Genomic DNA, 126,306 nt, shown 5'->3' with positions numbered 1-126,306 from the left:
GACAATGTCTGCGCTGAAACTGATGATTACTGAAATTAACAGAGGCTGTGCTGGAACTGAAATTTCTGTATTGAAATTATCAACGATTCTGCAATGTTTACAACAAACAAACTATGTTACAGAGAAAATAACCTCATCACTGACCTATTATATCACTAAATGTATAATGGTATATTGACATGTGTTCCTGGTTGAGAGAGGAATTGCAGCTGACACTGAGCTGTTGGTGTCAAACGCTGTCATTGAACCCAGACTCTGACTCTGAGGCTGGTGATTTTCCCCACAACAATTGGCACTGCAAGTAGGGTTCTGATTACTGGTGCCCTGGTCAAAGGCCACGATTGGGGGCCGGCCTAAGAACCAATTTGTACCTGCAAATGGTAAGAGTCAGACCGGGCCTGCGATACAGTTTAAAAGGTATACCAATTGCAATGTCTAATTTGCTACTGTACTGAGTTAAAAACTAATTAAGTGCATGCCTGTGGAGAATAAGTCAAGAGTGTGTGCTGGAAAAGCACAGCAGGTCAGACAGCATCCGAGGAGTAGGAGAATCGACGCTTCAGGCAAAAGCCCTTCATCACAAATGAGGCTGGGAACCTCCAGGGTGGAGAGATAAATGGAATAAGGGTTAACTGGTTGTAAGAACCTGCTGCTTGTGCTGGAACAGCCAAAAGGACAAGGTAGTTCCTGTCTCAAAGATCCTGCCCTAAACCAGTTATTAAGAGGGGTAGGTCCTCCCCAAACCCACGCCAAGGTTGGGATTTGAAGTGGGAATTGAGGCACGAAGGGCACTAGGAGCACAAGTGGCAAAGTCAGGTAACATTGGACTCTGTAGGGGCGAACAACACAGAGTCCAGTTAGAATTTAAATTTAAAGTTGGGTGCTGTTTGTATTTGTAATTTCCAATGTGGTGAGGAAGAGGAGCTGATTACTTTGACCAAGAACCAAACTTCAGTGGGCTGTACGTTACCAACATGGGGAGGGTGGACACTGAGTAACTGTGATACCCTGTCTGACCATTGTATAACGAGAGCTTAAATAGTGGTGGTGGCCGGGAGCGTAAAGAGTCCCACTAGTAAAGGGTACACCAGGCTAGAGGTAGGTTGCTGAGTCGGAAGGTGTTGAGTCAGTAAAAGTGGCCAGGAGGGTAGACGAGTACCGTTAGAGAGCACACTCCATTGAGTCAGTATTTCCAGCTGACCAGTTGCTAATGACTAGTAGTGGTGGCAGGGAGGGTAGACGAGTCCCACCGTAAAGAGCACACCTTGCTAGGAGGTTGCTATGGCCGTACAGATGATGCTGGGACAGCATTATTGGCCGGGGGTAGAGAAATCCCCAGTCATTAGGAACACTTTACTGTTGGTGGTACCTGGGGGTATGCAATCTGCTAGATCAAAGTTTTAAAGAGGATACTGCAGGTTCCCTTATTGAGAAAATACAAGACAGGCGGACAAGGGCTGACAGAGCCAATGAGGAAAAGTGGTTGGGATCCATCCTAGACATTAGCACAACAGAGAGAGAGTCGATAGATAAACAAAAATGAAACTAAAAAGATAGGGGTAATGTTAGTGTGCCAATTAACATGCTTAACTGAACAAGTAGATGTCTCCACTTGCCAGTGGAGACAAGGCTAAGACCGAATTGAGGAGCTGGAGAATAGGATAAAGGAACAAGAAAAGCGATTAGAAAAAGTACAGAAGGAAGGGGAGATTGACTCTCTCCCCTCTTACAAAACTGTCCAGCAGAGACCAACTGCCCCCTCTGTTGGATGAATCATGCAAGAGTATAACTTAGCGCCCATTACCAGAGGAGGAACAGACTCACAGCTCGAAGCAAATTATAAACCCTTCACCTCAGGGGAGAGGCAGCAAATTATGGCCTCCCTGGGCAAATTACAGCCCAGGGGTGCAAACACCAGGTTCTGGGAAGAGCTGGATAGTGTATGGGTAGGGCACCAACTACACCTGAGTGACATACACCACCTGGTCCAAGCAACTTGCCCAGTGGATAAGTGGAGACAGGTAGCTGGCAAACCCGATGCCATAGCAACCCGAGATTGTAGGGGAGGACGGTGGAACATGCCGTTGCCCTCACAGGTGAGGTAGATGCCAGGCAGGCCCCCTTCGCCGATTTTAAAAGAAGAAATCCAGAGAGTGCTAGGAAATGCTTCCGCAAACTGGAGCAAGATCACAACCACTAAGCAACTTAAAGGGGAAGGAGCCAATGAAAATGGGAATGATTATTTAGGGCTATCAGGAATACTCAGGGCAAACAAACCCAGTTCGGGGGGACTGGCCATTCATGCAAACTTTTAGAGATGGGCTCTCTAGCGCCCACCAAGCCATCCTGAAAATGGGAATAATAATGTCCCAGGATTATGATGATCTAGTTGAGTGGGCTAGCAGGGTGCAGGAGGCAGAAGCTCCTGCGACAATGGCAAGACCTGACAAAGCAGCCTACTGGAATGGAGTCAAGAGAGAATAAAACTATCCTGCCACAACTGTGGCCGGCAGGGACACTTTGCCAGAGAATGTAGGGTCTGTTAGGTCGGGACTGCCGACCCCATGCTCGTTTCAGAGGAATGAGACACCAGGCCAGATTCAAAAGGTACAAAGACTTCTTTATTCCGAGAGAGAATCGTACGTGAGCAGTTTCGCTCACCGGAGAAGGCGCGCGTTCTGAATTCCCTCGCGGACCCGACGATATTTTAAACCCCGCTCTTCTGAGTGTCCAGTTCCACCTTCCTCGTCAGGCCTCCTCGTTGGTCCATTCGGTTGTGTGCGAGTGGACCTGGACTCTCATTGGCCGTACTGAGGTGCCTGTCAAAACCCTTACTATGCCTGTCGAACCCCTACTGCGTTTGTACAATGATTCAGCCCTCATGGGTCCGGTAGTTTCCGTCCCAGTAATTAGTAGTCCATTGTTTAGTCAGTTAAGTTCATTACTATGCGTCTCTCTGCCTAGGCGTATTCCCTGACTGAGACAATAGTTCTACAAAGGTTGATCAACAGCCATTATAACTTATCACTGGTTTCAATGGGGATTTACGTCATCGGGGACATCGGCATTCAATTTATCCATAATCTGTTTCGATGGTATAATTTACACCTTTCAACTATTACCGGTTTTCCTTTGTTGGTTTTGAATTCCCAGGTGGATGGTCTGGTTCTGGCTGACCTGATCTAATCATCAGGGAATGTGGTCCCAGACAGACAGTCTTGCAATTGTTAGTTTTCCCTACATGGCTGTGTTTAACCCTTTAGAGACTGAATCTGACAATGTCTGCTGTAGTACTAATAGCACATTGTTTAACCCCAACCTAAGGCACCCCAGTAATGAATTACCCCAACACCCCAACATGTGGCAATACATTCCACAGATTCACCACCTATTGTCCGAAGAAATTCCTCATCTCTGAGATTCCTCTTCATCTCAGTTCTAAGGGATCATCCCATCACTCTAAGGTTCTTGTCTCTCCTACCGGTAGAAACACCTTCTCTATGTCCACTTTATCCAGGCATCTCAGCATTCTCTAAGTTTCAATGAGATTCCTCCTCATCCTTCTTAACTCCATCAAGTACAGACCTAGACTCCTCAACCATTCTTCATATGACAAGCCCTTCACCCCTGGAATCATTCTTGTAAACCTCTGGACTCCTCCCAAGGCCAGGACATACTTTCTTAGATAAGGGCCCAAAACTGTTCACAGTATTCTAAATGTGGCCTGACCAGAATATAACACAGCTTCAGTAGTGAATCCCTATTTTTGCTTTAGTTTATGCCTCACCTGAAAGATAATAGTTCTGACACAAAGTTTGGGAGAAGATTTGTAGCTTGGGTGCTCGTTGTTGTGGTTCTGTTCACCGAGCTGGGAGCTTGTGTTGCAAACGTTTCGTCCCCTGTCTAGGTGACATCCTCAGTGCTTGGGAGCCTCCTGTGGAGCGCTTCTGTGATCTTTCCTCCGGCATTTATAGTGGCTTGTCTCTGCCGCTTCCGGTTGTCAGTTCTTGCTGTCCGCTGCAGTGGCTGGTATATCGGGTCCAGGTCGATGTGTTTGTTGATGGAATCTGTGGATGAGTGCCATGCCTCTAGGAATTCCATGGCTGTTCTCTGTTTGGCTTGTCCTATTTTCACTAAAAATGGATACCCGCGCAATTTCATCAACAGATGCCTAAGGGAAAGACAATGGAATGAGGACATGCCGCAACCCAAAGGACTAGCCACACTACCATACATCAGGAGCATTTCCGAACTGACAGCCAGACTGCTGCGACCACTAGGACTCATAACAGCACACAAACCAACAGCCACTCTCAGACAACAACTCACCAGAACGAAGGACCTGACACCCAGCGTGAGCAAAACCAATGTAGTGTACAAAATCCCATGCAAGGACTGCACAAAACACTACATAGGACAAACAGGAAGACAGCTAACAACCCGCATCCATGAACACCAATTAGCCATGAAATGACACGACCAGTTATCCTTAGTAGCCACACACGCAGATGACAAGCAACATGAATTCGACTGGGATAACACTACTATTATAGGTCAAGCCAAACAGAGAACAGCCATGGAATTCCTAGAGGCATGGCACTCATTCACAGATTCTATCAATAAACACATCGACCTGGACCCAATATACCGGCCACTGCAGCGGACAGCTGGAACTGACAACCGGAAGCGGCAGGTACAAATCACTATAAATGCCGGAGGAAACATCACAGAAGCGCTTCACAAGAGGCTCCCAAGCACTGAGGATATCACCTAGACAGGGGACGAAACGTTTGCAACACAAACTCCCAGCTCGGCGAACACAACCAAAACAGTTCTGACGCTTTTTATGTTAAAATATCTGTGTCCTCTAGTACAGCTGGTTATTATAATAAAACATTTAATTAGAAAAACATATCTGCTTAAAAATTACCATTCTAACTGCACGCTTAACTTTGTGAACCCTGGTCTTCTTTATTGTTCACCCTTGGTTCCTACACTTTTTCCAAACTAATTAAAAGGTGCAATTTGTACCAGCATAGACAATATCAGGTGAATGGGTAAAATCAGAATAGGGATTTAAAAAAATGAAGTTTAAATCAGGATTACTGTAGAGGTATCATGTTGAGGTTGCACAGCACATGGGTGAGGCCTTTTCTGCATTATTGTGTACAGTTCCAGCCACCCTACTACTGGGAGGATACGATTAAACTGGAGAGATTCAGAAAAGATTTACCAGGATGTTGCTGAGAATGTAAGGTTTGTGTGTGGAATGAACTGGCAGAGGAAGTGGTGGATACAGGTACAGTAACAATGTTTGAAAGACATTTGGATAAGTTCATGAATAGGAAGGGTTTGGAGGGATATGGGCCAAATGCAGGCAGGTAGGGTTAGTTTAGTTTGGGAACATGGACTGAAGGATCTGTTTCCATGCTGTATAACTCTAACAAGCCCAGCAATTACAAACTAGTCAGTTTAACTTTGGTGGTGGGGAACATCTGCAGACAGTTATTTTGGGAAATAGTTAGCAATTGCATGGAAAAAGGTGAGTTGATTATGAAGAAGTGTTAGTGTGGATTTCTAAAGGAGAAGTCAACTAAGTAACTCACCGACTAACTGGAATTTTGTGAAAAGGTAACCAGCTTCATGAGGCTAATGCTTTGCTAACCACTCCTGCCACGTTCAACGTTCTATGTACATAAACACCTTAGACCCCTTTGTCACTTTGTACTCTTTATAATGTACCATTAAGGCTATATTTCCTCTCCCAATCCCTTCTGTCAAAATGCCATCTTGTGCTTCTCTGTATTAAATTCCATCTGCTGCTTGTCTGCCCATTATGCAGGCCAATGCCTTGTTACAAACAATTACAAACACAAGAAATAAAAATAGGATTAGACCAAACTTTTCCCTAAAGTTTAATCTGCTATTCAATATGATCATGGTTAATCATCAGCTATTGCAGCCATAACTATATTTGATAATGGAGAATCCATAATCTACTGGAATAAAGCTCCACTGTCCTTTGAGTGAAGAAATTTCCCATCTCAGTCCTAAATGCTTGTTATTCTATCCTAAGACTGTTGCACTTGTGTTCTAGATTTCCTCTGGGACACAAACTCTCAGTGTTTAGGTCTCAGTCCTAATATCAATGTTGGTGGTGCAGGAAGAATTCTAACTAACTAATCAGGGACTGGGTACCAGGATTTAGCAATAGAAACAAGAAATACATTAGCAAAGGATTATTAAAGACAAATAGCAATAGAATAACCAATAATAAAGTAATGCATGATGGAATATATAAGGTCTAAATTAGGTTTACAGCATATACAAATACATATATAATGAGTGGTAAATAAGGTAGTTGAGCTGCAACCATAGAACCATACTGGGCATGATTTGGTAGTGATAATGGAGCTCAAAAAAGGCCACGTCAAAATGCTAAATGTGATCTTCAGGAAAGATAGGAGGTAAGAAAGGAGTAAGAGGAGTAGTATCAGTTAAGGAGAATTTTACAATGCTGGAGAGGGATGATCCAGAATCTACTGTAGTTAAGAAACAATAGAGGTATTATTACTGGGTATATTCTAAAGACCATAAACTAGTAAGAAATGGAAGAACAAATTTGCAAAAAAATTACAGATAAATACATAAAAATAATCATGAGGTTTCTTAATGTTTCTAATATGAACAGGGATTATACAGTCTAACGAGTAGACAGTAAAACCAATAATAAAATCGCCAAAGGCCGCATAAGTGGAGGTACCAGCAGGCTGCTACATTAGCACCATTACATGTTCACATCACAAAAGTGATTACAATGCCTGGGAATATTTTCAGTACATTATCTAGGGTTGCTCATGCTAAATGGCCATTTGGGATAGAGTTGCTTTGGAATCCTTAACTCTGATTCAGAGAAGTCAGGGAGGAGATGGACAGCCACCACAGAGCCAAGACAATCCTCTAATAGGAGGACTAAACCTAGTATTTTACGTAAGGTATGTAATGAAATACTTCCTATTTACTGATGGGCAAGGATTAGGGATACAGATTGAAGGTTTTGGGCAAGGGATTGAGGGCAAATATGAGGGGACAACTTTGTAATGCACTGAGTGAAAATGATTTGGAAGTTGCAGCCAATTGGGTAGATGGAAATAGAAGGGGAAAATTGCATCAGCATTGGAGGAAAATAAGCTTGCAGGGTTCAGGGGAATGGAACTGACTGGATTGCTATACAGAAACTGCCACAGATTCAGTGAATTGAATGGCCGGCTTTTGTGTTGCAATGACATCGTCTCAGCTGTGGTATATAGATTCCACTTCCCCTGAACTGGTCCCAATCTGCCCCAATTCTGGACCACTCTCCTGTACCGTCTCTCATGCCGTACAAATAATCTGAATTATCCTCTTGTTTTATACTTTGTAGTGCATGGCACCAGGAGTTATACAAGGATTAATGCCTTTTAGGTTCTGTTTGTTAGTTTATCTCCTAGTTCTCTCAAATCCTCCTTATCCAACTATGTTGTCGATACCAATTTGAAACACAGCCTCTGGCTAATCGCCTGCCCCCTTTGGAAGACTCTCCATTCACTCTGCAACATCATGACTCTGCCATCAGTGAGGCAACATAATACCTTGGATTCACCTCAGTGTCCACAGAAAAGCCTATTTGATTCTTCCAACTATAGAATTTATGGTCACTTTTGATTTCCCAATCTTCTTTCTCGATGTCTACACAACACATGTGGCACAATGGCTCACTGATTAGTACTACTGTCCCAAAGTGCCAGGACCCAGATTTGATTTCAGCTTAGTGGCTGCGTGGAGTTTGCATGTTCCCCCATGTTCCTCATTACTCCCGTTTCCTACCACAGTCCCAAGATGTGCAGGTTGGGTGGATTGGCCGTATAAAATTGCCCTTTAGTGTCGAGGGATGTGCAGGCTAGGTGGATTAGATGTGGGAAATACAGGATTTCAGGGTCAGGGCAGTGGAGTGGGGATGGGTAGGATGCTCTTCAATGGATTGAATGGCCTCTTTCCACACTGTAGTCATCCTATGACTGAAAGTCATCCATGCAATGGACTTAGCTGTGAATGCATTCCTTAGGGGAGCCATCATCTTGAAAAGCATTCAGAACTGAATGACAGACTGAGATGTACTCAGGGGATTCCTCAGCTTAGCAGTCTGGGACGGGTATTAACTATTATCTCGTTGCCTGCACACCCTGAAGTTCTATTCCTGATGAAGGGCTTTTGCCTGAAATGGCAATTTTCCTGCCCCTCAGATGCTGCCTGAACTGATGTACTTTTCCAGCACCACTCTAATCTAGAATCTGGTTTCCAGTATCTGCAGTCCTTGTTCTTACCTTGAAGATGATCATATCAAGAAATATGCTGTAGTTTCTAAGCCTCATGGATGTCTCACAGTAACACCCAGATGCAGTTCAAGCTCAGAAACCTGGAGCTTGAGCTGCTCCTAACTGCATTAGCTGTTGTCCAGGACATGAGAAGCATCCTGGATGTGCCATATAGAACAGAATGTGTATTACATGAGACTCAAGTTTCTTACCATTCCTCTATTTATTAGATTGACTAAAATAATTAATGAACAGACTTATTATATACATACTTTAAGAAGTATGTGGTATTCACCAATTAGCTCCTTTTCATGTACTGATACATTTTTAATCTCTTTCCTTGATGCCCATGTTCGTTCCGTTCTTCTCCTTTATCACTAGACCAGTTGAACAGCAAGTCATTGTTATCCTGTGGTATCAATCCTTATTATTTTTTATTGATTTGTTCATACAGTTCTCTCTCCACTCTGCTCCTTGTATTCCTGCTGTCTCCACAGGTTTCCCGTTGTTCTTGCAAAGTGCTTTTTCTCGCTCCAATGCCCCAGTATCCCCACTGTGAGTTTAGGTCTCCTGTGTTCTCATAGTGCTCTCGTTCCCTCTGGTTTTATTTTCATTGTGCTTTCAGATTGCCTGATGTTCTCAGTGCTTTCTCTTACTCTCCATGTCACAAGAGAACAGTGCAACACTTATTAAATGAATTAAATTCATTTTGCCACTTTTTTCTTCAAATCACATACTAAAATGTCACTACAGTCTTGGCTCCCAATGTCTGTCCACCATCTACAAAACACAACTTTAAAGTATTCTCCACTTGCATCTCCAACAACAATCAGGACATCCAGGAAAAAAGCAGCCCATTTAATTGGGATCCTATCTACCACCCTCAAAGTCCACTCCCTCCAAAGTTATGCTTAGTAGCAGCAATATTTACTATCTCCAAGAATCACTGTAGTAGCACATCTTAACTCCTTCAACAGCACTTTCCAAACCGACAACTCAACCATCTAGAAGCACGAGGGCAGCAGGTACATGGGAACACCACCAAGTTCCCCTCCAAGCCACACATCATCCTAATTTGGAACCATTTCCTTGTTCTTTCATTGTCAGAATGGAATTCCCTTCCTAACAATACTGTGAATGTCCCTGCACCACAAGGACTGCAGTGAATCAAGAAGGCAGTTTAATACCACCTTCTCCAGGGCATTTAGTGTTGACAATAAATATTTGCCTAGCCAATAATGCCCAATCCCATGAATTACTAAAAGAATTCAGACCATGGATGAAGCTGGAGTAGAATTCTTCATTCTCAAAGGAACTCATTATCTTCAATATTCTAGACTTCCATTCTGATGACTAGGAGGTAGACCAGCTGACTTCAACAACTACCACTGAGATTGTAAAATCCCTGAAAGCATACATCAGCTGTTATGGCAATCCAGATATTGTGACAAATGACAATAGCCCTCAGTTCATGAGTGAAGAATTCAGTCACTTCACAAAGATCGAGGATGTTTAACACCATAGATCACCTCCACATTATTCCCAGTCAAATGGACAGGCTGTGCCAACAGTCTCAAGCCATCAAAGGAATTATTAGGAAATCAAGCAAATCCTGCGAAGATGTATACAAGGTCATCTCTAGTGGAGAAATAAAACACTGAAAGCATGGAAAGTAGTCAAGTAGAAACACCAATGTCACACTGCACCTAAACTACTCCTCCAAAAGTGAACAAAATTATTGAACAAATCATTGCAGAACCGGTCTCATTACAAACCTCCACCAATTTCAAGAAAAGTCAGCCTATGTGGAAACTTGAGATCTGTATAGAGCAATCATCTATGACCATATATGGTGGAAGCTAATGACCAGGCATACTGAGCAAATCACATGTCTATACACACAACTGGCTAAGCTGTTCCTTCACAGTAGGTCAAGAGTGTGTTACTGGAAAAGCGCAGCTGGTCAGGCAGCATCCAAGGAGCAGGAGATTCGACAGTTCATGCATAAGCTCTTCATTAAAAATGAGGCTTGTAAGCCAAGGGGGCTGTGGGCCTATGGCCCACAAGCATCATTCCTGATGTAAAGCTTATGCTCGAAATGTCGATTCTCCTGCTCCTTGGATGCTGCCTGACCAGCTGTGCTTTTTCAGCACCACACTCTCGACATCTCCAGCAGCTGCAGTCCTCACTTTTTCCCCCTTCACAGTAAGTGGCTGATCAGGAAAAGGTTAACTCACCAAATGTTTGGACCACAGATAAACCCCCGTTCCAGGGATCTATAGCAATCCAACAATGGAAATGAAACAACCATATTCCCTTGAGAAAGAATATCATCCAGATGTCACATGATCCTCCAAGCTTTAATTGTATTTAATACAATAGGGTTTTTGCAATAGTCCATAATAGCTGTCATCTTATCCATAAGTAAAAGATTGATGAGGAGACACTTCGCTTGTGAGGTCTCAATATCTAACCAAATTGATTGGGTCTCTTGGGACCCACAATCTGCTACATAAGATAATAAAGAACTCAACTGATACCTTCTAATGTCTGGAAAGTCCAGTCCTCCCCTTGCTTGTGGAAGGTGTAGCTTTTCTAATTTGATAAGGGGCTAGCTATGATTCCAGATAAAGGAACCAAGTCAGCCGTTCCAACGCCAGTCTCCGGAACATCAGAGGGAGCATACTCATAGGATACAGAAGGCGAGGTAGAATATTCATTTTAACTAGGGCTACTCTGCCTAACCAGGATATTGGGAGATCTCCGAGGAGAAAGTGAGGTCTGCAGATGTTGGAGATCAGAGCTGAAAATGTGTTGCTGGAAAAGCGCAGGTCAGGCAGCATCCAAGGAACAGGAAATTCGACGTTTCGGGCATAAGCCCTTCACCAGGAATGGGATGATTCCTGATGAAGGGCTTATGCCCGAAACATCGAATTTCCTGTTCCTTGGATGCTGCCTGACCTGCTGCGCTTTTCCAGCAACACATTTTCAGCTATTGGGAGATCTCCCCAGCATTGAAGGTCCTGCCTTATTTTCTCTAGTAGGTGTACAAATTGGCTTTTTCCAGCTGACCAAATACTGGGGTAATAAAAATACCTCAGTATAGAAAACCTTCCAGTGACCACCGAAAGGGAAAGCAAGATCCGTCTGATAAATTGGATATACTGGCAAGACCACCTAACGGCATGGCCTCCGATTTCATACAATTGATTTTATAGCCAGGGAACATACCAAATAGGTTGACTCCTTGAATTGGGCGTGGCACAGATATCAAAAGATCACCTAAGAAAAGGAGGACATCATTTGCATACAGAGTAATTTTATGTTTACCTGAACCAGCCCTCAGAGTCGCTATGTTAGGGTCAGTTCGTATAGCTTCCGCTAGTGGTTCGATTACTAGCATGAATAATAATAGTGAGAGGACATCCCTGACAACAGTCCCTATCAACACTGAAGCTATCTGAACCCAAATCATTGGTGATCACAGCTGCTTTGGGGTCATTATATAATGCTGAGACCCATTTAGAAAATACCTCTCCAACACCGAACCTTTCCAGTGTATAAAAAAGATATGGCCATTCTGCCCAATCAAATACCTTCTCTGCGTCCAAGGAAACAACTAACCCCGGTATTCTTCCCTATTGATAGGCTTGTATCATGTTTAAGACTCTTCTAATATTATTAGTTGATCTGCGGCCCTTATTAAATCCCGTCTGGTCCTCTTTTATGATATATGGTAAGACCCTCTCCAATCTTATTGCAAACATTTTATAAAGAATTTTCAAATCCACATTTAGCAAGGATATTGGTCTATATGATGAGCAATCTTCTGGGTCTTTCATTTTTAAGAATGAGAGAGATATTTGCTTCTCTCAACGAAGGCAGGAGGCGGCCCTGGCTGTGTGAGTAATTTTACATATTTATGAGTGACCCAGCCAGTTCCCCTATAAATTCTTTATAAAACTCAGCCTGGAATCCATCTGGTCCGGGCGCTTTGCCACTCTGAAGCTGTCTAATTGCGTCGAGTACTTCCTGGATTGTCAGGGGAGCATTCAAGATCAACATCTGCTCTGAGGTCAAGCCTGGAAAGGCCAAGTTTTTAAAGAAGGACTCCATCTTCTCAGTCCTATCCCCACAGTCCTGTGATTTATACAGTTCAAAATAGAACTTTCTATTTTGAAGATTCAAAATTCCATATTCGTCCCCATGTATTAGGGCTTTGGTCAGTATATACCGTCCAGGCTCATCTTTTATCTGGCTTAACATTTGGAAAGGAAGATTCTTCCGAATGAGAATGACTACTCCCCTACTTTTTGAACTGAAAGATTGGAAAAAAGCCTGATTAAACCCACACTGTTGTAGCTTTAAGTGTTCTTTATCAACTAGATGTGTCTCCTGTAAGAGAGCTATGTCAACCCTTTCTTTTTTGAGACTTGATAATATCTTTTTCCTTTTGATTGGTGAATTACTCCCCTTGACATTCCAGGTGCACCACCTAAACGAATGGCTAGCTATGATCGTCCAAGCAGGCCCGACAACCCCCCCAGGAGGAAGAACCCCACCCAAAACACCCTGAGTAAAGACCATGAAAAATTTACATATGCAAAATTTTTTAAAACATTTACACCAACGCAATTAAAAACAATTCCTAAGTAAAAAAAGAACAACACAAAACATACTTGAAAGGAGATTTCCCCACTTGCTGCCAGGGGGCATTACTACTTATCAATAACTGCACCATAACCTCTCCTAACTAGGGCCCTGCCCTCGATCCAGGCATTATAGAACGGAGTAGACAAATTCAAGTTTTTCTTTCAAACCAAAGTTAAAAGTGAGAGTAACTCACCTCCCCCCCCTCCCTCAACCAACACCTTGGTGCATTTAGCATAGTGTCATAGAGATGTACAGCATGGAAACAAACCCTTCGGTCCAACCTGTCCATGCCGACCAGATATTCCAACCTAATCTAGTCCCACCTGCCAACACTCGACCCATATCCCTCCAAACCTTCCTATTCATATACCCATCCAAATGCCTCTTAAATGTTGCAATTGTACCAGCCTCCACCACATCCTCTGGCAGCTCATTCCCTACACGTACCACCCTCTGTATGAAAAAGTTGGCCCTTAGGTCTCTTTTATATCTTTCCCTTCTCTCCCTAAACCTATGCCCTCTAGTTCTGGACTCCCCAACCCCAGGGAAAAGACTTTGTCTATTTCTCCTATCCATGCCCCTCATAATTTTGTAAATCTCTATAAGGTCACCCCTCAGTCTCCAACGCTTGCTTAAAAAAAAGCAAGCTGAATACAAAATATAAATATATAAAACTACAAAGTTACAATCCCAGCAAGTATTAGGTAACTAAGTAAAATGTCAAAAGAAAACCCCGCTCTTAAGAAAGGTAAACCAAAACAAATTCCACCCCCCCCCCCCCCCCACCACACAAATCGAAAAAGCTGCACGACCTGTAAAAAGAAACCAAAGAGAGAGTAAAGAATAAGAGAGTATAGAACTGGGTGGGGGTGCTGGTCCGACCCGGGCCTGCGTACAGCAACCTGGTGGGCCCACTCCACCCACATCTGGCCTGGTCCCGACTCCAACTTTAATATTTGTGAAACCCATCACTCCAGAAAGTCTACAAGCTGGCCTTCCTCTTCCTGTTCGGGAAGGCCCAGCAACCGAATATTTTAATATTACCCTATGACAGATGTTAAGCTAACTGTCATGTAGTTTCCCGCTTTCTGTCTCTGTCCCTTTTTAAATATCGGAGTTACTTTTGTAGTTGATCCTCCTATCCAGATATGTAGGGAACAATGCTCTCAAAATAAATCACACCACTAATTTCTTAAACACCAAGGTCATCAGTAAAACACACATACAGTAGGGTACTGTTTATTACAAAACAGATTGTTAGAAATTGGTACACTTCTCACCCATTTGTTGAAAGTAAAATTGGCTCAATGTGTAAAAATGTATGGGTACATATTCCTGCACTTCATCAATGCCAGCAGCATGACTACTACTATCTTGGTCTTTATTATTATAGCCAGAACTGGCAGCAATTAGCATTGAACCACTTTAACTGCACAAAGAAGGGACACACATCTGTTTCACAATCCTTCTGCAAAATATGTATAATTTCAATGGACCATGTATCGTGAGAGCTTTTCCAAGATTTTCTAGCTCTTCAGTAGCCCTTAAAGTTAGACATCAGTTGATATTATTGTAAAAAAGGAAAGATTAACCCTAGGTTTCACTCATCCCTTTACTGGTTGGTTTGCTTTTGATATCAGTTCCAAACACCATAGGCAGAAATTTCCCCTGCCTGGTGTGGTGTAAGCAATGCCAAGAAATCTGGGAAAACAGAGACTGAAAAGATGAGAATCTTAACTTCGAGAAAACTTCTTACAATTTTCCCCTTAAGCTTTAATTGGTGAGTTTAGAGTCTTGTTATAAGGTCAAATGTTTGCATCTCATGAATCTATCTTAGTTCTGTACGACTTCCAATTCTCCTTTCCTTCCCTGACAAACTAGTCAGTACAAATTTCTCACACACACGTCAGAGTGGGCACCTGATGGCTACAGCTCACTGATTACTTTCTTCTGTTAAAAATTACACAACACCAGGGGTTATAGTCCAACAGGTTTAATTGGAAGCACTAGCTTTTGGAGCGCCGCTCCTTCATCAGGTGACTATAACCTGGTGTTGTGTGATTTTTAACTTCATACATGCCAGTCCAACACTGGCATCTCCAAATCAGACTTTCTTCTGGCTATCAACCAACTACGTCTTCAGTAAAACATGCCTGCATGGTGCAGGACCATTCTCCTTGACCCTTCAAATCATACAAGTCAGCATTAGTACAGTAAAATACAAGACCCACTGCACCATCACGTCTGATCTCAAACCAACTTAAATACCATTTCTGAATTTACCCAAGAGCTTAGGGACAGTGAGGACCTGTATGTTTTTTTGTCAAGTCACTTTGCAAGCAAGTATACATGCATCTGCACAGGGTGCATCTCAGGGCTCTTAGCTTGCTTTCCTAATGTTCACTCACTTTACACGTACATGGAGGTTATCAGGCTCTGGGTGGTGTACATAGCTATTTTAGCACACAGGATTTTCAGTGCTCAGTTACAGACTGCTAGTCTCTGTGACTTGCTTGTTTTTTTTAGTACAAAAGGGAAGGCAGGTGGATGGTGGAGAAAACTGAACAACCAAAAGGGTCAACATGTTGTTGTAAGGCACCACAGTACTTCAGTGTCGACATCATAACACATGACATGTACTGAAAACAGCCATGCGTGAAAGTCAAAGGGGAGAATTCCTTAGTGAGGTGAAGGAGGACTACGGTCAGTCAAGGAGCTCATCTAATTCCATTCTATGTGTTGACCATGTTCAGAAAGGCGTTTGGTTCTGCCAGAGTCCAGGCTCATGACTATGTAGTCCAGGACCTCTGCCATGATCGATCCTGCAGATCAGCTGCAAACTAGTCTGGACATTACAGGTAGTTCAAGCTGTTGTGGGGTCATCATTCCAGGAGACAGGGTGTTCACAATCAGGCTTTCCTGACAAATCACTCTGGGTGATGGGCTATGGTCAGTCCTAGGGGATTGCTCAATAATGATTGAAAGCTTGTCAGGGAAAAATCCATGGAGTTCTAGGGAAAGCAAGCAACTCAAATTTGGGGTTGGTGTTCATCACACTGGGTGACTCAGGAAATGATGAAAAAAGTAGCAGGCAATTCTAGATAGAAGTATGGAACCTCATAGACAATAGGAGGAGACTGCATGTTCCAGAAGGATTGATAAATTCTCATAGCTTAATATCATTCTGGCCTCTACATGGGAAATGTGTGGGCCCATCAACTCCATGTGAATTTCCAAAGTCTTGGACACTTGGGGTAAAATGAGCATATTAATATGAAGGGGCTCAACAGAAACAGAATTTCTGCGAGGGGGGCACTGAAAGGTCATAGGGATCATAGGACAGCAACAGAAAAGTGAACACAAAGGTCCTAATGAGAAGCAGAGCCTGCAACTCATACAAAAACATAAAAGTTGGAACCTTGTCATATCAGATCAAAAGTCACTGCTGACGAGTGCATAAAATGGCTGACACTGCATGCAAAGTGGATGGAGTTTCTGTTTTTCTTTTCAGGGGTGACATAAAACTTGGAATTGGAAACCCTGCTAAGGAAATTGCAATAATCATGCCTTCACTGATTCAGTACTGCCATGTACCTGGCATCAGTTTGCACCTCATCGTCAGGACATTCAAATGGCCGCAAGAAAACATTGTCCATACTAATTCCCTCCCAGCCATGTTTGCAAAGCACCTGTAATCAGCCAAGCACACTTAAAAAAGGAACTTTAAGTTCCCATTTCTAAAACACAGTTGGCACTGGAAGACAATATGTGCAGTTGGTACATTCTCACACTGAAATGAAAGTATGCAAAGACATCATCTATGGTGTGGATCAAGAATTTCTTTGTGGAGGTGGTGATTTTATTGCTTACTGGTTGAATTTTACTCCCAAAGCAGCATTAAAATTTTGGTCGTGCAATCTAAAATTGAAAAATGTCACACATCTCAGAGCACCTTATGGAGGCATGGCATTCACCTCCTTGAGAAGCATCTATGTAATACTTTTTGAGGCTTCATTTGATGGGTGTGAGGGCAGAGGAGTTCCTTTAACAAAATTGTGTTCTCTTTCTGACAGTCCTCAGAGATTACCTGCTTAAGAATCTCACACAAAGATTGTTGTGGCTTGAGTCCTCAACGCCACGATCTAAGGATCCTAGACATCGGAGGCTCTTCAACATTGAGAAGTCAGTGGCTTGTGAAAGATTAGCAATGTTTGGCAATTACAAACTCTTTCATCCTTGGGATATTGGAAGAGGCCGATCATCTATTACATGAGTGTGACTTGATCAGATTTGACAGTGAAAATTACACTATGACAATTTTACCAGTGCAAGTAAACATATCTTTACAAAAGTGAAAGCTTATCTATAATCATATGTCAACAATGTACCATTAGCAAGGTTTTTTTTTCCCTTCTTTGCCTCCATTACATCTACGTATGGTCTCAACTTCCACAGTTGAGGTAAAGGGAGGCTGCTTTTTGGGCCTGGAAGACTTGGGTGTTTGTTCCCAGCTGTCTTTGGGATTGAAGGGTCCTAGCATGCTAAGGGTTTACTGTCCCAAATATAGGCTAATCCTTTTCAACTTTAACATCTACAAGTTGGACTCCTCCAAACTTCAATCCAGTTTATGAGTACCTCTTGCAAACTTGCTGGCTGTTCCTGTGCCCACCTGTGCATTTTGATGAAGTAATTAATGGGGTCATCTTCTGCTTGAGGCTGAGCAGTCATCTGGTCTTCAGCAGTCCTTAGTGGGGTATAGACCATTGAGTTCTCTGATCTGGTGGAGGTGCAGGAAAACACCTTGCTGGCACATCCTTTGAAAGGTGACTAGCTTCTTCCTCAGAGGTAGACATGAGGGCATCTAATGCTGGCCTCTTATCGAGTTTCATTTGTTGCCCCAATGCTGTGTAAAAAGCAATTACTTATTGAAGAAGGATAAAAACTTGCTCAGATTCAGAGTGAGAAAGCACTGGTGTTGATATAAAAGTGGTGCAGCACACCATAATGAAGCTTATTGGGTTAGTTGGCCATTGAATCTTCCTGATCCTCTCTTAGGTAGTCATGCTCTTCTCCAGCTAATTTGACAATTTTCTCTCCATAGGGAGTGAGAAGCTTGATTTCTGCCACCTCACACCTCCATCTGTCTTGGTCCTCTCAGCCTGATTATGCAACAAATGTTAACGCAATGAGACAACATGAAGGATTGAGTGAGATGGAATTGGCTGGAAGAACAGTTAGTGGTGATAAACACGGTGGCACAGTGGTTAGCACTGCTGCCTCACAGCACTAGGGACCCGGGTTCAATTCCCGCCTCAGGCGACTGACTGTGTGGAGTTTGCACGTTCTCCCCGTGTCTGCGTGGGTTTCCTCCGGGTGCTCCGGTTTCCTCCCACAATCCAAAGATGTGCGGGTCAGGTGAATTGGCCATGCTAAATTACCCATAGTGTTAGGTAAGGGGTAAATGTAGGGGTATGGGTAGGTTGCGCTTCGGCAGGTCGGCGTGGACTTGTTGGGCCGAAGGGCCTGTTTCCACACTAAGTAATCTAATCTAAAACGAGGAGTGGTGGTGACATGTCCCCAGTGTACAAATAGGAAGTACAGAGGGCAGGAAGAGTTAGTAGTAAGGTGGGAAGTTGAGGTAGGTGACAACCATACTGGACACAATATTTGGAAAAGTACAAGTTGAAATTCACATGTTTTTGTGAAATTTGTGCTCAGTGGCAGAGTTAGAATGAGTTTTAGCCCAGTGAATGTGAACTTACAGATAGAAGATAGCAGAACATACCCTCGGTGATTACAGATCATTGACCTTCTACCTCTACCATTAAACATCCTGCTATTGAGCCTGGTTGCTACCTGGGTCCAGATTGCCTTGGTTTTGAGGCATGGCAGTCAGCTTGTAAAGTAATTGCACTTCTGGCCATCATCTCATCCACTAAAACCTCCAGATGCCTGTTTGTAAAGCAGAATGCAAGCTTATCTATTTATGCCAGTATGGTTCAGCATCATGCTGTGAGGGGACCATTCCTGACTAAATTAGTGTGCAAATTGACGCCAGTGGCATTAACATCAGATAATCCCAGAAGTAACATATATTTTCAACTCTTGTCAAACTATGGAATGAGAAGAATGCCCGATTGCATAACTAATAAGGTGAGGAACAGAGGATTGTGAGAAAATTTGTTCCAAACTATGGTGGGCCAGATGCCACAATGCTTTTTTGATAAACACTTTAACTTGCAAATGGGGAAATTCCACCCAAAGTTGCTGCTGCTGATCTTGGTTCAGACTTGTTCTCTAACCCTTTCACTTCCTCCAGTCTAAATTCCAATTTCCAATCACCTTTGAGCATCCATCTTTATGTCTTTTCACCCAATTCATAGCCAGTGATCTCCAAACAACTGTCTTTGTCTCATATCCTCTGTCAAGCCTACATTCTCCAACTCCAACCCTCTCTCCTCTAGAGTTCCTCTTTCTTACACACCTTTTTTTCTCCTCTTTCCTTCCACACTCCATGCTCACTCTCTTTTCCTTCCTTCCCTGTTCTCTAAACCCCAGCTCAGTTTCCCAATAGCTCCTTTTCCTGGTTCCCGATCGCATCTCTCCAGTCAACAGCCCTTGCCCAATTATCTTTTTTTTCCATTCACCCTCTTTCCTAAGTCACCCTTTTCCCCCAGCCACACTCTTCTCTATAGTAATCTCCCTTCCCCAGTTACTTCCCCTTGTCTGAGTCACTCCTTCCCTCTAACTTCAATCACCTTTTAACCCGATTTCCAATACATTCCCTCTTTAATTAACCATCTATTTCCTCCTCCTTCTCTCCCCTTACACCCTCTCCTCTATCTCTCCATCCAGCCCCCAGCCTCTCTCCCCATTTCATCTCTCCTCCATTTCCCTCTCCCCTCACTTTCCTACTTTTCTTCCTCCCCATACCTTCTTCCCTCTCCGGTCATTCCTCTCATCCCAAATGCTTCCTGCAATTCCCCTCTCTTCCAGCCCCTCCTTTATTTACTTTCTGACCCTCCCCCCTCCCCTGGCCCTTGCTGTCCCACCCCTCCTCTATCTCTCCTTCTTCTCTTCCTGCCCTGCCTCTTTCCTGTTCGGAGCAGCCTATGCCCCTCATCTCTCTCTCTCCCCCCATCCTCTCCTTCTCCCATCCCCATTTCTGCCCTTCCCTCATCCTTCATCCTTTCAGTCCATCCCTGGTTATCATTTCTCCTCTCCACTGGAGATGTCTGTCCCAGGTCTCATTCCCCTAAATGTCCACACCAGCTCAAATTTCCAAACTTCACACGACCCTCTGCCTTTCTCTCCCATTGAACTGTCCCCGGTTCATGATCAGTCCCTGGCCCTACCCACGTGCCAGGGGCTAACTCTAAACGGTCACTAATGCTGCCAATGAAAAAGACAGACAGACAGTCATGTGGTAGGAAACTTAAAAGTTGAAGATGGCTCCTGATTACTGCTAGAGAAACGTCAGTCTCATTTCCCAAGCTGTAGGACATCTCTGAGTTATACTGACCAAATATATTTAATAAAGGATTCCAACGGCCAGCAAAGAAGAATCAAACCCATGTGCCATAGGTAAATGTGCATATTGCCACCCAGCTTTCCAACCACACAAAAACACAGTGGTCCAAGACCCTAAATTTGGGACAGAAAAACTTCTGTAAAGAGACCTTGTGATCATCAAATATAGAACACTCAGGGTCTTGTTTGCGGTGCAGAAAGTAGCATTGTGAGACCATTGTATGATACTATGGCTTTGAGATCTAGTCTCCTGCTTTGGTTTTCCACTTTACCCAACAAGTAAATTAGCTGTGATTTTCATTCAAAAGCAAAACATTGTGGATAATGGAAATATCAAATAGAAATAGAAAGTGTTAGAAATATTCGGCAAATCTGGCAACACCTGTGGGGAGAGAAAAAGTTTCAGCATTCGAGGCCTATGTATTTCCCCAAAACTTTCCAGCATTTTTGGGTGAAGAGGAAAACCAAAGCCAGGAACCTGAGTTTAGATGAAAGATCACTGACTGAAATATTAGCTCTCTTGGTTGATGCTGTCAAACTAACTAGGTATTTCCAATACTTCCTGTTTTTATTCCTAATTTTCAATCATCATTATTTCAACACCGTGAATCTTTCCGTATATAAAAATATCCAAATAATAAATATTTTCCACTACATCAACTGAACAAACTTAAAATCAGAACAAATTTATTTACATATTAAAAGGATTCATACACAATTTTGTAGACATTCAATACTAACTGTGCAAAACACTTTACAAATATAAAAAGACTTTCTTCTGAACATATTAGTTTGACTTCAATACAAAACTTCTACAATCACAGATGAAAAATACAATACAATTAGTCAAAATAAGCATCCAACTTATATAAGGCCTTTAAAAACTTATGTTCATTAACACTGGTTTTGGTAAAATGCAAAATTGACCTTGTGAATATTAATATGAAACAAGAATGGCTGTGTCTTGATCTCATGAAATATTGTGAAGGTGAAATAATTCCATTTTGGTAAGTTTTTCTTAAAATAAAAAACTTTTTCTAGGTAAATATTCTACATTTGACCCTGTTGCAAACATATTTGCATATTTTGTAACTAGGTTTATAACCAAGTAGTTGACGGTGTACACTTGCTCGCATTTCTTCTCACCATTGCATGACAGACCTATGTATTGACATTGGTGTAAATATTCTCAAATGCGTTCACTTAACCCTCGGAGTTAACTCTATTCTGTACTCTCCATTCTCCGTGTCTCATCAGTGCAAATGATTTGTGCTTAAGTTTGATATGAGTAGTTTTGATTTGTGTTGGTTTAATAAAGTGGTAAACCACTGAAGTCAGATTTCTTATATGGAACTTACTTTTTATATTCCCTGTAATTCCTGGTTTGTTGTAGAAGCCTACTTTCTTTTAAAACTATATCATATTGACAATTGCATTTACAATGTAAGTGACTTCAGACCACCCGGGAATGTGACCGAATCGAAGTACTTCCGGACCTCAAAATTAAACGTACACGGAATTAAACATTAAGATTCCTTCGAGTATCGCGATTAATTCACGACGGAGTCCCAGTGGTTAAAACTAAAGCCTGGCAGGGAAACTACCTCCCACATTTACTACTACGGTTATGTCCACTTGACACAAACTGTGTACTCCAGCCTTGAACGTGAATAACTGAGGCAGGCAATTCACAAAAACCAATCAACTGCAAGCGTAAATAAAGGGAATGGCTCAGCTTGATATAATGCACAGCTGGGCGAAAATGAGAACTGCAGATGCTGGAGATTAGAGTGGTGCTGGAAAAACACAGCAGGTCAGGCAGCATCCGAGGAGCAGGAAAATCAATGTTTCAGGCAGGAGCCCTTCAGCAGGAATCAGGGCTGATTCCTGATGAAGCACAGACCTGCTGTGCTTTTCCAGCACCACTCTAATAATGCACAGCTGGTCCAGAAAAATAGTTTTCTCATACCCAAGTCGTTGTGCAGAAATCGCATACTAGCACCAATACGAATTGATACACAAACACTTAAAAAGCATCCTCAAGTACCGGTACAAAAGAGTTTACAAAGAATAAAATGTCACGATAAATCCCTACAAATTGGATTGAAAGGCCAGCTGCAACTGCTGCTAGGACTGAGCGGTCACTGCCAATGTGTTCACGTAGCCATGTGCACACATCTCATTCTCCGAAATGCAATGTGTAAACTGCACGGGAGGGCTCGAGTACTTACGGACGCGTCTCACGCTGCAACATCTCTCCAGCACCTCGGCACAATCACAACACAACCAAAAGACATTCTTCAAAAGGAACACCGAGACCTGCTGGTCATAAATAAAGACCAGAAAGCACCTGACCACCAAGAGAGGGGCATTGACCGCGGAACTGGACACGAAGCGAAACACCACACACTTGTAGTGCAGCTGCAACGAGTTGAGTTCGTAGAGCCAGAGAACCGGGACGAAAAACGCGACAAAGTAGACGGCGGTGACTGTGTACTTGAGGTAAACGCTGGGAATGTGACCGGCCAGCAGCAGCTCCATGAGAGTGAAGCTGTCCAGGAGGTCCAGGCACGTCCGGCTGTAATAATGCTGCGCCCGGTGGCTGCTGTAGCAGCTCAGCTCCTCGGTCACCGAGTTGATGAGGGTGTACAGCAAGGGCACGGACGACAGGACCACCATCTTAAAGCCGGTGGTGCCCAGAGGAACCTTCAACTCGATCAGGTCGAGGATGGAGGTCTCCAGGATCAGCACGATTTTGGGCGTGCAGGCGATGACATAGATGAGCCAGGCCAGGTAGGAGAAGGCGAACTGGCCGCTGTCGGGGGCCGCTTTGGCGGCGTCTGCTCTCCGCCTGGAGTGCTTGATGAAGAAGATGAGCCAGCCCACCATCACCACCAGGTCGGTGGCTATCCAGGAGCACCAGTACAGGTCGGTGAAAATGATCAGGTAGAAATCCAGGAGACCCCCCTGGCACAGCAGCAGGAGGAGGCAGAGGCCTTTGTAGAAGAGGGTCCTGGTGGTGGAGTGTGGCCCGGGGCTGCTGTTACAATCCGAGCTGTGCTGCAGAAATTCCCCTGAAGTGATGATGAACGCCGGGCGAGGGGCTTTGATGCTGGAAGCGGCGCCGATCTCCCGGCTCAGGCTCGCCGTCGAGGTCTGGGAGTTCCTCCTGAAGGAGCTGTTCCTGATGAACAGAGGATCGCTGTCCCTCGCCCGGGGGTGGCCCTCGCCTCCGCTCGGCGCTGGGGCGGCCGACCGGGAGCTCTCGTTGCCGGGCGCCGCGCTCATTGTCTCCCGTCGAAAGCCTCCCCCGGTCCACGGCGGCTCGGCTCGGCTCGGCGCAGCAGCTCAGGGCTGAGGCGGGCGGATCGCAAGGAAAGGGCTGGATTTTTCCAGGGAAGGGACTGCCCCTGCTTCACCCAGTCAGGGGCAAGGACACAAAGGGAACGGGATTAAGGGGGTGGGGTGGGGGCGAATCGAGCAAACACCCGGAGACCGGTGGAAAGCGGAGTATTTCGGTAATGAGATTATCTCCGAACTCCGGAGGGGGAGTTGTTTCCAGTAACCGTGAGGTTTCTCTGGCCAGTGCACTCTTACTGATCATTTTGATACTTACGCTCCAAGCTCTCCCTAATAATGAGTTGTCGAGGCCGTATTTTAAATTTAAAAACAAGTCTTTGAGAGTACCTGACAAATTCAGTGTTTTAATCCGCATTCCTAATTGCCCCCGAGAAGGTGGAGATGAACCGCCTTTTGGAATCGAGTTGCAGGCAGTTTTACCGATATACCCCACATTGGAATCTGCAACTAATACAAAGAAAAGGTACTTTCGGGAAAACCTCAAATACATTGATATGTTTACCATCGCGTTTATGTTACAATGCTGCTTATTCTTGGGATACCAGTACTGAAAGTGAGTAAAATATGACTATCCTTGATAACCATTGGGCAAGTCACTCTGACCGCTGATGGAGAGTCAGTCACTTGAGCTGAAACGTTAACTCTGCTTTCTCTCCACAGATGCAGCCAAACCTGCTGAGTTTCTCATGCAATTTCTGTTTTTGTTTCAGAAGGCCAGTATCCAGTTTTACTTCGGTTATCTTATCGGGCATTAACTTTTTGCTGTAGTAGTTGCGAAGCTGAGGAATGATGGCAGTTAGCTTGAGAAATAAGCAGTTCAATATCCAGTTCAAAAGACCTTTGGTTTTCAAAGGACATTTGAAAAAGTGTCCTATGAAAGATGCATTCAAAAACCAAAAGAATTGACTGAGGCATAAGATTTGATTTGATTTATTGTCACGTGTACCCAAGTACAGTGAAAAGCTTTGTTTCACTGGTAAAATAATGAGAATAGACATTCTTTTCTGACTGGAAAACATCACACTACGTTCTCCAGGGTCAATCTTGGAACTGCTGTTTATGTTGTGCATAAATGACCTGGGCTATAAAATTCCCTGAAAGGTAATGTACCTGCTGCTGTCTGACCTGCTGTGCTTTTCCAGCACCACGCTTTTTGACTGACTGTAAAATTGCAGCTGATGTAAAACTTTGCAACATATTAAAGGGTGAGCAGGACAATGGATGACCAGTAGAGAACACAAGAGTCGAGAAATTGTTAAGACACATGTCAAATGAAATTTGATTTGCATTAATGTCAACTGATGAACTTGTAAACTAGCAAAGCTGGGTTTGTTTTCCTTGAGAGAGAGAATGTTAAAGGCAAAGTCAATAGATACATTTAAAGTCATGAGTTGTTTTGATTGGCTAAATAAGGATAAACTATTATTTAGTTTATGGTCAGTAATCGGAGAACTCAGAGCTGTTTCACAACAGTGAATAAAATTCTGTGATACAGATTCTTTCTCATTGTTTTCACATGATTTATACTTTATACAAACCAGAAATTGCTGGAGAAACTCAGCAGATCTGGCAGCCTGTGTTCTGATGAATAGTCACCTGACTTAAAACATTTAACTCTGCTTTCTTCCCACAGATGCTGCCAGACATGCTGAGTTTCTCCAGCACGTATTGGTTTTGTTTCTATCGTGAGCATTTGCAGGCATTTATTTTGATTGATATTTTCTATTTCATTTGGTCCAAGATGCTCCATCTAATGCAACATCATGAGGTTTTCCCAAAATTGATAGCTGAAAAGTATTTTCAAAAAGCTTTAAAGACAAGATGGGTGCATCACACATATATATAAAATCTCAATATTTTCAGGACATTCTTTCTTTTTCCCCAGTCCAGTTAATAAACTGTTAATATGCAAGCTACAATCTATACAGAATACAGTAATGTAAATACTGTATTAACGTTTTAAGGAACAAGTGCTTCCTTACAACTTACTAAAAAGTTTTTTTATATTAAGTTGTTCATGGGTATTATCTCGACATAACATTTGAAGAAATGTTAGCAAAGCAAGAGGAACTTGGTATCTAAGCAGTATCTAACTAGTTTTACTTGATAACTAGTACAATATTGGAAAGTAACCATTAAAAAACATTTCTGATCAAATTCCGTTAGAATTTCTAACCTTATAATAGCACAGGGTATAAGGGAAATTGAAGCATTTTAAGTATTGCTGAAAAGAGAAAGATGGAGATGAGAGAATTACAAGAAGCTAAGATTCAAAGGAAACAACAGTTTATACTGGATGAGAAAAGGGTACTGACTGGTTGTGTAAGTAGTTTCTGTTCCCATCCTCACTCCTGCCATACCTTCACAATCCACATGTACCCATGTGCTTGTTTCGTGAACTTTCCACAATGCTAACATTAAAGTAACTGGTCTGTAATTGGTAGCCTGATCCTTTCAACTTTTTTTTTGAACAAGTGTAATGCTTTCAATCTTGTAGTCCTCTGGCACCACCCCTGAATCCAGGGAGCATTTCAAGGTTCTTGTCAGTGTCTCTGCCAGTTCCACTTTTATTTCTTCAATTTTCTTGGATACATTCATCTGGCCTCAATGTTTTGTTAATTTTAAATACTGACAGTTTATCCAATAGCTCCTCTTTATCAATTCTAAAACCTTCTAGTAATTGAGTTTCCTCCTATATCTCCATAGATTGGATAGCACCTGCCTCCAAGTTGGATGCAAAGTATTCACATTTTACATCAGAGTCATGCATCTTTGCCCAAAGTGTGAATCCCCTTTTTGGAACCTAATTTTCCCTACTCCTTCTTTTATCACCTTTTTGCTATTGCTTGCTTATAGAATGTTTTGTGATTTTTCGTTTATGCTAACTACCCTCTCTTTGATTTTCTTATTTGCTTTTTCACCTACCTTCTGAGACTTCTTTTTACCTCTTGGTTCTCATCTCCATCTACAACCTGACACCTTTCTTAAGCACACATTTTCTTTAACTTAATTTTGATTTCCTTTATCATTCAGTGAGTTCTGGATTTGTATTCCAACCTTTTTTTTTTAAAGGGAATATACCTTGACAGATGCGAAATCATGTCCTCTTTAAATGTAACTTAACTTTTAGCTATTTTTTTCCTGCAACCTATGCTTCCAATCTATCTGGCCCAGCTCTGTTCTCCCCTCAGTGAAGTCTTTTTCCTACCAGTTGGTTATCCTTATTGAGGATTGCCTAGTCATTTACTACTATATTTCTAAACCTTATGGTACAATGCCCGCTGTCCCAGTTCATATGTAGGCAATTAAATTCCCACATTATAACTACCCCATGATGTTTATACCTCTAATTTATTGCAATTTTTTTCCTCTATATCCTTTGTTCAAGTTGGAGCAAAGCAATGTAATTGCACCCTCTTATTCCTTAGCTTTAGCCAAATTGATTCAGTTGTTGAACCCCCTGAAAAATACCCTTTTTCCCATACTGCAATGTTCTCCTTAATCAAACTACCCCAAGCCACAATTTATTTTATCCTCTTCTACCTTTTTCTGAATAGTATCTAACCAGGGCTATTTAACACACAGATCCAGTCTTCCTTAAACCAGATCTCTGAAATTGCCACAACAGCTCAATCAGGGTGGCACGGTGGTTAGCACTGCTGCCTCACAGCACCAGGGTCTCGGGTTCGGTTCCAGCCTCGCACGACTGTCTGTGTGGAGTTTTCACACCCTCCCTGTGTCTGTGTGGGTTTCCTCCGGGTGCTCCGGTTTCCTCCCACAGTCCAAGATGTGCAGGTCAGGTGAATTGGCCATGCTAAATTGCCCATAGTGTTAGATGCATTAGTCAGAGGGAAATGGTTCTGGGTGGGTTACTCTTCGGAGGGTCAGTGTGGACTTGTTGGGCCAAAAGACCTGTTTCCACACTGTAGGGAATCTAAATCTAAATCACAAGGCAATCTGTAACTCCCCAATCTTACTAGCTATTCTGTGCATTCACATACATGCAGTATTGCCATGATTTAGACTTAATTACTCCTCTCTTACTCAAACTCCACCTATTAACTTATTGTTCTTTATTTTATAGCTGTCTGCTTCTCCTAACATTCTGTGTACTCTAAAATTACTTTCTAATATTTTATATGGTTCCCACACCCCTATCATATTATTTACACCCTAATAGCATTATCAAATTGGCTTACAAAAAACTTAGTCCCAGCTCTGTTCAGATGCAAATTGTTCAGCTTGTACAGGAGCCACCTCCTCCAGAGTCAGTCCCAGCGTCTCAAGAATTCAAAGCCCCTCTCCCGGCAATATCTTTACAGCTATGCGTTCATTTGTCTTAGCTTCCTATTTCTGTACTCAGTTACATGTGAGTAATTCAGAGATTACTGTTTAAGAGGTCCAGCTTGCTAATTTTCTACCAACTGTCTTAATTCTCAATGCAGGAATCATAAACCTCACTGCTAGCTGTGTCCACTGTGGATTTGGCTTTCACTCCCTGAAGAACGTCCTGCGCAATCCTTGACCCTAGCACAAGGGAGGCAATAAACTATTCTGGAATCGCATTGACTTGATTGCTGAATAATCCCCTTTCACTTCTGCCTTTCCAGTCATCTTTCGCCCTTCCTGTACAGCTGGGCCAACTGTGATACTCATGCAGGAATCCATCTCCCTCACTGATATTCGGAATATAAAACCAGTTAGTGAGTGGAACTCTGGGGATTCCTACGCTATCTGCCTGCTTCTTTTGGATTGCCTGGCAATATCCATTCTTATTTGCCTGTTTGCCCCAATGTACAGTATAATCATCCCTCTGAATGTGCCATCCTCACAGTACTCTAGCTGCTGCTCAAGCTCTGAAACTGGAAGTTAAACTTATACAGCTGGTAACACTTCCTGCACATTGACTTTTCTAGATCTTGAGAATTATCCATGAATTCTCACATGCCACAGATATATCCTACCATATCTGAACTTACATTTTTATATTACTGTACGTTCAACTCCTTTAACTCATTTTAATTTTACTCTTCTACTAATCTCCAGTTTTTAGTTACTAGTACAATAGTACTGAAAATTCTTCAACTTTTATTCACAACTTTCCTTCCCTGTACTCATTCAGAAATTAATGTTTTTCAAAATTACTGGAATTGGAACACAGTCCCTATCAGTAGCTGCACAACATCCATTCAACTCGGACTGTTCTGTAATATTACCTTTAGACTTTTTTTCTCATATCTGCAAACAGCTGAGGACTAGGCCCACAAACCAAGCTGACTGTTCTGACTCTCATTCCTGACTGCAGACCGTAATTATCCTGCTACCCCCACGTGCCTCCTCCCAAACAGACTAAGATCACCACAATGCAGAACATGGTTAGGCCATCCAGTGTTGATTGTAAGCCTGAGTCAGGCTGACCATTCCTGACCCTCCATCCTAACTGAACTAAAGTTCTTCAATTTCATCCCTTTTTACAATGATTCATATCAAATATATCACAAATGCTTATAACTTTCTTGTTGTTCATCCAGTTCAGGAAGTCTGATAACTCATCCTCCTTCATGTATTCCATGCAGAGTCCAGATGAAAATAATCAGTGAAATAATGCAAACGTTTTTCATGAAACAAAACCAGTCCAGGCAACATAAAGAATTCACAATGGTCCTAAGCATCTCTCCTGTTGTTGGAGATGATATGGCAATAACACTTGGATAGACATTGAATTATGAATTTCCCCTCTCACTGGAAACTCATCATAGTAACAATAGTGAGATTCCAGTACTATTTTTATTTGATAATCAATTCCTTTGAATTGTTATGATGCATTGGGATACTGGATCATAATTTGAGCCCAGTTATTCCCAAAGTGTTTGGAGGATCTGGGACCATGCAAGAGTCTAAATTCCAGGTCCAGTCCAGTCTATTCCAGATCCAGAGTCGTGCCATTTTCATTCCCCTCACCTTTGAGTTACCTGGACCCTCCTGCGCCACACAAGCACCTTGCTTCTCCTTCCACCACTTGGCCCAATGCAATTTTACTAACCATTAGTCCCCAAAACCCAAATTATTTCCCAGTCTCTCCCAATCCCAAAATACATCACCCTTCGTGTTCTGTAACTACCACCACCCTTTCATGGAGATTCTTTTCCAGCACTCTATACACACTTGTCTTTCCTGTTTTACCCAGGCTTTGCTGGCTGTGAAATTTACAACTGAGCAGGGAATTGATGGTTCACTGAATTTTTAACTATTGTGATTGGAATACTTGGAATTTGATCTGAACTAACCCAGCCATTTTCTGTCATGGATCTATGTTGCCACCTCATCAGTGCCCTGCATTGTACTCCTCTGTTTCACATTGGGTCTAGTTACTCCCGTAGATTCATAAATAAACAAATCTCATTGTTGCCTCCGTACATTTACCAAACCTCAGCTAGGATTATCACCATGCTCAACCACAGGATACCTCCCATCTTATGACCTTGAATCATCTTGCTTCTTCAGAAAAGAAAAAGAAAATAACACTGCACTCTGAGAGGTCTTCCTCCTGCAGGACAGACTTAGTTATGTACAAATGTATGCTGTAGAGAGGTCTTCATTTTAAATTAAGATAACGCCTTTTTAAAAAATTCAAATAATCCATTTAAAAAAAAGGTGATGATATGTATTTTCCCAAAGTGTTCTGTTTCAACCTTTAAATGCCTTTTGTTAAATTATCCGTTGTTTTCCCACAGGTTGAACTTAAAATAGAGTGCTTTCTCCAGCTCCAACTTCTTTCTCCTGTGTGAATTTATATCCGGAATAAAATTACCACTTATTCAACTAAACAAAGTTCCATTATAATTACAACTTTGATCAGAACTTCCAACTCACGTTTATGATTTCAATCACTGATCCCTTTCAAGATAAATCAGAACTCCCAATGTAAAATTTACTTTCAACCTCCAAAAGTGTTATAAAAAAAATTTCAGGGAAAATTTAAAACATGCACATCCACAAAAATCTTTATCCCATGCACATTCTCATTTTAGAAACTCTCTCCACATTTGTCTAATTTTATCAACTCAAATATTTAATCTGGCACATATTTAAAACAAAGGAACAAAAGAATAGAACTTAAATTCTGAGCTGTTAGAAGTCAGTGGTGAATTTTCACAGTTAACCATGTTAATTGAAGTCAAAATTAACCTAGAACACTTACTTGCAATATCAAACAGTGACTGGTCCATCCAATTTTAATGGCAACTGGCACGTCCTCAGATTTTCTTTGTCTATGTGAGCCTCTAATGCCCGTTATAGCAGTGATTTTTGAAACCAGAAATCATTGTCATGAGTGGTGTGCCTATGCCAATGGCCATGCAAGGAGCCTTGGAGCAGCTGTGTGTGGGGACAGCCATACAGCTTAGAGGGAATGTTGATTTATAAGCCTGAGTCAGGTTGACTGATCCTGACCCCTCTTCTCCCCTCTTCTGACTACAGTAAAGATTCTTCAGTTTCTTCGTGTTTATTTGATTCATATCAAACATATTACAAACACAGCAAACATTTTCTTTTTGTTCTTATGGTTCAAGATGTCTGATAGATAATTCTTCTTAGTATATTCCACACACAGTCCAGATGAGTATGATAGGTGAAACAGTGCAGTTCATTTCTGTGGAAAATTGTGAACTGATCATGTTGTGTATAAGCAACTCGCCTGCTGTTTGAAGGTGACATTGTCGTAGCCTCTGAATTGTCCAAGGTTTGAATTATTCACTAAACTAAAAGCCGAAAATGTTGAAGAACCTCAGCAAGTCTGGCAGTATCTGTGGGGAGACTGACAGAGAGAGAGAGAGAGAGAGAGTGTGTTAGCGTTTTAAAGCCGGTATGAAAATGCACCTCCCACACAGAACCAGATAACAGTTTGAGTGTGGTTTGATGGTTGGAGGTGTGAGAGGGGAGGTGCTTGCGACTCAACTGAGGCAATGCACAAACCATGTATGGAGCAGAGTATTCTCTTGGAGCCAGAAACTGTAGGAATCCTCCCGAATAGCACACACTCAAGCCCCACCACCAAACCCCTCTTCACAAAGTGAAAATAACATCTTGGCTTTTATTTTAAACCAGTCAGTATAGATAGCTATAAGTAGGTGGAGCAACATAGATTGCCAATTTGTACATCAAAATTGTAGTTGCATCTTATTATGCACATCACAAATTTTAAATTCTATATTACAAGTGGCCTCCCCACCTGGAACAGACAGGTCATCCAGACTTTGTTCTTAGTTCTCTACAGTAGATGGAGAGTCAGCAAAAATGAACCGTAAGTGACCTAATATATTTTTCATAGAAACCAGCTTTAAAAACTAGTGATTCAGTGTCATGAATCTTTTGCATTAAAATTACATGGCAAACAATAATGAAATTTAGAAAATATAGTTTACTAACTAATGCTTTAAAAAATTAAATGTTTGCTGAGCTGTTTTTAAAATAAGTCTGCAAAATAAGTTGGACCAAAAGATCTGTTTCCGAGCAGTATAACTCTAAGACTCGCCAACTTATCATTCAGAGACTAGATGTTGTAAAAATCTTGGGATATCAAAAATGTTATCTTGTTCTGCATTGGGATCTGTGATAAGACAAGGTTGTTACTTATGCAAACAAGGTTTATGCTAATCCGGATCTTATTAACACTATCTCTATTACAGTTGTAGTCATAATAAGTCCTTCAAGTACCATACAACTGCAACAAAAAAAAGTCATATTAAATGCTTCTAATCAAGGATCTGTTGTGTAGTACTGAAGGTTATATTGTTTTGGATAAATTAAGGTTTACGGTCAGTCGAGTACAGGATGTTGGCCAATGAGCATGGAAGTACTGAAGGTTAGAAATGACAGACCATTTTGTGTATTCATACTGAACTGCTTAATTGCATTACCCAGGAACACTCAATATCACTGTCATTCCTTGTTTGGCATAATGAGAACCACACGATAAGAAAGGCACTAAATATACATGAGCAAAAGAATCCTGACCAGGATATCTATTAGAGAGCTTTATGCCCTGCAGCCTTGCCCAAAGACCCTCAGATTTGGATTTTTTTCTCTCTGCACTGTTCTGCAATCAGTGTCAACATATTGCTCCCTTTAGCTTTATTTACTTCACCAAGTAATTTACTTCACCAAAGATTTCATTTCACTGGCTGTCAACGTTTGCATCTTGCAGATTTATCTGAATATTTGTTTGTACACATAGGAGACAACTCTACTGGATTTCCAAGTTCTCTGTTCAGTCTACGTTTTAGCACACAATTGTATTCACCAACACAATTACCATTGTGTGCAGCTGGGATTGACTTAAGCAGAATTCTCAACCTTTCTGGCTAGACGGAGATATCTAACTACTAAAGTTCTCCTCACATACATTGTCAGCAAAGTCAAAGTCAAAAGTACCTGTTTGCTAACTTGGAAATTATCATTGCATCCAAAAAATGAGCTCAAATTATCTAACAATAATTTTAACTGAAATGTAGTTCCCAAATAATTTGTAGCCTTAACAGAAAAACATGTATAAGTAAATTAGTAAAATAATACACAAAATTATTTTTACACATCAAAACACATTGTAGTGACTGCTATGTAAACATTTCTGAAACTTAGCTCAAAAAATTTATTCAGTTAAGCTTAAGAACTGAATCAAGAATTTGGTCTGGACAGCAAAACAAGTGGGATCTTCAGGTGAGCATTACAACTTAACTCATTTCAAGGGGGATAGCTGCAAAATAGGAAATTTTAATACTCAGGTATTTCCTAATTGTTTTGGACTTAACTGATTTCTCCAGGAAAAATTGCTCTTACATCTGACCCCAGCCAGGTCTTCTATAAACAGCCCTAATGCTTTCCAAAACTTGGGTTTTTCTAAGCTAAAATCAATCCTTGATTATTCTAAACAAAAAAGGAAACTAGTGTTTTTCAAAGTTTCTTTCTTTCCAATCATAAAGTGCAAACAAATTCAAAACATCACTACAGGAGGACCCCAGTCATCTGTTATCTGACAAATTGTTTAAAACAATGACTGCAGAAAAAGTGATGTTAGTTATTAAATTACTTTACATACCAAGACCAAAATCACATACCACTAGTTCAAAATCCAAACATCAGCAGTTTTGCTAGAATTATCCTAGAATGCAATGAGTTCTGACATATTTTGATGGAACACTGCACTATATTTTGATGGAACACTGCAGCAACTTCCTTTAAACTCTTAGAAGGCCATTAGGTTCCAGTCACCTATCATCCTTTAGTCCCATTTGTTTATCAAATACTTCATCCCTCATGATGGAGACTGTTACTCAAAATTTCCTCCCATTAGCATATTTCTACTCTGAGACCTTTGGAATATTTATAGTATCCTCCACTGTGAAAATCAATGCAAAATATTGTTTTCTCCTTTTTTTTAGTTGTTGATTCCTAAACATATGCCAATCCCCTGGCCGACCATGTTTTTTTGTGGCTTTCTATATCTTGGTTTTGATTGGATACTCCCCTTAACCACCTTTTGTTAACTATGGGTGATTCATTCTTCACATTGAGTCCTTCTTATTGACTAAAATAAGTTTTGATGAGTATCATGAAGTATCTGCTTAAATGTCTGCCACTGCTCACCTACAACCTTCCCTTTCGTCTATTTTCCGTGCTTTTTTTAAGAAAACTCTTTCTTTCTTACCTTTTGCAATTACATTTACTTAAGTTGAGGATATTGGCTTGAGACCTCAGTTGCTTATTAAATTTCTGATTATTCTTACCTCGTTACACTTTATTAAATTTAAAATAGCCTGTTCCCAGGTAGTTTGTGCAACATGCTGCTATAACAGTCCCTGATTCTACAAATTTATCTTGCATGTTTCCCTTGCCCATCAGACTTGTTCAGTCAATATGCAGATAAAAATTACTCATGACAATTGTAATGACTTTTCTTGCATAACTCCATTACTTCATGATTTCTACTTTGCCCTACAATGAGGCCATCCTTTGGTATCCTATAGATTAATCCCATCGGTGTCCTTTTCCCCTGCTACTCCTTATTTCCACTAAACTGATTCTACATTATGATCTACTGATATTATATCACGACTTACCACTGCACTGATAGTCTCCTTTATTAAAATTACTTTACGCTTTTTCTAGTTTGGTGTAATTTATTTTTCATAGGCCGGCAGCAACATCTGGAATCGGACGTCAATGCATCAACATACCAATCAGCATACGTGAAACCTTAGAGGTTACACAGCTTAAAGGGATTGTTGCGTCTTATCCTTTGCTTATTTTAACAAAATGTGGAAAACCCAGCCCTTGTCACCACATCTCTATAATAGTGATCAAGTCACATTCATGTGTTCCAACTCTGCCATCAACTCCTGTATTTAGTTATAACTGTTGCATGCATTCAGATAAAGAGCTTTAAGTTTTGACTTTTTTTACACCAATGGTACTTATTCTGGTTCTAATTTCTACTGCAATCTTCTGTTTATATGTTCTGCCTCTTACTGCCACACTTTGATTTTTGCTCACCTCTTCAAATCCCTGTGTCTTTACACTCTCATTCCTTATTGACCTTTTAAACTTGCCTTGATTTGTACTCTCCTCCCCATTGCTAAATTTAAATCTGTATTTGCAACCCGAATTACATGACTGGCTCTGCTTCTCTCTGTATGCACCCTGGTTTCTTCCAGTCAGCCAATCAACGAATTTATAAGCCCTATACTATGACCTTTTATTTTCTGGAATGACCTTTTTGATATGTTATCTTATCAATTATATTCTGTAAATCCAAGTACAGTACATCAACAGGATCCCCTTAATCAACAGTGTATGTAAATCCTTCAAAGAACTACAACAAATTGGTTAAGTATGATTTCACTTTGAAGAATCATGCTGACTCTTCCCAATTATTTTGGAAATGTTCTGGAGGACTGGAAAAATTATAACATCTTTACTCAAAGGTACAGAAACAACAAAAACAGAGCAAGTAACCATGGGCCAGTTAGCATCTGTTGTTGAAATAAATATTAAAGTATACCATAAAAGTAGTAGAGCATTTAGAAATACAGAATATAATGAAGCAGAGTCAGCATGTCTTCATGAGGAGCAATCATGCCTGGCAAATTTATTCAAATCCCTTAAGGAGGTAACAAGCAGAAGAGAGAAAACAGAAGCAGTAGATGTAATTCTGAAAGATATTTGCTAAGTTACCACACATAAGGCTTCTCAATAGATAAAGCATGGTTTGGAGAGAGAATATTAGCAGAAGAAGAGGATTGGCTAATTAACAGAAGTCAGTGGTGGGACAAGAGAAGGGAGGGAAAATTTTCAAGTTGGCTAACTGTAACTAGTAGAGTGCCACAGGGATCAGTGATGGGGCAACAATTATTTACAATATATATTAATGACTTGGATGAGGGCAGTGAATGTGCTATCACTAGATTTGTGGATGGTACAAAATAAATGGGAAGATATGAGGTGAGTCAAATATAAAGAGTCTACAGATAGCCATAGACAAGTTAGATTCAAGAAAAAAATTGGCAGATGGAATATAATCAGGGAAATGTGATGTTATGCACTTTGACAGGAACAATTAGCTTAATATCATTGCAATATGAAAAGACTGCGGAAAGCTAGAGTGATTTCGCTCTTGTTCACAAATCTCAAAAAAACTAGAATCAACAGGTTGATTCCAGGCATGGAGGGATTTTCTTATGAGGAGACGTTGAGTAGGTTGGAACTGTACTCATTGGTGTTTCGAAGAATGAGAGAGAACTTTATTAAAACATACAAGGTTCTTCGGGATTTGATCGGATTGATATAAAGAAATTGTTCCTTATGGGAGAGTCTAGGACTCGCATAAACCCTGAGTATAGGGTTGTCCATTTAAGAAAGAGATGAGGATGAATTTCTTTTATAGAATCATAGAGATGTACAGCATGGAAACAGATCCTTTGGTTCAACTCATCTATGCTGATCAGATATCCCAACCCAATCTAGTCCCACTTGTCAGCATCTGGCCCATAGCCCTCGAATTCATATATCCATCCAGATGCCTTTTAAATGTTACAATTGTACTAGCCTCTACCTCTTCCTCCGGCAGCTCATTCCATACACTTACCACTCTCTCAGTGGAAAAAGTTGCCCCTTAGGTCTCTTTTATATCTTTCCCCTCTCACCCTAAACCTATGCCCTCTAGTTCTGGACTCCATCACCCCAGAGGAAAGACTTTGTCTATTTATCGTATCCATGCCCCTCATGATTTTGTAAAGCTCTGTAAGGTCACCTCTCAACCTCCGACACTCCAGGGAAAACAGCCCTAGCCCATTCAACCTCTCCCTACAGTTCAAATCCTCCAACCCTGGCAACATCCTTGTAAATCATTTCTGAACCCTTTCAAGTTTCACAACATCTTTCCAATAGGAAGGAGACCAGAATTGCATGCAATATTCCAACAGTGGCTTAACCAATGTCCTGTACTCCATACTCTGATCGATAAAGGAAAGCATACCAAAAGCCACCTTCTCCTTAACTCTATTTGCCAAAGCTATCTCATGTCCCCTTTTTTTGCCTTCCTGATTTCTATCTTCAGTATACTCCTACTGCCTTTATACCTCTTCTAAGGATTCAGTCAATCTATCCTGTCTATACCTGACATACGCTTCCCTCTTTTTCTTAACCAAGCTGTCAATTTTGTTCGTCATCCAGCATTCCCTATACCTACCAGCCTTTCCTTTCACCCTAAGAGGAATGTACTTTCTCTGGATGCTTGTTATCTCATTTCTGAAGGCTTCCCATTTTCCAGCTGTCCTTTTACCTGCAAATGTCTGTGCTCAATCAGCTTTTTGAAAGTTCTTATCTGATGCTGTCAAAATTGGCCTTCCTCCAATTTAGAACGTTTACATCTAGTCTATCCTTTTCCATCAATGGTCGCTGGCCCCAAAGTGTTCCCCCACTGACACCTCAGTCACCTGCCCTACCTTATTTCCCCAAGAGTAGGTCAAGTTTTGCACCCTCTCTAATAGGTACATCCACATACTGAATCAGAAAATTGTCTTGTACACACTTAACAAATTCCTCTCCATCTAAACCTTTAACACTGTGGCAGTCCACCTCTATATTTGGAAAATTAAAATCCCTGACCATAACTACCCTATTATTCTTACGGATAACTGAGATCTCCTTACAAATTTGTTTCTCAATTTTCCTCCGACTATTAGGGGGTCTATAATACAATCCCAAAAAGATGATCATCCCTTTCTTATTTCCAACCAAATAACTTCCCTGGATGTATTTCCAGGAATAACCTCCCTCCGCACAGCTGTAATGCTATCCCTTATCAAAAACACCACTTCCCCCTCCTCCCTTTTCTCCCTTTGTATCCTTCCTGTAGCATTTGTATCCTGGAACGTTAAGCTGCCAGTCCTGCCCATCCCTGAGCCATGTTTCTGTAATTGCTATGATATCCCAGTCCTATATTCCTAACCATGCCCTGAGTTCATCTGCCTTCCCTGTTAGGCCCCTTGCATTGAAATAAATGCAGTTTAATTAATCAGTCCTACCTTGTTCTCTGCTTTGTCCCTGTCTGCCCTGACTGTTTGACTCGTCTTTGTTCTCAACTGTACCAGTCTCAGATTGAAATCTGTACTCTACCTCCCTGGGTCCCATGCAGGCTACACCAGGTAAGGATGGCAGATTTCCTTCCCTAAAAGGACATTAGTGAAGTAAATGGGCATGCCAATTAACTTCAGCGAAATTAGCTTCCATGCTGACATAGTGCCCTTATGAGGTTTAAAATACTAGTCTTAGACCCAGTCTTCTCCCTTTCAAACAAATTCATATTATGTTCGCTACTAGCTAGGGAAGTCTTAACTCTCCATGTCATTAATGTATCCTGACATATGACCTGCATGGATTTTTTAAAATTGGCTAGAGATGGACAAAGACTTAAAATTCTGGTAATTCATCACTATGCTTTATCTATTCTTTCCCTGTTCGTCACCTGTCTTAGCTGACCTGTGCAGATAAGTTCCTGATGAAGGGCTTATGCCCAAAATAATTGATTTTCCTGCTCCTCGGATGCTGCCTGACCAGCTGTGCTTTTCCAGCAGCACTCTAATCTTGACAAAAAACTGAATTGGTCTAGCCAGATAAATACAATGGTGACCAGAACAGGTCAAATGTGAGGAATTCTGCAGTGAATAATTCACCTTCTAACTTCCCAAAACCTGTCCCTCCTTTACAAGACACAAGTCAGGATTTTGTTGGAATACTCACCTTTTTTTTGGATTAGTGCAGTTCTGAAGAAAGTTAACGCCATCAGGTGTCAAGATTAGCACCACATCTGCAAACATACAGTCCCTCTAAGATTTGTAGCTCATGTTGATGTTCTGGATGTAGGCTGCTCACTGAGCTAGAAAGGTCATGTTCAGATGTTTCGTCACCATACTTGGTAACATCTTCAGTGAGCCTCCGGATGAAGCATTGCTGATGATTCCTGCTTTCTATTTATACGTTTGAGTTTCTTTGGGTTGGTGATGTCATTTCCTGTGGTGACTGCCAGACTACTCAGACCCCTTGGCATCATGGTAGCCAAACCCACCAACACATTAAAACAGCAGCTAATGAACTTGAAAGATCTTATACAGACAAGCAAAACTAATGTCATTTACAAAATATCATGCAAGGATTGTAACAAACACTATATTGGATAAACAGGAAGAAAACTAGCCACCAGGATACATGAACATCAACTAGCCACAAAACGACATGACCCTCTTTCACTAATATCCTTAAGTACAGATGAGGAAAGACACCACTTCGACTAGGACAACATATTCCTCCTAGGACAAGCCAACAGAGACGCCCACAAGAATTCCTAGAAGCATAGCATTCCAACTCGAACTCTATCAACAAACACATTGACTTGAACCCGATTTACCACTCCTTGAGAAAAAGAACAGGAAATGACATTACTAACCCAAACATGTGTATACAAAGCAGGAATCATCAACAATGCTTCGTCTGGAGGCTCACAGAAGATGTTACCTAGTATGGTGACAAAACGTCTGAACGTGAACCTTCCAGCTCAGTGAACAAACCTACATCCGGATTCAGTCCCTCCACCACCAATCTTCAGCATCTGCAAAAGAAACACTGCAGAAATTCACCAAGACTCCTCAGAGATCAATTTGCAAAACTATAACCACTTCAATGCAAAAGGACAAGAGCAGCAAATACAAAATACTACTGCTGCAATTTTCCTTTCAAGCCACCCGCCAGCCTGACTTGCAAGTATACTGCTCTTCCTTCAGTATTGCTAAGTTGAAATCCTGGAATTCCCTCTGTAACATCATGGCAGTTGTACATGTATCAAATGAACTGCAGGAGTTCAAGAAAGCAGCTTGCTATTTATTACCTTCTCAAGAACAACTAGGTGGGCAATAAATACTGGCCCAGTCAATGAAGCCCACATCCCATGAATGAATAAAAACAAGTATGCAGTACACCTATATCAACTCAACAAATACATGCCAGCCATTTGCTTAGCGATCTCTCAGGGTAATGTCTTGCCCAATCAGAGTCAACCTGCCTGGTTTAAAACTGACAGATGGTGTCATCATAGCTGGCACAATCTGCATGGTAACTCCTCTACCAATCAGAGTCCATTTGTCAATCAATCAGCATTTCCTTCTCATACATATAGAAGTTAGTTTCCCCTTAAATTAGTCCTCTTCTCAATTGTCTTCATAATTACAAGATGAAAGCCTCAACAAAACATGGCTGTTTACAGCAATACAAAAGCGTTATTACGCGGTGAATAATTTGGATCTGAGATACATTGCCTGAGAGTCTGGTAGAGAAACATTCTGGTGGAGGAAAATTCAATTGAGGAATTGGGATTGAGAGCAAATTGGATAATTATTTGAAAATATTTGCAGGCTTCCAGGGAAATTGCAGGGAATGGAACGAGGAGCATTGCTGTTGCAGAGGGTTGGCATGGATATGATGGAAAGAATGGTCTCTTCTCTGTACTTAATTTATGTTTCAGTATAAATTGGAGCCTCAATGTTTGGGCCACCAAATGTTTTTAATCAGTTGATCAGTTTGCATTTGCACCAAAAATCATTGCATTTCACAGTAATCCATTCTGAATGAAAATATTTAAAAAACTGACAACTACTATTTCCTTCTCTTTTTAATGTGTATACTTTATTTAATACTTTCTCCCCAGTTTGTTACTATATAATAATTCCTTTATCTCTGACAACTAAGCCTAATTTACTTAGTACCCTAATTTACTGTTGTGTAATTCAAGCAATTAGTCACGAAAGAATTGAGCTAGCGAAGTTAACACAGAATTATTTAATGTAACAGAATTAGCAAGAGTGCATTTCTCACATAATGATCATATCCTATCCCTCAGATGGCATGCTTTGTTGAGGGTCTCTTGCAGTGATAAATGTGCAGAAAGAGTTGAGTGCTCTCTGTTACTGATTCTCAGTAAGTCACAATCTCCTGTTGAACCACTTCCATTAAAATCTGCAGTTTGAGAGTGAAAATATCTGAAAAGCAAGCAGATACAGTCTAATATTGAAGACCTAGAACCTGTAAAAGTCAAATAGATTAAAGCATATTGAAAGATAATTTCATCAAATAAACATATCAGGATGTTGAAGTTAATGGTTCGTTCCATTAAGTGGAGTATCAATGAGCCCAATTGCTTCTTTAATTGATAATCCGATAGATTGTGGATGTGTGGTAGTGTAATGATTTGGAGTCATAGAGACGTACAGCACGGAAACAAGCCCTTCGGATCCAAACCGTCCATGACGACTAGATATCCCAACCCAATCTAGACACACCTGCCAGCACCCTCCAAATCCTTCCTAGTCATTTACCCATCCAAAGGCCTCTGAAATGTTGCAATTGTACCAGCCTCCAACAGTTTCTCGGGCAGTTCATTCCATACATGTACCACCCACTGCGTGAAAAAGTTGCCCCTTGGGTCTCTTTTATATCTTTTCCCTCTCACCCTAAACCCATTCACTCTATTTATGGACTCCCCGACCCTAGGGAAAAGACTTTGTCTATTTATCCTATCTATGCCTCTAATAATTTTGTAAATCTCTATAACGTCACCCCTCAGCCTCCGACACTCCAGGGAAAATGGGCCTAGCCCATTCAACCTCCCCCTAGCTCAAATCCTCCAACTCTGGCAACATCCTTGTAAGTCTTTCCGGAACCCTTTCAAGTTTCACAACATCTTTCCGATAGGAAGGAGACCAGAATTGCACACACTATTCCAACAGTGGCCTAACCAATGTCCTGTACAGCCATAACATGACTTCTCAACTCCTGTACTCAATACTCTGACCGATAAAGGAAAGCATACCAAACGCCGCCTTCATTATCCTATCTACCTGCGACTCAACTTTCAAAGAGATATGAACCTGCACTCCGAGGTCTGTTTGTTCAGCAACACTCCCTAGGACCTTCCCATTAAGTGTATAAGTCCTGCTAAGATTTGCTTTCTCAAAATACAGCACCTCACATTTATCTGAATTAAACTCCATCTGCCACTTCACAGCCCAACGGCCCATCTGATCCTGTTGTAATCGGAGGTAACCTTCTTCGCTGTCCACTACACCTCCAATTTTGGTGTCATCTGCAAACTTACTAACTATATCTCTTATACTCACATCCAAATTATTGATATAAATGATGAAAAGTAGTGGACCCAGCACTGATCATTGTGGCACTCCACTGGTCACAGGCCTCTAGTCTGAAAAACAACCCTCCACCACCATCCTCTGTCTTCTACCTTTGAGCCAGTTCTATATCTAAATGGCTAGCTCCCCCTGTATTCCATGAGATCTAACCTTGCTAACCAGTCTCCCATGGGGAACCTTGTCCAATGCCTTACTGAAGCCCATATAGATCACGTCCACCGTTCTGCCCTCAATTCCCTTTGTTACTTCTGCAAATAAAACTCAATCAAATACGTGAGACATGATTTCCCACGCACAAAGCCATGTTGACTATCCCTAATCAGTCCTTGCATTTCCAAATACATGTACATCCTGTCCCTCAGGATTCCCACCACCTGCATCAGGTTCACTGATATATAGTTCCCTGGCTTGTCCATACCACCCTTCTTAAACAGTGGCACCATGTTAGCTAACCTCCAGTCTTCCGGCACCTCACCTGTGACTATCGATGATACAAATATCTCAGCAATCACTTCCCTAGCTTCCCACAGAGTTCTAGGGTACACCTGATCAGGTCCTTGGGGTGGTGGTGGGGGAATTTATCCACCTTTAACTGTTTCAATACATCCAGCACTTCCTCCTCTGTAATATGGACATTTTGCAAGATGTCACCATCTATTTCCCTACATTCGATATCTTCCATGTCCTTTTCCACAGTAAATACTGATGCAAAATACTTGTTTAGTATTTCCCCCATTTTCTGTGGCTCCACACAAAGGCCGCCTTGCTGATCTTTGAGGGGACGTACTCTCTCCCTAGTTACCCTTTTGTCCTTAATGTATTTGTAAATACCCTTTGGATTCTCCTTAATTCTATTTGCCAATGCTATCTCATGTCCCATTTTTGCCCTCCTGATTTCCCTCTTAAGTATACTCCTACTGTCTCTATACTCTTAAGGATTCACTCGATCTATCTTCTTTTTCTTAACCAAACCCCCAATTTCTTTAGTCACCCAGCATACCAATCTTTCCTTTCACCCTAACAGGAATATACTCTCTCTGGATTGTTGTTATCTCATTTCTGAAGGCTTCACATTTTCCAGCTGTCCCTTTACTTGCGAACGTTTACCCCAATCTGCTTTTGAAAGTTCTTGCCTAATACCGTCAAAATTAGCCTTTCTCCAATTTAGAACTTCAACTTTTAGATCCGGTCTATGCTTTTGCATCACTATTTTAAATCTAATAGAATTATGGTCGCTGGCCCCACAGTGCTCCCACCTTAGTCGCTGTCCTGCCTTATTTCCCCAAGTGTAGGCCAAGTTTTGCACCTTCTCTAGTAGGTACATCCACTTACTGAATTAGAACATTTTCTTGTATGCACTTAACAAATTCCTCTCCATCTAAACCCTTAACACTATGGCAGTCCATGTTTGGAAAATTAAAATCCCCTACCATAACCACCCTATTATTCTTACAGATAGACGAGATCTCCTTACAAATTTCCCAATTTCCTTTTGACTATTAGGGGGTCTATAATACAATCCTAATAAGGTGATCATCCCTTTCTTATTTCTCAGTTCCAACCAAATAACTTCCCTGGATGCATTTCCAGGAATATCCCCACTCAGTAAAGCTGTAATGCCATCCCTAATCAAAAAAGCCTCTCGTCTCCCTTTCTATCCTTCTCTAGAATTTGTATCCTGGAACATTAGGCTGCCAGTCCTGTCCATCCTGAGCCATGTTTCTGTAATTGCTATGATCTCCCAGTCCCATGTTCTTAATCATGCCCTGAGTTCATCTGTCTTCCCTGTTAGGCCCCTTGCATTGAAATAAATGCAGTTTAATTTATTAGTGCTTCCTTATCCCTGCCTGCCCTGGCTGTTTGACTTGCTTCTGTTCTCAACTGTACCAGTCTCAGATTGAAATCTTTCTTCACTATCTTCCTGGGTCCTACTCTCCCACCTTACTACTTTAAGTCCTCCTGAGCAGCTCTAGCAAATCTCCCTGCCAGTATATTAGTCCCTTTCCAATTTAGGTGCAATCCGTCTTTCTTGTACAGGTCACTTCTAACCCAAAAGAGATTCCAATGATCCAAAAATGTGAATCTTTCCCCCATACACCAGTTCCTCAGCCATGCATTCATCTGCTCTATCCTGCAATTCCTGCCCTCACTAACTCGTAGCACGGGGAGTAATCCAGATATTGCTACTCTCAAGAACCTTTTAAAATCCCTGCCTAACTCTCTGTAATCTCCCTTCAGAATCTCAATCTTTTCCCTTCCTATGTCGTTGATTCCAATGTGGACAATGACCTCTTGCTGGCCCCTCTCCTCCATGAGAACATTCTGCACCCTCTCTGAGATATCCTTGATCCTGGCACCAGGGAAGCAACACACCATTTTGCTTTTTCGCTGCTGGCCACAGAAACATCTGTCTGTACCTCTGACTACAGAATCCCTGAACACAATTGATCTCTTGGAACCCGATGTATCCCTCATTGTATTAGTTTTAAAGTGAGATTCAGGACAATGACTGATCAAATAACTTGCTCCAGAAATAGTGATCACGAAATAGTGATTATGAAATAGTGATTATGGGACGGCATGGTGGCTCAGTGGTTAGTACCGTTGCCAGGGACCTGGGTTCAGTTCCAGCCTTGGGCGACTGTGGGTGGGAATAGTAGGATAGGGTAGGGGAATGGGTCTAGGTGTTTCAGTGTGGACTTGTTGGGCTGAAGGGTCTGTTTCCACACCGTGGGGATTCTGTGATTAATGTTCAAACTCCCTTTCAGCCTATTTGCACTCATAATACGTCTACTGCAGTCATGTCAGGGAACTGCTATCCTGAAATCTCAAAGATCCATCTTTCAAAGATGTTCCATCATGAATGCTATCTGCTAACTCTGGTGAGACCCTTGAATGCCATGATGTGCTTTGCCTGCTCAATCCAGTCTTCAGTCACTAAATCATCAGTTGTTTTCAATCTTCCCCAAATCTATGCAGCTTCCTATTCATAGGCAAGTAGAATATTCTACTAAGAGTACCACCACTTCCTTCCTCTATAGCAACAAGGGAGGGGGTGCTGCTTCCTTGGGATTAGCCTAAAGTTTCAACTTCCTCCATCGATGCCCCAACCACAAATGAAATCAAACTAGCTTTAACCTCCTTTGCAGACATTACCAATTTCAACTCTCCACCATCTACTCCTTCTCTGCCAGGCACCTTTTAACCTAATCTTTTATGAATTGATGTCTGTGTTGTAAAATCCAGCTAACTATACCACAAATGTCATATGAGATTTGAACACAGGAATAGCCCAAAGCTCGTGAAACAGGGATTCTTTACTCCACTGACATCAGTTCATTCTAAATATGAAGGGAAATGAAGGTTAAATGAGTGTTATATGCAAATAAAGCCATTGTTTACATACAATCTAAGAAATCTTTTAGGTGATTCAATTCCCCTTGCAACTATTCCCTCCAAAAAGATCCTTTTCTCTAGAGGATCAGTTTGACTTCTGTAATTGCCTTGCTGAGAACCTTCCTGCAACATCATAAATATGCTGAAGGTCTAGGCCCACTCTTTGAACTACTCCCCTCACCATTGACTCCTGATGCTGAGAGGCTCCATTACAACTGTTTTGTATTAAATCTAAATAATGAACTTAATGCCAATCTTCGGGATCAGAAAAATCTGTACAAATTCATTCAATGTGCCAAACAGAACCGTTCAGTTCTTTGCCAAGAGATGATGTCAAACATAAAATCTCATGAAGCAGATGACATTCACTTGAATGCTCACAAAACCCTTTGAATTGAATGTTTAATATTTCAACTAGTTAATCATTTGGACAGCAAAAATATAAGCTCGAAATATCTATAAAATAAAGAGATAAGGACAAGGTAAATCCAATTTTCAAAAACATACATCTAGAGTCATTGAGCACAGAAACAGATCCTTCGGTCCAACCAGTCTATGCTGACCATAATCCCAAACTAAAGTGCTCCACCATATGCGTCAAAACATTTCTTATTCATGTATTTATTTAAATGTAATTTAAAACTGCACCCAGATGCTCTGGAAGTTAATTCCACACACAAACCACTGTGTGAGAAAATTACCCCATATATCTTCTTTTAAAATCTTTCTCCTCTCACATTAAATATATGCCTCCTAGTCTTGAAATCTCCTATCTGCCATTCACCTTTCTCTTTCTCGTTATTTTAGAACCCTTGAGAAGGTCGCTTCTCAACCTCCTATGCTTCAGTAAAAAGGCCCAGGCTATCATTACAACTCAAACCCTCCATTCTCTCAACATCCTGGTAAATCTCTTCTGAACCTCTTCAGCTTAATAACTTTTCTTGTTCTATAACTGTCTCTGTTCTACTACACTACCCAAAACCCTATTTTTAGTTGTATAAGTTTTGCCTTTGTTTGTTACCAAAATGCAATATCTTGCATTATCTAAATTAAACTCCATCTGTCACACTTCAGCCCATGGATCTAATCGATCAAGATCTCGTTGTAATCTTAGATAACTTTTTCACTGTCCACTCTACCACCAATCTTAGTGTCATCCGCAAACTTACTAACCATGCTTTCTATATTCTCATCTAAATCATTTATATAAATTTCAGACAAAAGTGGACTCAGTGATCCCATGGAACACTGCTGGTCATAGGCCTCCAGTCCAAAAAAACCAACATCCATCGTCATTCTCTTGTATGCCATGTCCTATGTAATAAATGATAATGATGGCTCACAAACTTTCTAGCTGCCTGTATTTTCTGTGGTCTTGAGGAATCAGCATTCCAGGTTTAAATAGATTGAGAGGTCCATCCCCCTCTTTCATTAGTTGTAGAGCAGGCTTTGTTTGCACTTTAGTCCTCGGTTTCTTATCTTTGGCTAACGTGGTGTGTGATAGGTAGAAACCCCCGAGCCTGGCCTTAACAGGTCCAAGGCAGTGAACAGCTGAGGTGGCTTCTTGGGCCAGCTGTCTACTCTTCTACTAGTATGTTTGCAAGTTTTGAGAAGATTTGTAGCTCAGGATGTAAGTTTGCTCACTAAGCTGCGAGGTCCATTTTCAGACATTTCATTACCATACTAGGTAACATCATTAGTGAGCTTCTGGTAAAGCATTGGTTGTATGGCCTGTTTTTGTTTGTGTGTTTAGGTTTCCTTGGGTTGGTGATGTCATTGACTTGAATCCCTTTGGGGAAAAAGAACAGGCAATGTTTTTTGTTGATAAGAGTTCCAGTTGGACTGCCATGCTTCTAGTAATTCTCACGTGTCTCTGTTTGGCTTGTCCTAGGATAGATGTGTTGTCCCAGTCGAAGAGGTGTACTTCCTCATCTGTATGTAAAGATACTATTGAGAGTGGGTCATGTATTTTTGTGGTTTGTTGATGTACGCATATCCTAGTGGCTAGTTTTCTGCCTGTTTGTCCAATGTAGTGTTTGTTACAATTCTTGCAAGGTATTTTGTAAATGACTTAGTTTTGCTAGTCTTTATAGGGTCTTTCAAGTTCAGTAGCTGCTGTTTTAGTATGTTAGTGGGCTACCCTGATGCCAAGAGATGAGTAGTCTGGTAGTCATTTCAGAGATGTCTTTGATGTAGGGGAGAGTGGCTAGGATTCCTAGATGTCCAGGAAGAGTTTAGTTAATTAATTCATTTGTTTAATTGTTTTACAGAGGATTAATAAGTGTTGGGTTATTGGTTTAGCTAGTAGTTGGGAAGCAGAAATTTGGAATGCTGCAATCTTGAAGAACCTTGGTAGTTCTTAAAGCTTAAACTCAGCTAAAAGATGTGAAGTTGAAGCACCCAGCATCTTGCATTCAGGATTGAAACACAAGCAAACCAACTTTAGAAAAAAACAATTTATACAGCATGAAACGAGCATTCTGATTGAATGCACTATCATTAATATACATATGTGGTATTAACAGTTAACAACCTTAGATAAATGATTAAATGCAAATCAGGCTAGCCACTCTAATTGGTATGCATTGCCATGGTCTCATAACAGGATTGGATGTCTGCATACTTTTCACTGAGGAAAAGAAATGAAATATCTACATATTCCTTTTGCTTGTAAAGAACAATGTGTAATGGTTTAAGATGACAGCCACTCTCTGCACTCCCACGGTAACAAATATACAATCAAGAAATCGATTGTGTCTAGATTTATTCTTCAGCATTTGACTTGGATCCACTTAACATCATCTGCACAGATGGATGGAGGGAAGAAGTGAATAAATAGGAATAAAGGAGAGATCATATCATAGATGCCACAGCAAGACCAATTGACCCAGTGCCTCCCTTACTTTCCCCTAAATATCCCCAGATTTGTTTCCTCTGCAGATAATAAACGAGAGCCATGAATGAATTTGCCTTGACCACACATTCAGGCAGTGCATTCATATCCCAACCACTCTCTGCTTAAAAGTCTTTCCTCATATCACCCCAGCATCTTTGGCCTACCACCTTAAATTGGTGACCTCTGGCTTTCAATTTTTCTACAAAATGAAAGTGGCTCCCTATCTACTTTGTCCATACCCCTTAAATCTTGATAAAGACATTCAAGATTTTAACAGGTTTAAAAATAGAGGAGCAGAAAGAGAGGGAAGGAATGACTAATATGATGGAAGCCAGGATAAATATCAAGAGAAAATGGTATGAGGCAGAGAGTCAATAATGAGACAAGAAACAACATTGCATTTATCAGTGATAATGATGCAAATGGGAAAATGCAGTATGAAGAGCAAAGAAAAAACAACAAATGGTGCAGAGGTAATGATCTGAAATTGCTGAACGCACTGTTGTGTCGGGAACATTGTAATGTGACTAGGCTATACTAAATATTGGTCCTAATGAAAGTAAGAACTCAAGAAGAATGGGATGATTCGAGTCAGAACAGACAAGTATATTTCCTTCCAGGTTGGTCAAATAAACACCAAATTCAATTCATACAATGATGCACTTCTTTTTGATCGGGGGAATAAGAACCCCACTTCATTTTTTTGCAGCGTATTTCTTTGGAAGGAGAACTCAAAAGCAGGGAGAAGTTCTATAAGTTATATAGAATCTTGTTAACACCACAATTGAAATACCGTGCGACAACTACAAAAAGGATATTACAAAGTGCTGAGAAGATCAGAATTGAGTGACGCAGTTATCAGAAAAGACTGTCAACAGCCAAGCACTCTTTTAGCTGGAGAGATTAAAAAAGCCTGACAGATTTTCAAAATTGTGAACGGTGGCTGTGAAGAAATTCTCTGCTCATCAGAACAGTTCTACAGGTTTTCTTTGATTGGGGAGACGGAAAACATAATTGCGTCCCCTCCTTCAATGTAACATATCAAGAAACAGAGTTTCAATCTGGAAACTGCTTGAAGTTTGAATTTGTAGGAGCCCAGAGCTGTTAAATAATTCTTCAGTCTTCTCACTGAAGACATTTCCTAGTGAACTATACCTTAAGAAGGTACTGATGCAATTATTATAAAAACATGCACAAACTAACCGAGTTAGCATCCCATGGGTTATCAACCTTCCTTGGACATTTGTCATTATGTATTATACATGGTAGCAGTGAGCACATTTGGAGAAATCCCAGATCAAAGGTATTAACTGATTCTAGAAAAATCAAGTCCCATTTTGGATTTGCATTATATTCTGAACAAACCCAACATATGGACTGTGGAATGCAAGATACACCTCAGTCTAGCACTGCTTTGAGCAAGCCAATGCTTGTACTTCCTCTTCCTGAATTAACAATTCGTTATAATGGTCCTCATTAAATATCAAAGATACATTAGATTTCAGCAATACTAAGTAGTGGAATATATTCAATTAAACCTGTGCTCATAATGCACCTTTGGAGTGCACTCCATATGTCAATTGTCCATATTGTCAGATGGTGGAAACTTCCATGATTTCAGCTCAGGCCCAGTTAAGATTTAGATCTAAGGTCCAAAGGTAAAAGAGGTGTTCTAACATTTATACACACGTGCTTCTGATGAAGGACCACTCGACTGGAAAAAAAAGTTAACTGATTTCTCTCCACAGATGCTGCCAGACCTACTGTGTTTTCCAGCAATTTCATTTTGGTTTCTGATTTACAGTATCTGCAGTTCTTTCGGTTTTTTTAATTTAAATTTGTTCTAACACTTAACCCTATTCATAAGTGCAAGCTTAGCATTTAAAAATATACAAGATTCTAAATTTATACAACTCAAAATAAGCACACATTGCTGCTACACAATATTGTATATGACAAACAGCATACTAAACAGCCAACAATTTTTTGTGACAAGTGGTGAATTTTGAATGCTAAGTAATTAGACATAAAAGGTGCATCCATAAACTGCTTACTTGACTAATACTCCAGTAATTTTAATTACAAATTTTCCGGCCAATTCATTAAGATAGTATATTCATCATTCCACATACAATATTCATTATACATCACCTTCATTAAGTATATGACCATCTTAGTTTTTTAATCCAAGACACACATAGGACATTTACAACATGGTTTAGAGCAAAAAGGTATTTATTTAGAAAAATGCTGTTTTGTACTTGTAATATGACAGTTTAAAGAGTAATTGTTCCAGCTACATTTCCCAAAGTATGCAACTGCTCTCAAACAGCATTGAGAATCTACATTTCCTCCCATTTGCATTGCCAAAATGATTAGGCTCTCAACAGCAAACCTCTTCAACAAATTCAGACCTCATGTGCAGTTACGTGCAGTTCCACAAATAGGAAAACAGGGCCAATATGCATTGTCACATATCCAAGAAACACCACAAATACTCAGGTTCCCATGCTTCCACTAAAACTTAATTGAATCCTAATATCTCTTAAAGGAGAATAGGAACAGGTATCCCAGTTTTCAGTCTGCAGAGTTCAAAATGCGCAGATACCCACGAAGCCAGTGACCAAGCATGTGGAGTTTAAATTCTTATAATAGTAGATTGTAGAAATAGGTATGCTCAATTGAACGTCATTCATTATGACTCACAGTATATCGAACGAATAGGTGGGCATTTGTAAAGAAGAAAATGGTGGCAGTTAATCTGCCTAAATCATAAATTTACACACTTATAACCTGCAACTAATTAATTTACTACTTTACAAAAGATTTACCCTGAATATTCCCAAACATCAGATTGAGCCAGTATCACAAGAACACCTATTTCTTAATGTTAAGAATCCAAATGAAATCTGAACTGAAATCAGTCAGATAAACTTGTCACAAGATATAAAATGAGATTTATATGAAAAAGGGATAAATAACAAGACTTTGGTAATTCCCATAATTTTGTGTCATTATTTTATCTAGATTAGATGAAAGATTTAAATAAGCTAACTAACTGAGAAATGTCAGTCAGAACAGCCAATAGTTAATAAATAAAAAAACACCTATAATATACGGAACAGTTAACCTCACATTTCTTGTGGAATCTGATAGTGCTATATTCATGTTTTTTTTTTGCTTTTAGAAATGTCATCACTTCACATGACCATAGCAAACAACTTCTCTCAAACAGGGTACTTAAAGAGGGAATCTTAACAGTAGGATCCTTTTTCAAACTTGAACTGAAAATAATTCTGATTAACAGTCTTTTATTTTTGATGTGAGTTTATTTTAAAAATTTTTTTGGATAAACGGAGTATATTATTATTATTGAAGAGAATCAGTGAGAGGGAGTTACTGAGTCGAACAATATGAGGAAAGAAATAATTCCTGAAACAAAATAAAGTGGTCTGGTTATTTTAACAGCATATGGATAATTCAGCTCCCTCATAAGCTGGACTCAGTCACTAAGTCAGGTTCTCCTAAGCTCTATCAGCATACTATATAAAATTAAAAAAATATAAAGACGGGAAAAAACCACAGATGTTAATCATAATTATTTTGTACTTTGACTTGTAAAAGGTCATTGACTGCATGATGCCCTCTTTAAAATAAATGTAATTATGTGGGGAGGACATTGTATACAATAACACAACCTGTAAAATGAGTCAAGGTGCCCTTGTTGGTTTCATGCACACAAGTGGTCATATTGATTTGATAACCAAGGACAGACACCTATATTCAGGTCAAGTACCTAAATTCAACTCTTATCCACATGGAACCACTTGCTATATTTACCTTCCAAGTTATCATCTTGGATAAAGCAAATTAGTTTAACTTATATTTTGCACTATCGACAAGAACTCTGCACAAATGTCCAAAGTGAAACTGCACCCTGAATGCCTGGCCTGCCCAAGATATATGGCACTGCCACAACACAGGAAAAGCTATTGTCTAAAAAACAATGAACAACAGTCCAGAATCCACAATGAGTGCTATAGGTCAAACTCATAATAATCAACATCCATTTCATCATGAAACAAGTCCCACTCATCATCAGTATCTGAAAAGTCATCGTCGTGGCCATCTGCCAAAAGCATAAGTAACACTTCGCCAAGTTCAAAGGTGACCATTTCATCATTTTCATAGGAATCAGTATTTTCTCTCTCTTCAATGAAATTCCAAAAATGCGTCCTCCGTTGGTTCTGTGATAAAACATATGTAATTAAACAAATTAAAACATTGTTTTAAAATATCAGCAGTATTGAACTGGCCTTCAAATGAAATTGTTAGCTTTTAAAAAAAGTCTACTGCTGGACAGCTGGTATGTGTTGCAAGGTGACGCCAATAGCATGGATTCAATTCCTGGACTACCCGAGATTACAATGAAGGATTTTCCTTCTCAACCTCATTCCCAACTCAAGGCATTGTGACCTTCAGGTTAAACCATCACCAGTCATCCCTTTCTAAAGAGAGAGCATCACTATGGTCTGGTAAGACGATGGTAACTTCACTATTTTAGGCATAATTCCCTTTCTTCTCACGCTTGAAGTCTGGATATTTGCTGACAATTGCACAATAACTCCTCAGATATTAAAACAGTCTATGTCCATTTGTAGCAAAATCTGGAAAACATTCCAGCTTCGGCTGTTTAGGGGCGGCACAGTGGCTCAGTTGTTAGCACCGCTGCCTCACAGTGCCAGGGTCTGGGTTCGTTTCCTGTCTCGGGCGACTGTCTGTGTGGAGTTTGCACACTCTCCCCAGTGTCTGCGAGGGTTTCCTCCAGGTGCTCCAGTTTCCTCTCACAACCCAAAGATGTGCAAGTCAACTGAATTGGCTATGCTGAATTGTCCCATTGCATTAGGTGCATTAGTCAGAGGTATGTGTGGGATAGGGTAATGGGTCTGGGTGGGTTACTCTTTGGTGGGTCGGTGTTGGGCTGAAGGGCCTGTTTCCACTCTAATAAGTGATCAATCCAAGCAGGAATGTGGTCCAGTGACAACTAATACTTATGTCACACAATTGCAGGACAATGACCAAGTTCTTAAAGAGAGAATCTTACTATCACTTAACATAAAGACATACAGCACAGAAACACACCCTTCGGTCCAACTCGTCCATGCTGACCAGATATCCCAACCCAATCTAGTCCCACCTGCCAGCAGCTGGTCCATATCCCTCTAAACCTTCCTATTCATATACCCGTCCAGATGCCTTTGAAATGTTGTAACTGTACCAGCCTCCAACACTTCCTTTGGCAGCTCATTCCATACACATACCACCCTCAGTGAAAAAGTTGCCCTTAAGGTCTCTTTTATATCTTTCCCCTCTCACCCTAAACCTATGCCCTCTAGATCTGGACTCCATCACCCCAGGGAAAAGACTGTCTATTTATCCTATCCAGGCCCCTCATGATTTTATAAATCTCTATAAGGTCACCCTTCAGCCTCCGACGCTCCAGGGAAAACAGCCCTAGCCCATTCAACCTCTTCCCTATAGCTCAAATCCTCCAACCCTGGCAACATCCTTGTAAATCTTTTCTGAACCCTTTCAAGTTTCACAACATCTTTCCAATAGGAAGGAGACCAGAATTGCACGCAATATTCCAACAGCGGCATAACCAATGTCCTGTACAGCCGCAACATGACCTCCCAACTCCTGTACTCAATACTCTGACCAATAAAGGAAAGCATACTAAATGCCTTCTTCACCACCCCATCTACCTGCGACTCCATTTTCAAGGAACTATGATCCTGCACTCCAAGGTCTCTTTGTTCAACAACACTCCGTAGAACCTTACCATTAAGTGTATAAGTCCTGCTAAGATTTGCTTTCCCAAAATGCAGCACCTCACATTTATCTGAATTAAACTCCATCTGCCACTTCACAGCCCAACGGCCCATCTGATCCTGTTGTAATCGGAGGTAACCTTCTTCGCTGTCCACTACACCTCCAATTTTGGTGTCATCTGCAAACTTACTAACTATATCTCTTATACTCACATCCAAATTATTGATATAAATGATGAAAAGTAGTGGACCCAGCACTGATCATTGTGGCACTCCACTGGTCACAGGCCTCTAGTCTGAAAAACAACCCTCCACCACCATCCTCTGTCTTCTACCTTTGAGCCAGTTCTATATCTAAATGGCTAGCTCCCCCTGTATTCCATGAGATCTAACCTTGCTAACCAGTCTCCCATGGGGAACCTTGTCCAATGCCTTACTGAAGCCCATATAGATCACGTCCACCGTTCTGCCCTCAATTCCCTTTGTTACTTCTGCAAATAAAACTCAATCAAATACGTGAGACATGATTTCCCACGCACAAAGCCATGTTGACTATCCCTAATCAGTCCTTGCATTTCCAAATACATGTACATCCTGTCCCTCAGGATTCCCACCACCTGCATCAGGTTCACTGATATATAGTTCCCTGGCTTGTCCATACCACCCTTCTTAAACAGTGGCACCATGTTAGCTAACCTCCAGTCTTCCGGCACCTCACCTGTGACTATCGATGATACAAATATCTCAGCAATCACTTCCCTAGCTTCCCACAGAGTTCTAGGGTACACCTGATCAGGTCCTTGGGGTGGTGGTGGGGGAATTTATCCACCTTTAACTGTTTCAATACATCCAGCACTTCCTCCTCTGTAATATGGACATTTTGCAAGATGTCACCATCTATTTCCCTACATTCGATATCTTCCATGTCCTTTTCCACAGTAAATACTGATGCAAAATACTTGTTTAGTATTTCCCCCATTTTCTGTGGCTCCACACAAAGGCCGCCTTGCTGATCTTTGAGGGGACGTACTCTCTCCCTAGTTACCCTTTTGTCCTTAATGTATTTGTAAATACCCTTTGGATTCTCCTTAATTCTATTTGCCAATGCTATCTCATGTCCCATTTTTGCCCTCCTGATTTCCCTCTTAAGTATACTCCTACTGTCTCTATACTCTTAAGGATTCACTCGATCTATCTTCTTTTTCTTAACCAAACCCCCAATTTCTTTAGTCACCCAGCATACCAATCTTTCCTTTCACCCTAACAGGAATATACTCTCTCTGGATTGTTGTTATCTCATTTCTGAAGGCTTCACATTTTCCAGCTGTCCCTTTACTTGCGAACGTTTACCCCAATCTGCTTTTGAAAGTTCTTGCCTAATACCGTCAAAATTAGCCTTTCTCCAATTTAGAACTTCAACTTTTAGATCCGGTCTATGCTTTTGCATCACTATTTTAAATCTAATAGAATTATGGTCGCTGGCCCCACAGTGCTCCCACCTTAGTCGCTGTCCTGCCTTATTTCCCCAAGTGTAGGCCAAGTTTTGCACCTTCTCTAGTAGGTACATCCACTTACTGAATTAGAACATTTTCTTGTATGCACTTAACAAATTCCTCTCCATCTAAACCCTTAACACTATGGCAGTCCATGTTTGGAAAATTAAAATCCCCTACCATAACCACCCTATTATTCTTACAGATAGACGAGATCTCCTTACAAATTTCCCAATTTCCTTTTGACTATTAGGGGGTCTATAATACAATCCTAATAAGGTGATCATCCCTTTCTTATTTCTCAGTTCCAACCAAATAACTTCCCTGGATGCATTTCCAGGAATATCCCCACTCAGTAAAGCTGTAATGCCATCCCTAATCAAAAAAGCCTCTCGTCTCCCTTTCTATCCTTCTCTAGAATTTGTATCCTGGAACATTAGGCTGCCAGTCCTGTCCATCCTGAGCCATGTTTCTGTAATTGCTATGATCTCCCAGTCCCATGTTCTTAATCATGCCCTGAGTTCATCTGTCTTCCCTGTTAGGCCCCTTGCATTGAAATAAATGCAGTTTAATTTATTAGTGCTTCCTTATCCCTGCCTGCCCTGGCTGTTTGACTTGCTTCTGTTCTCAACTGTACCAGTCTCAGATTGAAATCTTTCTTCACTATCTTCCTGGGTCCTACTCTCCCACCTTACTACTTTAAGTCCTCCTGAGCAGCTCTAGCAAATCTCCCTGCCAGTATATTAGTCCCTTTCCAATTTAGGTGCAATCCGTCTTTCTTGTACAGGTCACTTCTAACCCAAAAGAGATTCCAATGATCCAAAAATGTGAATCTTTCCCCCATACACCAGTTCCTCAGCCATGCATTCATCTGCTCTATCCTGCAATTCCTGCCCTCACTAACTCGTAGCACGGGGAGTAATCCAGATATTGCTACTCTCAAGAACCTTTTAAAATCCCTGCCTAACTCTCTGTAATCTCCCTTCAGAATCTCAATCTTTTCCCTTCCTATGTCGTTGATTCCAATGTGGACAATGACCTCTTGCTGGCCCCTCTCCTCCATGAGAACATTCTGCACCCTCTCTGAGATATCCTTGATCCTGGCACCAGGGAAGCAACACACCATTTTGCTTTTTCGCTGCTGGCCACAGAAACATCTGTCTGTACCTCTGACTACAGAATCCCTGAACACAATTGATCTCTTGGAACCCGATGTATCCCTCATTGTATTAGTTTTAAAGTGAGATTCAGGACAATGACTGATCAAATAACTTGCTCCAGAAATAGTGATCACGAAATAGTGATTATGAAATAGTGATTATGGGACGGCATGGTGGCTCAGTGGTTAGTACCGTTGCCAGGGACCTGGGTTCAGTTCCAGCCTTGGGCGACTGTGGGTGGGAATAGTAGGATAGGGTAGGGGAATGGGTCTAGGTGTTTCAGTGTGGACTTGTTGGGCTGAAGGGTCTGTTTCCACACCGTGGGGATTCTGTGATTAATGTTCAAACTCCCTTTCAGCCTATTTGCACTCATAATACGTCTACTGCAGTCATGTCAGGGAACTGCTATCCTGAAATCTCAAAGATCCATCTTTCAAAGATGTTCCATCATGAATGCTATCTGCTAACTCTGGTGAGACCCTTGAATGCCATGATGTGCTTTGCCTGCTCAATCCAGTCTTCAGTCACTAAATCATCAGTTGTTTTCAATCTTCCCCAAATCTATGCAGCTTCCTATTCATAGGCAAGTAGAATATTCTACTAAGAGTACCACCACTTCCTTCCTCTATAGCAACAAGGGAGGGGGTGCTGCTTCCTTGGGATTAGCCTAAAGTTTCAACTTCCTCCATCGATGCCCCAACCACAAATGAAATCAAACTAGCTTTAACCTCCTTTGCAGACATTACCAATTTCAACTCTCCACCATCTACTCCTTCTCTGCCAGGCACCTTTTAACCTAATCTTTTATGAATTGATGTCTGTGTTGTAAAATCCAGCTAACTATACCACAAATGTCATATGAGATTTGAACACAGGAATAGCCCAAAGCTCGTGAAACAGGGATTCTTTACTCCACTGACATCAGTTCATTCTAAATATGAAGGGAAATGAAGGTTAAATGAGTGTTATATGCAAATAAAGCCATTGTTTACATACAATCTAAGAAATCTTTTAGGTGATTCAATTCCCCTTGCAACTATTCCCTCCAAAAAGATCCTTTTCTCTAGAGGATCAGTTTGACTTCTGTAATTGCCTTGCTGAGAACCTTCCTGCAACATCATAAATATGCTGAAGGTCTAGGCCCACTCTTTGAACTACTCCCCTCACCATTGACTCCTGATGCTGAGAGGCTCCATTACAACTGTTTTGTATTAAATCTAAATAATGAACTTAATGCCAATCTTCGGGATCAGAAAAATCTGTACAAATTCATTCAATGTGCCAAACAGAACCGTTCAGTTCTTTGCCAAGAGATGATGTCAAACATAAAATCTCATGAAGCAGATGACATTCACTTGAATGCTCACAAAACCCTTTGAATTGAATGTTTAATATTTCAACTAGTTAATCATTTGGACAGCAAAAATATAAGCTCGAAATATCTATAAAATAAAGAGATAAGGACAAGGTAAATCCAATTTTCAAAAACATACATCTAGAGTCATTGAGCACAGAAACAGATCCTTCGGTCCAACCAGTCTATGCTGACCATAATCCCAAACTAAAGTGCTCCACCATATGCGTCAAAACATTTCTTATTCATGTATTTATTTAAATGTAATTTAAAACTGCACCCAGATGCTCTGGAAGTTAATTCCACACACAAACCACTGTGTGAGAAAATTACCCCATATATCTTCTTTTAAAATCTTTCTCCTCTCACATTAAATATATGCCTCCTAGTCTTGAAATCTCCTATCTGCCATTCACCTTTCTCTTTCTCGTTATTTTAGAACCCTTGAGAAGGTCGCTTCTCAACCTCCTATGCTTCAGTAAAAAGGCCCAGGCTATCATTACAACTCAAACCCTCCATTCTCTCAACATCCTGGTAAATCTCTTCTGAACCTCTTCAGCTTAATAACTTTTCTTGTTCTATAACTGTCTCTGTTCTACTACACTACCCAAAACCCTATTTTTAGTTGTATAAGTTTTGCCTTTGTTTGTTACCAAAATGCAATATCTTGCATTATCTAAATTAAACTCCATCTGTCACACTTCAGCCCATGGATCTAATCGATCAAGATCTCGTTGTAATCTTAGATAACTTTTTCACTGTCCACTCTACCACCAATCTTAGTGTCATCCGCAAACTTACTAACCATGCTTTCTATATTCTCATCTAAATCATTTATATAAATTTCAGACAAAAGTGGACTCAGTGATCCCATGGAACACTGCTGGTCATAGGCCTCCAGTCCAAAAAAACCAACATCCATCGTCATTCTCTTGTATGCCATGTCCTATGTAATAAATGATAATGATGGCTCACAAACTTTCTAGCTGCCTGTATTTTCTGTGGTCTTGAGGAATCAGCATTCCAGGTTTAAATAGATTGAGAGGTCCATCCCCCTCTTTCATTAGTTGTAGAGCAGGCTTTGTTTGCACTTTAGTCCTCGGTTTCTTATCTTTGGCTAACGTGGTGTGTGATAGGTAGAAACCCCCGAGCCTGGCCTTAACAGGTCCAAGGCAGTGAACAGCTGAGGTGGCTTCTTGGGCCAGCTGTCTACTCTTCTACTAGTATGTTTGCAAGTTTTGAGAAGATTTGTAGCTCAGGATGTAAGTTTGCTCACTAAGCTGCGAGGTCCATTTTCAGACATTTCATTACCATACTAGGTAACATCATTAGTGAGCTTCTGGTAAAGCATTGGTTGTATGGCCTGTTTTTGTTTGTGTGTTTAGGTTTCCTTGGGTTGGTGATGTCATTGACTTGAATCCCTTTGGGGAAAAAGAACAGGCAATGTTTTTTGTTGATAAGAGTTCCAGTTGGACTGCCATGCTTCTAGTAATTCTCACGTGTCTCTGTTTGGCTTGTCCTAGGATAGATGTGTTGTCCCAGTCGAAGAGGTGTACTTCCTCATCTGTATGTAAAGATACTATTGAGAGTGGGTCATGTATTTTTGTGGTTTGTTGATGTACGCATATCCTAGTGGCTAGTTTTCTGCCTGTTTGTCCAATGTAGTGTTTGTTACAATTCTTGCAAGGTATTTTGTAAATGACTTAGTTTTGCTACTCTTTATAGGGTCTTTCAAGTTCAGTAGCTGCTGTTTTAGTATGTTAGTGGGCTACCCTGATGCCAAGAGATGAGTAGTCTGGTAGTCATTTCAGAGATGTCTTTGATGTAGGGGAGAGTGGCTAGGATTCCTAGATGTCCAGGAAGAGTTTAGTTAATTAATTCATTTGTTTAATTGTTTTACAGAGGATTAATAAGTGTTGGGTTATTGGTTTAGCTAGTAGTTGGGAAGCAGAAATTTGGAATGCTGCAATCTTGAAGAACCTTGGTAGTTCTTAAAGCTTAAACTCAGCTAAAAGATGTGAAGTTGAAGCACCCAGCATCTTGCATTCAGGATTGAAACACAAGCAAACCAACTTTAGAAAAAAACAATTTATACAGCATGAAACGAGCATTCTGATTGAATGCACTATCATTAATATACATATGTGGTATTAACAGTTAACAACCTTAGATAAATGATTAAATGCAAATCAGGCTAGCCACTCTAATTGGTATGCATTGCCATGGTCTCATAACAGGATTGGATGTCTGCATACTTTTCACTGAGGAAAAGAAATGAAATATCTACATATTCCTTTTGCTTGTAAAGAACAATGTGTAATGGTTTAAGATGACAGCCACTCTCTGCACTCCCACGGTAACAAATATACAATCAAGAAATCAATTGTGTCTAGATTTATTCTTCAGCATTTGACTTGGATCCACTTAACATCATCTGCACAGATGGATGGAGGGAAGAAGTGAATAAATAGGAATAAAGGAGAGATCATATCATAGATGCCACAGCAAGACCAATTGACCCAGTGCCTCCCTTACTTTCCCCTAAATATCCCCAGATTTGTTTCCTCTGCAGATAATAAACGAGAGCCATGAATGAATTTGCCTTGACCACACATTCAGGCAGTGCATTCATATCCCAACCACTCTCTGCTTAAAAGTCTTTCCTCATATCACCCCAGCATCTTTGGCCTACCACCTTAAATTGGTGACCTCTGGCTTTCAATTTTTCTACAAAATGAAAGTGGCTCCCTATCTACTTTGTCCATACCCCTTAAATCTTGATAAAGACATTCAAGATTTTAACAGGTTTAAAAATAGAGGAGCAGAAAGAGAGGGAAGGAATGACTAATATGATGGAAGCCAGGATAAATATCAAGAGAAAATGGTATGAGGCAGAGAGTCAATAATGAGACAAGAAACAACATTGCATTTATCAGTGATAATGATGCAAATGGGAAAATGCAGTATGAAGAGCAAAGAAAAAACAACAAATGGTGCAGAGGTAATGATCTGAAATTGCTGAACGCACTGTTGTGTCGGGAACATTGTAATGTGACTAGGCTATACTAAATATTGGTCCTAATGAAAGTAAGAACTCAAGAAGAATGGGATGATTCGAGTCAGAACAGACAAGTATATTTCCTTCCAGGTTGGTCAAATAAACACCAAATTCAATTCATACAATGATGCACTTCTTTTTGATCGGGGGAATAAGAACCCCACTTCATTTTTTTGCAGCGTATTTCTTTGGAAGGAGAACTCAAAAGCAGGGAGAAGTTCTATAAGTTATATAGAATCTTGTTAACACCACAATTGAAATACCGTGCGACAACTACAAAAAGGATATTACAAAGTGCTGAGAAGATCAGAATTGAGTGACGCAGTTATCAGAAAAGACTGTCAACAGCCAAGCACTCTTTTAGCTGGAGAGATTAAAAAAGCCTGACAGATTTTCAAAATTGTGAACGGTGGCTGTGAAGAAATTCTCTGCTCATCAGAACAGTTCTACAGGTTTTCTTTGATTGGGGAGACGGAAAACATAATTGCGTCCCCTCCTTCAATGTAACATATCAAGAAACAGAGTTTCAATCTGGAAACTGCTTGAAGTTTGAATTTGTAGGAGCCCAGAGCTGTTAAATAATTCTTCAGTCTTCTCACTGAAGACATTTCCTAGTGAACTATACCTTAAGAAGGTACTGATGCAATTATTATAAAAACATGCACAAACTAACCGAGTTAGCATCCCATGGGTTATCAACCTTCCTTGGACATTTGTCATTATGTATTATACATGGTAGCAGTGAGCACATTTGGAGAAATCCCAGATCAAAGGTATTAACTGATTCTAGAAAAATCAAGTCCCATTTTGGATTTGCATTATATTCTGAACAAACCCAACATATGGACTGTGGAATGCAAGATACACCTCAGTCTAGCACTGCTTTGAGCAAGCCAATGCTTGTACTTCCTCTTCCTGAATTAACAATTCGTTATAATGGTCCTCATTAAATATCAAAGATACATTAGATTTCAGCAATACTAAGTAGTGGAATATATTCAATTAAACCTGTGCTCATAATGCACCTTTGGAGTGCACTCCATATGTCAATTGTCCATATTGTCAGATGGTGGAAACTTCCATGATTTCAGCTCAGGCCCAGTTAAGATTTAGATCTAAGGTCCAAAGGTAAAAGAGGTGTTCTAACATTTATACACACGTGCTTCTGATGAAGGACCACTCGACTGGAAAAAAAAGTTAACTGATTTCTCTCCACAGATGCTGCCAGACCTACTGTGTTTTCCAGCAATTTCATTTTGGTTTCTGATTTACAGTATCTGCAGTTCTTTCGGTTTTTTTAATTTAAATTTGTTCTAACACTTAACCCTATTCATAAGTGCAAGCTTAGCATTTAAAAATATACAAGATTCTAAATTTATACAACTCAAAATAAGCACACATTGCTGCTACACAATATTGTATATGACAAACAGCATACTAAACAGCCAACAATTTTTTGTGACAAGTGGTGAATTTTGAATGCTAAGTAATTAGACATAAAAGGTGCATCCATAAACTGCTTACTTGACTAATACTCCAGTAATTTTAATTACAAATTTTCCGGCCAATTCATTAAGATAGTATATTCATCATTCCACATACAATATTCATTATACATCACCTTCATTAAGTATATGACCATCTTAGTTTTTTAATCCAAGACACACATAGGACATTTACAACATGGTTTAGAGCAAAAAGGTATTTATTTAGAAAAATGCTGTTTTGTACTTGTAATATGACAGTTTAAAGAGTAATTGTTCCAGCTACATTTCCCAAAGTATGCAACTGCTCTCAAACAGCATTGAGAATCTACATTTCCTCCCATTTGCATTGCCAAAATGATTAGGCTCTCAACAGCAAACCTCTTCAACAAATTCAGACCTCATGTGCAGTTACGTGCAGTTCCACAAATAGGAAAACAGGGCCAATATGCATTGTCACATATCCAAGAAACACCACAAATACTCAGGTTCCCATGCTTCCACTAAAACTTAATTGAATCCTAATATCTCTTAAAGGAGAATAGGAACAGGTATCCCAGTTTTCAGTCTGCAGAGTTCAAAATGCGCAGATACCCACGAAGCCAGTGACCAAGCATGTGGAGTTTAAATTCTTATAATAGTAGATTGTAGAAATAGGTATGCTCAATTGAACGTCATTCATTATGACTCACAGTATATCGAACGAATAGGTGGGCATTTGTAAAGAAGAAAATGGTGGCAGTTAATCTGCCTAAATCATAAATTTACACACTTATAACCTGCAACTAATTAATTTACTACTTTACAAAAGATTTACCCTGAATATTCCCAAACATCAGATTGAGCCAGTATCACAAGAACACCTATTTCTTAATGTTAAGAATCCAAATGAAATCTGAACTGAAATCAGTCAGATAAACTTGTCACAAGATATAAAATGAGATTTATATGAAAAAGGGATAAATAACAAGACTTTGGTAATTCCCATAATTTTGTGTCATTATTTTATCTAGATTAGATGAAAGATTTAAATAAGCTAACTAACTGAGAAATGTCAGTCAGAACAGCCAATAGTTAATAAATAAAAAAACACCTATAATATATGGAACAGTTAACCTCACATTTCTTGTGGAATCTGATAGTGCTATATTCATGTTTTTTTTTTGCTTTTAGAAATGTCATCACTTCACATGACCATAGCAAACAACTTCTCTCAAACAGGGTACTTAAAGAGGGAATCTTAACAGTAGGATCCTTTTTCAAACTTGAACTGAAAATAATTCTGATTAACAGTCTTTTATTTTTGATGTGAGTTTATTTTAAAAATTTTTTTGGATAAACGGAGTATATTATTATTATTGAAGAGAATCAGTGAGAGGGAGTTACTGAGTCGAACAATATGAGGAAAGAAATAATTCCTGAAACAAAATAAAGTGGTCTGGTTATTTTAACAGCATATGGATAATTCAGCTCCCTCATAAGCTGGACTCAGTCACTAAGTCAGGTTCTCCTAAGCTCTATCAGCATACTATATAAAATTAAAAAAATATAAAGACGGGAAAAAACCACAGATGTTAATCATAATTATTTTGTACTTTGACTTGTAAAAGGTCATTGACTGCATGATGCCCTCTTTAAAATAAATGTAATTATGTGGGGAGGACATTGTATACAATAACACAACCTGTAAAATGAGTCAAGGTGCCCTTGTTGGTTTCATGCACACAAGTGGTCATATTGATTTGATAACCAAGGACAGACACCTATATTCAGGTCAAGTACCTAAATTCAACTCTTATCCACATGGAACCACTTGCTATATTTACCTTCCAAGTTATCATCTTGGATAAAGCAAATTAGTTTAACTTATATTTTGCACTATCGACAAGAACTCTGCACAAATGTCCAAAGTGAAACTGCACCCTGAATGCCTGGCCTGCCCAAGATATATGGCACTGCCACAACACAGGAAAAGCTATTGTCTAAAAAACAATGAACAACAGTCCAGAATCCACAATGAGTGCTATAGGTCAAACTCATAATAATCAACATCCATTTCATCATGAAACAAGTCCCACTCATCATCAGTATCTGAAAAGTCATCGTCGTGGCCATCTGCCAAAAGCATAAGTAACACTTCGCCAAGTTCAAAGGTGACCATTTCATCATTTTCATAGGAATCAGTATTTTCTCTCTCTTCAATGAAATTCCAAAAATGCGTCCTCCGTTGGTTCTGTGATAAAACATATGTAATTAAACAAATTAAAACATTGTTTTAAAATATCAGCAGTATTGAACTGGCCTTCAAATGAAATTGTTAGCTTTTAAAAAAAGTCTACTGCTGGACAGCTGGTATGTGTTGCAAGGTGACGCCAATAGCATGGATTCAATTCCTGGACTACCCGAGATTACAATGAAGGATTTTCCTTCTCAACCTCATTCCCAACTCAAGGCATTGTGACCTTCAGGTTAAACCATCACCAGTCATCCCTTTCTAAAGAGAGAGCATCACTATGGTCTGGTAAGACGATGGTAACTTCACTATTTTAGGCATAATTCCCTTTCTTCTCACGCTTGAAGTCTGGATATTTGCTGACAATTGCACAATAACTCCTCAGATATTAAAACAGTCTATGTCCATTTGTAGCAAAATCTGGAAAACATTCCAGCTTCGGCTGTTTAGGGGCGGCACAGTGGCTCAGTTGTTAGCACCGCTGCCTCACAGTGCCAGGGTCTGGGTTCGTTTCCTGTCTCGGGCGACTGTCTGTGTGGAGTTTGCACACTCTCCCCAGTGTCTGCGAGGGTTTCCTCCAGGTGCTCCAGTTTCCTCTCACAACCCAAAGATGTGCAAGTCAACTGAATTGGCTATGCTGAATTGTCCCATTGCATTAGGTGCATTAGTCAGAGGTATGTGTGGGATAGGGTAATGGGTCTGGGTGGGTTACTCTTTGGTGGGTCGGTGTTGGGCTGAAGGGCCTGTTTCCACTCTAATAAGTGATCAATCCAAGCAGGAATGTGGTCCAGTGACAACTAATACTTATGTCACACAATTGCAGGACAATGACCAAGTTCTTAAAGAGAGAATCTTACTATCACTTAACATAAAGACATACAGCACAGAAACACACCCTTCGGTCCAACTCGTCCATGCTGACCAGATATCCCAACCCAATCTAGTCCCACCTGCCAGCAGCTGGTCCATATCCCTCTAAACCTTCCTATTCATATACCCGTCCAGATGCCTTTGAAATGTTGTAACTGTACCAGCCTCCAACACTTCCTTTGGCAGCTCATTCCATACACATACCACCCTCAGTGAAAAAGTTGCCCTTAAGGTCTCTTTTATATCTTTCCCCTCTCACCCTAAACCTATGCCCTCTAGATCTGGACTCCATCACCCCAGGGAAAAGACTGTCTATTTATCCTATCCAGGCCCCTCATGATTTTATAAATCTCTATAAGGTCACCCTTCAGCCTCCGACGCTCCAGGGAAAACAGCCCTAGCCCATTCAACCTCTTCCCTATAGCTCAAATCCTCCAACCCTGGCAACATCCTTGTAAATCTTTTCTGAACCCTTTCAAGTTTCACAACATCTTTCCAATAGGAAGGAGACCAGAACTGCACGCAATATTCCAACAGCGGCATAACCAATGTCCTGTACAGCCGCAACATGACCTCCCAACTCCTGTACTCAATACTCTGACCAATAAAGGAAAGCATACTAAATGCCTTCTTCACCACCCCATCTACCTGCGACTCCATTTTCAAGGAACTATGATCCTGCACTCCAAGGTCTCTTTGTTCAACAACACTCCGTAGAACCTTACCATTAAGTGTATAAGTCCTGCTAAGATTTGCTTTCCCAAAATGCAGCACCTCACATTTATCTGAATTAAACTCCATCTGCCACTTCTCGGCCCATTGGCCCATCTGGTCAAGATCCTGTTGTAATCTGAGGTAATCTTTGCTGTCCACTACAGCTCCAATTTTGGTGTCATCAGTAAATTAACTGTACCTTTTATGCTCACATCCAATCACTTATATAAATGACAAAAAGTAGTGGACCCAGCACCGATCACTGTGGCACTCCACTGGTCACAGGCCTCCAATCAACCCTCCACCACCACCCCCTGTCGTCTACCTTTGAGCCAGTTCTGTATCCAAATTCTGGATTTGAGTGGTGCTAGAAGAGCACAGCAGTTCAGGCAGCATCTGAGGAGCAGTAAAATCGATGTTTCGGTCAAAAGCCCTTCATGAGAAATATAGGCAGAGTGCCTGAAGGGTGGAGAAATAAATGAGAGGAGAGTGGGGGTGGGGAGAAAGTAGCATAGAGTACAATAGGTGAGTGGGGGAGGGGATGAAGGTGATAGGTCAGGGAGGAGAGGGTGGAGTGGATAGATGGAAAAGAAGATAGGCAGGTAGGACAAGTCATGGGGACAGTGCTGAGCTGGAAGTTTGGAACTAGGGTGAGGTGGGGGTAAAGGGAAATGAGGAAACTATTGAAGTCCACATTGATGCTCTGCGGTTGAAGTGCTCCGAGGCAGAAGATGAGGCATTCTTCCTCCAGGCGTCAATGGTGATGGAGCGGCGGTGAAGGAAGCCCAGGACCTCCATGTCCTTGGCAGAGTGGGAGGGGGGAGTTGAAATGTTGGGCCACAGGGCGGTATGGTTGATTGGTGCGGGTGTCCCAGAGATGTTCACTAAAGTGCTCTAAGAGGCATCCAGTCTCCCCAATGTAGAGGAGACTGCATCGGGAGCAATGGATATAATAAATTATATTGGTAGATGTGCAGGTAAAACTTTGATGGATGTGGAAGGCTCCTTTAGGGCCTTGGATGGAGGTGAGGGAGGAGGTGCGGGTGCAGGTTTTGCAATTCCTGCCCTGTCAGGGGAAGGTGCCAGGACAGGAGGGTGGGTTGTAGGGGGGCATGGACCTAACCAGGTAGTCATGGAGGGAACGGTCTTTGCGGAAGGCGAAAGGGGTGGGGAGGGAAATATATCCCTGGTGGTGGGGTCGTTTGGAGGTGGCGGAAATGTCGGCGGATGATTTGGTTTATGCAAAGGTTTGTAGGGTGGAAGGTTAGCACCAGGGGCACTCTGTCCTTGTTACGATTGGAGGGGTGGGGTCTGAGGGCGGAAGTGCGGGATGTACAAGAGATGCGTTGGAGGGCATCTTTAACCACGTGGGAAGGGAAATTGCGGTCTCTAAAGGAGGCGGCCATCTAATGTGTTCTGTGGTGGAAATGGTCCTCCTGGGAGCAGACACGGCGGAGACGGAGGAATTGGGAATACAGGATAGCATTTTGCGGTAGGAAGAGGTGTCCTCGAGTTGGCGTCTGGCTTCAGCGGTGTAGAGGCCAATGTGCCAGACTACCACTGTGCCTCCTTTATCTGCTGGCTTAAAGGTGAGGTCGGGATTGGAGCACAGGGAGCGGAGAGCTGCACATTTTGAGGGTGAGAGGTTGGAGGGGGGGAGGGAGTTAGACAGGTTAAGGCGGTTAATGTCCAGGCGGCAGTTGGAAATGAAGAGGTCAAGGGTGGGTAATAGGTCAGCACGCGTTGTCCAGGTGGATGCAGTATGTTGGAGTCGTCGGAAGCTGGGTGGGAGTCCTGATTGTGAAAGTAAGCTCTGACGTGGAGGTGGCGGAAGAAGTATTCGATGTCACGGCATGTATTAAATTCATTGATGAGTGGGCGGAGGGGGATGGAGGGGAGTCCTTTGCTGAGGACTGATCGTTCGTCCTCAGTGAGGGAGAGGTCTGGAGGGATGGTGAAAACTCGGCAGGGCTGGGAGCTGAGATCTGGTGTGGGTGTGGAACTGGGAGTGGGGGCAGAGCCGATAATGAGTGGGTGGTGGTAGTGGGGGAAATGGGGGTGGAGTCATGAGCATGGGGTGGTGTACCCCTCAGGGTTCTTTGGGGGGGGGGGGGGGGGGGGTTGGTGACAGTTGTGTCAGCAGAATGCAGTTGAGTGGTGTTGGTGGGGATGAAGTCGCAAACATGGCAGTGGGGGGGGGGGGGGTCAGAGGTCACTGAGCGTGTTACATCAGCCATGATGTGAGGGGCGGATGTGATGTCACATGTGGTGCATGCAGAATTGAGAGGGGCGGATGTGGCATCATCGATCACATGGGGGTGGTGGCTGCACCAGCCAATGGCTAATGGCGTCCGAGCAGTTCCAAAGGCCGGGGAAATCTACTGGAATGTTTGAGGAGCGCTGGTTATGGAGTTGGGTAGATAAACGTTTGTTGTACTTACAGTATTTGATGTTTGAGATGGTGGAATGGCTAGTTCTCCCTGTATTCCATGAAATCGAACCTTGCTCACCAGTCTGCCATGGGGAACCTTGTTGACTGCCTTAATGAAGTCCATATAGATCACATCTACAGCTCTGCCCTCATTAATCCTCTCGGTTAGTTCTTCAAAAAACTCAATCAAGTTTGTGAGACATGATTTCCCACGCACAAAACCAGGTTGACGATTCCTAATCAGTCCTTGCCTTTCCAAACACATGTACATCCTGTCCCTCAGGATTCCCTCCAACAACTTGCCCACCACCGATTTCAGGCTCACTGGTCTATAGTTCCCTGACTTGTCCTCACCACATCCATTAAACAGCAGCACAACGTTAGCAAACCTCCAGTCTTCCGGCACCTCACCTGTGACCATCGATGATACAAATAACTCAATAAGAAGCCCAACAATTACTTCCCTAGTTTCCCACAGAGTTCTAGGGTAGATCTGATCAGGTCTTGGGGATTTATCCACCTTTACGTGTTTCAGGATATCCAGCACTTCCTCCTCTGTAATATGGACATTTTGCAAGATCTCACCATCTATTTCCCTACAGTCTATATCTTCCATATCCTTTTTCACACTAAATCCTGCTGCAAAATACCTGCATTGTATCTCCCCCATCTCCTACAGCTTCACACAAAGGTCACCTCGCTGATCTTTGAGGGGCCCTATTCTCTCCCTAGTTACCCTTTTGTCCTTAATATATTTGTAAAAACCCTTTGGATTCTCCTTAACTCTATTTGCCAAATTTATCTCATGTCCCATTGTTGCCCTCCTGATTTCCCTCTTAAGTATACTTCGACTGCCTTTATCCTCACTTGATCTATCCTATCTATACGTGACATATGCTTTCTTCTTTTTCTTAACCAAAACCCTCAATTTCTTTAGTCATCCAGCATTCCCTATATCTACCTGCCTTTCCTTTCACCTGAACAGGAATATACTTTCTCTGGATTCTCGTTATCTCATTTCTGAAGGCTTCCCATTTTCCAGCCGTCTCTTTACCTGCAAACATCTGCGCCCAATCAATGTTTGAAAGTTCTTGCCTAATACTGTCAAAATTGGCGTTCCTCCAATTTAGAACTTCAACTTTTAGATCTGGTCTATCCTTTTCCATCACTATTTTAAAACTAATAGAATTATGGTCGCTGGCCCCAAAGTGACACATCAGTCACCTGCCCTGCCTTATTTCCCAACAGTAGGTCAAGTTTTGCACCTTCTCTAGCAGGTACATCCACATACTGAATCAGAAAATGTCCTATACATACTTAAATTCCTCTCCATCTAAACCCTTAACACAATGGCAGTTCCAGTCTATGTTTGGAAAGTTAAAATCCCCTACCATAACCACCCCTATCAGCATTCCGAAAAGACCACCGTGACTCCCTCGTCAGGTCAGCACCCCACACCAACCCAACCCCCACTCCTGGCACCTTCCCCCGCAACCGCAAGAAATGCAAAACTTGGGTCCACACCTCCCCCCTTACTTCCCTCCAAGGCCCCAAGTGATCCTTCCATATCCGCCACAAATTCACCTGCACCTCCACATACATCATTTACTGCATCCGCTGCACCCGATGTGGCCTCCTCTATACTGGGGAAACAGGCTGCCTACTTGCGGAACGTTTCAGAGAACACCTCTGGGACACCCGGACCAACCAACCCAACCACCCCGTAGCTCAACACTTCAACTTCCCCTCCCACTCCACCAAGGACACGTAGATCCTTGAACTTCTCCAACGCCAGACCATAGCAACATGACAGCTGGAAGAAGAGCACCTCATCTTCCGCCTAGGAACCCTCCAACCACAAGGGATGAACTCCGATTTCTCCAGTTCCCTCATTTCCCCTCCCCCCACCTTGTCTCAGTCAAATCCATCGAACTCAGCACCGCCTTCCTAACCTGCAATCTTCTTCCTGACCTCTCCGCCCCCATCCCCACTCCGGCCTATCATCCTCACCTTGACCTCCTTCCACCTATCGCATTTCCAACACCCCTCCCCCAAGTCCGTCCTCCCTACCTTTTATCTTAGCCTGCTTGGCACACTCTCCTTATTCCTGAAGAAGGGCTCATGCCCGAAACGTCGATTCTCCTGCTCTTTGAATGCTGCCTGACCTGCTGCGCTTTTCCAGCAACACATTTTCAGCATATAAATACCATGACTACAAGAATGGGTCAGCAGTCGCAACAGAGATTCCCAAAGTGGAAGTTGGGACCCCAGGTGGGGTCGTAAGCTTGCAGGCAGCAATAGCAGCCAAGAGTTCCACCTACTTCTTCACATTCCTATAGGTCTCTCTCGCCCATAGGTCTTCTCTGCTAACACTCGACCTTTCAGTTTTGACATAGCGACAATTTTCATTCCTCAAAATTCAGTCACAGTTGAAAAAAAATTCAGGAACACCAGACAAGGGGTTTTGTGGTGGGCAACTCACCTTTTGCCCCAGTGCATATTCACCATCTACAAGAGATAATCAGGATGTGATGGAATATGCTCCACTTGCCTCAATGAGTGCAACTCTGTCCAGGAAAAGGCAGCCCACTTTATTGGCATGACACCCACCATTTTAAAAACGGACTCCCTCCACCAGCAATACAGACTGACAACTGTGTAGCACCTGTAAGATGTACTGTAGCAATTTACCATGGATACTTTGACAGCATCTTTGAATACAGCAATCTCCACCAGCTAAGAGGATAATGACAATACATGCACAGGAGCATCATCCTAAAGTTCCCCTCTCAGCCATATGCCATCACGTCTTAGAAATATGCTACTGTTCCCTCAATGACATGGTTGAAAATCTTGGAACTCCCTTCCTAAAAACATTGTGGGTGCACTTACACTCAATGGAATGGAGTCAGGAAGGCAATTCAACACCACCTTCAAGAACAACTAGCTATTGGGCAATAAATACAGGGCCAGCCAGCAACATCTATATCGCAAGAATATAACAAAAAAGAAATCCATGCAGATTTGTTGAGGATCAGTATTTTCAGCCTAAATAGACAGATATTACCACACAGTAACAAGAATAGACAATCAGGCCCTTGAGCCTGCTCCATCATTCTGTAAGATTATGGTTCATCTGTGCCGAACTCCATATGCCTGTCTTGGGTTCATATCCCTTGATACCCCTGCTTAATAAAATTTAAATCTGAGATGGACAAATCTCAATAATGGAATTAGCATCGACTACCATTTGAGGAATAGTGTTCCAAACCTCCCGAACTGTTTGCATTTAGAAGTGCTTTCTAATATCTCCTGAATGGACTGGCCTTAATTCTTAGACTATATCCCCTGGTTCCAGAATCTTCAACTAGTGGAAATAGGTTATCTTTACCCACCCTGTCTTTCCCTGTAACATCTTGAATCGTTGACTGGATCACCTCTTAATCTTCTAAAGGTCCTGAAGAAGGGCTCATGCCCGAAACATCGACTCTCCTGCTCCTTGGATGCTGCCTGACCTGCTGCGCTTTTCCAGCAACACATTTTCAGCTCTGATCTCCAGCATCTGCAAGTCCTCACTTTCTCCTAAATTCTAGCTAACAAAGATATAATTTGTCTAATGGCTCATCACAATCCCTCAAATCTGAGTATCATCCTTGTGAATCTGCGTTGAACTCACTCTAAGGCCAAAACATTCTTCCCGAGGTCTGGTGTCCAAATCTACTCTCAGTACTCTAATTAGGGTCTAACTAGAGTTTTGTACAAGAGTAGCGTAACATTTGCAGCCTTATACACCAGCCCTTTCAATGAGAAGGCCTGCATTCCACTAGCTTTCTAGATTATTGTCTAGCAAGGATAGGCAAAGTTAAGCGAAATCTTTATTTGCAATACGTGCATGTTTAAGGACAAGAGATTACATGATAATTGCACCAGGAAGAGTCAATGGAAAGAAGCATTTAAATTTTGTCTTCAGGTTGTACTGACAAAACAGTGGCATAAAAAATGAAGTGCTTCAGGTATAAACTGGATCAACTGATTTGCAAGTATATTTAGCCACATGGTCCAACAGCACTCAGACAGCCAGTGCAGAAGTAGAGGCAGTCAATTTCTTACCATTTCCATGTAACCCTCATCAACTCTCTGTCACCTCTTCAAAAACTCCAGCAAGTTGACTAGACATTATTCCATTAAAATTTTACTAAAGTCCACAAGCTGTATATCCTTTTTCCAATACTTCTACTAAACTAACATAATAATGCTAAACAATTACTTTTTTTTATTCACTCATGCAATGTGGACATCACTGGCCAGACTAATATTTATTGCCCATGCCTAGTTGCTCTTAAGAGGACGAGCTGCTTCTTGAACCTCTGCAGTCCACATGCTGTAGGTTGACCCACAATGGTCTGAGGGAGGGAATATATAAGTATCAAAATGCACCTGCAGTAGAAGACATTAGGAAATCTCCACTCATTCTTAATTTGGTCCCAAATCATTTAATTAGAACACGATAATGCAAAATATGAAATGTATCCTCATCAAGACCAGCATGTAAAAAGTTGTAAAACCAAAATATTGCAGATGCTACAAATTTGAAATGAAAACGGAAAATGCTAAAATCACTCAGCAGGTCAGGTAGAATCTATGGGGTGTGAGCACAGTTAATGTCTCAGGTCATAACCTTTCATCAGAACTGAACTTTTCTGTTATAAAATTATTGTTTCATTATATTCTATCCTATCACACCATAACTCCCCATAGTGTTTGGTGCATAAGCCAAAGGGAAATGGGTCTGGGTGTGTTAGCCTTCAGAGGGTCGGTGCGGACTTGTTGGACTGATGACTTGTTTCCACACTGTAAAGGAATCTAACTCATTCAATACAGCTTTTAAATGAAATTATTAGCATAAATGTAACATTCTTCATAAAACCTTACTTCATATATGGTAATGTACCTACCCGATATCTCCCCACTGATGCAACTGGTTTCCTTGGTGGTTGTGGTTCTTCCAGACGACCATCAGGGTACGCATGTTTGTAGAAACAGTTACTCCCAAAGGGACAAGTGCCACGCCCCTGATCAAAGTATCGACATGCCTTGTTGCTGCATATAAGATATTATCGAATAATGAAAACTATTAACAAGAGCATTTATAATGTAACATATTTAAATGTGCAACCAAGACAGGAAATACTTTGTAGATCTGTGGAAAGAGGAAGAGTTAACATTTCAAGTTGACTGATCTTAAACTTAAAGTCTGTTGCTCTCTCACCATAATACAGCCTGACCAACTATTCCCAGCATTTCCCATTCTTACTTCAGTTTCCAGCATCCACAGAATTCTTTGTGATTAATGTTTAAATGTGTATTTGTTAGTTATTTGTGACTATGCTCCACTCTCCCCTCCAGTTTAGTGCCAAGTAATAACGCGCTCCCAAATCAGATCAATGTTGATCTTCAACCAATTAAAATGTACGTACAGCCCAGGAAGAACTTCCTTAATGTACATCCAGAGGCAAAAGTATACTGCAATATTAATCATAGGAGTGTGCCTATACTGGTCGAGAAATGTAACATGATTTGAGATTAAATAATGAATAGAATGGTCTAATACAACAGATAGAAGCTTGGAAAATGCGACAAGAAACTAAACTGCTCAAAATGAATATTGCAAAATAGATAACTTTTCTATGATTTTACTTGATTTACTTTGTTAGGAGAAAGAAAGAATATTTGAAGAATGTTTTCTCAGAAAATTAGACTTTTTACAGTGTCCCAGAAACTAATTTACAACACAAGAAGAAAATGCACTGAATTTTCTCCAAAAGAAATTCACACCACTGCTTTATGGTGGTCAACGAACTGCATCAATCTCACAAACTATATCCAATGTTAACCATGTGTCTCTAACTCAGCTGTACCCCAAATGGTAAATGAAGTAGGATTTCAAGTTTTCTGCATTTTCATTAACTCTGAATTATTGTAAATTTACACTGAAAATTTAAGCACAGCATGACTGAAAGTTACCATTTGAAGTCCATTATAGTGAATTTCCTTTTGTTCTCCCTACTAAGGCTTCTTTCACTTGGCTCTTAATATTTTTAAACATCATTCCAACACGTAGCATGAAGTTTGCTGCATTAAAATGGGTAAAGTTTCCACAATTGCATTTTCTTATATGTGCTTTGCTTAAAGCAGGAGTTTTTGATGGCTTCAAAATAGAATTTTCAGATCAATAAAATAAACTGTGACTTAAGCAAAATATTACTCCATGCTTTTCTCAGGTACTTAATTGCTTTGGCTGATTTCCATTTACTTTACAATAGGTTCTTATTTGCTTGCATGTACTGATCTGATGCTTAGAAGGTTTTGGTTTAAAGGTACCATAAGCAATCTTGCTGATGAAATTGAAAATCAGACTGAGGAAATTCCTGCCAGGGTGCCAAGTATGTCAATATTAGCTTTAAAATTTTCAGCAAAAGGAACTACAAAATTGCACAATTCCCTCTAGCTGCAACTCCATAAGGACTGATACTGAAGAAAAACCAATGCTGAGAGTTTTTAATTCTCTCTCCAAAATGCCATTTGAGGAAGTAAAGAAAAATTATAAATTTGCCCAAAAATGTCATAATGTTGAAAATATATAAACTGAAGAGGCAAGATGTTAGTAAAGTCTAGAGAGGCGAATAACATTACCTCATTGCCTCTTTGTATTTCTTGATAAGTTTTTGTTTTTCTTCCTTGTCTTCTACCCAGTATTCACTTGGAATGACAAAATTTGATGTAATTCGACACTCAGGACAGGATCTGTAAAATTAAATTCAAGTACAATTAGTACAAAGTCATCAGAATGGCTAGATGTAATGAGTGGAGTGCCACAGGGATCAGTGCTAGGGCTTCAACTGTTTATATCAATGATTTGGATGAAAAGACAAAACAATATAGGTAAAAAGTAGGTTGTGAAGAGAACCAAGTATCTGCAAAGGTATACAGATAGAGTGTGAGCAGATAAAATATGGCACATAATGCAAGAGATGCTAAGAAGCTGGGCGATGTGTTAATTGTTGCGGCAATCATAGAATCCCTACAGTGTGGAATCAGGCCCTTCGGCCCAACAAGTTCACACCAACCCTCTAAAGAGTAATCCACCTGTACCCATTACCCTACCCTATTAACCTATATTTACCCCTGACCAATGCACCTAACCTACACATCCTTGGACACAATGGGCAATTTATCAAGGCTAATTCACCTAACTTGCACATCTTTGGATTGTGGGAGGAAACTGGAGCATCTAAAGGAAACCCACGCAGACACAGGGAGAAAGAGCAAACGCCACACAGACAGTTGCCCGATGCTGGATTCGAACCCAGGTCCCTGGCGCTGTGAGGCAGCAGTGCTAACCACTAAGCCACTGTGCCACCATGAGCAACAATGGCTGAGCCAACACTTTCGCCCATCCTTACTTGCCCTTAATGTGGTGGTAACCTGCCTTCACGAACCACTGCAGTCCATACTGTAGACAGATCCCCAATGCCATTAGGGAGGGAATTCCAGAGTTTTGACCAGACACTGAAGGAATGGTGATATATTTCAAAGTCAAGATGGCAAGTGCATTGGAGGGAAACTTGGTGGTGCCCTTATGTATCTGATCATGATTGTGGATTTGGAAGGTATTGTTTGAGAAGCCACAGTGAATTTCTGTAATGCATATTGTAGATGGCACACACAATTGCTACTAAGCATTGGTGTTGAAAAGAATGAATGTGGTATCATTCAAGTGCATTGCCTTAATTTGAATGCCATCAAACTTCATGTGTATTGGAAATGCATATTTCCAGACAAATGGGGAACATTGCACCACACTCCTGACTCGTGCCTTGTAGATAGTGGGTAGACTTTGAGGAGTCAAGGAGTTACATGCTGCAGTATTCCACACCTTTGACCTATCCTTGTAGCTCCCGTGTTTATATAGCAAGTCTAATTCAGTTTCTGGTCAGCGGTAACCCTGAGTCTGCTGATAGTTGGGGATTCAGTGATGGAAATGCCAGTGAATGTCAAGAAGCAACCGTTAGATTGACCCTTGTTGGAGATGGGCATTTGTATGGCGTGAATATTACTTGCCACTCTTCAGCCAAGCTTGGATGTTGTCCAGGTCTTGCTGAATTTGGACTATTTCAGTATCTAAGGAGTTGTGAACGAAGCTGAATGTTGTGCATTTCCATTGCTGACCTTATGATGGAGGGAAGATCATAAGTGAAGTAGATGAAGCTGGTTAGGCATAGGCTAAACTAAAAAGCTACAAAAGCAAATTTTGTTGGTAATTTCTCCATTTAGGCGTCATTCAGTAAATTTGGTTACTTTGATATGCAATAAACCCATGGCAATCACCACAATAGTTATTGTTGGAGAAAGTTTTGCAAAGGGCTACAGTCCTCATGTATTTCAGTCAAGTACATAAAAATACAAAGGGAAAAAAAAAGCCCCTTCAGCCCACATAAATCAATACTGTTATCCACAACTGCCTTGATATCTATATCCCTTTACTCCTTTGTTCTTCAAAGTTGATACAGTTTTTTCTTCAGCTACCGATTCCAGTTAAAAAAAACTTCTGCTTGTTTTTAGCAACTGAAACAGCCTGCTTCCGTCTATAGTGTCCCATTCTTAATTAGTCTTATGCATTACTTTATCATCCAACAAAATAAAGTTTTATTCTCTATATTTCTCTTTACCGGGCAGCACCCCATTGTACCCACTCCAAAAACGTCCAACAGCTTTCCATTGTGTGAAGCCTGTAACTACATATCTTTAAATATTTGTTCTAGAGATGTGGGCTTTGCTGACCTGGCCACCATTTATTACTCATCTCTAACTGTCCTTGGGACAGTGGTATGGAGCTGATTTCCCAATTACTGCAGTCAATGGAGGGAAAGTACACCCTCAGTACTGTTTGGCCCCAAGGAGTTTCTGAATTTTAATTCAGTGAATGTGAAGGACTCATGGTATAGTTCAAAGTTGGGATAGTTTGATGGGGAACTTCCCACACATCTCCTATGAATGGTACACACTGTTACTACTGTGAGATAGTGGGAAAGGGAGGGAATTTTGAAGGTGGTAGATGAAAGACCAACCAAATGTGCTTTGTTATGCATAGTGTCAAGCTTCTTGAATGTTGTTGGAAATGCACCCAACCAGACAAGTGTGGAGTATCTCCTCACACTCCTGACATGTGCCTTGTAGCTGGTGCACAGGCACTGGGTGACAGAAAGTGAGCTAGTTAGCTCAGAATTCTTAGCCTCTGACGTGCCACAGAATTCATATGACTGGTCCAGTTCAATTTCTAGTCAATGATAACTGAGGATATTAATAGTGGGAGGCTTTAGAACAGATATCATCATTGTACATTAACAGGTAGTGATTAGAATCTCTTGAAGATGGTAATTGGCTTTTGGGTGATATGAATGCTACATGCAACGTATCAGCTTTAAAAAATGCTAAGAAACTATTGGGCTCTGTGTAAAATAGGTTCAAGGCCTCTGTAACTAAAGATGCATGTTCAAAATACTTTCAGATGCCTTTCACTAATCTTGGCATCAAACAAGGTATCTATTATAAACTATAATCTGCACTGATATATAAACTTACAAAAATTGCAACAAATCTCATTTCAGTAACTATTGTAAATTGGCTTAAGTAGTCATGTCTAATATAGCAAGGGATACAGTTGTTATCCTGGTACTGGAGACAAACTGTTTTCATTTAACATAAGCTTAAGGAAAAGGTGGTTTGCTGGACTTCCATGCTCATCGAAAAGTTTTCTAATAAACTAAACCCTTAAAAAGAGGAACAAAGATGCGTTATATTGGTTATAATGACAAAATGAACTTAAATTTCTAGAAATCTAGAGTCAAACACTTACTTAACAATCTTATTCTCAAACTGTTTGGCACTCCTCCACTTTCGAATGCAATTGAGGCAGTAAGTATGACTGCAATTGGACAGGATTCCAAAACGTCGCTCACTCGCATTTGTTTTTTCATAGATTACTTCCATACAGATGCCACATATAATATCCTTACTACGCTGAATAGCAAAAGATAGCTCCATGTCTTTTTCATGAGCCTCAATGCATGCCTACGATAAAGAACATACACGGAACAAAAGAACTTACTAGCATAGCAATTTAATGACAAGTTGAATTTGCCCGCATCTCAAATTTGCTAGGTTAATATTGTTCAAGCTGAAGTAATGTAAGCCATATATTTAAACAGAATAACTTAAAGGACTTGCATATGACACATCATAATTAAAATAGAAAAGTTTTAATAATAAACCTAAAAAACTGACAGAAATATTGTCTGCAAACTATGAATTAACTGAACGATAATTAATCACATTTACATAATGCCATTACATCATTTATACATTAAGTCTTGGACAAGCTGACCACAAAACATGCTGTACCACATGTGGAGTTTCAATTTATTTAACAATTAAATCAAGTCAAGGAAATTCAAATGAATTCAAAATACAATATTGACTCATGTTATCATTAAATATTGAGCATGGATAAATAGAACTGAAAATACTGACTGCAGTACAAATTGCACACTTCTCAAACTTGGCATCTTGTATAGAAGTCATTTTACCTACAAACTACCATTTAAACCAAAATAACTTAAGGCTGTTATTGATCATGTTGATACAAAATTTCTTGTAATACTGCTTTACCATCATCATAACAACCAAAATGTTTTAAGCACAATGTAATACCCTTCCTTATAGTTGAGTACTTACCTTTATGTGGTCTGATCTCTGAGAGGCGTCAATTGGATGGAGAACCTGTAAACCACACATATCGCACACATCTCCATGGAGGTACACACAGTTAACACCATATCGACATTCTCCTAAGGCAGCATATGGACACATCTGCTTCTTCACATCTTCAGTTTGAGAGTCCTCAAAGTTTTCTTCTATTATTAGATCTTCATTTCTTGTTTCAGGGTAAGTTGATGTTGCTGTAACGAGAGTTTTTAAATTGGTCTATAACTAATTACCAATATGATTCTATATTTGTATCTCAAAAATATATGGTTAAAATTTGATCGCTATCCAGATTACATTATGAGTGTGAACAAATTAAAATGCAGCATTATTTAAATCTTTATAAGGACAGTGATGTTCTTAGGAAATCTTGGAAGTTTACATTCTGACATTTCACCCTTAACTTGAGTAAATGTTATTTACAGTTTCTACTAATCAAACACTTCAATAAAAAAAAACCGAGATGAGACTGCCTAGGGAAAGGGGAAAAAAATCACTTGCTCAGGTGACATGGATGCACCATCAAGCAACTTTCATTACCAAGAATCGGTTATTACTAATCGCCACTGCTCATTAATTTATGCATACCAATACATTCTTGGCAAGAAATAATGGAACCGTGGCAAAAGTTGCTTGAGTAAATCTTCCAATAAAAAAGACCAAAAAAATGGTCTCTTTGTAATTGGCCATTTACATTAAAAGGCTCGAGTTTCTTTTCCGCTAAATGAAAATATCTAACTAACAGTAGTTTCAGGATGGGTGGAGTCAATGAACACTCTGGAGTCTAGGTAGGCCCTTACTCCTTTTGTAATTAAATACTTTATTTTTTCCCTCTGTATGCAGAGGCTGGTGGTCTAAAGCTGTGGTTTATTAATGCTATCTTTCACATTCCTCTTGTTCATCATCACAGAGAAAGTGAAGGCCTTGCTAAAGGGAATAAGGTATGATACTCGTAACACTCTTGGGCAGTTAATGATTGGCAATGAAGTAAGCCAGATAGGAAGCTTTTCTCATATTGTTCTTATATTTTGCGGGAGAAGAAAAAGAGGGACCACAAGGAAGATGGAAATATTATCCTTGAAATTTCTACAAATCATTTTACACAGAAGAAAATCAGTAATCTGAAAAGTAGATAAGTAAAGCTATTGTTTTCAATTTGTCAGAACTGTTTTAAAATGAATTTTAATAAGCTATAACGTGTAGACATTAGTCCCATGTATACAATTGTAATGTACAAGCTTGTCTCTGTGCCAACTTAAATGTTCTGTAACTCAAAAACAATGAATTGATTTATTTCTTATTACTAAAAGTACATGCATAATTAGTATAGACCAGATAAAAAGGTGACAAATTCACTCACATCCAATATTGTACGAATCAGATAGGTCTCATTCTCAAATCCTCTATGTATAGTACACAGCAGGCAAAAAGATGGGAATTCAATCACATTTGGCGTGTACATTACTCCTGTCCACGTGTACCAGGGCTGGAAAATTTCAATCACAACTAGCCAGAGGCGAGTTACTTATATTTCAGCCTGAAAAAACTAATCCCTCATCTTCAATCCTTTATAATGTCTTGTAGGTTCACATCCTAAAGGGCCTGTTGCAGCTCCTTCTGCCGCCCAGACCAGTTCCTCATCTATACCAATAGGATGTAATGTTTTCTTTGAATTCATTTCCTCTGTTTAAAGTTCAAGCAGAAATGTTTCCATGAAATATTATTTTAGGAGACTTCAAAATAAAGTGTGCTATATCAATAAGTGGAAAGCAACTTCCAAACATCTCTTCCAGAATGGATGATTGCTGCAAAATGAGTCTGCTGTACATTCACTAACGCAGAATGGAAAGTAGAACAAAGTGCACTGGTGACAAAAGTGCTAATTTACAATTTACATAACATCACAAATGAAAACTAAGTGGCCAAATATTGTACCAGTACCAGTTTTGACTTTTACAAATTTGTAACCAACTGGTGTTACAGTCCTTCGTTTCCATCACACTCACATTTCAGCAGTTCTCCACAAAGAATTTACAAGGATCCAAGTTCTAAGCAAAATTTCCCAGGTCTCTGCTGCCTAGTCCTTTTAGACTTTCAATAAATATCCATACAAGCAACATAGATCACACAATATTGTTTATCTTTTTTCATAATAGAATCAAAAGTCTCAGATTTTATGTTTAAAATGTTGAGAGTAAAGATATCAAGGCGCATTAAGTTTAACATTTTATAGAAGTATCCAGTCTTCTAAATCATTGATTGTAAACTAGCTTTTTTAAATAAAAGGAAAATAAAAACCTATGACATTGCTGTCTACAAAAGTAGACTTGAATACCACTCCAGATCATTCTGTCTCTATATTTATTGTTGGTTTGTAACTAGTACTTTGGTCCTATCCAAGATGCTGACAGTTCAGCTTTCAATAACTTAGGTTACATCATCCTTATCAAAGGAAGCCTGAGCTGAATACAACCCAGTCATTAATGAATGTTTTTGGATAAAAGATAATAAAATTCTCCCTAAACTGTGTTATGAATTCCCAACTTCCCTACCAATATTCATAATATGAACAGTCACTATATTCTGAAAGCTAATATTATGTGTTTACATAATGAAATTAACATAATATGTGGAACTGGAGGGGTTGTAACATTTACCAGTGAATGCGATTAGCATAGAGTTGGTTAATATGTGCTATCCAGTTAATCAAATGACAGTCTTCTCAAAGGTTTAAATTTTAATCATGAAAGGTAAACCTTACTGTATATTTGGAGTATCATTTCTTACCTCACATGGCCCACATATTAGCTGCAAATACACCATCTACGTTTGAGGAATAATGAGCAGTTGAATGGTTCCTCCAAAGAGCACTGCCGTCTGTGATTGGACATCAAGTTGGGGAATTCTTTGGGCAATCACATCCACTAATCACTATGAAGTCCTGTATAGCTGCTCCAGGGTCATTTTATTCTTATTTAAACAGATATCCGCTGAGGTAATATAACAGTGCGGCTAAAGCTACACTCTAGTTCTGCTACTGTAACTGAACCATATAAAATACTTTGCAGGGAATGACACCAAAGGAAACTTTTTTAAAAATGTAATATGCCTATTGCTGATTTGGTAGCAATTATGGCCCAAACAAATGAAATTGACTCTGTTTAATATTATGTATTTTTCTTTTGAAAACTCAAAATATAATGCAATTTTCCACAGCCTTACACAAGAGTTAATCAATTACAAAACATAGTTGACAATTAACTTACTGGTGGCCTGAAAGAACTCATGAAACACACTGTGCATTCTCCAAGAAGATGCAATACCTATCCTAAACAATCTTTTATTTAATTAAATTCTTTATTGTATATATAATTCACACTGACTATTCAAATTATGCTACATATCCACAGTTAATCCTAATTCCTTTCCACTGAACACCTAACCTACTTTGGTCTAATCAGCAAATTTCATACAACTGCTCTATATCTTGTTTTTAAGCAGCACTGTGAACACCGAGGTATCAAAAAATTCCAGTAAAATTTCCCTCTTCCTATTAACAAGCTGCTGTTAAATGTTAAGTCTGGCATTAAAGGAATGCCAAAGTGTTAACTGGAAGTTGAGTGCAGCCAATTCCCAAACATCCACTTAGGTATCAGCATAAAAAGGAAACCTACAGTTAAAAAGTGATGACCTAGATTATTTAGTGTTAATAATGGCAAAACTGTAGGCCTTTTCCATCAGTATTAAAATGAAATTAAGATCAATTTCAGAGTTCCACACATGCACAGAATAATGTGGCAGTCCAGAAATTGCTGTTAGTGATTCCAGACTCCTCTGGGACTGTTCTGTTGACATTGAAAACAGGAGGAAAGCTCCTCCTAAGTGGTTAGTCTTATGTCAAACCTCAAAGTCATATTGTTACATAAGTAACTGGCATATTAATTTCACAACTACTGCTAACTGCTGCACAAATACCATCACTAGCTCTGAAAATTAATTTCGTATTTGTATTCCGGGGCTGGAATCAAACCTGGGTCTCTGGTGCTGTGAGGCAGCAGTGCTGATGTGCAATTTTTCCATGAAATATTCCATATTACGAACAATATTTTAAAAATATTTAAGACATTTTTGCTTTATTTTAAAATTAATTATATTGGTATCTGAAAATTTAGAAGTGCTGGTTATTACTGTAAACTTCTTTGCTCTATTTAAACACATGTAGATATCCTATTGATTTAATGTCAGCTTAAAATCGCAATCAGGAAAGTGAAGGAAAAAATAAGCTAATGTCAGAGATCATTAGGGCCTTTCTGGGACTTTTATTAAAGTTAGTGGCAAGTGCAATTGCTTCACTGCTGGCTGCAAAATACATCTTGTATATTTCAGTTCAGTAGGTTACAACAACTCCCACACTGCATGCTGGATGTTGACTCAGTGATAGGAGTTACTAAAATACCCAGCTTATTTCAAGAGTGCAGTATGAAACTAAAGCTTCCTCTCAAATACAATTTCACTTATATTTAAGTTTCTTGAATTTTGTATTTTCATAACTTCATAATTTCTTTACAACCAGGTTGCATGCCCCTTTGCATGCAAAGGGACCCAAAGACTATTGTTGTGCAGTGTTGTTCAAGTACAGTTCATCAATCAAAATAAAATCAAGAAAATTGGCAAAAAGCACAAAACGAAAAGTATCATTCCAGCTTGCCATCTTAATTATAATCGTAAGAAAAGCATCTCCATGTATTCTCACCTTCAGATTCTCCTTCCTTCTGTATCACCTTAACTAAACTCTTGACACCCACTTACAAATGCTTTTTTAAACTCTCAGCAGTCAAGTCATTGGTCATCCATTACCCAACACTTTTAAATTGGTCATCTGTTCAGGCAGTTACTCAAAATTTGATACTTTTCACTTCAGTAAAATTGTACTTATGCTCTCCCAAACTGTCATTTAGTCAACTTCAATTAAAGTCCAAGGAAATTATATTTGAACATAACTGGTGCACAGCTGTTTCAGTCATCGATTTTCCAACATCAAGCTCCACCTGGCCTCCACTCTCCTCTGTTAAATCGTATCGAATGCCTAGAGTGTCCAAACAGGCCATTTGGCCCATCAAGTCCTCACCAACCCTCCAAAGAACACCCCATACCGATGCATTTCCCATAGTTAATCCACCAACTGCACATTGTTGGACATATGGACAATTTAGCTTAGGCTATTCACCTAACCGCACACCTTTGGACTCCGGGAGGAAACCAGAGCACCCAGAAGAAACCAAAGCAGACACAGGGAGAAGATGCAAACTCTATACAGACAGTTGCCCGGGGCTGGAATCAAACCTGGGTCTCTGGTGCTGTGAGGCAGCAGTGCTGATAGTATTCATCTGACTCACTGACTTCCCTCGTTGGTTTCCATTTTAGCTGACATTATAAACAGTTAATATAATAAGACATAACAGCAGCTGTAGGCTATTCAACCCATCAAGTCTATTCCATCATCTAATGAAATCATGGCCAATCTGATAATCCTTAACTTCACTCTCCTAACATTTCCCAATAATCCTGGATTCCGTTATGGATTAAAATGATATCTCACTTAATGAAAGTTCTCCGCGCAAAGAATACTACAGATTCACAAACGTCTGCCTTAACTGTGCAACCTCTTATTGAGATTATGCTCTCTGGCCCTATACTCTTCCAAGGGAAACCAACCTCTCTGCATCTACCCTGTCAAGATTAGATTCCCTACAACGCGGAAACAGGCCCTTCGACCCAACAAGTCCGTACTGACCCTCCGAAGTGTATCCACGCAGACCCATTCACCTACTCCCTACTAATGCACCTAACACTATGGGCAATTTAGCACGGCCAATTCACCTGACCCACACATAGACTGTGGGAGGAAAGCGAGGCACCTGGAGGAAACCCACGCAGACACAGGGAGAACGTGCAAACTCAACGCAGACAATCGCCCAAGGCTGGAATCAAACCCAGGTCCCTGGGTCTGTGAGGCAGTAGTACTAACCACTGAGCCACTGTGCCGTCAAGTCCCCCAAGAATCATGTTGGCTTCAAAATCAGTTCAATTCTTTTATATTCCAACACATACAGGGCAACCTTCTCAACCTCTCCTATGACTATCATTCCAGACCCAGAATCAGCCGAGTGAATATTCTCTGGACTGGCTCCAACATCAGTGTATCTTTCCTTAAATAATGGGCCCAAAACTGTTCACAGTATTCCAGCTGTGGTCTGATTGGTGCCTTGATTAGTTTTAGTAAAACTCTCATACTTTTTATGCTATTGTCTTTGAAATAAAAGGCATTTGCCTTCCATTTTACCCACTGAAACTGGATGCAAGTTTATTGTGATTCGTGCAGGGACTCCCAAATCCTTCTGTTCTGCAGTTGTTCCCCATTTAATTAGTATTCAGTGTCGCTGGTCTTCCATTCTTTGGGGAAATATCCTGTTCCCTTTTAAAACTGCCATTACCATTCATCAACTCAAAGCAACCACCCTCACTCTGTCTTTGAAAGCTATTTACTAATCTACAGCCTCCCATTTCACACCAAAGTCACTAAATTTCTTTCTCGGAAGATTCAACCCACTTATCCCACAGCTCTACATCAGAACCTTTCCAATCAGGTTCCTGTTCCATCACTTCTGGCTGATCTCTACCGGAAACATGTTTATGTTTTATCTCCATATCCTTTGATCCCCATTATCTATATTTTTAAATCAGTCTAGGAAGCACTATGTCAATATTCATAGCATTTTAGTGGGAAGAAATCCAGTAATCTACTATCTGTATGTGTGAAAAGATGTTCCTAATTACCCAACCGAGTTATCTGGTTCTGCATTATTGTTCTCAATTCTCCTTTTCTTCTAACCAGAGGAAATACAGTTTGTCTTTGCCTCTCTATAGAGTTCTTAAACATCTCACCCAAATCATCCCTTGATATTCTATACCAGTTATGTTTATGCAACTTGTTCTTATAATTTAACCCTAAGCCCCAATATCATAGTAACTTAATCTTTTTTCAAATTTTGGGCTATGGACAGTGGGGAGGAGAAGCGATAGAACAGCACATATCCAATGGCTTAACTTGAAAATTAAAGATCAGCTGTGGCTAGAAATTTATTTACATATCAGCAAATGGATAGCTATTTATCTACTGCTTTGTGAAGACAGAGTTCCTTTAAGTAATCAATACAGAACAGACTGACTAAAACTGACTAAACAAAACATTAAGACAACTTTAGTGGTTGCAACATATAGCATTAAATAAAAATGCATTTGCAGGCCATCTGGGAATTACTAACAACCTAGACATGTATTTGTTTCAAATGCCAACAGAAGTTCTTTTAGAAAGTCAAGTTGCCTTCGACTATTCGTCCCAAGAAAGTGCACAAGTCATGCCAGAAGGTGGCCACCATATCGGCACCAGAAAATCAGTTTAGATTAACAAGTACAACTTACGCGCTATGCATTTTGAAATGTATCATCCAGCATGCACCATATTGCATCTTGCACCTTTAAATAATTTACTCAGGAAAAGGGAGTGTTGCATTCCATTAAACATCAAATTTGACATTCCAAAGTTCCTCCAGTTAAACAATGCATTTATGAAAATGTGTCAGTGACCCTATCTAAACTTTATATACTCAACTTTTATCCTGCGGGAAAACATAATGTGTAGAACAGTCAACTCTTTTGCCTCCAAGAGTATCTAACCTTCAATAAGTGCATGCATTTTTAAAACTCAAATTTAGTCTTTGGACCTTCCAAATGGTTTTGCTTAAGGACAGAGCGTGATTATATTTTTAGTAAGTAGGAATCCAATAAAACAGCTGCCCAACAAAACACTCATTTCAGATAATGCTTTCTCCTTCCAAGATGATAGGAAATTCAGTGATACCGGAGATTGAAATTGCTCCTACCATTGCCTGGTGTACATTCAAAACTGTAATCTTCAAAATGTAATTAATCAGTATTCCTGTGAAGTTCCGTTTTAAAACACAGTGAGGCACATTGAGACATTCTTTCACATGAGAGTAGATTGGTTTAATCACTTCAATCAGCTAATATCATATCTGAACATAACTGGACAGACCATCTATGAACTGAGATAACTCATCTCTCTAAATAAGCAACCACATTGTAAAAAAGATAGTTAAACCAAATTCAACAGTTCTTCTCTATTCTATTCTTAGTTATTTCCATATCTAAATCATTCTGTACAATATTATAGAAATCTCCAAAAGCAGAAATATACACAGAAACATTTAATTCAATTATTTATTACATAAATGGAGAGAATTATTGCAGACCTGTTAGAACCACATTTGCAAAATTATACAGTTAAGCTCACATATTTGGGCAACAACTTCCTGGATTTTTAAACTGTTATGCTTCTTCCATGAAGCAATCCAATTTATCTAGGGTAATTATGCATGTGAAAAGCTGGAATAATGTTTTGGAAGAGCAAACTGATCAAATTAGGGCCACAAAATATCTTGAAATACCTGAACTAATTTTGCCATACTACATGATAGCTGAAACGAAGAATTAATATGTTTATGTAAAACCATACACATGGGTTTTACCATATAGTAAGCAATCTTCCAAACAGCTGTATTGATTTCTAATCAAAGTTCAAAAACAATACATAGGTTAATCTAAAATATACTAATAGAGAAATAATACCGATATTGCAGTGTCATTACTGAGCCTACCTTTGGTGTTTTTTATATGTATAAAATCTAGAAGCTATGAACAATCTGAAAGATAAATACCAATCAGCCCAAAACCTTGTGCAGCAAACTACGTGATGTTGACATTCAGGAAATGGAGTCAGCTGTACATGGAATTAGTCAGGAAATTGATAATAAACGACGAGACATAACTAATGACCTCTTCCTGTATTATATGTTTCTACGATTCCATTCCTCTCCCAACTGAAGTCAGTGACTGAACTAGTGTTGTCTTCAAGCCTTTCACGATAAGGCCATAGAGTTTTTGTCAAGTTTTGATCCGAAGACCTAGGGAGCTTTATTTCACACTGGACTCATTGCATTGCTGCAAAGTATATCATAGGTAGGAATTTGTTTTCTGTTATCAACCACAAAAAAATGTATATAGTCTTTCCAACACACTGCTTGCAGGCAAGATAACTGGTATGTAAGGACATGGATTTATAAACTTCAAGTACCCTGTATGTGAAGCAGACTCCCAAGCCCAGGATATTAAAGCAGAATAGACAACGGCACAATCACTTCAATCAATTTGTGAGAAGTCTTTCACCTTGCCAGTTTGATTTACAGTTTCAGGTGAACACTATTTTTTAAGATAGTTGTGCAACCATCATTTCACTCTTCTAAGGATGTTCATTGGACTATGTTCTGACCCATTATGGGCCTCAACCAATGATATGCAGTCATGTCAGTGATCAGAAAATTTGAGTTGTCTAAAAAGATGTACAATAGTAATGGCCTTCTTCTTCCACCAATGCAGTTTTCTCATCTAAATGGATCAAATTACATGTACAGGCAAAATGATTCTTTTAACTTGACATCCAACAACAGGAACTCAGAACTCATTCTTTTAGTTTCATGACAGTCTAGAAAAGTGTAAATTATATCTCAAATATTAAACTTAGCAAATCATACTGTGAGATTAACTACACAGTGCACACAAGGCTTATAATTTCTTCCATCCACTGATTTTTATTTTAGCCACGAGTGAAGATTAAATTGAAAGTGAAACTTTTTTTGGAACATTACAAAGATTGTATTTGTTTAAATATCAAAGCAAATATTCATGTTTTGTACAAGAAAGTTAACACAGTTAGTATTAATATTTATCCACAGAATAAGGACTTCATGTGTTTTAATCTCATTAATTTTGTATAAATGACTACATGCCTGCATTCAGGTATTCACCTAAAACAGCTCAAGCACAATGAAAATGCCCAGTCATTAATATGCATAAATTCTAAATATATCATTGTTAATGAATTGTGTGTGTTCTAAGGGGGCATCTTTTACTGAAATATCAGCAGATCGCAATAGTTATCCATTAACAATAGAATGTTCAAACTAATTCTAAAGCAGTTATATAAATCCTGAGGTATTAATTCACATAACATAAAAAAAAGGTACTAATCTAAATCATAAGAATTCAAAATAAAATTATAAACCAAGAAAGTAACAATGATAAGAAGTGGCACCTGAACTCCAAGAATAATTTTCAGACAAACTGTTCATTGCAAATATATATTTGCAACCTTATGTGCTGAAATTCAGATTTTGACCTGCTGCTTTATTACTTTCCTAATAGCTCACGTCAATGGAATTCAACATTGGTATTAAATTAAAATGTCATCATTAAAAAAAAGCAATCCAAATAGTAGCTCTGGTAAAATTTCACCAACAGAATATAGCACTTCAAATAATATTTATAAATAAAAATTGTCCCTTTTTGTGATATAGCTAAAATACAGTTATTAAACATGGTCTGAAGGATTGACGGAGATGTAAGGAATGAGGCTACAGGAGATGGAGATATTAAAAGGTAATTGCATTTAAACTGGTTGTGCAAACATAAGCAGCCAGTAATCAACAATGGAAGAGTTTTATGGAGGGTTGCCTACTGAAATAAAGTTCAAATAAAGTGTGGACTTGAATTCTGTTTAAAGTTCAGTTATCTTTTGGATAAGAACAGGGACCAGATCTTGAAAAGCAGAACTTCCATTAGCACTTCCTTTGATTACTGTTGGCTTTAATGAAGTGATCTAGTATTTATATCATACTAAATATAGAGTAATTTAAGAATCCTGCACTAGAGCTTTGTGGTTTAAATAAAAATCTACACTGTGGATGATTGCATTTTTTATTGCAGAATTAAACTTACATAGGAGAACGGTATTTCAAAATTGTACCTTAATGTCAGCAAAGTGGATTCAATCACAAGTGAACAGATTTTATACAATAGCATTTGGCTTTACAAGAAAAAAAAGCAAAAATAAAATCAAAACAGGCATGAAATGAGCTTTAACTCTTCCTGTAAGTTTAGCAACATCTCCCCAAATCCTCTTGTACACATCCCATTTTTCTAGGTAATATCAAAACCATTTGTTCTAATTTTATAACCTTTCTGGGATTTCACACACATTCATCTGGATTGTGCCAAAACCTTGTACATCAATCTTCAACCTCCCTCTCTCTCATACTGTGTTGAAACCATCCACAAATACTTTCACCTTTAACTAGATTAAAATACAATTCCTTTCTGATAGCAGATTGAGGTGAACCATTTAAAAATAAAAGTAAACCATGAAGAAAATATAAAATAATAAGCCTTATTATGAACTATTTTAAAGAAGCATTTTTAAAAATGCAAAATAAAACCAAATACACGTTATCATAAAACAAGAGGAAATCAGACAAATTTGGAATGGCTGCTTTCTATAAATAACTTAGGTCTACATCAGACAAGAATTTCAGTCCTGATCAGTCAGCAGCACAAACAACAGATCATAAATCATCTGCAAGTAAACCTGTTTCACCCAGTCTACAGACAATGGGAGGAAGGAACACAGGGAAAGATAGCACATAAAAAGTAACATGCTTAAATTAATTAAGTGATTAAAATATGATCAAGTGCATTTTATACAATTGTGACCGTGCTGACATATGGTATTCTCTTAAGTCAAATCTTTTATATAAAATACAAGTCATTTTAAATGCTGATAAAGTAATGTTATAGCTACTAAAATTACAATGCAAGTTAAACAAAACAACAAATAGCAATATCTCGGCATTGCAAAATTACAGGAGCAAGTTCAATACCTCCACTGAGAAACATTCCAAAGTACAAAATACTGTGGTTTTCAACCGCAGCACAAGGTAAAGAAACCCTGCTACTTACCACATGAAGAGAAAAGAGTAACATGAAATAATTCAGAGAAGAGGTGAAGTGGGGCAAAGTGTGACTGAACAGGAATAACACACAATTGTTATTGATGATGGCTTGATTGCAGTCTTCTATTTCGATCAAGCTGTTCCCTCTTGTGCACAGTAGGTTGCAATCATGCTTATGAAACAATGCTTCTCAGACCAGCTACTAAATATATGCAACCAGAGATGTTTACGTGGTTGTGCATTATTACATAGTTGTGCCATGAATGAAAACTAATTCCATTTTAAGTATCCTGCTAATGAAATTAAACATCAATAGCCCAATAAATTACAATTGGCTGTTAAAAGGAAAAATATAATTAATTTTATTTTGACTTGTCGAAGTTTTGTCAAAGTGAAAAATATCCTCGTCAAGCTTGCATAACCAGAGTTAGTTAAAAGCAAACGTCCTTGAAGATAAAGTTTAAAAATACCAAAAATATGTAGATTTGAATTTATTTTCACTTTGTGATATTTATATTTCAATAATGACTCACCTTTTGGATTGCCTCAGTGATTTCTACAGGTACATCAGACTAAGCGGTCCAAAGTTTAGCTGATTATACCATCCCTCAACATTTAAAGTAGAATATTAGTTGTTTAAAGTGAGAAGTACTTCCACTGTAAATATATTGCACCTATCTCGTGTGGAGTAGAATATAGTCAAAATGAACAAAAATCTCTTAAATAGGTTTATTCTTTGAAAATAACTACACTGTCTCTTCATAATAGAATTCTAATTCCATAAGGTCACATGACCTAAATTCATCAAAACTGCATTAAAATAGTGTCTACAGACATGTAAATTGAGACAATTGCTTTCAATTTCAAGATGTCATTTACAGATGAAGAACCAAGCCATGAGTAACTACATATCCAGGTTGCCAATATAAAAATGGCACTTGAGGAACGGAGCTTCCTTTTAGTTGGGGCAAGAATACAATGCACAAAAAGATTCCACCCAAAAATGAAAGATGTGCACTTCTTATAGAGAGTAAACTTCAAAGAATGAAAAAACTGCTCTGCCAAAATCGTATAGTTATGGGAGAATTCTATCATTAGATGACAAATAGAAAACTAAGTTTTAGCAAAAAGAATTCACAACAGTGCTGCTGCAACTCTGCCATCTTGAAACTAGATCAACAATGGAAAGATGGAGCTGCAGTTTCCCCTCCAGGTTTCAACAGCAGCATATGTTTACAACCAGGTTTGCTTCAGTACCTGACCATCCACAAGCAGTCACACTGGATCAGGCACTTGAGAATCCTTTTGGGAGAAAGGAAATATGAGGAATTTTAAGAAAGTGCATTGAAACTACTCATTCATGTTCATTTACACTAATACTCCTGGACAAAAATTAGACTTGCACATGTCGATGGATTTTTAATAATGAGATCTCCTGGCACAATGAACGTGCTTTGATGATACATTACTAAAATTATTAATGTAAACACATTACTGTAAATAACTAGCCTTTCTTCCCAAATATTGACATTTTAAGAAGGGATACCATTTTAACTGTAGGGGTTCTTAAATGTGTTTTTTACTGGGTGGCATGGTGGCTCAATGGTTACACTGCTGACTCAAAGCGCCAGGGACCCGGGTTCAATTCCCGCCTCGGGCAACTGTCTGTGTGGAGTTCGCACATTCTCCCTGTATCTACGTGGGCTTCTTCCAGGTGCTCCGGTTTCCTCTCAGTTCAAAGATGTGCAGGTTAGGTGAATTGGCCATGCTCAATTGACCATAGTGTTAGGTGAATTAGTCAGGGATAAATGTAGGGGAACGGGTCTGGGTGGGTTGCTCTTCGGAGAGTTGGTGTGGACTTGTTGGGCCAAAGGGCCTGTTTCCACACTGTAGGGAATCTAATCTAATTTACTTGGGAAACTTCTATAAAAACTTTTGCATTTGGTTTAAAAAGGCATTATCACAAACAAGGAGAAATTCAAGATATCTTCAATAATTATGTAATAACTTAAATTTCAGCAAAAGACCAGAAGTTTTGCAAGTTAATAACATTCATATTAGGTTCCACTGTACTGGGTGACATTCTAGGAGGGTGACATTGTAAATGAGCAGTTAAAACCTAAGTTAGGCTATCCCATATATTGTGACCAGAGCAGGTTTTGGCACGTTAATGACTTGTAACACTAAATACAGCAGCTTCACTAAACAGTAAAATCTGCAGACATTTATAGTGGCTCTGTGAGATACCACAAAGTTTGAAGTTACATTTTAAAAAACGATAGGCGAATGAATTTCTTCATTTCATAACACGACACATATGCAAATGATGCCACGTCCTTTTTAAAAAAAAACAGCAATTTCAGGCCTTGCTGCATTCTGAAACAGTTGAATAAAGCAAAGTCCTTTGGGGAACAGAATTAAAACTGAATCTGATTTATCAGCACTTCACCAAAAAAAGCTCTACATGACACTCATTGGTAGTTAAAACTTTATGCTGTAAACATTATTGGAATGCAAATTGTGCTGTTTCATAGAATCTACTTAACAAAATCTTTTAACAAGGTAAAGTAAGTTCCATTAACCCAAAGGTATTTGACATGCAGTCTGTCCTCATTCTTGATTATAATATGTATTCTGCACTATTATTGTAACCTCTCATTGTATTTCCTATGTTATCTTCCTACCGTATTCTTACAGAATATCAGTCAAAATATCAAACAACAGAATTACCAGGGTATAAGCATGAAACTAAACACATTTTTCTTTCTCCTAATAATTAAACATTGCTGAGAAAATTTCAAAGATGGATTTTTGGTAAGTTATAGATTTATCATTTTATACCTAAAGAATTCATGGCATTTTGTGGCATATGGCTATGATTTGACTCAACATCAATGTTAAAATCATATTTATGCAAAATATTGAAGAGGATAAAAACAGGAGAACTGGTAAAATGGAAAACAAAAGATGGCCTCTCCAGGAGCACTGTAAAACCATCGCCTAAAAAGAACAATTGAGTGTGTCTCACCAATAATGTATGCGAGTGTAGGAAGTGGTGCACAGAAACATAACTTACCTTCATATATCTAACTTAGATCAAATAGTGCTGTTTTAGTTTTAACACTGTAACCTCCATTTTCACAAAATCTGAGCAAAACAAAGACAAAACCAAAAGTACTTTTGAAAAAAGAAATCAAAGCTGTATCATTTACCGATTCCTGTACAGGTATCCCTTGCTCATTTTGAGAGGTAATAGGGAACTGCTTGGTACAAGTTATTGTAAATCATTTGAACACGGAAGGCTATATGCAGTAAACTGAGAAATACTACAGTGGATTGTTTTGTGTTTTTGTTTATTTTGTTAAGTATCAAGCACGTAAACATGTCGAATCAGCTTACTTCGTCCACAGTATGGCTGTCCAGGTATAAATTCTGCTGCATTAACCCAGTCCTCCAGGTTTGAACTTGTTGCAGGGTTGGATTCCTCAATCACTGTTTTTGTGCTCATTTCACCATTTAATTTGGTAAGTGGAGTAAGTTTAGAAGCTGATGCGGTGGCAGAATCCTTCGAGATCAATGGCGTAGGACCACTCTGAACCTCTGACAATCCTTGGTTTGACGGCTTCACATGGTCATACCTGTATATTAATTAGGGATGTTACAATTAATGCAACATCATTAACCTGTGATAACAACTTTTTTCTTAGGAACACTGGTACAGATGTAGGCTGCTCAGCGCTTCGATCCCGCTCTACCCAGCAATGAGAGCGTGACTGATCACAGTCTCCAGTTTCACATCCCTCAGTGTTATACAATACAAAGTCTTACTGAGCAGAGATTTCATAATCTCAAATTGAATTGGACAAAAAACTCAATAGACACACTACTGTTTGTACAGTTAATTGCTTCTTGATTTCACTTATGCTTTCTTGATCTGGATTGCTTCTCCTGAGAAAATAGCTTCTGCATAAACCAAGCAAATAGTTCTTTCACTTTAAATACTTTCAAATTTATAAATTCACAGAAATGGAGGCTAATTTAATTCCTTAAGCAGTGGTATAGTTTTGATGCCTCTGCGCCTTCCAAAGTCTATGTATCTTTCCTGACGTTTAGTGCCCAGAACTGAATGCGGTTACACAATTAGACAGACCCTAACAAACTAAAGATTGTTTGCTCACTTTCAAATTCCAATCACGGAGATAAAAGCAAAGATTCCGTTAAATATTTTGATTACATTTACACTTGTGTACAGGTACGCATGACAATCTAAATTCCTTTGCTCACACACTGTACCCAGACTATTAAGAAAATACCCTGATTTATTTTTCTCAGATGCAAAGCAGCTACTCGCTCAGTTTCTCAAACTTTCCATGCTGTACATCTCTAAGAATCTATGACTCTAACTTCATTTGCCATACCTTGTCCACAAATTTAGGTTGCCTATGCTCAACTGTAACTTCCAGTTTTAATCCACAAAATTCACGCCTCCTAATTTACATTATCTGAAACTTGGCTATACGGTATAGAGGGGAAATTACACTTTCTAAATCACTGAGTCATAAAGATGTACAGCACGCCCATGCCAACCAGATATCCAAATCCAATCTAGTCCCACCTGCCAGCAGCCGGCCCATATCTCTCCAAATCCTTCCTTTTCATATAACCATCCAGATGCCTTTTAAACGTTGCAATTGTACTAGCCTCCACCCATTAGTACATATAGTGAACAGCTCAGATTCCAATAGAGACCCCCAGTCATCATGCTCAATAACCAAATATCCAAATTTATTAAGTCTATCCCAGGAGATTGTGGAAAGCTAGGTAAGAAATTGCCAGGCCCCTAGCAGAGATACTTGTATCATCAACAGCCATAGAGGTGTTGGAAGACTGGAGAGTAGCTAATGCTGTGCCACGATTTAACAAAGGCTGCAAGGAACTACAGACTGGACAGTCTAATGTCAGTGTTAGTTAAAGTGTTGAGGGGATTCTGAAAGGCAGGGATCTACGTGCATCTGGAACTGCAAGAACTGATTAGGGATAGTCAACATGGCTTTGTGCATGGAAAATAGTGTCTCACAATTGAGTTTTTTGAAGAGGTGACTGAGAGGTTAGGTGAAGGCAGAGCAGTTGACATTGTCAACGTGGACTTTAGAAAGGACTTCAGAAAGTTCTGCATAAGTAGATTGCTTAGTAAAGGTTAGGTCACATGGGATCCAGGGGGAGCAAGCCAAATGAATACAAAATTGTTTTGATGGTAAGAGATAAAGTTGTTGTTAGAAAGTTGTTGCTCAGACTGGAGGCCTGTGATCAGTGTGCTGCAAGGATCAGGGCTACTGTTGTTCATTATTTATATTAACAATTTGGATCAGGAGGCATAATTAGAAATTTTGCAGATCACACCAAAATTGGAGGTATGGTGGACTGTGAAGAAGGTTTTCTAAGAGTACAATGCGATCTTAATCAACTGGGCCAGTGGACCAAGGAATGGAGAATGAAAAATGAAATTTAATTCGGAAAGATGTTGCATTTTGGTAAAACAAACCAGAGCAGGATGTACAGAGTTAATGGTAGGGTTCTGGGAAGTGTCAATGAATAGAGACGCCTGGCGTGCAGGTACATAGTTCCTTGAAAGTGGCATCACAGGTTGAAGAGTGGTGAAGACGGCATTTGGCACTTTCACCTTCATTGGTTAGACAATTAAGCACAGGAATTGGGACAGCATGTTACAGGTGTACAAGACATTGGTAAGGCCATATTTGGAGTACTGCATATAATTCTGGTCACCCTGCTTTTTGAAGTATGTTATTAAACTGGAAAGGGTGTAAAAAGATTCAATGTTACCAAGATTGGAGAGTTTGATTTAGGAGGAGGCGCTGGATAGGTTGGGACTTTTTTTTTAGCTGCAGCGTAGGGGGCTGATGGGTAACCTTTACAAAATCATAAAAGGCATAGATAAGGTAAATAGCCAAAGTCTTTTCCCCAGGGTAAGGGAGTCCAAAACTGGAGGGTGTATGTTTTAGGTGAGAAGGGAAAGATTTAAAGGGGATTTGAGGGGCAACCTTCTCCACAGAGGGTGGTGCATTTATGGAATGAGCTGTCAGAGGGAGTGGTAGAGGCGGGTACAAGCAAAATAACTGCAGATGTTGTAAATCAGAGACAAAAACAGAAATTGCTAGAAAAGCTCAGCAGGTCTGGTAGCACCTGTGAAGAGAAATCAGTTTACGCTTCATGTTGAGTGGCCCTCCCTCACAGGCAGGTACAATTTTGAAAGACATTTGGACAGGCACACAGATAGGAAATATTTCAAGATATATGGACCAAACACAGGAAAATGGGACTTGTTCAATTTAGGAAACCTGGTTGACACAGACAGGTTGGGTCTGAGGACCTGCTTTCTATGGTGTATAATTCTATGAATCTAAAAATTCATGTCATGAGGTCACATCCACTTCAGTGTTCTAATTTCTTCTACTAATCCCTTGCATGGAATATTCTGAACATCCACCTAGATATCAACAGATCCTTATTTATCCACTATCGTAATGACTCACTCAAGTTTTAACTCAACTGTCTGACATAGCTGACCTTTCACATATCTGTGCTGATTCTGATCAGTTGATGGATTTATTGACCACTTAGACAACTCTATCTGAAAACTGCAGTATCATCATCACAGCTGACGTTAAACTAGTAGATCTGCTATTGTCTTAGAACTCCAAATGAAGAGAACTTTGGAAAATTAGATTAGATTACTTACATTAGATTAGATTACTTTCAGTGTGGAAACAGGCCCTTCGGCCCAACAAGTCCACACCGACCCGCCGAAGCGCAATCCACCCATACCCCTACGTTTACCCCTTACCTAACACTACGGGCAATTTAGCGTGGCCAATTCACCTGACCCGCACGTCTTTGGACTATGGGAGGAAACCGGAGCACCCGGAGGAAACCCACGCAGACACGGGGAGAACATGCAAACTCCACACAGTCGCCTGAGTCGGGAATTGAACCCGGGTCTCAGGCGCTGTGAGGCAGCAGTGCTAACCACTGTGCCACCGTGCCGCCCTCTGTTCAGTTTCTATTAGAATGGTAACCCTCTGGAAATCATTCCCAATTATCTGATACACAACCTTCTTTTACACTTTACTTCCTACCATCCTTTCCTTTACTGAATTTTAGATTCCCTTTTAACAATTATTTTGGATCTTGCTCCATGGATACAATTTACTAATTTAACTAGTTTACATTCTCCAGTTTGAAATAAAACAGATGCTGCCAGATCTAATGATTGTTAGCATTTTCTGCTTTAATTTCTGACTTTTCTTCAGTATCCATTATGTTCTTTAAAGAGTTCCATTTTGTTTCACCAAACTCTCTCCCTCAACGTATTGATAAAACAATTAGCTGATCGTTTTGCTATCACTTGCATGTTCTGCTTGAAATCTGTTTCTGCATTTCCTTTATCTAGATCATCATTACAAAACATTGACAGCTGAATATAGAGAAAAAAAATAAAAAAAAACTGCAGTTACTTGATTATTCAAATCTTCACCATGAATAACTTAATGTGCACAATGTTGGGAAAACAAAACAAGTCTGCACTGTACAGTGTATTAATTTCACCCATACTTGTGTGTCAAATCTGCAAATCATCAATAACTGTGAAAACTAAAAGTAATTGCCCAGTGGATGCTTTAAATTCAAAAACTGAAGTAATTCACTATTGCAGTATTAAGTCCAAGTAACAGCCCAACACAAACAAACACTAAAATCTTTCTAATGACTTTTCAGTGTAAATCAAGGTTTGTCTCCTGTGTTTACCTATATTTTTGCTCAAAAGGTAACAAAGTACTTTTGAGGGAGGTAGTGCTGATATATAATACTTTTAAATATCAAGGCAGACCACACCTCAAGAATTTTTAGTCACTGTAAAAAGTAAAGGACAGTCACCAGCAGCTATTGAGATCAAATACATTGCTATACTTTAGGTAAAGATAGTTGGCCGCAGTTTTGACTCTACGAATTCCTATACGGTGGAAAAGGCGAACATTCAGAATAATAAAGTCATGAACATAACTTTGTAGGAAAATATATTGTTAGTTTGTAATCAGCTGCATTATAATTTTTCTTGAACCTATTTTTCCAATCAACCTGTTCAGAGATATTATTAAACAGCTCTGAAACAGGTGGAAATTGAACATGTGTCTTCAGGCTCAGAGGTAGGGATACTACACTGTGAAACAAGAACCATTAATAAGCACATATTTTGTGCACGGTTTAATTTTGCCAAATTGACCCTACAAAATAAACACAGCAAACCTGCCATCATGTATTATTCAGCTATCTTACAAAACTAATTCCACTGGAATCAGCTCTAAGTGTAATGATATGCAGAAGAACTGCATGGAAGGAGAAATTTGATATATCCAAATCTGCATCAAAATTCCTGTTCCCAACAAAAGAACAAATCAAACTTGAAACATGAAGTTATGATCACAAGGAAATTTGCTTGCACAGACTACTTATTTAGTTCTACTACTGTGCATAATATATTTGGCAAACAACGGTACAGTAAGGCCAAACAGAAACTTTTATTTGTTCCAGAGCACTAGGGGAGTGCCCGAAGGGCCAATTACTTTGAAATACCATTCTACTCTTTGCCTTTCAACAGTTCAACACCAATCTCTTGATAAGAGCGCCAATAGGAAACTTGTCCTCTCAACACCTACAACTCTGCCTTTTCATCCTCAAGAATTAGGCCCTGAGTTCTATCAAGTACAAAATTTCTTCTGTGATATGTTGTTGTGCTGGGGAAAAAACGTGCTGAATATGTATTGACAATGATCCACGATCGACGTAAAAATATCCAAGTAAATTGCTGTATGAATATTAGCTTCTATAAATCCTTCAGGCTAAATTGCTCAATCAAATAATTTCCCAATGCCTTAAAAACTGAACTGCTTTATGTAATAGTGTCAGTTCTCACTGATATTGAAACTCTTTATTTAATTGTGGGCCGAGAATGACAACAGGAGAAATAATGCAAACACAAACTTTCTAGTTTGAAGCCACTGAAATGACTTGGAATCAAGTGCATATAGTGTCGCAAACTTGTTTCTGAATCATAAAAGAAGGTGTCATTGGGAATCTGTACAATGTTTGAAAATGTGATCTGACCTGACTTAACTACCAACAAAACTGAAATGCAAAGTTAAAAATGGCAGATGAACAAATGCAACTAACAATTTGTAACTCCAGGAAAGTTTCATAGCAGATCACTTTATACTACTAGATCACTTCGACTTTACTTTTACATTGCAGAGCAATTTCATAGGATGAAGCAGATCAAGGAGAACTTTTTAAATGGAGGCAGAAAACTTGGTCACCAAGCATTTTTCAGCATGACATTCCAAATAGATTCAATGATTCATCTCGTTTGACTGAGAAAAACAATTTATTTAGGAAGAGTGTATGTCAGGTATCTGCCCTCTGTATTAGCAAAAGATATCAAACAATACTTTTTTTTGGATAGCATTTAGAAATGGTTAAGTAATCAGTAATAAGTATTCTGTATGGACCATTCGTTCCCGAGGTATTCCTATGGCAAACAATATATATTGCATTGGCAAGCAATTAAATTCAAGTTTGCATTTTGGCCTGGATTTTCCTTCACTATATTGCAAGCGATCTATTGTTATAGTTAAAAATACTGATGAAATAGGCGGGGATACTAGGACCCATGGGCACAATCTTCGAATTAGATGGGGTCAATTTAGAATGGAAATGAGTTCACATTTCTTCAGCCAGAGAGTTGCGGGCCTGTGGAACCCATTGCCACGAAGTGCAGTGGAGGTTGAGACATTAAGTGTCTTCAAGGCAGATATTGATAAATACTTGATCTCGCAAGGAATTAAGGGCTATGGGAAGAGTGTTAAAATGGCCATCAGCCATGATTGAATGGCGGAGTGGACTTGATCGGCCGAATGAACTTACTTCCATTCCTACGTCTTATGGTCTAAATGTTCCCTGATGATATTATTGGAGGTATGCAGCTATCATTACTTGAAAGCATCTGAATGAGGCAAGTTCCACATCAAAAGTATTTCTAAAGCACTTCTATTCCCTTGAACTGATCCTCCTTTCCGACAAGTTTGGTTGTTTAATTTGATGTGTGTGGGATTCACTCAGCATTCCCAATGAGTTCTAATGCTAATCAATACTTGGGACCACATTTGATTTAGGACAACGGGTGGAATCCATATCCCAACCAAATCATTCATAGTCAATCTGCCTCAGACAGAAATCCACCTATTATCACTCTCAGTTTTAAATCAGTATTTTCTAATGATACCTCATAACTGTACAGCTTTAATCTTGGAGACTAAAAGGATGAATGACTGGACTAGAAAATAAATTTAAGGAATCACCTTGGCCATAGAAGAAGGCGGCAGTTGTGGAGGAATGTTTTTCAAAGTAGAGGTTGGTAATGATTCACAAGGATCAGTATTGTGACCTCTGTTGGATGTAGTATATAGAAGTGATTTGAATAAAATTCTAGGTGATCCGATTAGGAAGTTTTCAGATAACATGAAATTGGTGGAATTCTAGACAGTGACAAAGTTTATCAAACAACACAGCAGGATATAAATCAGTTAGAAAGTTGGGCAGACAGATGGCAGATGAAGTTTAATCCAGCCAAGTGTAGGATGATGCATTTTGGGAGGTCAAATACAAGACAAGAACATACAGTTAAAGGCAGGATCTTTAGGAACATTGATATCATTAAATTAGATTAGATTCCCTACAATATGGCTCCAAAAAGTGTTTTCAAAATAAGATCTACACTTTAATAAAACTTGAGTAAATATGAATCACTTCCTGTTAGTAAACAAGCCAAGCCCAAAATGCATGCAAAATTGGATTCTGGAGTTCAAGTTCACCTGTTTTCTTAAAACAGTCTTTTTTTGCCGAATTTGCATTTTACTAATCTTCATTCATATTTCACTGCTACAGAAAGGATTGGCACCTCAGAACCAGACACAGACTTGATAAGAATCCATTAGCAGAATTAATGAGAACAGTTCCCATGGCAGGGGCCACAGATCAGAAGGGATAGAGCAAATGCATGACAAGGTGTCCTAGAATAGCTGCAGGCAAAAATACATGAGTCAGAACAAAACAGCCAGATTAACTGCATACACTATCATTAAATGTGAAAATAGCCAGCAGTCTGGGAAGCAAAACACTGACTTGTGAATTTCAATTCTTTGCTCTTCAATTTGTCACACTTGCTCCATGAGGCAGCGGGACTTCAAACTCTCAATTACTTTTCTAGTAAATTAAAAGATTGCAGGATTTTTAATTTACTAACTTACCTTTAATGAAATAATTTAACAACATGGTAAGACTGATGTTAGATGAATAAATATAATTCTGTTATTGCAAATCATTTTTTTAAAGATCGGTTTAAACCCTTAATTAGATAACACTGCAAAACCTTTCAGTTACACAAGGAAAACCTGAAAGAAAATTGCAGAAATTTTTGAGTTTTTTGGGAATGCAGTGCTAAATTATATAATTTGGGCAAATATCTTCACTTAAAACAGCACAGGAGTTGCACGTCAATATGATACATGAATTTTACAGATACCTATCAAAGCACCAACTGCAAGAGTAATGCTTACTACAAATAGTTAAAGCTTTCAATTTCTCCTGAATCCAAGTACTACATGTAAAAGATACATACTCAAACAGAAAATGGAGTGCTTATGGTGAATCAGATAGTACAATGATTTCTAACACTGTGACACGTGGTGACTTAAATTGCACTGATACAAGTGATCTACTGTAACTAGGAAAAAATTATATGAAATAAGATTAAATGCTGTGACTGTACATTTGAGTAAACTGTAAATTATTTGCCTGGTTTACTATGTTTTTTTAAAATTGGCTTCAATTATATCTCTTGCCTTTTTAGAACACCAGACTTACATGATGTTACAAATAAAAACAGAAGAATATTCAGGTGTGGTCTAGCGATTGCAGAATACAGATAGAAGTGGTAAGTTCAAATATCGCAAATGTGTATTGTGAAAATGAGAACCAAATTAACTTAGTCAGAGTCTTGCAACAGAAAACCAAAGCAAAATCCTTTAGACTACCAAATAGACAATTTCAAACAGTTGGAAGTCCTTTCGACAGTACTATCTGAACAACTAGTCAAGCATCCAAAATCAAAAGAAAATCATAAAGGAAAAACTATTATATAGCATCCTTCAAAGTTCAAAACTTCCTAAAGTTCCCAACAATGCACTTTTGAAAATTTTAATATCGAAAATTTCAAAGCCAATTCACATGCAACAAGTTGCACTAACAGCAACGTGACAATGACTTGACAATTTGCAAAGTTCCCTGACTTAACAGCTCAACTTTCACTAGAGGGTGTAGTTAAGAATAACATGGTGTTCCATCTGCTCAATATTACAAGAATACTGCACATTGATATAACATGTCTCCTATAAAACAGAATGAGCCTACAGTTAAACACTAATTACAGAATGGATCAACTGTAAAAGGAGTGAAATACTGTCACTTTATCCAAGGTATGAATTTATACCTCAGCATACAAAAAGATGTTAGACAAGATAAAATTAATCGGAGGTAGAATCTCAGCATTCAAGCAGAGGCCTTGGGGAAGACAGCAACAGTTTAGTATTGAAGTATATGGCAGTATTTTTGGAATCTGAACAAGGTTATGTCAATGACTTATGGTCAGCCAGAGCTGCATTTTAAACTGCTGGGATTTTGTACCGGGGCAGTCCAGGCTTTCCTGATATCATGTTAAGCAAAGGAGCTGCAGTTGGCCCTAGAGCTTAGGAATGCTGCAAAGCATAATCTGTATCAAATGTGTACTTTGGTTCAATGGTTGTTTTTGAATTCATTGGGATTGGATCCAAGGTGTGTAATTATAAGAGTTTTGGTGTCAGATTTTTATGCTGGAACTGTTACACGTGGGTTCTGCATTCCTGTAGGTGAATTTCACAGTGCATATGAACCAGACAATTATCTGCCTAATAATTAAGTATATGTAGACCGATGGATTAATCAGTGGTCTTTACCAGTGCATTCCAGCTTACTGAAACAGATTGTATTTAAGTGATGTCTTTATCTGCGCAAGATGAAAAATACACACTACAGACCAAAAAGTGCGAATCTTAGAACACAGTCACTGACTTTTGTGCCTAAGTGCTATCAAAGACATTGATTTAGTTCTGTCTCTGCTAATGTCAGACTGATTGCTGATTCCCAGTTCCTATTTTTATTGTGAAAGAAAGGTATTAGACAAACCTATTTCACACAGCTTTATATTTTGCTTCACCACTTTCCTCAATTCTTGCCCTTGGCTGCGATTGTTTCTTTGCTGATTTATGACTGTTTAAATCATCTTATTGTTTCCATCATTACTTCTTCATTCTCAATTTACTGCAACTCCTAGTCACTGGGTTTCTCATTTGACTGTTTTCATTTGTGTTTTCTATTACCTTTTTGCTATTTGTTCTATTATTTTATCCCTTTATCCATCTTAGTTTATCAGTGAAAGTGACAAACTATCACCAAAAAGCAAAATGCAAAATCTACAAAATTTTGCTATTCCATAATAAATCTAATTATTCAAAGAACATTCATGTAGCATGCCTTCAAAGGATTATGAAATAACATCTGATAACAGCAACTTAAACTTTTTGTTTCCCATCCCATTAGTTGTCAATTGTGGGATGGGAACCAAAACGTAAAGTTTAGCTGCTAAATGGAAAACTACACTGGCACTTGATGGCTTTCTCAACATCTTTTTTCAAGGGTTTTTTTTGGAAATGGTTATTCAAGAGCTGAAGTGTACTGTGCATGTTCAAGAATTTTATTTTGATTGCTTACCCTTCACTGAAAATGAAGCTTGAACTTTATGCCTCTCATGCCATTGATGACAAGCTCAATGGAAAAGCATAAAAATACTTTAATAACTAGGTGAAAATTAATAGAATTGCTATTGCTCATAATTTGAAAATGCTACAGTCCAGTATTCTGTTATTCATATATTCAACACACAAATATAATAAAGCGTCTAAGCCATTATTTAATTCGAGAGAAAAAGCCAGCAAGTTACTTTTCAAACAACCATCTTTTATTTTATACATTGAATAATACAACATGCTCGGTGCATGTAAGCAATTATGGGATATTAGTTGTTAATTCCTTTGTGTCATGATAGAAAATTGTACACAATTTTCATCCTTGAAAAGTCTACCTTGTCGAAATTCAATATTTATACTCAAGGATATGCAGAATACATGCATCACAGGCAATGAACAGTTCAAATGGGCAAGCCACGGACTGTAGGCCTATTCAATTTCCCTGAAATGAATCAGGTGTTTCAATTTCTGCCATAAATCAGGTATTAAAAATTGAAAGAAAATGACCCTTGGTTCCAGATTCACAAATTGCCTGAAGTATTGAAAGAAACAACATTCAAAAAGGACTCATAAGAAAATGTCATTAAACTCTTGGCTAATAATAGCTTCTTATTCACTATTCTGCAAAAATGGCTTCTAATTTTAAACTGAGTAACTAAATTATTAAGAATCTATCAAACTTAACAGATAATTTCAAATATTCTAAAATATGCTTTAGTGACAACACATTGCATCAAAAAGAGTTGTCAAATTTCAATTCTAAGTCTACATATATTCCACAAAGGGTGTTCAACTATTTAGCAAATATATTTAATCACTTTAAATATTTTTATCATCTGCTCTCATTTGACCTAGCATGTAATCCAAAATCTGGCAGTCTCAGTCTATGGGCGATGTCATGGTAATGTCACTGGACTAATAATCTAAAATTTCAAACTAATATTTTAGGAACGTAGGTTGGAATCCCACCATGGCAGATAGTGAAATTTGAATTCAATCTAAGTCTGAAGTTAAATACTGATCTAACTATGAATAGCCTATATACTTTAGAGAAGGGAACCATCATCCTTACCTGGTCTGATCTACATGGGACTCCAGATGCACAGCAATGTGGTTGACTCTTAAAAGGTAAAGGAAAGGTTGCTACAGTGTCAGAGAACCACAGGGTTTGTCTCTCATTAGAGGCACAACTGGTCAAGAGTTTAACCTGAGGGTCACAACACCTCAGTGGAGACACATTAGATTACTTACAGTGTGGAAACAGGCCCTTCGGCCCAACAAGTCCACATCGACTTGCCAAAGCGCAACCCACCCATACCCCTACATATTACCCCTTACCTAACACTGCGGGCAATTTAGCATGGCCAATTCACCTGGCCCTCACATCTTTGGACTGTGGGAGGAAACTGGAGCACCCGGAGGAAACCCACGCAGACACGGGGAGAACGTGCAAACTCCACACAGTCAGTCGCCTGAGGTGGGATATGAACCCGGGTCTCTGGCGCTGTGAGGCTGCAGTGCTCACCACTGTGCCTCCCCAGAGGGGGAGGTTAAGACAGGACCTGTGTGGAACCTCAGAGTACAGGAATTGAACCCAAGCTGTTGGCATCATTCCACGTAACAAACCAGTCATCCAGCCAAATGAGCTAACCAACCTCCTAACTGCCATCAGAAATGGCACAACTAACCACCCAGTTCAAAGGCAATTAGAGACGAGCAATAAATATTGGCCTCACCTACAATGTCCACAATTCATGAATGAAAAACAGAAATTTGGACAAAATTATACTACATTCTCTTTTTTACATCTGGATAGAATATGCATTATTCCACAGAACACAATGCATCACTTCAAAAAGCTTCAATTTTCAATTACAGTTTTACAGCAAAACAAAAATAATCACACCAAGTACAGGCTGTGTTCTTCACCTTCAAATTGAGAACTTGAGATAACTTAAAACAGTCATCTTACATTAAGAATTTTTTTATTTTATCACTACCTTGAATTTTAATTTTAACTGAGAATTATATTTGGCATTGTGCATTTCTAACTTGACAGTTCCCTAGAGACACACAGCTAAAGACCTCATTGCTGTTATGGTGAAACGTTATACAAAGGTTTGGCAATACTTAATTTCTAACTTTATGTATTTTTTCCACAAAGCCAAATTACAAGTTGAATGTTTTGCAATCAAGTGAAATCTGAATTGATTTTCCTCTGCAATTATTATTGCTATTAAATTGTATTTGTAGTTTGTGTTTATAATCTACAGTTCCATTTAGTGCTTATTCTTTAGCTGAGGACAAGGCGACAGAGGGTTCTTGGAAAATTTTGTTAAATTAATAAGAAAGGGACCTTTTTGATAATAAGCAATATCAATTGCCCAACAGCACATATGTATTTGTACAACTTGGAGTGAATGGAACTTATGGAGATTTTGGCACTACAGAAATATCTAAGTAAATGCTAAAAATATATGGCTTTTTAAATGAGAACAAATGTGTGTAATATTGTACCACTTTATAATTTGCTAAAGCACCATTACAATTCATTACTGAATAACAGAAACACTTTCTCTTTTGAAAGTTTTGAGTTTAAACCATTCAAGATTAAAAGGGATTACATTCCCACGACAAGGTGGCCCTTACCGGCAGCGATCTCCATAGGTACAGCATCCTTTCTGGAAGTATTTGCAAATCAGTGAAGGCTTGCTGGTTGTAAGGTCATGGGAATAGCGGCAGTTGTTTCCTTCTTTGCAAACACCATGCATGAAGTACCTACAAGTAGAGTTTTATAGCTATTATTAGTCTATGAATCTGATGCAAGTTCTCGACCTGAAAAATTAATTCTGTTCCTCCACAGGTGCAGCAAACCCAGTTAAGCATCTTTGGAATTTTTTGTATTTATCAAAAGTTCTCATTTATTTCAGTAAAATCAATTGCACTTTCTAATTCCCCGTAATTTTTTTTTTATCTCCTCACTAGTCATTGTTACAATGGTATGCTTATAGTCAAAGAATCATTCTTCAGTTTTCAACACAGTATTATAGAATATGGTGATGCAGATATATCTATTGAAGTGATTAATGAAGTCCCTCTACACCACTAAGTAAAGCTACAAAATATAACTAAAGCCTGAAACAAACTAATCATTTATTACTGTTTAATTGATAAAATAGGCGTGATGTTTTAAACTATGTTTAACATCAAACTTTGTAAACATTAAATATCAACTTAAACCAGAGATATTAAATTACCAAGAAGGGCTCCAAGAATAAATCAGTGTACTGAAAGGAAGTTTTCTAATCAAGGGGAGGAACGAGATTTAGAATTGCAAATGCATAAGTCTTTAAAGACCAGGTACAAGTAGAAAATGGTAGTTTAAGGAAGAAAATACAAATCTGTTTGTACAGATAGAGGTGGCAAATATAAAATACTAAAGTAATGCTGGTTTATATTATGCATTGTTCATGCCACAATTACACCACATTGTTTGCTTCTATCATTACAATTGTGAATACATGCAAATAAATCATTACAATTATACTATAAAGTAACATTATAATCATTATTAAAAGCTCAAGGAATTGGGATGCATTACTAAAACAGGAAATTAAAAAACAAAGTCAGAGTTTTACAGTATGAAAGAGCTTGCCAGCTGGTCCCACTCTCCAGTTGTATCACCACAGCCTTCTAAATTCATCACTTTCAAAAATAAATCCAGCTTTCTTTTGAAAGATTGTAAAGAAAAATAATTTCAAGTGGGCAAAAGTGAAACATGATCTTCACTGATTATTCATTAACAAACTGCAAATAGATAATTAACACTGGGAAAAGTTAAATTAATTTATCTTTCTAATTCAAGTTAAAATGAATTTAAAAAGGCCATCACAGAAAAAATGTAAAAGTAAGTTCGATAAGTATTTGACTGAAGTATAAAAATGCACCCTGGGATGGGATTGGGAAATAGAATTCGAGTCAATGTTGAACAGAGAGATTGGGCAGATTACATTACTGTGTTGTACTTCCTCTTTTGTTATGAAACATTTGAATTTAGTATAATAAATATTCACAAAAACAGAACAAGCATATAAATGATTAGATACAGACAGAAAACTATGGTTCTTCTCCATAAGCCTTCAAATATTTGTTCCAATCCTCCCTGGTTAAATTCTGTAACTCCTCAGCATCACCTATGGTCAAAATCGACTGTCGTCAAATACTAGTGCACTGGGCAATCAAATTATGTTAATTTATTTAACTTTACAGTCATCACTGCTCAATCCATATGAATACGTCACAATTATAGATGTGGGATCTTCGACTTTTTATCGGTGTTTTATCTAGTTAGTGAGCTTGTCATATTACAAGCACTTCTAAGAAAGAAACACACCTTGAAATTGCCACTCTTAATTGTCCTTCAAAAATGTGTCAAAAAACAAAAGGGCTGCCAAAATAATAATGCTGATATTAACAACCCACATTTCTGGAATTAAAATGCAGCAAACAGCCAGTATCGTTAGTACAGTTCCAGAAAAAGGCATCAATTCGTCATTGTGTCTTTGTACATGCAATATGAGAATGACTGCTTATTATTTAAGCAGTGGACCCATTTAATGTGACATTACTGCACATGGCTTGTAGATCCTGCAAAATACATGTTTTCAAAAATACTCAACTTACTGGTTTCTATGTTCAGCCACTTGATGAACTGGCTCAAAGTGCTGTATTACTCAAACTGATTGTTACTGCTGATTTGTGTAGCTAAGATCCATTTGTCTGTAAGATGAACATCCATCATGGATATTAAATTACCTGCTGAATTGACATAATTATTACATAACAAAAACCATATTTGCAACAGAAATAATAAGCAGGTCTACTACTTGCCAACACTGAACAAAGTACCACTGAATTTTTTTGAAGCAGAAGTCTGAAAGGAGTGCAGCTTTGTGTATCAGAGCTATTAGACTGGAAAGGGCACTGGGAGAAACTGAAAATCTGCAGCATGGTTAGCACTTCAGAATACAGTAAACAAGGATGGTTTCATGAATTGTAACCAATTCTAATCTTAAACTAGTTTCAATGGAATAATATATTGAGGCAGAAATAAGGTTTTTAAGCAACTCACTCTACTTTTAGCCATACACAATAGGAGGCATGAAGCTTTCAAATTGTTCCACTTGAACACTGAAAATATCCAATTATAGATGTTGTCTTTCCAGATATGACTTCTATTTTCTGCTATATCACAGTAGGGTTACATATGATTAATTACACGTTCATCAATAGCAATCATGGCAGGAGAAATTTCAAGTGTTGAAGAACTGGAAAACATTAAAAGCAACTGGACTGAAGGCAGCGACTCTAGTGAAATTGTTTTTACGCAAAAAGAACCTTCTGCTTTCTACTAAAACATATTGGACATTATGGCACCTCATTTATGAACACACATTTTATGAGATAGACAAGCTAGGTTGGGTCTTTCTGCTAGGCTGTTCAGCCACTGTGGGAAATATACATCAGTTTCCAAACAATAAAGTAGTTACAAAGGTCTGTGTTGCCCCAGATAATTAGAATTTATTGTCGTACGTATTTTTACAATAAAATTACATTGTAAAAAGTGTTATAAGTCATCCTACCATGGATCCCAAAGCTGGGAGAAAGATACCAGCTATGTCTACGTTCAATGGACAATTACCAGAATTGAATGTCATTTATGGATTTTTTTTGCATTTCATCTGGGGTAAAATCAAGGGGATACAAATGCAAACATGAGTCGAGAGAGCGAGAGACAGACAGACAGACATTCAAGACTATTTTATCTGGAATTAATTTTCTCATTCCATACTTTCCTGTATTCACTTAATCCAATCACATGCAGCAATCTTCAAACCTATATATTTAAAATTCCAGAATATTGACACAGCAAGTGAAGAAGTAGCAATATTGCTCAAAGTTAGAATGAAGGAATACGAAGAATAATTGTAAGTGGTAGTATGCCCATGCACTTCTATGTGGTAAAAATAATCAATTTGGAAGGTGTTGTCAAAGGATTCATGGCAGCTTATAGGTGGCACACATTTATGCTAGGGTTCAATGATGGTGGAGGGAGTCAATGTTTTAAGTATTGGGTGGGATGCTAATCAACTGTTTTATTCTGGTTGTTCTCAAGGTTCATAAGCACAGAGAATATTCTGTTGGAATCACATTTAGACTAGTAGAGAAAGAACAAGCTTCAAGCAATCAGGTGGCGAGTTATTTGCAACACAACTCCCAGTTTCTGACAGGATTTTTTAGACATAGTATTCATAGCTTGTCCATTTCATTTTCTGGTCACTGGGACACCATGATCCTGAAGGTTGGGAATTTGGCATATGGCAATACTTTGAATGCAATAAGAGGTGGCCTTTGCCTGGTAATTCTGTGGCACATATGTTAGTTGTCATTTATCTGCTCAAACTTCAATATCATCCAGGATTTGTTGGACAAAGCTTGCTTCAGAATCTAACAGCAAATTGTACTGAACACAGTACAATCATCAAAAATATCTAATTTTGATGTTATGCTGAAGGGAAGTCATTTATGAAGTAGCTGAAGATGTTAAGACTAGAAAACCAGTCTGAGGAAATCCTGCAGCATTGTCCTGGGATGAGGGGATTGACCTCCAATAACTATCTTCCTTTGTGTAAGCAAGATTGCAACCAAAGAAAGATGCTACCCACTCTCCCACTCAAATTCTGCCTGGGTTCCTTATTAACACACTCGAACACATATTGCCTTGATATGGATGGTCATTTTCACTTCATCCCTGAAATTGAACTCTTTTGTCCATGCTTGCACCAGGCTGTATGGGCAATGTATCATTTGACCTTAGCAGAATCAAACTGAGCAGCAGTGACTTTGTTGATAAATAGCACTATTAACGGCATTCTATTAATAATGGTAATTAGGTTGATGGTTGGTTACTGGCCAAATTGGATACCTTTGTTAGATATGGCTTTCTGAGTAATTACCACACTCTCAAGCAAATGCTTTTTGTTGGAGCAAGTTACTGCGGATGCTGGAATCTGTACTGAAAACAAATGGAGACCACAGCAAGTCATGCAGCATCCATGAAGAGAAAGGAAGCTAATATTTCGAATCTAGGTGACACTTCATCAGAGCTGATGTGAAGTCTGAACAAAGGTTATCCAGATTTGAAACGTTAGCTTGCTCTCTCTCCAGGGATGCTGCCTGACCCGCTGTGATCTTCAGCATTCGTTGTTTTCAAATGTTTTTTGTAGTTGTCCTGAAATGCTTGACTTGGGACATAGTCCTGAAGCATAAGGATTCAATACTACAGCTTTGGTGTTTACAAAACAATCTTGCTGTATCCAGATTGCTCTCCAATATTTACATTTTTGAGCAATATGCAAAAGTCAGTGGTGCAATAAAATCAAAAAGCAGCACTCATGGAGTGCCCAAATGACACCCAAGTTCACTGCATCAAAAATATTTCATACCAGAATGCATTCTCAGCTTATATCAATAGTGTGAAATGGTTTGAAGTTTTAAAGGGAGAATCACTGTTACTGAACAGGTTGATGAGGAAAACATCTTTGGGAGTTCTTGTGACACAGTAATAGTGTCCCCATCTTTGAGCTATAATGCTGGGTTCAAAATCCAACTGTCTCAGGTGAACAGGCTGATCAAAAACTGTGATGCAAGGACCCTTGAGACATGGTGGCACTGTCAATACCTCTGCGCCAGGAGGTCTGGGTTCAGGTTCCACCTGCTCAGAAATTGTTTTACATACCTCTAAAGCAAGTGGGACTTGAACCCAGGTCTCCTGGCCCAAAGATAATAGGGACACTACCATAGGGGGTGGAACACAACAACCATCTGATGAAGGAGCAGCGCTCCGAAAGCTAGTACTGCCAAAGAAATCTACTGGACTATAACCTGGTGTCATGTAATTTTAATTCTGAGCAGATTGATTAGCAAGTAATTTAAGGCAGCTCTTTACATGTCATGCAAAACATTAAACCGGTGATACAGCTTTGTTAATTCTCTAGCTAAGTAGTCCAAAAATTCTTCAACTCCCCCATATTTAAGTGTAATCTAACAGAGACATATCAATACATGGACATGTAAATTGAACTGAACAACATGGTCGAGTGCACTTCTAGACACTTATTTATGGTACATTGAAACATTTTAGTGCGAAAAATCATTTAGCTGCAGCATTTTAAACAAGAAATAAATGTACAAAAAGCTGTAATCAAATCAACCAACCCCAGAACAAGAAAATCAATATATGCTGCATTATCCTTAATAGTGGGTTTCTAATCGAATTTCTGAGTCTAGGCTCAAGAGAAGTGGATTCCCCACAATAGTCAAGGCCAATTACAACATTTTCTGTATTCTCAGCATATTCACAGGACAAAACCTGCAATTCCTCAAGAGTTCAATGGTGCACCAATAGGCCTGATAGTCAAACTGGTTCACACTTATTTTAAGCATATATGGTCAGCAAGGCTGCTCACATAAATAGAAACATCCCATAGCACCAGGAAGGTTCAAAGACCTAATGTGTGTCATAACCTGCATTTCCCAATTCAATGAATTTGACCCAGATTTAAAAGTAGCATTTTCAGATATTTTTAATCAACCTCTTCAGAGATGTAGTGGCACACTCCTGGAGCAAAATATTTCCAATGTAGCATAATTAAAAACCCAGAAATAAGACAATTTGTTTTTCCCTAAAAGGGCTATCAATTTCCTGTTTTTAACCTTACAACAGGAGCTAAGATAGAACCTTCAAAGTTCCTAATAATATCTAAAACACCAAACAAGGTTTCAAATAGCTCAACTTTTCTTGCAAACTACAGCAATATGCTGATGATGAGAAGTTATAAGGGATGTTTTACAGCACAAAGTAATGGCAAATCTGTACTACACATCAACAAGTGAAAACCAACCACATCATAACTATAAAACCAAGACTCTTTACTCTTCCTTTAGGATGCTGTTGCAAAACAAATAGCATTTAAAACATTGTAAATTATAACACAATTAAAAGTAAATTATCTGAAGGCTCAGCCTGCATTGCAGATACAAATAGGTCAAATTAATATTAGCTGAAGAAACGCAAACCAGCCAGGCAGAACTTCTAAAATGAACTTATTTACATCAGAAACAGTTCACCTTTATTTTTGGTGATTTACAATCTGACCAAACTTGCTTAAAAGGCAAAGCACAAACAAGATTTCAGCACCAAGAATATAATTGAATTTGTTCTAATCTTGGATGTTTCCTAAAATTTCAAGCATGAATTATTCATACATATAATATGGAAATTCATAATCTAAAAATACAATCAAATACAATACTGACAGCTGGTGAATATGGAAGGATTCAGAGGAGATATCTTGCAAAACCAAAGTACTTACATTGGTTAGGCTACCTTTGGAATGCTGCATGCAATTTTGGCCTCCCTGCTGTTGGATGGATGTTATGAAATTTGAAAGGATCCAGAAAATATTTACAAGGATGTTGAGCCAGGGTTGGAGATTTTGAGCTATAGGGAGAGGCTGAATAGGTTAGGGGTATACTCCCTGGACCATCAGATGCTGAGCAGTGACCTTAGAGTTCATAAAACCATGATGGGCATGGATAGGGTGAATAGCCAAGGTATTTTTCCTAGAGTAGGGGAGTCCAAAACTAGACGGCATAGGTTTAAAGTGAGAGAGAAAAGATTTTAAAAAGGGACCTAATGGCAACATTTTCAGTGGTAATGCATATATGAACTGCCAGAGGAAACGTGGACAGGCAGTAGGCTGGAAGAACACAGCAAGCCAGGCAGCATCAGGAAGTGGAGAAGTTGAAGTTTCGGGTGTAACCTTTCTTCAGAACTGAGGGTGGGTTTAAGGAGAGCTGCAGATAAAGGGGGCGGCGGGGGCAGTTTGGTGAAGTGGGGATAGATGAAGACAGGCAGAAGGTACAACCTGGCTGGTCAACAGGAGGAATGTATCCAATAGGTGGCTAGGAGGAGTGGAAGGGGAGGGACTGGGAAGGGAAAAAGGGCAAGGGAAGAAAGGTTATTTGAAATTGGAGAACTCCATCCTGGGGAATAATACAAACCTGATCTTTTAAAATATTAGTTTCACTTAGCATGTGTAACGCCATGGCTGCAAAATAGATTAAAAAAATAAATTTGTCTCTTAGTAACTGTGCATAATTGAAGGTAAAAAACAGACAGTAGCTATAAGTAGAAATGCTCAAGCTAGAAAAGACTGACTTAATTACCACGAAAAAAGTTTTCTACGTTTATAATACATTGTAAATCAGCTGTAGTGTTCTTTTCAGGTCATGCAAACTTCTGGAGAACAACGACTATGATTAGCAGTTAACCCAGCTGATGCTTCACTGTTCAACCACACCCTGTGGGAGTCCAGATAACAGCTGCACGCAAAGTAAATTTTTTAGGTTAATTACAGATCAGCAAGGTTCCAGGTCAAAAAATGGTTTTGCATTGGTATAACATTTGAAATGCGACAAATCCACCAAACACAAGGAAAAAAAAATGCACATCACATTTCATCTCTCAAAAGGTCGAGAAACAGTTCAACCAGAGTGAATGATATGTGCAATGATTTGTGGGTAATCACAGATGCTATTTTGCAGAAAGCGTCAGAGCAAACATATGACCAATTAATCTAGATAGTGCAACGGAATCTTTATTAGCAAAACAGGCAGAGGACTCCTTCAGTTTCATGTGTCAATGCAGTATGATCACATTAGTTACTCCATTGAAAAAGTCAGCTCATTTATATATGTAATTCATAAGTAGGGCTTAAATCGATAACATGTCATCCGGCATCAATATTTCGAACAACAGGACTAAAGGGGCATTGAAAGATCAGCTCACGCTAAATCAAAATCATGCTGTCAAGTAGGAACGTTATTAATTAGTATAAAATGCACCGCATGGTATTGCTCATCTAAAATGGAACTCAAACTAAGTACAACTTAAGTTCTATCATTTCAAAAGGAATGGAGAATAAAAGTGGACAGGTTTTGCTAAAACTAAACAATCAGACCACAGCTGGAATACTATGAACAGTTTTGGCTCCTTTATCTAAGGAAAGATACAGTGACAGAGACAGTCCATGGAAGGTTCACTAGGCTGTTTCAAGATATGGACAGACTGTCTCATGAGGAACAGTTGAAAAGACTGGACCGTACTTGTTGAAATATAGAAGAATGAGGGGCAAATTTATTGAAACATACAAGACTCTTACAGGACCTGACAGGGTAGATGCGCAAAGGCTGCTTCACCTGTGGAAGAGTTTCAGACCAGAGGGCATAATCTTAATAAGGGATCACACATTTAAGATAAAGATGAGGAGGAATTTGTACTCAGAGGGTTATGAATCTGTGGAAGTTGGGTCATAAAGTATATTCAAGACTGTGATGAATTATAAATCAGTAGAAGAATCAACAGTTGTGGGGTAAAGTTATAAAGTGGAGTAGAGGATTATCAGATCAATCAGCCATGATCTCACTAAATGATGAAGCAGATTTGATGGGCTGAATGGCCTACCTCTGCTCCCACTTCTCATTGTTTAAGAAATGTTGCAGATTGTTCCACACTAAGTCTAATCTAATCTAAATTGGAAACTGGGCAGAGATAAGGTGAATAGCAAAGACTGCTTCCCTAAGCTGGGGGAGTTCAAAGCTAGGGGGCATATTTTAAAAGAGAGAGGAGAACATTTTTAAAAGATCATGACAGGCAACATGTTAGTTTTACACAATGTGGTTAGTGTGTGGAATGAACTGCCAGAGGAAGTGGAGGATGCAGGTACATCTGGATAAGTACATGAATAGGAAAGGTTTGTAAGGATATGGGTCAAATGCAGCCAAATGGGACTAGTTTAGTTTAGGAACGTGGTTGGCATGGATTAAGTGAACTGAAGGGTCTGTTTTCATGCTGTGTGACTCTGACTCTATGGTTCGGTGGTATCTTCAGTGTGTGACTTCTAAAGTGTTTGGTAGCATACTAACGTTTGGGATGTTCAATAAAGAAAACATTTTAAATGATACAAATTTTGCATGTAGGAAAAATGACAATGCATGATGACATAGCACTTCATAAATGGAAGTAAACTTACAAAGTTTACAATAAGCTCAAATGGTTTTAACAGATTTGATCCCAGATTTTACAGAATTGTTACAATGCAGATGATGTCATTCAGTCCATCGTGTCTACACCAGCTCTCATGACTCAGTGTGGTTCTCCTGTTCTTTTTCTGTAACACAGCATATTACTTCTATTTAAATCATCTAACACCCTTTGGAATGCCTCAATTGAACCTGTCTCCAACACACTACCACTTTCTGTGCAATGGGGTCAGTCGTTCAGTTGGCTGGAAAGTTGGTTTGCAATGAAGAATGAGACCAACAACACCAGTGCAATTCCTGTACCAGCTGAGATCCCATCTTCTCAACTTCGCCTGAGATGTAGTTGAACTAGCACCAGCTGCCTCTCTCAAATGAGAGCACAGACCAATGCCATAATCCCAGAAAACAAATCTTACCCATATACTCCTCCTTTTACCACTGGTTTACTATTTAGGCACACGGAGTAGACTTTGATATTCCCGTTTATATTAACTGCCTGTTTTTATTCATAACCCCTCTTCTTTGCTTATCTCATTTGATTGTGCCTCCTCTCTATTTTGCATTCGACTAGGTTTTCATTTTTTTCTCCCTGACATCTGCTGTAAACATAAATTAAGATGAAGAAAAATTGTATCTACTATTACATCATAGGATCTTTGGATTTCTTTAGAAGTCATTTATTTTCAGGAACAATTTTCCTCACCAACTTTTGGCATGCCTATCTGGCCCATGAAAATCTTGCCCAGTTAACCACTCTTATTCTGGACTGTTCATTGTTTCGTTTTCACCATCATCCTAAACCTTATGATATAATGATCATTGTCTGCCTAAATATTCACCAAATAACATTTGATGTAATTTGCCTACCTCATCTCCAAGAACTAGGTCTAACAAAGCTTCCCCTTTTAGGACTAGGTGCATACTGCTTTGGTAAATTCTCCTGAACACTATCAGTCACAATTCAATTACAGTGAACATATAACCAACAGATGAGTGATTTCGTTAAACAACGTCTAGTTCTAGTTATTGACACACAAGACAGATGTTGATGCCTTCGAAGCAGTTTCAGCCAAGAGTTGCAGAACTAATTTGAATAACTACAGAAACTGGTTTTTCAACCTCAGAACAGAAAGGGAACAACCAAAAAGGTTACCTTACAGAAGTACATTTCTTCCAACTAACCTGTGACAATGGCAAGGTAACTTATTAATTAATAAGAGACAAAATTAGGACTGATTTTAGCAAGTCTTTCTATACACTTGGAAAGATAAGCACACGAAGAACTTTCAGGCAGGACACAGGACTGAAAACTCTGACATTATTTAGCAACCATATGCTGTGATGCGAGGATTCGAGTCTTCCTGCGAGAATGATTTTGAATGATTTTTATCCATGTATAATTCAATATTCCAAAGATATAGAATGTAATAAAGAAATATTGTGCTAGTGACTTGGGGGTGCTGGTGTTGGATTGGGGTGGACAAAGTTAAAAATCATGCAACACCAGTTTATAATCTAACAGGTTTATTTGGAAGCACTAGCTTTCGAGAGCACTACTCCATCAGGTGGTTTGAGGTTCAGATCACGCTCACAGAATTTATAGCCGAAGGAGTCTAGTGTCATGAAGATGTGATACAGTAAACAATCTTGGATTGAAACATTCATCTTTCATAGTGTGATACAAACCAGCATATCCCATTATGAAAGATGAAAGTTTTAATCTAAGATTGTTTACTGTATCACATATCCATGACACTAGACACCTTTGGCTATAAATTCTGTGAGTATGATCCGAACCTCCAAAACCACCTGATGGAGCAGTGCTCCAAAAGCTAGTGCTTCCAAATAAGCCTGTTGAGACCATAACCTGGTCTTGTGTGATTTTTAATTTTGCGCTAGCAAATGACTTTTAAAGCAACAAAGTGGAGTAAACACAGGTCCACATTACTCCATTCCATGATCAAATATGAATCTGGGATATTGCTTGTTAGTTTCAAGTTCCAAGTCAGATGTGAAGACTGCATTTAAGATCAATCTGCATTTGCAAAAAGGTGTCAAGTCAACAAGATGACAAAATTCACACAACCATATAAAGCTGACCAAGTAACTCTCAAATGATAAAAGGTATGAGTGAGTGGCAAGTATGCAATCAGGAACAACCTGTAGGAACTGCATTTCACAGCTCTTAGGAATATTGAACATTACTGTGAATATTAAGCACAAATAATGTTAACTTGGTTTTGTACATGTCTAATTAATACCCTACAGACCAACATTTTTTTAATTAAAAAAGTTACCCTTAAAAAAATTGCAGGGACAATATTAAATTTAAATTAAATTTTCAAGTATCTGCTTAACTCAAACAATATATCCCTAAGCTTTAAACTGAGATTTATTTTTGCTGTGACAGTCGATTTCTGGCCAGAGTTGAAAACAAAGCGATAAGGCATCACAAAGTTCTGGGGAGAAATCCATCTTTACATTTCCAATTTTTCTGTGAAAATATATATTACATTGCAAAGCAACTTCAATAAATACAAAACCACTTGCAATGTTCTAAGTTCTCTCTCTTTGATACTACCATTTCTTTGGCTATGAACATAGTCACAGGAGTAGACTATTAAGCCAAAACTTGCTGCACCATTTACATCATTCAATTATTGTATTGAAACTCCATCTACCCATCTTGATTCTACAGTCCACAGTAGAAGTGTAGGAACTAGCCATCTCCCTGATAAAGGTTCAACACCAGCATCTACCTGGCAACGTTAAAAGAAAATGCCCTCTCCTCAAAAATGGACAATTTCAATCCAGCCAATTACTGGCCCATCTGTCAGCAATAATGGCACATACGTAGCATTAATCTGCTCAGCTGGGTTTTGCCAGTGCCACGCAGCTCAAAAGCTCATTACAAACTTGATCCAAAACATGCAAAAAAAAAATCCAATTCCAGGAGTCAAGAGACAGTGATATGAAAATTAAACAGCACTTGAAGAAGTGTGCCTTCAAGAAGCCCTAGTAAAACTGATGTCAAACTCTCCACTGGTTGAGCAATATCTATAAAGCAAGATGATGGTAGTAGTTAGAGTCCTGCGGCTCATGTGATTGGCCATCACTGCAGGGATTTACTGAGCTCACTGTTATAGGCCCAACATTTTCTACTGTTTCTTTAATGACCTTCACTCCATTATAGGTTCAGCAGTAGGGATATGATTTGACTGTTGACGTGTGCTTCATTCTAAACTCATTATGAGACAACCCAATCAACATTCAAGTTTGGGCTACTAAGTGGCAAGAACCACTGGTGCCAGTCAACAGCCAATTTCAGTAAAAGATAGCTTATCTATAACATTCAACAAGCTTATCATGCTGAATCTCCCAACACCAACATTCAGGTAGAGTCACTATTGATAAGAAACTCAAGACGACAAGCTGCTGAAATACTGTAGTGACAAGAGAAAGTCAGAGACTCGACGACATGTCCCAACCTTGATCTCTCAAGGATTCAAGGCATGTGCAAGTAAACAGAAAAATAGAGTCAAGGCCAAATATCAATCTTGATCATACTGAAGGTAGAGCAGAATCAATGGGTCTCATGGTCTACTTTCGCCCTTATTTTACTTAACATTTTACAATACTTGGGCATCACTGGCTATGCCAGCATTTGTTAGCCAGTCCTAATTTTCCTTGCCAAGTAGTGGTGAGCCACTTTTTTGACCGTGAGGTACACCTACAGTGCTCTTAGGAAGGGAGTTCCAGGATTATGACCGAAAAACTGTGAAAGAAAGACAAAATGGTTCCAAGTCAGTATTGTGTGCACCTTGAAGGGGAACTTAAAACTGGCAACATCGGCTGCCCCTGTATTTTTTGATGATCGAAGTCATAAGTTTGAAAGATGCTATTGCACAAGTCTTGCTCAGTTGCTGCAGTACACATATGTAATTGCATATCGTACACACAACTGCCATTGTGCACTGGTGGTACCATTCAAACGAGTTGTGCTGTTCCAAATTGCGTGCAATTTATTAAATGTAATTGGGAGCTGCACCGATCCTGCCAATTGCGAAATACAGCGGAACCTCAATTATCCGATGGAGATTTTGAGGTCCCGATAGAAACATTACATCAAAGATGTGTTTCCAGCAGTGATCGCATCTTTTGTTTACAGTGATTAAACAGGCACCGTCTCCAAATGGCTAACCTCTCGTCTTGTTTGTCTCCCCACACTTTCCCTGGAGCTCTACAGAGGGGTGTATCCTGATACACACACACACCCAACTTCCCAGGAATAATCTCTCTAACATTGTCCTGTACAGGGCCAGCATGGAGCCTGTCAAAAATTTGCAGTAAAAAGTTGAGTGGGGTCGTGGGTGTGTGCGTATCTGTGCGCTATTTGGAGACTTAGTGCACAAAGACAGCAGCAGCAGCAGTCTTGTTGTTGATGTACAGTCCACTGCTGCAGTGTCCTGAATAGGGAGCAGACTTTAAAACTCCGAGCCCCAGAGGAAAGGCATTTAATCGATTTTCCAAATAATCAATTATCCAAATGAAATAGCGCCCACCCATCATGTTTGGATAATCGAGTTTCCACTGTATTCCTTCATAGGCCTGAGTTATGTCTTGTAGATGGTAGACACACTTTCTGGAGTCAGGAGATAAGTTTTACTTGCTGCTGAATTTCCAGCCTCTGACCTGCTTCTATTGCCATATATATAGCTGATCCTGTTTAGTTTCTGGTTTGTAGACATTGGCTGTGTTTCTTATACTTTTCTTTAAAAATGTTCCCTACCATCTAGAAAATACAAGTCTTGAGTGAGATGGGATATGTTCTGCTTTCAGACCATTCAAGAATCTGCTCACCATCAAGGACAAAGCAACCTTTTAATCAACATGAGCCACCCCATGAAACATTTACTCCCTGTAACAGGAGGACACTACGGTTGCAATACGTACCATCTACAAGTTTGACTGCAATTTGCCAAAGTTTCTTCAACAACACCTTCCAAACCTGTGACCTCTACAACCTAGAAAAACAAAAACAGTAGATGTATGGAACACCACCACGACCTGCAAGTTCTCTAACAAGTCACACATGATCCTGATTTAGAAGTATCCTTCATTATCTTGAGGTCAAATTCCTGGAGCATCCTGTCTCATAACACATGGGAACATCTGCAGCACAAGGACTCCAGCCACTCAAAAAGGCACTTCATCATCAAGAATTAGGTAATAATGCTGGCCATGCCAGTGATGTACACTTATTATGAACAAATAACATTTTTTTAAGCAGGTGTTGTACAAAAATCTAACAAGTTCAGCTTTTAAATATTCAATTGAGCATACCTCAACAGCTTTTTTCAAGATTTTTGTTGTATTTTATTTGAAAAAGTGTCTTCTGACATCACCAAGAAGATATGAACTCAAAGTTTATGTTGTAATGGAGTCACCCTCCTGAAGAAATAGGCTAGGAAAGGATAGGAATCACTAACTTCTATGGTTATGTTAAAATGCCTCAACAGAAGTGCTCAACCTTCTATATTTAACGGGATATGCCCTACCCCACTGTATTTTACAATTCAACTCTTTTAGCGCTGCAAAAGTCTCTAATCTGTCCTTCATGATCTTCAAATCAATATAGCCTTCTGAGATGCAGTCCTCAGGACAGAATGTAGCAACCCAGCTGGTGTCTAAACCAGAGTCCTATACAGTGAAAATACAACTTCCACCCTTTTACATTCTAGCCACCTGAGACAAATGACAGTAGTATTACATTTGTACCAACTCACTGTGCTGGCCTCACAAATCTCTGCACTCAGTTTTCCATTTATATACTGTAATTACATCCTTAGATCCAAATTGGGTAGATCTCCTCTCATTTCTGCCATTTTGCCCACTCTAACTAGCAACATCATTTTGCGATTTTACCGAATATGTTCAAACACCATCTCCAAGATATTTGTGCATTATACTACACTCTTGTTTCAGGTATCCAAAAGTTAAAGCATCTGACTGATCAAGCCAGATGACCACACAAAATTATACAAATTCGCAATTTTTGAGTGGAGATGCAAAAAAAAGTTCTACGATAGACCCATATGCGCTCTCGAATCTGCAGTAAAATAGAATCGATGAAGATTTTAATCTTTTTTTCTTACAAGTTATACAAAACGCTCACAATAGTTTACAATTTAAAACGTAAATGTACAATACATTTTAAACTCTTATGAAAATCGAGAAAACGAATTCACTGCAGATTTTAGTCGACAACATGACCACAAAGTTTCTTAACAACTTTGCAAGGCACTTCACAATCAATAAATAAATTCCTTCTAAAAATTATATTAAAAGGAAACCTGGAAAGATTCAGAACACTTTAGAATTCCGAAATCAAGAGGCAGTTTCACAAAACACATTTCTTTTACTCCAAGAAAACCTTGATGCAAAACATACCTAAAAGCGTCATCTCGGGGACGAGTCGAACGGGGGAACAGTGCCAATCGCTGTCTGTTATTGTTGCTACGCGCGGTGTCAATTGATGTTAAAACACTTCACCTGCGAAAGGCCTTTTATCGTTCTGTGGATGATTACATTCGGGCTCTACAAAAGCTAGGTGGTGGCATAAAAACTAACCGTCGTTTTTCGTTTACCTGCAAGTGACCTGTTTAGTCCAGCCAATTCCACTGCCGCCGCCTCCTCCTCCAGCAAGAGTTACTGCTGCTGCCGCCGCCGTCCCCATGGATGCCGCTGCCTCCGCCATTATCCACCACAGTCACCGCGCGGCTACAGCGGGGCCTCCCAACGGCCCCTGCGCCACCACTTCCGGGGGAAAAGGCTCGGGTCTCAAGCTTCCTCTGGAGCTCGTGGCCGCGCACGCCGTCTCCAGAACACGCTGACCGCTACTTCCGGAGAGAACAGACACAGAGAGTGGGAAAAAAAACACAAGCGCCACGTCCCGTCCCCCGCGACGGAGCACTCGTTGCGATCAGGGCCCGCCTGCTTACGGGGTCAAGAATGTAAAAGATTTAAAAAAGACGCAACTGACCGTGAATAAAATAGGGAGGACGAAGATGGGGAATAACAATATAGGTCCAGGTTTCTATGGTAACCGTGACTCCCTGATCCTCCGGGAAAATGTAATCGGTACTTTCCGGAAAAGAGTGTGGCCTTCGGTACTTTCCGGAGGCTGCGAGCGCATGCGCAGGAGATTAAAGCGAATGAGCGATGGGATAGAGGATGCCAGAGTAAAGTTGTATCCTCAATTTCAAAACAGGAGACGGCAGGTTGTAACGTAAATACGATGTCATTTATCATCACAACCTACATCATATCTTGTATATAATGGCACCATAAGGAGATATATATTTTCTGGTTTTTATATGTTTGCTGAGTGCGTACCACAACCTCCCAGTGTACCAGGGAAGTTAAAAATCACACAACACCAGGTTATAGTCCAACAGGTTTAATTGGAAGCACACTAGCTTTCAGAGCGATGCTCCTTCATCAGGTGATAGTGGAGGGCTCGATCGTAACACAGAATTTATAGCAAAAATTTGCAGTGTGATGTAACTGAAATTATACATTGAAAAATTGATTGTTAAGCCTTTCATCTGTTAGAATACAGTGATAGTTTCACTTCTTTCATGTGTAAATCACAAAACCCTTTTTTTTAAAGTTGCATTCTCGGGTTAGCCGTTAACAATGGTGATAGCGAGACAACATGTTGAAGGTGTTAGCCCCCCTGGGTTCTCTGTCTATGCCATGATGTTTAGATTGATTCTAATCTAAAAACAGAGTTTTACATAAATTCATGCAGTTTTTGAGCTCAGAGTTCTACATGAATGTATGTAGTTTTTGAGC

General features: G+C 39.5%; 2 protein-coding genes across 3 annotated transcripts; both read right to left on the bottom strand.

Moving 5' to 3' along the window:
* Positions 1-21,583: 21,583 nt before the first annotated feature.
* tmem121b (transmembrane protein 121B) lies at positions 21,584-23,849 on the bottom strand. Its single transcript, XM_060839420.1, has one exon. The coding sequence runs from the start codon at positions 23,823-23,825 to the stop codon at positions 22,665-22,667; it is 1,161 nt and encodes a 386-aa protein (XP_060695403.1). The 5' UTR covers positions 23,826-23,849; the 3' UTR covers positions 21,584-22,664.
* A 39,655-nt stretch (positions 23,850-63,504) lies between these two features.
* mkrn1 (makorin, ring finger protein, 1) lies at positions 63,505-125,300 on the bottom strand. 2 transcript variants are annotated; one of them, XM_060839876.1, is made up of 9 exons: positions 125,097-125,184; positions 123,403-123,473; positions 108,934-109,062; positions 95,717-95,955; positions 80,364-80,587; positions 79,486-79,700; positions 76,263-76,373; positions 74,525-74,669; positions 63,505-65,554 (listed from the first exon to the last, which is right to left on the bottom strand). In XM_060839876.1, the coding sequence occupies exons 3-9, from the start codon at positions 109,053-109,055 to the stop codon at positions 65,345-65,347; spliced, it is 1,266 nt and encodes a 421-aa protein (XP_060695859.1). In that variant the 5' UTR covers positions 109,056-109,062; positions 123,403-123,473; positions 125,097-125,184; the 3' UTR covers positions 63,505-65,344. The 2 variants fall into 2 exon arrangements, with proteins under 2 accessions (XP_060695859.1, XP_060695858.1); XM_060839875.1 differs by lacking the exon at positions 123,403-123,473 and having other exon boundaries at positions 63,506-65,554; positions 125,097-125,300.
* Between the last annotated feature and the right edge of the window lie 1,006 nt (positions 125,301-126,306).

Source organism: Hemiscyllium ocellatum, chromosome 19 (genome assembly GCF_020745735.1).
Source record: "Hemiscyllium ocellatum isolate sHemOce1 chromosome 19, sHemOce1.pat.X.cur, whole genome shotgun sequence".
In the NCBI taxonomy this organism is placed as follows: domain Eukaryota; kingdom Metazoa; phylum Chordata; class Chondrichthyes; order Orectolobiformes; family Hemiscylliidae; genus Hemiscyllium; species Hemiscyllium ocellatum.
The sequence above is the reverse complement of the archived record's forward strand: the minus strand, read 5'-3'. Positions and strand labels throughout refer to the sequence as shown.

What these genes read in the sequence shown, in the direction of transcription:
- tmem121b (XM_060839420.1), bottom strand. Translation starts at nt 23,825, where the DNA reads ATGAGCGCGGCGCCCGGCAACGAGAGCTCCCGGTCGGCCGCCCCAGCG.
- mkrn1 (XM_060839875.1), bottom strand. Translation starts at nt 125,206, where the DNA reads ATGGCGGAGGCAGCGGCATCCATGGGGACGGCGGCGGCAGCAGCAGTA. An exon ending in ACTAAACAGGTCACTTGCAG is followed by an intron (nt 109,063 to 125,096) that starts GTAAACGAAAAA and finishes CTCTACTTGTAG; the next exon opens with GTACTTCATGCATGGTGTTT. An exon ending in ACCTATGGAGATCGCTGCCG is followed by an intron (nt 95,956 to 108,933) that starts GTAAGGGCCACC and finishes ATTAATATACAG; the next exon opens with GTATGACCATGTGAAGCCGT.